This window comes from Myotis yumanensis, unplaced genomic scaffold (genome assembly GCF_028538775.1).
Source record: "Myotis yumanensis isolate MYYU_CA2020_CCGP unplaced genomic scaffold, mMyoYum1.0.hap1 SCAF_21, whole genome shotgun sequence".
Taxonomy (NCBI): Eukaryota; Metazoa; Chordata; class Mammalia; order Chiroptera; family Vespertilionidae; genus Myotis; species Myotis yumanensis.
In genome coordinates, this window is record NW_027223772.1 from 14,085,218 (window position 1) to 14,226,793 (window position 141,576).

The 141,576-nt window shown below is 57.1% G+C and overlaps 1 protein-coding gene across 6 annotated transcripts; it reads right to left on the bottom strand.

Moving 5' to 3' along the window:
• Positions 1-7,669: 7,669 nt before the first annotated feature.
• Positions 7,670-95,828, bottom strand: SEMA4D (semaphorin 4D). Of its 6 annotated transcripts, none has more exons than XM_070400779.1 (16): positions 95,731-95,828; positions 37,308-37,363; positions 26,640-26,991; positions 24,977-25,122; positions 22,557-22,619; positions 21,022-21,120; positions 20,606-20,699; positions 19,983-20,096; positions 18,670-18,821; positions 17,593-17,768; positions 17,345-17,501; positions 16,177-16,399; positions 15,427-15,542; positions 10,721-10,893; positions 10,593-10,636; positions 7,670-9,787 (listed from the first exon to the last, which is right to left on the bottom strand). In XM_070400779.1, exons 3-16 carry the CDS (start codon positions 26,737-26,739, stop codon positions 8,883-8,885), a joined length of 2,562 nt encoding a protein of 853 aa, XP_070256880.1. In that variant the 5' UTR covers positions 26,740-26,991; positions 37,308-37,363; positions 95,731-95,828; the 3' UTR covers positions 7,670-8,882. The 6 variants fall into 6 exon arrangements, with proteins under 6 accessions (XP_070256880.1, XP_070256882.1, XP_070256881.1 ...); XM_070400781.1 differs by lacking the exon at positions 95,731-95,828 and adding an exon at positions 55,404-55,426; XM_070400780.1 differs by lacking the exon at positions 95,731-95,828 and adding an exon at positions 43,459-43,500.
• Between the last annotated feature and the right edge of the window lie 45,748 nt (positions 95,829-141,576).

Sequence of the window (141,576 nt, forward strand, 5' to 3'; positions counted from 1 at the left end):
CCTTCATCAGCAATCCTCCAGGGACGGGCCTCAAAGAAACTTCCTCCCCAGGGCAGTCGGACCCGGACCTGTCAGTCCTGGGAATGATTCCGAGACGATGACGGACCCTGTGGAGGAGTAAGGCGCCGTGCCTGTGAGCGAGACGCTGGGAAGCGTCCGACAGGGGTCCGTCCATGAATGACAGGACAGCCACTGCGCCGTCATCCATCAGGAATCACATTTAAGAAAAAGATTCAGCAACAGAAAAAATCTGACATGTTCAATGAAAGAATACACGTGCCCATGTGTATGTGTGTGCAAGTATGTACATGAATGTGTAAAAATGTGCATGTACATGTGTGTAGACACATTCACATACACGCAGAGAAAAGGCCTACAAGTGCCCTACTGCTGCTGGTGGCTGCCTTTGGATGGTTTGATTTTAGGTCATTTCGATTTTGCTCTTTATACTTTCCTAGAGTTTCCACATTCACTGTAAAGAACAAACAATGCTTTTATAATAAAAATAAAATGCTAGAGAAAAAATAAATGTGCATAGACTCGGAGGGAAATTCTGAATGCAACCAAGTACTATGCGTGGCCCTGGCCGTCGCGGAGGACGAGCCGTGGTGGGCGTGCGCTCTCTGTGCCGGATCCCTACGGTTGGACTTCGTCTCTCTGGCTGTGTGTGGTTTTGTTCTCTGTCCACACGTGGCTCTCTCCACACACGCACGTCGCGCACACGCACAGGTGGACCGCGTGTACTTGCTGCCTCTGCACACGCACATGCTCACACCTGACAGCACGCCCACGTGCAGCCACAGGCGTCCCGTACTGCACGGCGGGCTTCCCACACCACGCTCCGGCCACTCCCCGGCTGCTGGGCATCGCGGGATTGTAGCTTCAGAAACTTTCTCGTGAGGTGTTATGAGCAAGAATGTGAGACTTTTCTTTGCGTGGACACTGGAGTCAGTTCTAAAAAGGCCCTTCTCCTTCCTCGCCCCCAGCACTGCCTGCTGATGGGATGGGTGCAGGAGCTTCCGGAAGGCTCTGAGGACCAGCGCTGGGCCAGGCAGTGGTGGCTGAGCTGACTCACCCCCAAGCACATGGGCGGGGGCTCTTTCAGGAGCAACTCCCCACAGCCCACGGCTCCTGGGTGCGAGCAGCTCAGGAGCCCGACAACGCGCGCCTCCGTTCCCAGCTGTTCCCGAGCGTCACTAAACAGCCTTTAAATGTGTGATAAATGTAGCAAAACATTAACATGGTAAAGAAGTACTTACGTTCCATTTATTCTTTTAAAAACACTATCCACCTCATTCTGAATGCAGAGGAAATTAAAGAGAGAGGAGAGTGAAGTTAAAGTGGTCAGCAGGTCCCGCACTGAGACGCTGGTGGGGACCAGGGCAGCCCAAACCCATGCCGCCCGCCGGGGCCGCTCCTTGGAGGTTCAGCACGCGGGGCTGCCCTGGCTGCGGAGCTGGCTGCTGGGGGTGGAGCTGGCAGAGTCTCTGGTCCTAGCCCCCCTCAAGGTCAGGGCCTTCCTGCCCCCTGCCTCCCCCGCACCCCCGCATTGTCCGAGGAGAGCAGTGGGGCAGAGCTGATTCTTTTTGACAAAACCAGAGCCTGGGAGCCATGGCCCCTCCCCGAGGAGGGGACACCATCCTGGAGGTGGGGGCTGAGAGCCCGAATGGAGGGATGAGATGAGATCCACCTCAGGGCTCGGCCATCCCCCAAGTCCTCCAGGGGCCGTGCACGTGGTCCACTCTGACCCCGAGGCCGGTGGCCAGTGAGCTAGCCCCTCTCCCATTCCTGTGCCCAGGGTCCTGCCAGCACCCCCTCGGGGCCACTCAGAGCACCAGGGCTGCGTGCACCCAGGACCCCCATGCCGGACCCCCCATGCACGCCCTGCAGGCCTTGGAGCCGCAGAGGCACAGACGTTGGGCAGCCCCAGCCGGAAGGGAAGGTGCTCTCAGGGTCTCCAGCACCCCGAATGCATCGCTCTCCTCCTCGGTGTCCTGAGCCTGCCACAAAGCTGCCTGGGACCAGCTGAGAGCAAACCCGGGTCCGAGCTGCTGAGGCCCGAGCCGGCCTGTGAGGGCTGCGGGAGGTGCCTGCCCGGCCCCCAGCTCCGTGGGGGAGCCTTCTGTGGGTGACGGTGCTGCGGCAGGAGGCCTCCAAGGACCCAGGGTCAGCCCGCTCTGTCGCAAAGAATGTGGTTCATCACCACAGAGAGGAAAGCACTTCTGGGAAAAACACCCGTCAGGCACTGAGGCCAGCAAGGTGATGGGTCGTTCCCAACCCCCCAGGCCAGCAAGGTGATGGGACCCCCCCAGGCCAGCAAGGTGATGGGACACCCCCAGGCCAGCAAGATGATGGGACACCCCCCCAGGCCAGCAAGGTGATGGGATACCCCCCAGGCCAGCAAGGTGATGGGACCCCCCCCCCCAGGCCAGCAAGGTGATGGGACCCCCCCCAGGCCAGCAAGGTGATGGGACACTCCTCCCCCAGGCCAGCAAGGTGATGGGACACCCCCGCCCTAGGCCAGCAAGATGATGGGACACCCCCCCAGGCCAGCAAGGTGATGGGACACCCCCAGGCCAGCAAGGTGATGGGACACCCCCCCCCCCCCAGGCCAGCAAGGTGATGGGACACCCCCCCCCCCCAGGCCAGCAAGGTGATGGGACCCTCAGGCCAGCAAGGTGATGGGACCCCTCCAGGCCAGCAAGGTGATGGGACACCCCCCCCCCCCAGGCCAGCAAGGTGATGGGAGCCCCCCGAGGCCAGCAAGGTGATGGGACACTCCTCCCCCAGGCCAGCAAGGTGATGGGACCCTCAGGCCAGCAAGGTGATGGGACCCCCCCAGGCCAGCAAGGTGATGGGACACCCCCCCCCCAGGCCAGCAAGGTGATGGGAGCCCCCCCAGGCCAGCAAGGTGATGGGACACCCCCCCCAGGCCAGCAAGGTGATGGGACACCCCCCCCCCCCCCCCGCAGGCCAGCAAGGTGATGGGACACCGCTCCCCCCCCAGGCCAGCAAGGTGATGGGACACCGCTTGCCCCCCAGGCCAGCAAGGTGATGGGACACCGCTCCCCCCCCAGGCCAGCAAGGTGATGGGACACCCCCCCGCCCCAGGCCAGCAAGGTGATGGGACACTCCTCCCCCAGGCCAGCAAGGTGATGGGACACCCGCCCCCCAGGCCAGCAAGGTGATGGGACAACCCCCCCCCCAGGCCAGCAAGGTGATGGGACACCCCCCCCCAGGCCAGCAAGGTGATGGGACACCCCCCCCCCCCCAGGCCAGCAAGGTGATGGGACCCTCAGGCCAGCAAGGTGATGGGACACCCTCCCCCAGGCCAGCAAGGTGATGGGACACCGCCCCCCCCCCCCCCCAGGCCAGCAAGGTGATGGGACACCTCCCCCAGGCCAGCAAGGTGATGGGACACTCCTCCCCCAGGCCAGCAAGGTGATGGGACACCCGCCCCCCAGGCCAGCAAGGTGATGGGACAACCCCCCCCCCCCAGGCCAGCAAGGTGATGGGACACCCCCCCCAGGCCAGCAAGGTGATGGGACACCCCCCCCCCCCCCAGGCCAGCAAGGTGATGGGACCCTCAGGCCAGCAAGGTGATGGGAGCCCCCCCAGGCCAGCAAGGTGATGGGACACCCGCCCCCCAGGCCAGCAAGGTGATGGGACAACCCCCCCCCCAGGCCAGCAAGGTGATGGGACACCCGCCCCCCAGGCCAGCAAGGTGATGGGACACCGCCCCCCCCAGGCCAGCAAGGTGATGGGACCCTCAGGCCAGCAAGGTGATGGGACACTCCTCCCCCAGGCCAGCAAGGTGATGGGACCCCCCCCCAGGCCAGCAAGGTGATGGTACACTCCTCCCCCAGGCCAGCAAGGTGATGGGACCCTCAGGCCAGCAAGGTGATGGGACCCCCCCCAGGCCAGCAAGGTGATGGGACACTCCTCCCCCAGGCCAGCAAGGTGATGGGACACCCACCCCCCCCACCCCAGGCCAGCAAGGTGATGGGACACCCCCACCTCGTGGAGGGCTGACCCTCCAACTCATGCGTCGACTACCCCCACAGCTCAGCCTTGGTCTTCCAGGAGCCCCAACACACACACACCACCTGCCACTTAAGAGCTTGGGGATCAGGACCCTCATGAGACCCAGGCCTCCTGCTGCCCCCGCTGACCACGTGGCTTAAAGGGCTCTGATGCTAACACTGCAGTTAATATATAAAGGACCTTCACACCTGCATGTAAAATGCTACCTAACGTGTGTGTGATGTGTGTATGTGATGTACAGTGTGTGTGTGATGTACAGTGTGTGTATGTGTGTATGTGTGTGTATGGCATGCATACTATTATGTGTATGTGGGATGTATGGGTGTGTGTGATGTGTGCAGTGTGTGATATACGAAGTGTATTTGTGATATGTGCAGTGTGTGGTGTACTTGTGTGGCATGTGTGTAAGTGTATGGCGTGTGTGTGGGCTGTATGTGTGATGTGTGCAGTATGTGTGGTATATGTGTGGTATGTGTAAGTGTATGGGATGGGAGGTGTGATGTGTGCAGTATGTGTGATGTATGTATGTGTGGGGTGTGTGTGTGACATGTGCAGTGTTTATGGCATATGTGGGTTGTGTGTGATGTGTGCAGTATGTGTGGTGTGTATATGTGTGTGAGGTGTGATGTGTGCAGTGTGTGGCATGTGTATGTGTGTGGGGTGTGTGTGAGATGTGTTCACTGTTTATGGCACACACGTGTGTGGTGTGAGATGTGTGCAGTGTTTATGGCGTGTGTGATGTGTGCAGTATGTGTGGTGTATATGTGTGTGTGGGGTGTGCGTGTGAGATGTAATGTTTATGGCGTGTGTGTGGTGTGTGATGGGTGCAGTGTGTGTGGTGTGTGTATGTATGTGGGGTATGTGTGATGTGTACAGTGTTTATTGCATGTGTGTGGGAGCAGGTATGTGTGTGGTATAGGTGTGTGATGTGTGCAGTATGTGTTGTGTGATGTGTGCAGTGTGTGGCGTGTTGTGCGTGTGTGGGGGTGTATGTGAGATGTGTGCAGTGTTTATGGCGTGTGTGTGTAGTCTGTATGTGATGTGTGCAGTTTGACCCCGAATAGAACCTACACAGCACCCCCTCTGGATGGACAGGACACTGCAAGCTCCCTCGGAAGGCAGTCCACCCCAGGATGCCCCGTCTCAGGTGTGGCCGGTGAGACAAGGGGAGGTCCAGGTGGGCAAGCGCCTCTGAGAACAGCGGACGCACAGCTGGAGCGCAGGGAGGCAGGTCTCGGCTCCTGGTCCACGCACCTGAGCACCAGGGGCACTGCTCCTGCCTCCCTGGTCAGGGTGCCCGGTGCTAACCCTCTCAGCTCCTCCCCCCTCTGTGCACCTCAGTGTCCCCCCAGGTCCTGCCCTGGAGGTGCTGGCAGGGGTGGGAGTGGCTCCCAGAGCCCCTCAGCAGCAGCGAGCAGAGAGGGACGGCCACGCGGGAGGTGAGGCCTGCGCTGAGCGACCCCTCACTCCTCCGCATTTGCTGTTTGGGGATCTTTCCCTCCCTCGGCCCCAGGCCTTCCATAAGCTTTGCAACTAAAGTCCCTGCGCTGAACACCCGAGTCTGAAACGCCAGAGTGCTCTGTGCTGAGCCAGCCTCGCAACCTGCTCTCCCAGCCCTGCTCCTCTCCCGTCCCAGAGGCCGTGTGCATGCCCACGCGTGCGCACACCAGCGCACAGTAACACGCCGAGCGCTCGCCCGTGAAAGTGCGTGGCTCCCAAGCTCACGGTCCACCTGTGTCCATCCTGCCCAGGTCACGGGAACCCAGCACCGTCTTCCCCTTTCCCACTGCGTCGTGGGGATGGGCCTGAGGGCTGGAGCGGTTCCTGGTGCTGCCCTGAGGGAACCACTGCGGGAGCGGCCCGGGAGGCTCACAGGCCTGGCCTAGCACGGGGCAGAGACCCGGGCCACGTGGACAGCCCCTGTGGTCTGGCTCCACCACCTCCTGTTCGCAGGCAACTTCCCCTGCCGCCACCTGGGCCTGCGCAGGCGCCAGTGGCCACACGGGCTGGTCTGGAGCAGAGGGAGGGCGCCCCAAGGCTTGGGCGCGGACCCAGTGGGTCAGGCAGAGCTTGACATTCTTAGCGGCTCAGTGTTTATTTAAAATCTCAAAAACTAAACAGCCCGGCCCATGTGGCTCAGTGGATTGAGAGTCAGCCATGCACCAACAGGGTACGGTTCGATTCCCGATTAGGGCACATGCATGGGTTGTGGGCTCGATCCCAACGAGGGGGCGTGCAGGAGGCAGCCGACTGATGTTCCTCTCTCCCTTTCTCTCTCTATAAAATCAACAAAAACATATTTTTTAAAAATCTAAAAAACTAAACAAAACAGGATTTGTTTCATTCCTCCTCTCTCAGCAGAGGACGGACCCCCAGGCCTGTAACGTCTTTTCTCTTTGTGGCTGTTTAGACGCCCACACATGGGAGACCTGGGCGCCCAGGCACTGCCTGAAGCCCAGGGCACGCTCGAAGGTGGGCTACCTGCTGCCCGCCCCCGTCCCACCCAGTGCTGCCCGGGAGCCCTCCTGGTCCGAGGGCGCCCACAGGGCTGTCTTTCCCGTATGTAAACATCATCACGCAAGTCGCTGACACAGTTCCCACTCCAGAGGCCCTGGGTTAATTCCTGAAATACCCACGCCTCACCCACACTGTCTCAGACACAGAAGTAACCCTATAGATCACGATTTAAAGCGTGCAGTGCCTGACTAGCCAGGGGCACCGGCTTCTTTTCTCTTAGATTGTCAAATAGGAAATGACAACCATCCGGGGTGAATGAATCAAAATTACACCTATTATTTTTTTTTTTGTCAAAGTGGAAAAAAATATTTTTGTAGAGCCACAGAATTTTAGTCATTAGTTTACATGTGCACGAGATGAAAAAGGTTGACAATCGCTCCACAGACCAGCGACTGGAAAGCCCGGGCCTTTGGGCCATGTGTGGCCGAGGCTGGTGTTTGTAAACGAAGTTTGGTTGATGCACAGCCACACCCACTGCAGGCAGCTCACGGGCCATCAGGGCAGGGCTGAGCAGGTGCGGCAGAAACCCTGCCTGCGGAGCCTAGAACAGCTAACAGTAGTCTTTGCGGGAAAAGCTGGCTGGCCCGCTGTCCAGAGGCATAGCTACGGGCTGACCATGAAGCTCCCGGGGCTGCTGGGAGATGCAGCCAGAGGCCCCTGCACCCCCCCCTCGCCAGGTGCCCCGCTCACCTGTGGCCTGGCAGAAGAGGTGGAAGGTGCCCAGGGCAGGCACGTGCTGGGCCTGGTCGCTGAGGAAGGGCGGCAGCAAGGTGACCCGCAGGCGGCCCTCAGGCCCAGAGCCCGAGGCCAGCCAGGGGCTTCGGGGAGAGGAGGCCGAGTCGGGGCCCAGACAGGACAGGGAGGAGGACCCCGGAGGAGGGGAGGGCATAGGAGATGAGGCTGCGAGACAGAGGACAGAAAAGAGAGAGCACTGAGGCAGGAGTCGTCACGAGCACACCACATGCAGAGACGGGAAACGCATTTAGGAAGAGAAGGGCCCATGCGGTCCTGCCTGCCAGGTCCTTCCAAGAGGGGCCAGGAGACCCCACACCTGCACCCTTTCGGGAGGGGCCGCAGGGCCTCAGCAAATCACGTGCCCACATTAGGATATAAGCTTCTCATTTATTCGGTTACTTTTCAAATGTATACAATTCAAAGTAGAAAAATAACAACAAATTAAATCTTATAAAACACAAATGTTTACACCAACACAGTGGAACCCTATCACGCTGTCCGCACAGGACACACATCCAGGTTACTGCTTTGCCTCGGAAAGGTCTCCTCTTGTGGGCGTTTGGACGGTGAGGTCCGTGCTGTTAAACTGCACCGCCGGCCGCCCCACCTTAAAGCCTCGCAGGCCACCCCGGTCCGCAGGGCGGGTCCGCAGCACCTTGGACGCGCCCGCCCTCCCTGCTCACTCTCCCAGCTGTGGACGCTCAGGTCGGCCAAGTGGAAAGGCTGCCGGGTAAGAGGTGTGGAACGGAAGCCAAAAGGAACAGATGTTCCGATGATCAGACTCCAGTGGCCATGGGCAATGGATTGTGAATCGCTCGTCCCTGCGCTCTGGGCCAGCCAGGCTCCCCAGGGGCCACCGTCCTCGCTCAAAACCCTGCCGGTGGTCACGGGGCAGTCCCCCACGCCTGCTCCTCTTCAAGACTTAAAAAGAGAAAAATGGTACAGAAAGAAATCTTCTCTGAAAGGACGCCTCCCTTAGGAATGAAATGTTGAAAAAGTCAATGTGCTCAACAGGTGGCTTTGTCTGCATTTCCAAAAGCAGAGAGAACGAATTTAGCAAAAGTAAGTTTATCCCTGAGAATCTCCAGCAACGGAAGCCATAGCGTATCCTAACATACAGCAAAACCTAGAAGATGTGCATCTTCTAAATAGTAAAGCATCTGCTTCAGCGACTTAAACAATAAGTGACCGAACATTTCAACTCAAAGCAAAATCCTAGAAACAATTATGTGGAGGAAGAGCTTCGTGCCAACCTGGACAGCAGGCGACCCATGGCCCACTGATCAACTACACGTCCTTCCCAACCTGGGATGCGAGGGCCTCTCGGGCTGCTTTCTGAGGTGACGGTCTCGTGCTGCTCCAGGCCAGCGGCTGCCCGGCCACCGCCCCGCCCCGCCCGCAGGCACATCTCCGGCTCCCACCGACCGACTGACTGACGAGGAGGCTCGCCGTTTTCCAAAAGGACAAAGAGAAACCAAGTCACGAGTTCACCCCAAGAGAAAAGACACAAGACTGAGGTTTGCGGAGGACGGGCTACCCGGGACGAGGCTACTGCACAGGAACACAAAGACCCTCCCCGCAGCGCCTCAGTCCCCGTCCGCGTCCGAGTCGGCGAACTTCAGCTCGCACTTGACGTCGAACGGCCTGTCCCTGACCGGGAGCTCGTCGATCCTCTGCGAGTCCTCCCTGTCGGTGGGCGCCCTGCTGGCCGTGGTGTCCTGCTCTGTCTCGTAGCCGGTGTCGGGGGCCGGCCGGGGCTGTCCCCCGTTCTGCTGGGAGAAGCTGCCCGGCTCCACCAGCGTCTCCTTCACGCTCTGCTCGCAGTCGGAGAAGTCCGAGGCGGGCTGCTTCTTCCCCAGCAGCAGGGCGGAGCGGAGCCGCAGGCACGGCCCGGGCAGGAAGGCCTTGTAGCAGTTGTAGGAAAAGAGGCAGAGGCAGAGGACGAAGAAGAAGAGGAAGAGGGACAAGAGGAGGCGGTCGTTGCTGGACTTGAGGTACAGGGTCTTCTCCGACTGGACCTGGGGGACGGTGTGGATGATGACCTTTGGTTCGCAGGACGCGCTGGTGGGCGCCGGGCCGGAAGGTGTGGTGAGCTGCCCCGCTGGGGTCTGGAGAGAGGAGCCTCGGACGGACCCCGCTAACACGTCGGGGGGGATCCCAGCACCTTCTGTCCGGGTGGCTGGCGAGGAGAAGGCCCCTGAGGCCCGGGGGGCCGTCCTGACCTCCAGCACGTGCTTGGCCATCACCCGCGAGACCGTCTTGTTCCTGACCCTCTCCTCCGACAGGCACTGGTACACCCCGCTGTCTCCTTCCGACAGGTTGAAGATGAGCAGGGTCCCGCCCACCAGGCTGTACTTGGGGCCCTCGGCCCTGAGCACGCCGCTCTGGAACCTCCACACCACCCGCGCCAGGTTGGACTTTGGGGAGCATTTGAGCGCTGCGGTGCCGCCATGCTTGAGCAAATGCTGCCGGGAACTTCCCTTACTTTCATCTGGAACATCAAAATAGACGTGCAGTGTCAACAACCCTGCTCGCTACGTGACTTCCGTTAAACACAGTCAACGCGCACAAGAGGACATGAGAGTTCCACCCACAGGAGCAACAAAGACTCTTCCAGAACAACTAAGGAGATAAAGGCATGCATGAGCAAAAAGCAAGATGAGCCCTGGATGGCAGGCCCTGGGGACAGACTCGGAGGCACCTCTGAGCAGCAGAAATCCCGTCTCACACCCTGGCCTCCTGGGAGAAAACGCGCCAGGCGGGGAGGCTGAGCGCAGGCCAGGTGCGCGTTCTGACAGCCACGCTCTGAGTCAGACACGACGCGCTTTTGCTAGCGGCTACCGCACACCGCAGCCTGGCATGCCCTCCTCCTAAACCTGCCTTCGCTGTCCACAGACCCTGACCCCCACAGCAGTGGGGTTGCCCACGGGAACGCCACCCGCCTGGACGTGCCGGCTGGAGGACTAACCCTTCCTCCGTGCAGAGGGGCGGGTCGTGCGTGCTCCCTGAGCCCGAGCTAAGAGGAGAGAGATGCATCTCAAGAGAGGGTGTCACACGGGACAGTGCCTCTGGGACACACATACACACACACACACACACACACACACACACACACACACTCTGTGGCCGCACCCATCCTTTCTGCAACTAGAGGCCAAGGGAAGCCACGAGGCCTGCCAGACACTGGCCCTCCACTCCGGCGAGAAAGAAAATGCGCAAGATGCCACGGCACCAAAGCATCGTGAGATGGTTACGAGAGGCCATTCCTGAAGGGAGCGAGAGAACGAGCAACTTACCGGGGCAAGCGGACACTTCCCCGCTCATGTCCTGGATCAGACCCCTGTAAAACAAGGGCAGAGTGGGCACGGGCTCGCAAGGGAAGGGCGGGCGGAGCCCCTGCACGCGCGCCTCCCCCCGCCGGTACCTGCGGGGGCTCTCGGTCTGGTGCAGGGCCACGCAGGCCGCCGTGGCTGGGCTCCAGGCGCAGTAGGGGTCCCGGGCCAACACGCAGTCCTCACAGGTGCTGTGCTTCCCACAGAAGGCCACCGGGGCCTGGACCACGCCCGCGTTGGAACCGGCATAGATGAACCTTCTTCCCTGTGGATATGAACTGGTGAGCACGGGTGGGCCCGGAGCCAGCGTCCTGGCGGGGCCAAGGGCATCTTCTCCAGCCTCAGGGAGCCGCGATGCGGTGCTTCCTGGAGGAGGAGGAGCCCCCTCGCTCAGAACTGAGGCGGGTCCCATTCCAGACGAACCCGCGTGCAGGTGTGACAGCGCGAGCAGCGCATGGTGCTCTGCCGACGCAGAGAGCACGGGCCTCGGCCCGACCCTCCCTCATGTCCAGGCACCCCCGGCACCCCAACCACCAGCAGAGCGCATCTCTCACCCGGTCAGCCCCTCTGGGAGGGAGAGCCCCAGCCGGCCAGCCAGGCCTCACCACAGGCCCGAGGCCACAGGGCACAACCGCAGAACCCGATGTGGGCGCCGAGTCGGAGGTGCAGACAGGTCGCTGGAGAGTGAATACACGCCAGGAAAGGAACAGGAGCCGGAGGCGTCCGCCTCACACGCTGCACTGACGAGGGGGGACCACGCAGAGGGAACCTGACCACCGCGCTATGAAGCCGGCTCAGCAGCCCCGTGTCAGTGTGGGGGTGCCACCCTCTGACCCTCCTTCAGGGCCCGGGCTGGCAGACAGCTGGCACACAGGCTGCAGCCAGTGGATGCTTCGCTGAGCTTGGCTGGAACGAGGCCCCACACAAGTCCCCCAGCAGACCCAGGGCGCACACCCCGGTGCTGTGCTCTCTGCCTCTGCCCGGGAGCCTGCGTGTTGCCCGACACCTGGTCCACATGAGAAGACTCCGCGTCGACACAGATGAGACACGCAGCCACCGCCCTCAGAGGCCAGGACTGAATGAACTCCGGGGCGGCTGGAGCTCAGGTGCTGGCGTGGCCCCAACCTCCAGCCTGCGAGGCATCAGAGGCCACAGACCCTGCGTGGCAGGCGCCGCCGAGAGAAGGGGCAGGGCCCCTGCGCACGCAGCCGCACAGGGAGCCGGGAACGCAGGCCCCGCAGCCACGTGCACGTCTGTGGACACTGGGCATCCAGTTAGGGCGCCTGGGCCACGGCACTGCCGCCAGGTCCCAGGGAACCACATGCCTGCACAGTGAGAACCATTCCTGGGGCGCAAAGCCGCAGAGCCCAGGAGGACCCGCACGAAATGTGCACCCACACAGCACAGAACTGGGGCCTGGGCTGCCGGGAGCCCCCCAACACCGGGGACCCTGGAGCCCAAAATGACATGACGGGCAGGGAAGCACCCACCGTCTGGCGCTTGGTGAGCGCCAGCCAGCAGCACCCTCCAGGTGAGGCAATGTGCCTGGGGAGGGGCCTGCGGGACTCCCCACACTCACCCCTCTTCCTTGAGTTTAAAATTATTTCAAAATAAAACATTTTTTAAAGTAAAGGGAAAACATCCTGACGAGGACTGCCCAGCGCCTGCAAGGTTCGCCGAGAGCCGACCCTCTCCTCCACCCTCACCGGCCCCGGCCCCTCCAGGGACTGTGCCTCACCCACAGCCCGGGGCTCGCTGCCCACGGCCACGCAGCCTGGGTGGTGTAGGGCGGACGTGGGCCGAGCGGAAGGCTGTTTAAGGTGCTCTCTCTCCTTGGCCAGGCGGCTGTCTCCCCACTGAGTGTCCGCGTGGACAGGAGATGCTGCCTGCTCTGGGAGCTCCCAGGCGACGGTGCAGAGCACACCTGCCAAGTCTGCCCCACAGAACTGAGAGCAGGAGCCCAACTGGCGTCTGTCCGTCCGTCCGTCCAGAGCACCGTGGTCACAATGGCCCAGGGTGGGGGCAACCAAGTGCCCATCAAGGGGAATGGATGACGAAATGTGGTCCCTCTGCACAGTGGAGTGGGACTCAGTCTTGAAAAGGGAGTTCTGACACAGTGAGTGTAGCACGAATGAGCCCGAGGGCGTTCTGCTGAGCACAGTCAGCCAGCCACCAAAGGACAAGTATGTGGCTCCCCAATGCCGGTGCCCAGGAGAGCCAAGCTCACAGGTGGGCAGCAGACGGTGGGTGCCAGGGCCGGGGGCGGGGTGTGGTACTGGGAATTGGGATTTAGTGGAGACGGAGGCTCAGATTTGCAAGATGAACGAGTTCTGGAAACGGATGGTGACAGCGGCATGACAGCGTGAGTGCACTCGATGCCGCTGAAATGCACACTTAAACGCTGAAGTGGTAAGTTTTACGTGGTGTGTGTTTATCACAATAAACAGGGGTGCGGAGGCAGGGACGGGGAGCCGAGGGCTGTGCGGTCCTGCGCGCTCCTGCAGCCTGCGAGCTGCTCACCGGCTTTTGGCAGCAAGCCAGGCGATCGATGCTGAAGACCTGGTGGGCGGGGAGCACGGGGGGCTCTTTTCAGCCCTGAACACCCGCTTCCTGCCGCCCCACGGCACTGCTGGCACCCCCACCCTGAGCCCACCAGCCCGCGGAGAGGCAAGGAGGCCATGGCGTGCGGGTACAGTCACACCTGTTCTAGGCAACAGGCCACGCCCCGGTGCAGAGGGCTCTGGGCATGGCCGTGTGACCAAGTCCTGGTTGAAGGCTTGTGAGCACAGGACTGAACCATAACCACCCATACCTGCCCCTGCCCCTTCTCCAGCCCTGGAAGCCTTGGTTTTAGGACACAGGCCCGCGTAGGCCCTGAATGACACTGAGGGGCAGGGCAGAGTCAGTCTCACCGCATGTGTGCACTGGGTGACCGACAGACGTTCACCCATGTGGAGGTCCCCAGGGTGCTGGCTCTGCCCCTGACCAACATGTGGGCTTCTTGGTCTCTTCAGCAATGCCAGGCAGCCCACTGTTTGGAGCCGAGGGAGGAGTGGGCCGCAGTGGGCCTGGCCCATGAGCTGGCTGGAGACTCCGGCCAGGTGCCAGGCAGGGCAAGTTACAGAGGGCTGTGAAGGCCTCTCCCCCCCCCCTCCCGGACAGGGAGGGCCGCTGGGGGTGCAGTCACACCAAAGTGCTGGCCACAGAGCAGGGTAGGAGACAGCGAGGCTCTGAGACAGGCTGCAAGCGACGGGTGTGCCTGCAGCCAGGGGGAACAGGACACACGGCCCACCTCTAATCTCCAGCATTAACCCTGGCACTGCCAAGGCCCCAGGGCCCATCAGCCCGGGGTCACAGTGTGGGGCTAGGCTAGGCTGCTCCTACATATGGTCCACTGTCCGCACTGTGCACATGAGGGGACGGAGGCAGGACTGGCCTGCTCAGGCTCACAGTCAGGCGCTTGGGGCTGGGGATTGACCGGGCGACCTGGTGCTCGGCCTGCACTGTGCTGCCCCCAGCTGCACTCCAGCCATGAAATGGGCACACATCCCGGCCACTGCGGGGGACACCAGGGCACCGCCTGTGGCCCGCGGCAAGTCCAGCCCCTGGCTCTTCATGCAGCCCAACTGCTAATAATTGGCTTTGCATTTATAATTGGTTGAAGAAAACTCAAAGGAATACTTGTGACATGAAATGGCAATTTCACGACCTGCAAGCTCAGTGCCCATCACCGAGGCTTTGCAGGAGCACAGACAGGCTCGTGGATGGGCCACACACTCCTGTGCACGGCAGGACGAGCCGCGTGGCCCTCAGAGCCTCACAATCTTGACCTTTCCAGGAGAGGCTGCTGACCTGATGCAGGAGCCGTGCCGTCGGAGGGCAGGGAGCGGTGCCCGAGGGAGGCCACGCAGAGGCAGGTACTGCGGGGTCTCCCCCGCGCAAGCTCCGGGCACGGAAGTGTTTTTGTTGCAGGCCAGCACGTACCGCACACACATCGTGTGGTGCCCAACAACCCGGTGAGGTTCTGCCAACTTTCAGGAGAAAGTTAATCTCCCCAGACTGCCCTCTCTTCATCCCCGGCCCCAAGGAGCAAAGGACTCTCTATGAGAGCCCAAAGGTGGCTCCTCTGGGCGAGATGGACAAAGGGCCTCTGGCCCAGCCCAGGGACCGCTGAGACGCGAGGCCACCCCCCAGCCCAGTGACCGCTGAGACGTGAGGCCGCCCCCCCCAGCCCAGTGACCGCTGAGACGTGAGGCCGCCCCCCAGCCCAGTGACCACTGAGACGTGAGGCCGCCCCCCAGCCCAGTGACCACTGAGACGTGAGGCGCCCCCCCAGCCCAGTGACCACTGAGACGTGAGGGCGCCCCCCCAGCCCAGTGACCACTGAGACGCGAGGCCACCCCCCAGCCCAGGGACCGCCGAGACGCGAGGCCACCCCTTGAGCCCAGGGATCGCCAAGACTAAGGCCACTCTCCAGCCCAGTGACTGCGAGGCTGCCCCCCAGCCCAGTGACCGCTGAGATGTGAGGCTGCCCCCCAGCCCAGTGACCGCTGAGATGTGAGGCTGCCCCCCAGCCCAGTGACCGCTGAGATGTGAGGCTGCCCCCCAGCCCAGGGACCGCTGAGATGTGAGGCCACCCCCCAGGCCAGGGACCGCTGAGACGCGAGGCCGCCCCCCATCCCAGTGACCACTGAGACACGAGGCCACCCCCCACCCAGTGACCACTGAGACGCGAGGCCGCCCCCCAGCCCAGGGACCGCTGAGACGCGAGGCCGCCCCCACCACGTAGTCCCTTCACCTTCTGGGAGGACAGCAGCAGGGTCTGAACTGGCTCCAGGTCCTGGAAGAGCTGCGTCTCCTCGATGATGTGGACGTCGCTCTCCAGGCTGATGGCCTTGTGCAGGGCGCCCCGGTCTGCAAGGTCAGAGCCCGGTCAGTGACCCCGGGAAGGAGGACGCGCCGCCAGAGCTGTCAGCGCCCCCCTCTGCTTCTCCACTCCTGCCCTTAGCAAGACACTTAGCCGAGGACAGCACTTTTGCATTAGAAATGGAAAAGAAAAAGCCACGGCAAAATAAACCACAGGAATCGGGTGGCACCGCTTCGTCCCCGTTTTTGTGAAGAATAAACTAAGGTCTCACTGTTGACCTGACACCCTTCCCAGCACAGCCAGCACTGCCATCCGTCCAGCCTGCAGGGTTTCCGGGCCCTCCCTGCTGCTCAGAGGCACGACTGGGAAGCACCCAGGCCGGCCCAGCACCTGGGCCTCCGGGGAGCAGTGCCCCCTGCGGGTCAGGACGGACGGGAGGAGGTGCTGCCGCCGCTCTCCGGCTCCCTTGGCACCAGCCCAGACTTATCAGACCTGAATTTCCAGGTCTGGGCCAGGGCCTGTGTTTCTCACCAGTGCCCCAGGTGGTCCGAGGTCCCGGATCTGAAGCCACGGGGGAGACTTCTCAGAGGTGCACACTGCCCGGGGCCCCTGGGAGAGGCTGACCCACTGGGCACAGGACAGCAGGACGTAGCCAGGGTGTGACCACGGCCCGGGACCCACCTGTGCTGACAAACATGACGTCGTACACAGTCCCGTCCAGGGCCTGGGTCCTGTCCACCACAATCTGGGTGTAGTTCACACCGCTTTTGACCAGCCGGGGCCGGTTGCCGGTCGGGGTCACAGAGTCGTCCATCAGAGGGTGGTCTTTGACGAACTGCAGCGTCTTGTCGGGCAGACTGAGCGAGCTGGAGAAGTTGGCGGCCCGCGCCTCGCGGTCGATGCACTGCAGGGACAGACCGCGGTTACCCGTGACTCACCCGGGAGGAGCAGAGCTAGGGACTCCACAGTGGATTTCTTCAAAAAGGGGAACCAAGAGGCCCTTCCCTGAACCTGAAGACAGTTGTGGCATGTGGAAGTGCAACTGTCTTTTTATCCCCAAGATACTAGCATAATTATGTTTCATGACACATAGCCAGTGAGGCAATTTTTATCTATTTATCAATGAAAAAAACTACTAAGATTTTAAAGTTAAAAAATAAACATTATTTGATAGCTCTCCCATTAGAAGAGAAGACTGGTGAGAAAATTGCTAAAAATGGTCCACTTCTACCCAGCACAAAGGCGCAGGAGTATCCTTTTCTGTCCTGGCTCCTGACCTGCGCAGGCCAAGACCTGGGGCCCCAAGTGAACGTGTTTTACTTAATAATGTGCCCGAGGAAACAGTAGCTGGTGTCGGGGGGAAGGCAGTCCGCGGGGCCACACGCCCGGGACCCGAACACCTGGGCACCCACACGCCCGGGCACAGGGCGAACGGACACAGCCGAATCCACCTAGAAACTGGTTTCTGTATAAAATGCACCACTTTTAAGAGACAAAGAATGATTCATATTAATGAATGGAGAGTGTAGCTCATCTCTTTGCCAAGAAATCGTTTCTCTACAGGAAACAGGAAGTGAAACAGATCTAACGATTTCATGCAGTTACTTCCACAGAACACCCCCTGCAGCCGGAGGAGACTCCTGTTAGGGCAGCAACAGCCGTCACACACATGCCGAGGACGGGGCACAGGAGGAGGACAGAGTGCCTGTCGCCCTGCCCAGTCCCAGGGGGATGCCCACTCCCCCCGGAGACACACTCAAACCCCGCGAGGCCCGGGGGTGTGCGGCGAGGTGCAGGCCCAGCATGGCTGGCCCCACACCAGGTGCCCACAGCCAGGCCCCTCACTCACCGCCCCGGGCCTGGGCGAGGGCACCGGCCCGCTGTAGCGCACCCACTTGGTGTGGGACTGCTCCACGGTGGCGCTCTGCATGTACTTCCCGCGGGAGAAGACCGCCTCGGCCGTGGACAGGTTGTAGGCGCACACGGCCGACAGCCCCACGTTGTTCCTGGGGAGGAAGGGCCACGTCACTGCCTGCAGGGGGCGGTGGCGGCGAAGAGCCCAACCCCCCCACCCCCCGCACCCCCAACGGCACTCACAGCTGCGGGGTGAAGACCCCGTAGAACACGGGCTCCTTCAGGTCCGGGGCCCTGAGGACGAAGACAGCGCGCAGCACGTTGAAGAAGAGGCTGCCGTCCGGCCTGGAGCAGAGCAGCCTGGCCTTCAGGAAGGTGGTCCACTTCTTCTGTAAGGTCCGCAGGCCGCCCTGGTCCCCCTGAAATGCAGAGACGGGCGTGGCAGGACGGACAGACTCCCCGTGCGGGGGCCCAGCCAGCCGGGGCCCATGGTTTTCCATGAATGAAAAGCAGCCCCGGCTGAGAGGGAAGCCTCTGCAGACACCCCGTGAGCCCAACACCCCTTCCCCGAAGCTTGGGTCGCGGGTTCCCCCAACCACAGAACCCAACCCGCTGGGGAAAAGCCGCTGTGGCCTCCGGACGGCGCTGGAACCTGCCCCCGCTCGGCGACACCGCGGACCCCTCGCACGGCCCGTCCCCGTGGCTGCACGTTTCCAGCTTGTGACCTGCCCACGAGGGGCCGGGAGCCAGAGCAGCCCATGCACTGGCATCCCAGTCGTCCTAGGCCAAGGGGTGTAGGTCTGGTCTCCCCCAAATGTTCCTCACGGCAGAGCAGCTCTGCACTCCCCTCCTCCCCCCAAGTTTTCACTCAAGTGCTCTGGACCTGCTGGGCTCTCCATGAACCGTCAGGGACGATTGTAAATCACACCTGCAGCGACCTGGCCCGCAGAGAAAGCCTGAGACTCGGGAACGTGGGTGCAGAGGGGAGTAACACCGAGCGCCCTTACCTACTGTGGGCACAATCACAACGAGCCCTCCCCGCCTTTACCCTGGGACGGAGAAGTCCCAGTCCCACAGCCTCGGTTACTGCGGTGACAACAGGCGCTCTCTGCTCCCGGGCGAGGTCTGAGGACGGTGCGTGCAGAGCAGACCCTCTGAGGACAGGAGGCCAGGCACTGGCCACTCAGAGGTGCCAAGCTCCCTGGGCGCCAGCTCCCTCCGGATGCCCACCTGACCTCTGTGGCACTGAGGGGGGTGTGGGGCCTGGGCGAGGTGCTGTGTGCACAGGTGGAACCAGAGAGAACCGGGGAGCGGCCTCACCTTGCACACCCGCGCGACCCTGGGGATCATCAACTTGGAGACGAACTCGTACTCCACAGACACCTCCGTGAAGAAGAAGTAGACCCTGTCGTCCCCGCCCTCGGCGCCTTCCGGGCTTGCTCGAATCACATCGGCATGGACAAAGCTGGGCTCTGCAGGGAGAGACCCGGTTATTCCCAAACATCCCCGTACACAGAAGGTCCAGGCACGTCCCTGCACACATGGAGGGACCCAGGCACGTCTGTGCACACATGGAGGGACCCGGGCACGTCCCCGCACACACGGAGGGACCCGGGCACGTCCCTGCACACACGGAGGGACCCGGGCACGTCCCTGCACACACGGAGGGACCTGGGCACGTCCGTGCACACACGGAGGGACCCGGGCACGTCCCTGCACACATGGAGGGACCCGGGCACGTCCCTGCACACATGGAGGGACCCGGGCACGTCCCTGCACACATGGAGGGACCCGGGCACGTCCGTGCACATATGGAGGGACCCGGCCGTGCTCCTGCTCATGTGCTCCTACAAGACACGGAGGGTGCATGTGGCATGCCCAAGCACACTGCAGGGTCTGGAGGGATGAGGGTGCCCATCTCGCCCTCCTCAGCCTCTGGTGCCCTGGATGTGGTTCTGAAGCATACTTGCCTGACCGACCCCACGCACTCGAGGCTGGGCCTTCCCACCGGCAGGCAGCCGGGGCCCAGGAGCCAGATCCCCCGTCCCCGCTTGCGGAGACCCGTGAGCAGATGTGCGTTTGCTGGTCTAAACAGCTCGGGGCCCCAGCCCTCCGGCTGCCCCGCACCGAGGAGGAGCCACTGTCCCTCAGACCGCCCGCCTCTCCGGAGAGTCCGGAGCCAGCTGAGAGTCCAGGAGGCTTCAGGGCCCAGGCCTGCTGGCCGGCGCCCACGAGAAAGGCCTCATGAGTGGCCTCGAGCCACCCGCTCCATGAATGTGACGTGGACACGTGCCACCGAGGGTGACACGATCCTATCCCAGGCCGATCTGGCTAGCCTGAGCTCCCACTGCCCTCAGAGCCCCGCTCTATGAAAGCTGATGCATGTCCCGGGGGGAGGGGAGGAGGTGGCCTTACACAGGCTTACAGTTGCTCCGTGGAGACGCCATGGGAGCCCCGGAGGCCGGCTGTGCAGCCCGAGCAGGCCCAGAGCGCCCCCCGCACCAGTGGTGAGAGTGCAGGGCCCACGTGAGGTCGAGCAGAAAGAAGGTTCTAGAAATATAGCACGTGGGGCAGTCCTGGCGAGGCGGCTGCCTGAGTGGACACACACCTTCAGGGACCCCGCTGCTTCTTACCGTTGAGCCAAGGTATGGCATACTCCGTTCTCAGAGGACTGTGGGAGGAATTCCGGGAGATGATGGGCTCGCTTCCCAAAAAGTTGTATGATGTCCCAGAGTAAAGCTCTCCATCTTCGGGCCCATGAGGAGAGGAGAAGGGCGTCAGCATGGTGCCGGGGGGCGGGGGGGCCTTAGCACCTCACTTTCCTCTGCCCGGGACACACGGCACTGCACCTGCGCCAGCTCCTTTCCTGACACGGACAGTCTCAGGCTCCTTGTTAAACTGCTCTATGAGTCAGGGACAGAGGCGCACGCGGGTGCAGGGCCTCCCTGCCTCCGTGCGAGACCCTCCAGGGCTCAGCCACAACCCGCCCCTCAAACGGGAGTGCGACCCCACGTGGCCACGGGGCCAGGGAACCCGCGCAAACAGACTGGGCAGCCGTGTGGACCGTGCGGGGCTGCTCTCCTCAGCAATGAATCCAGGAGCCGAGCAGGGTCTCTGCAGAGCGCCGGCGCCCTCTGAGGACAGGGACTCTGGGAGGGACGCAGGGGACCCGAGAAGGGGAGGCGCCGCGTCCTGGTCCTGTGTGCGCCTCAGCTGCCAGCACAGCCCTGCCCGAGACAGCCACCGCACGACTCACCGACCATCACAGACGTGTAGCTCTGTGCCGGGTCAAAGGGACATCTTCCTTTGCCGTCTTCGTTTCTCCCCAGAAACTGAAAAGACGTCAGGTCCTGCAATTGAATGGAAAGAAAGAGTCCTCGAATGTCTGCATCTGTCAGACGAGGCATCTCTGCTGCGGCGTTACTTCCAGTCGCGCTGTCAGGGCACCGAGGGAAGCGCACATGCGGCCTGACGCCCGCCCGCTCCTGGCTCCGACACCCTCAGGAGCCAGTCAGGAGCCCTCCCCACACCCTCGTCATGACCGTCTGCAGACAGGGCTCCGGGCCCGAGGGAGGCAGAGCCGGGAGTTGGAACAGCCTCTGTGCTGCAGAAGGCAGCCCCCGGGCCTGCGGAGCCCACTCTGCTTCAACGCTGGCCGGGGCCGGGCCTCACCAGGTGGTCACAGGCCGGCTGGAAGGCATTGGTCCCGCACACATACAGGGCAGCGGTGCCAAGCGGCTGGAGCACTCGGATGTAGTTGAGACACTCCATCTACAAGAAAGAAAAACGCACAGTTAACCGGCTTCCACATCCACCCTGGTGGCACCGCCCACTCCTGAGCTCGGAACCCGCCGAGAAGGTGCCGACCCCGGCTCCCCGACACGCAGCTCTGCCCGTGCACTGACTGTGCCCTCTCACCGGGCCGCAGTGCCCATCTTCCCGCACCAGCCCCGCCCTGCCAGCTGCAGGGAGAGCAGGTGCAGAGACCCCGCCCCGCCCCGGGCGAACCTCCTTCTGCTGCTGGACTGAGTGCTTTTCTCTGCAGGGCCCACAGGCTGGCTGTCAGGTGCCAGGAGGCGTCACTGCAGTTGCTAATTTGTACCCAGAAGAGAGGGGCTGGCTACAGAGGCAGTGAAAGCTGACCTCCCCACAGGAAGCGCTTATGCCCTGGTGCCAGGCCTGCGGGGGCACGCTGTGCAGCTCCCTCACCCACCCTTGCGCCCAAACCCAGGAAACTGGAAACAGTGCTTGGGGATGGGCTGTGTCCGGCTGCCCAGCCCAGGGGAGAGGCTGACTGCGGAGGGCTCCGAGCCTGGCGCCACATCAGAAAGGCCGCGGGAAAGCCAGGTGCCACTTAAGGGCCCACCCGCTATTTTAGGTGAAATGTGCTGGGGTTGTATGTGCTGTCGTCTGAAATTATGCCCATGAGGGAAGCTGTTTTGCTGTGATGGCTTTAGATCTGGTTGGAAGTAATTCGTGGCCTCCAGCAGGAGCCGGGAGGGACCATGCGCCTCACCCTCGGGCAAGGCCCGCTGTAATTCAGCTCGAAGACAACTCCCTGTGACGCTGTTACCACAGCGCAACCTGCACAGAGTAACTTTAGATGCAGTGACTTCAGTGGGAGCATGTAGCATTTTGCTAAAAATGTTTAGCAAAAAAACAACACTGGCCTTTTTGTAAAAAAAGTTTTGTTTTGAAAATAGCCAATAACTACTGAAATTTACCGTAACTGGCTCAGCTATTCTCACCAACTACCAAAGCAGGTGGGGCTCTGAGACCCGGAGACTGACACCTGCCCAGCTCCGGGGGGGGGTGGGGGTAACCCAGAGCGCCTGACCTGAGCTCGGCCCGTGCTCCCTGCACGGCCAGCACACCGAGGTGCCAGGCCTCCTGGAGAGGGCAGATTCCCGAGGGATGAGAGCTGCCCCAAATCCAGGAGTCCTACGGCAACCCCCCAGGCACCAGAAATCCCTTTCCACAGCCCAAGTTTTAGGCCCCATGCATAATTTCAATTCAGTTCAACTTTAAAAAGTATTTCTCAAATCCCACTCTGTTTGATTCTTTCTTTGAGGGACCCAGTTTGGGAACAGGGGTAGGTGAGCCGTGGGAGACCTGACACAACCCCCAGGCTGCATTCCAGAAGCAGCCGTGTCCAGACTGAGGCGGCCAGGCTTTCACCTGGGCTTTTGTAGCAAAAAAAAAATTACCTGTTTTGACTTTCCCTTTTCTGCGCACTTGGCTTGTTTATCTTCTGAGACCTTCCAATATGCCTGTTGGGGGAATGGGAGTCACTTCAGTGCGCAGCCCCGTCTGGAAGCAGACGCTGGCGTAGAACGCAGTTTACGAAGCAGCAGGGCAGGGCCGACGCCTCCGGACAGGGGAATCCGAGACGGCACGTGGGCCGAGAGCGGACGGAGGCCAGGAGGGTTCTGACTGGGACCCTCGGGTCCCAGCCCGTTACTCACTGCAAGCAGGAACAGACCCTACGCCTCTGCAAGGGGGCGGGTGACACCCATCAACAAGCTAAACTGTAGGTGCTTTCAAACGTCAAGGAGCATTCTCACTCCATTTACAGCGACTCCAGAGTCCCAGGGAAGAAGCCCTGACGCTGCTTCCCTGGCCGCACTGTCCACACGGGCGGGATCGGGTCTGCACGGCTCATAGGCAGGGCAGCCGCGCCTGCGGGACCGGCTCCTGCTCTCACACCAGGCGGCGGTGAACAGCCGTCCCTGGCCCTCAGATGGAGAGCCAGGCCTGGGGCTTCCACCCCGCCTCTCCTTCCCACGCTGACCCATCTCCCCGAGTGCTAGTCCAGGATCGATGCCAAATACATATATTTCCGCCCCGAGAATCAAAGCGGGCTGTCCAGGTCAGGAAGCGGGCAGGTGTCCCGTCCTGGTGGCTGAGTGAACCGGGTGCCCTCCGCACTAACAGCTTCCAGTGGCCCCTGTTCTCAGAGAAATGGAGCCGCTCGGACACGGAAGCAGAATCGAGTCCCATTTCCAACAGCAGCGCCTTCAGAAATGAAGATGCAGGTAACCTCCTCCTCATCTCCGTGGAATGCACGGAGGCGGACGCGACCTCGCTCTCGGGTGTGGCTCCCACTTTTTCCTCTTCTGCGGAGAGGAGGCCCGGCAGCCTCTCCCTCGCCCTAGGGCCTCGGCGATGCCATAGAGCAAGGCCAGCCCGGCCCGGGCCCCCGCGGGCCACACCTGCACCTCACTTTCGAAGGGCAGTGCCCAGAAGCTCAGTTACGTGTCAAACAGAGACTGGGACCACACTAGACTGTGGAGATGAAGACAACACAAAACAGAGCATAAAGGGGGTGCCGTGTAGCAGGAAGTACACACTCGGACCTGGCCGCCTTGGTGTCCGAGACTGAGAAAGGTACCCCAACACGAAGGCCTCTCAGGCCACGGAGAGGCTGCCCTGGTCAGGGAGGGGGCCGGCTGGGCCTCAAGTGAGGTCCCGAATGAATGCCGACGACCAAGGGGCTTCAAACACGTTTAAATGCACGAGTCCATGGTCATTTTAAAAAATCAATCAAAAACTCACTGTCTCCCTTTAGAAAGACACGACTAGCTGGCGACAGGCATGTCCTCTTTATTTATTGATTTTTTTTTTTTTTTTAGAGAGAGTAAGGGAGAGGGATAGAAAGATAGAAACATCGATGAGAGAGGAACATTACCAATCGGCAGCCTCTTGCACGCACCCCTACTGGGGGTGGAGTTCCTGAGTTGACCCTCAGTTCCTGAGAGCCACACTGGCTGGGCCATTTCCCCTTTAAGGGCAATTTCTGGCTCGCAGATGGAGAAGGAGAACTTTGGAAAGTCCCGTTTCACAATCCTTGCTATACAGGTGCTCTGGCTGCAGCGGTCGAGCCGGAGGAGCACCTGCCTCGGTGGCCGGGGACCCACAGGGCTGCGGTGGCTCTCCCAGTGGGGGCGGGGGGGGGGGGCCCAGGGCGGCCGGGGACCCACAGGGCTGCGGTGGCTCTCCCAGCGGCGGGGGGAGCAGGGGGGGGCCCAGGGCAGTCGGGGAAGGGGCCCGAGGACAGAGTGTGGGGCACTCTGATCGCCACTGGACTCAAACTCAACGGTCACTCTGAGCGCGCCTGGAGCTGAACTGATTTTTGGATGTGATCATGGGATTTTGGTGATTTTGAAAAAAAGGAGTCCTTTCCAGGGAGACACTTAGAAGATGAAGACCCTTGTCTGGGTTTTGCTTCAAAGCCACGTGGAGCGAGTGGGGGGTGGGCATGTGGGGGAGGACAGGGGCAGCCCTGCCCGTGGTGCTGGGTGGGTGGAGGGTCCATCACAGCATCCCCTCTGCTCCTGTGCACCCTTAACGTTGTCCTCAATAACGTCAAAAACCCCAGCTGAAAAGAGGTGGTTCCCGGTGAGGATGTGGGGGACACCTGAGCTGGGGCTGTGTGGACACAGAGCAGGAAGGCAGCTTCCGGATGGCAGGGCCCTCGGCCCACAGACAGGAGCCTGGGAGGCCCCGCCACAGGGCGAGCATGGCCAGGAAGGGGCCTGACGCCTGGGGAGGAGCCCATGTGCTGATTCGAGGAAACACTGGAAGGGTCTACAGCCCAAACCGCAGGGGCAGGGAGCCCAGGCCATACCTCGTGCCGCTTCTGGGAGACGTTGAGTGCGCTCACAGCAAACACGGCTTCCCGGGCGCCCACGTACAGGGTGTCCTCGTCCTCGCTCAGCAGCAGCGCCGAGTAGTTGAAGATGCCCGGCTGGTGAAACTGCGCCAGCTGCACCTCTGGGGAGAGGGGGCGCATTAGGTATTTCTGAGCCCAGACACACCCTGAGCACCTGTCTCACTCGGTGGTGCCGCGCTGCCAGGGCCGGTGTGGACCCCCTACCACGTGGCCAGCCCTGCCAGCCAGAGCTCAGGCACCTCTGGGTGGAGCAAACCCGCCGAGGCAGCCACCAAGTGCGTGGGACCCCTGAGAGGCCCCGAGCCACTGAGCTGACCCGTGCGGGGCCTGGCTCCCTAAGCCCACTGTTTGAGATCCAAACCGTGCACCCGTGTGCCTCAGGCAGCGTGCCTCCCAGGAGCACGACCTCTACGTGTGTGAATTCTCAGGAAAGTGACCCCACAGCACCAAGGCCCTGGCACCACGACCTGGTGACCTCCCAGGAGACTGCTGGCCAGACACCGCAAGCTGCTGACCGTGGCGGCTCCCTCCCCCTCCTGCCAACTCTTCTCTCTGTGTTTGAATCACCCACAGACTAGGTGCACACGGCATTTAACTATTTAGGATGTTCTTATTCAAGAAAAGACAAAAAGATGTACCTTTAATAAAATCGACTTCAATGAATATATCCCTTAACCAGGCATTTTCCAGGGGCAACCAACACAAACTGACCACACGAGAGGACTGGCCCTGCGAGGCCACTGACTGAGTGCGGCTGTTCGGGCAGGAGGAATGCTGGTTAGCCACCAGGGTAACACGACTCTGCTGGCGTTGTTTCCTGAGGAGCCGCTAAACCACCCGCATCAATGTGAGAGCTCTGAACTGGCTTTCTGTGTGTCACCGCGCTCCGGCTTCACTCTAGAGCAGCGGTTCTCAACCTGTGGGTCGCGACCCCTTTGGCGGTCGAAAGACCCTTTCACAGGGGTCGCCTAAGACCATCCTGCATATCAGATATTTACATGACGATTCATAACAGTAGCAACATGACAGTTATGAAGTAGCAACGAAAATAATTTTATGGTTGGGTCACAACATGAGGAGCTGTATTTAAAGGGCCAGAAGGTTGAGAACCACTGCTCTAGAGCTAGGAGTTCATGCCTCCTGCTCTCTGAGTCCCTGTGTGGAGACCGAGGCACAGGGACGAAGGCCCCCGCACACCTGCTGCCCGGAGCCCTGTGCGGGCTCCCCTCGCTCAGCCAGTGCGCCTGGCAAGCTGGGGTCCCGCTCCCCAGACACAGCTCCCAAGAGAGGAAATAAATACAAAAGAAACTAATAAACAGCAAATGGGAACCAATGGTCAGAAGCTCGGCTGCATGCAGTTAACATCCTCCGAACAGGACACAGCGTGGCTGGTGTCAGCAGGTATGAGGCGAGCTGCCTTCAGGGGCCTGACTTAGAGACCAGACCAGCGGCCCCTGCAAGCCCATGAACGTTTCCAGTTGCTGAAGCATCTCCCCCCCAGTGTACAGACCGCCTGCTCACACACAAGTGCCAAGAGCGCAGAGCCAGCGGCCAGTGGCACACACGCGTGGGCACCATGAGCAGATGCCGTCAGCGCCTGAGGCGCTCCTGCCCTCACCTGTGTGCTCCCAGGTGATCCTAGGTATGGGTGCAAATGCCACCGCTGCCCCAAACACCATGGCGAGGGCGGCGAGCGGCCCCCCAGTGCGGGCACACATCCTCCTGGGCAGGGGCCGCGCAGGGCTTCAGCAGCGAGTGCCTGTGGGCAGCGGGGCCGCTGCGAGTGTCCGGTGGGTCACTCAGAGCCCCAGGGTCCTGACCCGCCACACGGCCTGGAGCCGACGGGCACCGTGACCCCCGAGGACCCACATTTCTCAGCACGCTTGGGGGGTCCGGTGGCTCTCGCCTCTGCCAACGTCACGGGCCTCCTGTTCTTGAACAGTGGGTTCGTCCCGACCTTCCGGAGAAATCTGGAAGAGAACAAGAAGGAAGGGCTGCCAGTTAGGACGCCTGGCAATGCTGCCTGATTCTGTGCTCAGTATCCACAGCGCTGCTCCACTCAGCCCAGCCAGGGGTCCATCTGCGGGGACGCGGGGAGCTCGAGGGGACAGACTCTGCACCCCAGATGCCCTGGAGCAGTGCTTCCCACCCTGAGCCGCCAGGAACGCAGGACAGACAGGGTGGCAGACTGGGACAGACGCTGCTTGGCTGCCCGGCTCGCGCGATGGAAGGAACAGAGCAGAGCTTCCGTTTCCTCGGAGACTCGGCTACCCAAGCCTGTGTGCTTGGGTAGAACGACGGCCCGTGCGGAAGGCCAGGGGCAGCAGAGGCTGAAACGTGTGGGTGCACACATGGCTGCGAGTGACCGCGCCTGCGGGAGGGACGGCCGCACCCCTCCAGGCTCGGTCAGCAGTGGTCCTGGGCCGACTCACGGAGAAGCACCTCGCTGAAAGCACAGCCTGTGGGGCTGGGGTCCCCGGCCTCCTGGCCCCACACGCCACCCGCCCCTGAGCCGCGGGTGAGGCTCCCAGCAGTGAGCCCCGGCTGCGGCTCCAGGCCAGCGAGAAGGCCTCCCGTGGGGGTTTGCCCGAGGGCCCCGCCAGGACCCCAGTGACACTCACAGATGGAGCCCCGCCATCTCAGGAAGGAGCTCAAACCACACAGTGCCGAGCAGAGCCGGCCCCTTGCCCAGCACAGCAGAAGCACAATTAAGTTACTGCAGAACCCACCCTACACTTACAGACACGCTGCCCAGGAGGCTCCGGGCCTCCGTGCTCACCTCCTCACTGAGCTCCCTCTTCGCCAAATGGTGGGGCAGCCCCTGCCCTCCCCTCCCCCAGCCGAGGCCCCAGAGTTGGCCGTCACCACCCCCCTCTCTTCCTCCCACCCAGCCAACCCACTCCAGGTCTGTCAGTCCAACTGACGTCCAGGCTCCTCTGCAGAACCCTCCCCTCACCCACTCATCACCGCTGGGCTCCTGACTTGGCCACGCCTCAGCATCAACCACGGGCAGCCAGCTTCCTCACTCCCTCCCCCACGAGGCCCACACCTCCCACACACCAGCACTTGTCCAGCTGCCTGACCCTGGCCCCCCCCGCCACACACACACCAGGCCAACCCAAACCTCCCAGAGGGTTTGGGAGAAGTTTTGGCTTCTGTTCACCCATTCAAGTCACTGCCTCCAGGAAGTCCTCCAGGGCCTTTTCCTCATCCCACCCGGAAGTCACCTTTGGCGTCTCCCCTTGCGCCCTCAGTGTCCTTGTCTGACCCCCAGCAGGCAGGGCTTACTAGGGTCTTCTTTATTTTCTTTATTTTTACACATGCACATGGGGCTCAGCTCTGCTTCATGAAGGAAGAACTCACGGGGATTTTCGCTGTAGGCACTTGCCACTGGGGAGCCTGGGGCACCACTAGGGCTCCTCTGCTCCCGCCTGCCTCGCCCGGGCCCCCTCTGCACTTCCTCTCTGGGCCCGGAGGCCCACCCGGCCAGGCCCCCGTCCACCAGCATCTTTCCCCTTCCTGACCAACTGTTAGAACCGATGCCAGGGAGCACCCACTTCCTCACTCTCTCCAGGGACTGGCACATGCTGGGGGGGGGCAGCCCTTTCCCACAAAGGGCCAGAGAGGCATTACCGTCAGCTTTTCAGGTCCTGCAGTGTCGCCCCGGCTCCTGGGGTCCGCCCCAGTAACGCACGGCTGTGCACCAACACAACTACTCACAGACAGCGCCGTCTGCACGCCACACCCCGCAGCCAGGGCGTGACCGTACTCTAAGTGCAACACCAGATGCGAAGGAGGAAGAGAGGCTGCTGGGGAGGGGCCGAGAGTGCGTGCTCTCTGCAGAGGGCTCTCCCCGGGGGGAGGGACTTGCCCTTGGCCCTGGCCTTGCGGGGGAACCTGCTGTCCTGCCCTGTGCAGGGGGTGAGGCACCAGGTGCTCCAGAAGCCCGGCCAGGTGAGGCCTCTGCCCTGTGCTGTGCTACCAGCGTGAGCCGCTCTCTAAGCAACGCCAGTGTCCGTGAAGGCGAAATGCTCCGAGGAACTCCACACGGCGCAGGACACAGGCCCGCGAAGGGGCCTGCGCAGACGATGCTGGGAGCTTGGGCAGCGGCGGGTGCCACCTCGGTCATCCCCGAACCATGTCCAGCACCTCCGCCCCATCTACGCCACACTCGCCTCCGTCCTGACCTCTCCTGGCCTCCGACCGCCCACCCTGCTTCCGCTCTTGCTGCCAACGGCACCGAGCGCCGTTCTGTCCCAGCGTCCAGGCCCCGTTTTCACGATCAGACTCTGGATTTCACCCGGGAGGCCGTGTGGCCACCTGACGAAACCTCAGCTTCCCGGCGGCAGTTCTGACCAAAGCCCTGCGGCGAGGAGTTCTCAGGCAGGAAGCTCTGAGGGAGCTGGCCCCGCCAGTGATCGCGTTTCTGCTTTCAGTCTCTCCTGCCTTTCCTGCGGAGCTGAGTGTGATGGCTGCCACCGTATTAACCTGACGACAGGGCCTCATGCTGAGAACAACCAAACGGACACCCGCAAACCAGGGCCCTCACAACATACGAGACAGCACCTGCTTTCTTCCGCTTCCCTAGAGTTGCTGACAAACTATTGGTCCCTTTAAATGACTGTTGTTCAGATTTTTGTTACTAGCCGTCAGACACAATTCCTAACAGATACAACCGCCCTATAATACACTTACCCAAGACTACCCGCAGCCGGAACTAGGATTGTAACATGAATTGGAGCATGTCATTCCCGCTGTGAAACGGGTCGCACTGGATTAAACCACGGGGACAACCTTGGTCCACCTTCACCCAGCCTCTCCGTGTCACCCTCCCGTGTCCCGCCCCCGAGTCGAGCTCCCCCGCCTCTGTCCTGGCTCCACGTGGATATGCAAAGCTGCGCTCCCTCTGAACATCTCCCGACGTGTCCGCTCCGGAGGTCACAGGGGTAGATTCCACGGCGCAGTCTTGGCAGTTTACCCAAGAACACTGCTTTCTGTGTGACGGATCGGAAAGTGGCCGGCTCTCCAGAGCCTCTCTGCTCTGAGCGCCCACATGGTAAGGGTTTCTAGGACGGGTCCAATCAGGGCTGTACGTTAGGGCACAGGGCGGAGATGGGGCAGGCTGTGCGTGTAGGGTACGGGGAGATGGGGCAGGCTGTGCGTGTAGGGTACGGGGGGAGATGGGGCAGGCTGTGCGTGTGGGGTACGGGGAGATGGGGCAGGCTGTGCGTGTGGGGTACGGGGAGATGGGGCAGGCTGTGCGTGTGGGGCACGGGGGGAGATGGGGCAGGCTGTGCGTGTAGGGTACGGGGGGAGATGGGGCAGGCTGTGCGTGTGGGGCACAGGGAGATGGGGCAGGCTGTGCGTGTGGGGCACGGGGGGAGATGGGGCAGGCTGTGCGTGTGGGGCACAGGGGGAGATGGGGCAGGCTGTGCGTGTGGGGCACAGGGGGAGATGGGGCAGGCTGTGCGTGTGGGGCACAGGGAGATGGGGCAGGCTGTGCGTGTGGGGCACGGGGCGGAGATGGGGCAGGCTGTGCGTGTGGGGCACGGGGCGGAGATGGGGCAGGCTGTGTGTGTGGGGCACGGGGGGAGATGGGGCAGGCTGTGCGTGTGGGGCACAGGGGGAGATGGGGCAGGCTGTGCGTGTGGGGTACGGGGAGATGGGGCAGGCTGTGTGTGTGGGGCACAGGGGGAGATGGGGCAGGCTGTGCGTGTGGGGCACGGGGCGGAGATGGGGCAGGCTGTGCGTGTGGGGCACGGGGGGAGATGGGGCAGGCTGTGCGTGTGGGGCACAGGGGGAGATGGGGCAGGCTGTGCGTGTGGGGTACGGGGAGATGGGGCAGGCTGTGTGTGTGGGGCACAGGGGGAGATGGGGCAGGCTGTGCGTGTGGGGCACGGGGCGGAGATGGGGCAGGCTGTGCGTGTGGGGCACGGGGGGAGATGGGGCAGGCTGTGCGTGTGGGGCATGGGGGGAGATGGGGCAGGCTGTGCGTGTGGGGCACGGGGGGAGATGGGGCAGGCTGTGCGTTTGGGGTACAGGGGGAGATGGGGCAGGCTGTGCGTGTGGGGCACAGGGGGTGATGGGGCAGGCTGTGCGTGTGGGGCACGGGGGGAGATGGGGCAGGCTGTGCGTTTGGGGTACAGGGGGAGATGGGGCAGGCTGTGCGTGTGGGGCACAGGGGGTGATGGGGCAGGCTGTGCGTGTGGGGCACAGGGGGAGATGGGGCAGGCTGTGCGTGTGGGGCACGGGGGGAGATGGGGCAGGCTGTGCGTGTGGGGCACGGGGGGAGATGGGGCAGGCTGTGCGTGTGGGGTACGGGGAGATGGGGCAGGCTGTGCGTGTGGGGTATGGGAAGTCCATGTACTTTCTGTTCAATTTCTCTGTGAATCTGAAACTGCTCTTTAAAATGAAGCTTATTTGGCCCTGGCCGGGTGGCTCAGTTGGTTGGAGCATCGTCCTGTGCACCAAAGGTTTTCGGGTTCCATTTCTGGTCGGGGCACATCCCAACGGTGCAGGACACTCCCCAGTTGGGGTGCATGAAGGAGGCAACCAGTTGATATTTTCCTCTCACATCGATGTTTCTCTTTTCTCCTGTCTCCCTTCCTCTAAGTCAATAACGTAACCTCGGGAGAGGAAAATAATAAATAAATAGACCGGCTGGGAGAGTCCTTCCCGGCACGGGTGCCACCGCCCATGCGGGGGGAGAGGCCCCGGCTACTTCCCGCCCCTCCGGCATCCACAGGAGCTGCCTTGTGGAGGAAACCGGTCAGCCAGGGCCCATGACGAGAACAAGTTCCCACTCAGGTCCCTGACAGCAGTCGCTCCTCTGGGGCAGGCCATGGATGGCGCTGCAGCCAGGCTTAAACCCAGGCGTGGGCGATGGGGCCATCCCTCTCTGGAACCTGGCGCCCTCGACAGGGATTTATCTCCACCCTCTCCTGAAAGCCCGTGAAACAACACTTTAAAGGACATGAGCCATAAGGGTGACGGCGGGCGAGGACGGCAGCTGTGAGGATCTGAACAGAGCTGGGAACCTGGAGAGTAAACAGATGGACACAACCAGTGGTGTGCTGGCAAACCTCAACCACCGGGTCCAAGGGTGGGTGTGGGGAGGGTGGGGGGTGTCCTGCTCTGCAGTGATGCCCATTTCTGGGTGTAAATGCTGCTTCCCAGCTCCCGACATGGCGCCACTGAACAGCGGCGGGGCGAGACCGTGCAGTGTCTCCCCCCTGTACGACAGTAAGTGAGACACAGGGAAGTGGTGTCAGTACGTTGTCTTCCGCCTTTATTTTTAACTAGAGGCCCAGTGCATGAAACTCGTGCACGGGTAGGGTCCCTAGGCCTGGCCGGCGATCAGGGCTGACCAGGTTTTCCGCCTCCTGGCCTCCTCTTTCTCTCGCAACCCGCACACCACCATCACACAGTTCTCCCACCCCCGCCTCCCCACCTCCTTCCCTCACTCCCTCAGCACCCCACCGCTGCTGCTGCTCACACACCATGTTCCATGCCACCCCCTGGTGGTCAGTGCACGTCATAGCGAGCGATTAAACTCCCGATCTCATGGTCGAACTCCTGAGGGGACACTTTGCATATTAGCCTTTTATATATATAGATAGTTTATTGAAGTTTATGTAATTTAGTTTTTGGTAACAGCTATGTTCACCACTGTTGGTAATGAATTGAGTTTGTGGACCAGAGTGGAAACCAGAGTCTGAGGGGAGAAGTCACAAAGAAACACAGCCCAGGGAAAGAAACGAGGGTTTAGGAGTTAACATTTTGCTTAAAGAAAGGAAATGCTTGTTGAAGGATTGGAGGGGAGTTTTCCAGAAGTTGGGCAACGCGACAGAGACGAAATCAGGGAGAGAAAATACAAGAAAGCTGGATCGGATCAGGAGACCCGCATCTAACTGACAGGAGCTCCAGGAGAGAGAGAAGATAGGAGGATTTATCAGGAAAGTAATAAAAACGTATAAAAACTTACTTACACGTAATAAAAGGAAAACGCCCAGAACACAGGGACACCGAAGCGCCAAGCAGCACAAGGAGCGAGCGAAGCCCTCCTCCAGGCACGTCGTGAGGGGTGAGGACCAGGAGACAGGGCAGCTCGGAAAGCCTCGGAGAGCCCAGTCCCATGCAGGCACCCCGCAGAGCCACGCTGCCAGCTGGGAGGCAGCAAGTGCCTTTAAAGTCCCGAGGGAGGAGGATTTCTCACCTGAAATTCTACATCGAGACAATCATCAGTCCTATGAGTGCAGCACGAAACACGTATCAAACCTGGAAGTTCTCAAAACTCCACTCTCGCACATTCGTTCTCAGAAAGCTACTCAAGGACACGCTCCACCAACCCCAGGGAGCGTTCCCAGGTCTTCCTGAGCGGGGAGAAGAGCGGTGACAGGAGGCAGGGTGTGCGCATGGAGGATGGGCACAGGGAGCGAGGCCAGGCCCAGGTGCAGGAGGGTCACCCAGAGCCATGGGCTTGTGTGAGGGACACGGGCGTACGGGCCTGGCAGAGTCTGAGGCGCGTTAGTGACCCCGATAGAAAATGAAGTGCACACACTGGACATGAAGCAGCCGCCGCCCCAGGGAAAGCAAGAAGTGGGACGCGGCAGGGAATGCAATCAGCGTGCACTGACCACGGCCCGGCTGTGACCAGCCCTGACACGGCCCCATAACACAATCTGCAGCAACGCCACAGGGAGGGTGGGGCGAGTGGGAGGACCCAACCCGCACCTTCCGGCCATATGTCACCCAAAAGAGAGAAGTCAGGAAGCAGCAGTATAAGCAGTTTGAAGGAAGATCCCCACATGGCTAAACAGCTGCAGCTGGCCGCCTCGGGGACGAAGGGACAAGACCGGAGGACGCTCCCTTTTCTCATAAACGGCGTGAGAACGACTTCACTTCAAAATCACGTGTCCTGCCCGGCCGGCGTGGCCCAGTGGTTGAGTGTTGACCTTGAACCAGGAGGCCACGGTTTGACTCCCGGTCAGGGCACATGCCCGGGTTGTGGGCTCGATCTCCAGTGTGGGGCCTGCGGAGGCAGTCATCAATGATTCTCTCTCTTCATTGATGTTCTATCTCTTTCTCCCTCTCCCTTCCTCTCTGAAATCAATAAAAATAAAAAATAAATTTAAAAAATTTCCATTAAAAAGTCGTGTGTATTGACGGGTCTGATAAAAATTAACTGAATGGTTAAAAGAAACCCGTGCTCAGCTTCCACGCAGCCCAGGGGGCAGCGGCTCCGGGGGGCTGAAGCTGCAGAGGCGCCGCCCAGGACGGAAGCGCACGTCTGCACAGCGTGCGGGCCCCACACTTGCAGGAACCGGATGACTTGCTCAACCACAGCTTCCCGACAGGCAGAGCTGTCCTGACAGGTGCCCAGAGCACTGGGTGGAGGCAGGGCTCTCCTGTCCCCGCGGGCTGCCCAAACTGGTTTAGGAGAGAAAAGAACACGTTTTCCTTAGTCGCCTTAGCCTGGACCAACCCTGACACCGCCATTAGGACCGGCGCTCCCTCCCGAGGGCAGAGCAGTTCTCTCTGGGAAGCACGCAGGCTCCCAGCCCGCTCTGGGCCACACCTGGCTCATCAGCAGATGCCAGATTCCTGATGGCCTCCATCAGACCCCCCTCTCGTTCCCAAAGGTCTTTAAAAAATTCACATGAACAGCAGAAGCAGGAGGGCCCCCACCACACAGACCCCTCCCGGCAAGAGGGCGGGGGGTGGGGGCGGTGCCTGGCTGCTGTATGACTTTGGAAGGATTGGATTCTTTTATTTTCTGCCAAGAATGCATGGCTTTGTATAATTTTAAAACTGCTAAGCAAAGCACAGCCCTCACCTCCATGCACACGCTGCCACCGTGCACGGCTCCAGCAGCCGCTCCACCTCGGAGGGGAAGCGCCTTAGGCACTGAGCCTAGCATCCAGGTGGGAACAGCAGGAGGAAGTATGGGAGCCGGTCAGGACTAGCATTCCGCCTTCCTGTGTGACGTCTGCCTTTCCTACTGAGACGGGGCCCGCCAGGAGGATAGGGTACAGGTCACCCCCATCACCGACACGGAACTGTACTGGCTCATGGGGAGGGCACGATCCCACTTTCCATGCCGGAGAGCGGGAGCCGGAGGGGGCTCTGAGCCATCACTGCCGGTCACATGGCAGCTTCCCACCAAAATGGCCTTGAATCACGCCAGGGGCGGTGGCAGGGAAAACAGATGCACCGGGCAAACAGCAAGCAGCACGGGGAAGGGCTCGTTCACGAGATGGCATACATGGATGTCTGCACATACACATGTGTGTATACATGTATATGTGTATGCGCACCTGAGTGTCTGTGTTTGTGTGCATTTGTATAGGTATGACGTGTATACGAGCACCTGCACACACACGTGTACATTCATGTATGTGTAAATCTCTGTGTGCACGAGCATGTTTTGCATGCGTGCACACCTGTGTGGTCATATGTGCCTGCGTGGGCATGCACATGTGCACGTGTGTCCACATGCATGTGTGGTATATGCACTCTGTTCTGATCAGCATAAAAATTGTGATGTGGTGTTGCATTCTTAGATGTGACCCGCGGACGGCAGGTGCTGTCTGGGTCTGTCCCACCCACCTCCTGCGGTGGCTTCCCTTCCTGGACCAGCTGTCTGGGACCGTGGGGGTGGGTCACAGAGGGGACACCACCCACAACCACACACGAAGCGTCAGTGCTCCTGTCAGCAGCAGGATGCCAGCCAATGCTAACAGCGCCCTCACCAGAATTCCCAGGGACCCGTGAAAGGGGATCTGGGTGACAGTGGTGGACAGCTGCTCGGGCAGCCGAAAGGGCTTCTTGCCTTTGGGCTTGATACAAAAACAGGACGCTGAAGCCCTCCTCCCCTCCAGGCCACGTGGCAGGGACAGCGGAGGACTCTACCTGCCCACCTCTTCCCCTCCCAGCCGGGAGCAGAGTGAGACAGCCGCCTAAGACCAGGCCCTCCCGATGCCATCCCCAGCCTGTCCCCACACCATGCTCCCCCTCCAGCCCCAGCCCTGGCTATGGTGCTGACGTCACCACCTCCAAGAAATGGCCTTGCCCCCGGAACCAGGATGGGTTTCAGGAGCTCTGTGTCCGAGGCCCACACCACGAGTTGTTTCAACTGCAGTCTCCCCAGAACAGAGCAGACCCCGGGAGCAGCATGCCAGCTGTGCGGGGGCGTGCCCAGCCCTGGAGGTGGGTTGGACCCACTCTGCAGAAAATCACCCAGGACATGGTCCCGGGACACCTGCTCCCCTCCAGCCACCTCGAGGGGCACACAAGCCAGTCAGGACGCCCGGCACACCTCAACCAGGTCCCTCACGCCAATCTGGCACATGTGAGCCGTGAGTGCTGAGGGGAGCTGGGAAGGGGACAGAGGGCAGCAGGTGAGGGACGGACACACACAGTGACCACTCAACCACGAATCGACCAGCAGTGATGACAGGCAGGCGCTGAGAAGGGCATAAGCAGGGGGTTACCCGGGGCGGCGGGACCCTCCTGGCCCTGTAAGCTAACAGGCGTGGCACGCAAGATTCAAAGACAAATGATCTGGGGAGAAAACAGGAAAAAACCCTGGGATCATAAATGCCGGGGCTGGGAATTCCTAGTTAACGCAGCGACCTAACAGCGGTCAGAAACCTTGGAGCGGCCCAGCACACCAGGCCGGTAACAGAGGCGTGTGTCTGTGACCAGCCACTCAACAGACAGCGCCAAGTGCCCAGGAGTAAGGTGCATCTCGACCGCCCACCAAACTGGCACGGGCTGTGCCCCGCGTGCACGGCCAATACCCGGCCCCGTGGGGCTTTCCTTTTGTTTTCACAAATTAAACTGGCATTTCTCTTTCCTCCACAACTGAAAACACATGGGTGACCACGTATTAACTGACCAAAATGAAAACCAATCACAAACGACCCCAATCCAGGGGTGACACTGAGAAACCTCTTCCGGCCCTGCGCCTCACAGATGACCCCTGCGCTCCCCGTGAGAAGGGGGCCCATGTCAGGGCTCAGACCAGGGGCTGCCGGCTCAGCAAGCAGGGGCACAGCACAGGCCGGGAGCGCGTCGGAGGGAGGAAAAGCAGGCGATGCACGGAGGTCCAGGTGCCCAGCATCCACTGCCCTCTGGGCTCCACCTCAAGCCACCCCAGGCAGGTCAGCTTTTCGCCCCCGGAGCGCGCAGGGACCAACAACCAACTTGCTGCTGACTCTCGGTGAGGCTTCCATAGGTGTCAGCTCTGACAGACTGGATATAGATTGAGAAAAAAATGATGTACCTGTATCCTGTGGGACTTGCCAGTCGTCTAGGAGGAAGTCTTCAGAAAGCGTTGCCCTGGAAATAATGGGAAATGAGAACATTTAATCACTCAGATGGTCTGTCTACATAAACTCGGTATCCGTTCTGAAACATCACTAGAAAGAAACCTGTGACATTTTTTTTAACTTCTGGACCCTCTGGCAGCTGACTCGGACCCAGGATCAGGGTGCCATTCGTGCACTTGTGCAAACAGGAGGGAGTGAGTGTGCAATCACTCACCCACCAAGGACACGCAGTCACCCAGGTAGCGGAGCTGGTCCCCAATGGCTGACAGCCACCACTCAGCGATGAGCCACGGTTATGGTCATTCATCAGAAAAGGAATCCCTGACCTGTCTACTGGCTGCAGAGCCAGCCGCAGCTCTCCCCTTCCTGGCAGCCGAGAGGCAGGAGGCAATGCAGGAGAAAGCAAAGACAGGGACACAGCATTTACAAGGCGATGACTTCCTGAAGAGCCTGCGGTTCCCACCCTCCCGCTGTGCTGCTGTCTGTGAACAGGAGGGTCTCACACTGTGCAGCGAGTTCCGGTGGTGGTTGTCCCCGAGCCCGTGCAGGGTCCGACGCCTGGCGGCCGGTGAAACTGGTCTGACCCCCGATGGCAGCAAACGACCCCACAGATTTTTTAAACTTCAGAATCAAACTCTAGCATTTTTTGTAATTGGAGCATAGTTTTCCTTTGCCTTAAGAGCTTATCCAGTGGTTCTCAACCTTCCTAATGCTGTGACCCTTCAATACAGTTCCTCATGTTGTGATGACCCCCAATTTCATAGTTACAAATTGAACATAATTAAAGCATAGTGATTAATCACAAAAACAAAATGTAATTATATGTGTTTTCCGATGGTCTTAGGCGACCCCTGTGAAAGGGTCATTCGACCCCCAAAGGGGCCGTGACCCACAGGTTGAGAACCGCTGGCTTATACGATTCTTGCCATTTCTCCAAAGACAAGTGAGAAGTGGGGGTGGGGGGCTCCCCAGGAGCACGCTGGTGCCCCATCTTTCCCTCCCAGCCCCGAGGAGTGGGACCAAACACACTCACCAGCTTACACCCCACTCTTACACGTCCACCCACAGCACACAATTTCCAGGGTCACCCGGGGCCCGACATGCTCCCCGAATCCTGAGCAAACACCTCGAGTTAGCAAATGAGACCCCAAAGTGCCAGGTGGAAATGGGTAGGACTCGCCAGGACCCGTCTGGCCTCCCTCAGGGTGGCTGCCCCTGACGGCCACCTGTCAGCAGAAGCAGCCTCGACCCGGGCAGGCAGGGAGCTGCCTGGACAAGGCCCCGCCACTCAGCACACGGAAGCCGTCTTCTATTTAAAGGCTGGGGAGGCGCTGGCTTAGCGGATGGACACGTGGGAACCTGAGAAACCGTGGAGTTTTCCTGTCCGACAGGCCGGTGTGGCCCGGCAGCCACCTGGAGACGGCCGGAAACGCTTTTGGGAAAAGGGTGACTCATGCACAGAGAAGAGGTGTAGATAAGCAACACGGATACCCAGAATTATAAAGAGAAAAACGCCTCTTCCGGAAGTTCAGTAAGCCCTTGCCGTTTTAATAAGTAAAAGCCCACGCTGCTTGTTCTGTGGTTGGACAAGCACGCATCGTAGTCACCATAACCTCACGGAGATGAACACACGGCCAGGTTAGGGGTCTGTACTCGCAACCTCACTCAGAGCACCGGCGGCACCCTCGTCTCCTCCTTCGAGCAAGTCCCCGTCCCTCCCCTGGCCAGGCAGCTCTGGCCCCGTGGTTCCCGGGTAAAAATACACACTTCCGGCCTCAGCCGACCACAGAGGCCTTGGCCCCCATTGTCTGCAGCCTTCATCACTACAATTTTTCTTCTTCCTCAAGGTAACCCACGAGCTACAATTAGTTATCACCACACTAGAGACTGCAGAGTACATATTCCTCATGCAACCACTACCATGGAGTCTTCACTAGGCTTTTCCTAACTTCTTATCAAGGCATCTAAAAAAGAATGCAGGGGTCCATTTGCAAAATAAAGGAGTGAAATTAAATCAGAAAAGAAATATTTCCCTCTTGGGCCTGAGAAACATGCCTTTGTCCCTGCACCAGGCCCCAGCAGAGCAGGGGAGTGGGGAGCCCCAACGCCCACGCCTGGCGGCCACTCCTGACAACAGCCCGGGGGAAGCGGGCCTTTGCCTTATGGGCATCTTGCTGAGTTCTGCAGCGGTGACCTCCCCTTCTGAGGGCCCCTTACCCCAGCGGTAGCCAGGTCTTCGATTTAGCAGGAGAGAAGGCACAGGTGGGATGGGGCCAGAGCACGGGGCTCTGTGGTGGGAATGACCTGGTTTATGGGCCTGGCTTCCATTGACCAGCTGTGTGTCCTTGGGGAAGTTCCTGGGCCTCTCTGTGCTAATTTCCTTATCAAGAAAGTGGGCATAATAACTGCCCATGACACCGGGAGGCCAGCACCTGCTGCCGACCGAGGCAGGAGGCTGGGCGGGACCTTTTTAACTGTGCCAGTTCCTGCAAGCCTGCGTGTGACGTCATCCGTGTGTCCAAGGCTCCCACGCATGATTTCATGGCTGCATGATGTTCCAATTAAACTTGACAATGTTGGAATTCAGATCATTGCCAATTTACAATGTAAAATTCATGTTAAAGATGGATTTTAACCACCGCAAAACAACCAAGCAGCTTTCAATCTAGAATGCAGAGCCTATTGCAGAAGTCCGGGGTCACCCAAGGACACCGCGGATGGTGGGGAGGTTCTGTCCTTGGGGACAGGCTCAGCACCCTGACTCGTCACAGTGACAGCTCTGCTCCCTACTCCTGGGGTTTGTCCTACAACTTCCAGGACTATGTTCATGTGACCTTCTTCTAAGTTTTTCTAGTTAGTTGGGCTATTTTTGAAAAGGCACACACATATGTTGTCTGCTATAAAGCACAATCAAGTCATGTAGCACGAACACATTCTATACTTATTTCAAGTCAATTCAATGCTCTAGTTCAGTCTGTTTATTCTTCCCCTAACAGGGGAGGCAGCAAAGTGTCCTGGCCAGATGTGGGCTCTGAGGCCAGCCTGCCCTGGCTCAGGTCCGGGGCTGCCCCTTCCTAGCTGTGTGACCTAGAACAGGTCACTGCTCCTTCACCGCCCCCAACTACTCCCCCCCCCCCCCACCTCTCTCAGCTACTCCACCTCCCCCAGCTACTCCCTGAGCCCTTCATCCTCCTCCAACTATTCCCTCTGCCCCTCTACCTCTCAGACCCCCTATTGCCTCAGCTACTCCACCTCTCTAGCTACTCCCTCAGCCCCCAGGTATTCTACCTCCTGAACCACTCCCTTAACCCCCACCACCTTTCTAAGCTATTCCACCTCCCCTGCCCTCCCCCCCCCCCCCCCCCCCGCCCCTCCACCTCTCCCAGAAATTCCCCGGGGAGGAGACAATGCAGCCCACCCCTGGGGAGAGCGCTGTGTGACCAAGTCCACGTGCTACAGAAGGGACTTAATGCCATGGTGTTGGGTAACACAGCCACACGCCACGGCACCGTGCCCTCATGACAGATGTGACACTCCCCAGTGCAGAAAGAAGTCTGACCAGAATCTCACGGCCACACGGGCCACATCCCAACAGAAACTAGTGGAGGAGGGGAAGGAGCGGGCTTTCTTAGGCACCTGTCCTTCAGGGCCCAGATGAGACAGGGTTCAGGGGCTGCTGTCAAGTAGAAAGAGACTCACAGGACCAGGCAGAGCCACATCCTGGCTGAGACTCGCCTCAGGGTCTTGCAGTGGCCTGCAGGCCACCTGGGCTCTGGGGCTAGGGCGTTGGTGAGCAGCATAGGAACCACTCCCTGTGCAGGTGTTTCCACAGCGCTTCCTGCTGATGCGCCTGGTGCCCCAGCAGCCCCACTTCCTTCCCCAGAAACTCAAGGCAGACAGGAGGGATGCCTGGGCCCCACGGTGGCTCCTTCCTCCTTCTATTTGCCAGGTGGTGACGGCGGCGTCTGCCCAGAACCATCTGGAAGCCGGGGCTGGTTCAGGACTGCACTCTGGGCCGCCTGTGGCAGCATCCCTGCACCCTAGGTCCTGCACCCCAGGTGCTCACGGCTCCTCCCAGTGGCCACAGCTGGGGCTGGGGGACAGTGTGTGCGGTGCCACCCGGAACCGGCCTCCTCCTGCCTGTGTTGGCCCCCAGACCCAGCCTGGCTGCAGAGGGATGAGGAAGGCCCCTCACTGCAGCTGGAGGGACGGCTGTGGAGCCTCGACAAGCCCAGGCCGGAGTCAGGATTTTTTTTAAGTCCCCAAACCACAAAATACCACTCTTTGCCTTCGTCTCCAGTAATTCCTTACAACTACACAGCAGGGGTGCAGATTCGGGCCAGCTCAGCCGCAGGGCGACATCCGCCCCGGGTCAGCAGGGCCTGAGCCAGCACCAGCCTCGCCCTTCAACCCGGCCTCCCTGGGACGCGGCCAGGAGAGCCCGCACGCCAGGCCCCAGGTCACCTCCCTCCTGGCAAGACCAAGAACGTCCCCAGCTCAGATGATGGTAGACTTCTGACTGCCGCTGTCTTGTGCGCATGCTACCCGCACAAACCTTTTCTCGGTTCCCCGGCGTCCACACCCTCCAAAGTGACCTCCAGGAGCCGGCTCAGCCCCTGGTGCCAGCTGGGCACTGTGCAGCCCAGACTGCTGCCTCTGAACCAAGGCCAAACCGCAGCAGCCCACACCCAGCCACGGAGGACCTTTCCCTCGGACCATATGGCAGGACGAGGTTGAGACGGAACTGGGGGTGCCATTTCCTGCCAGGGCACTTCCTTATGCTCCTCGCGGTCACCAGCTCAGGATGGGGCCACCCCACTGTCTCTGCTTCACTCAGGGCCCCACGCTCAGTGCCAACCAAGGCTGCCCAGTCACGTCCCTGCTGAGGACCCCTGAGCTCTGCATGCTGGTACAGGAAGGGACATGGCGGGTCTACAAGTGTGGGCATGGCTGTACCTGAGGCTGTCCAGGTGGGCGCTGGGCCGCAGGGGACAGATGGCGTCCTCGGCCAGGCACAGGTGCACATGACGCTCAGCAGCCCTCGGAACCCCTGCAGTCCTAGTGCCTTCATTTCAGACAGGAAGAGACTGAGGCAAAGACAGCTCCCAGCCCTGTCTGCCCTCCATCTCCACCTCCTCCAGGACGCGCTTCACCCAGCACTGGGACCCCAGCCTGCACTGGGACCCTGACAGCACCCAGAAGAGCAGAAAACGAGATTGGACCGGGCCCACTGGGGGTGACCAGGAAAAGCAGGATGCTGTCCTTGTTTGACCTTGCCAGTGCTCAATGCCTCTCCCCCGCTCCATGCATCCCTCCATGTCCCTGCCTGACCACCAGAAGCTCCGGGTCTGGAAGCCGATCTGCAGCCGGGAGGGTCGGGGGGAGGACATGCAGGGACCCCGGGTGCAAGTCTCCCTGTCTCAGGCCCAGGAAGCACTCACAGCCAGGGCACACCCAGCCCCTTTGAGACAACCACCAGGCACCTGGCCACCGGACCAGGACTGGAGGAAGTCCTCCACACACTAGGAGCCACCCCCCCCCCCCCCCCCCCCCGCCTCTCTGGTTTCTGTAGTATTAGCCTCACTCAGCCCTGTGAGCTCCAGGGAGATAATCTAGGCAGCACGGACTTCCCATCATTGGACACATGTAGGGAGCACGGACTTCCCATCACTGGGCACATGTAGGGAGCACGGACTTCCCATCATTGGACACATGTAGGGAGCACGGACTTCCCATCACTGGGCCATCTAGGGAGCACAGCCTTCCTGTCACTGTAGCAAGAGCCTCCGGGGTGGGAAGAAGAGTGAGTCAGGTCACCCAACGGCACCAGGGATGTGCTGACTCCTCACAGAGACTCTTGTAGCAACTCGATGATCATCATCTCCACTTCCCAGACAGGAACACCAAGGCTTAGAAACTTCCAGAAGTCACCAGCAGAGGAGTTAGTGTCCAAAACCCAATGTCTGACCAGGGCCTGCGCCAGCTCCTTGGGGCTGGGGAGCTGTCCTAGTATTTGCCTTCCTATGTGGGGACCCTGACCGAGGGGACCACCAAGCAGGTGAGCACATTGGGGTCTCACTAAGCTCACTGCATCCAGTTTCTTACCACATTCTCCAACCTGCTCCAGGTGAGCCCCGCGGGGACCTTATGTAGGATGGACACGTCCTCCGGGGAAGTGTGGGAGGGCCGCCACCAGGTAAATGCAGCATCGCCAAGCAGGCCAGTCACGACTGCACTCTACTCATTTTTTCCTTCCAGCTTAAAACAAAGCATAGAAATGAAAGAATTCACAGGAAGCGAAGTGCACACGTGAGAGGAGGCACAGCCTCACGGCCGAGCGCAGGCCTCCCCGCTTCCACTCGAAGTGCAGCTCCTCGGACGGGTAAACTGAAACCGTAAATGACGGCGCGGCCTCACCAAACACTCTCACTGAAGCACCTGCCTGGACTTTTCCCAAGGTGCTGCTTCACTCTGACCTGTGGTGGGGGAGGGGACTGCTCACGCCAGCTGCCCAGGACAGGCTCCACAAATGGCAGAAGGTTCTAGAAACATTCATCCACAGGGAGGGGGACTACTCGGAGGCAAGGACAGACACCACAAAACCTCAGAACTGGCATGTTTCTGCAATGCTCTCTCAATTTACAAACCAGGACTCGAAGCCCCTGCGCCAGCTGCCAGCTCACCGGGGGCCTCTTTCATGCTCATTCATTCTCCCATGTGGACGCTCAGTCTTCAGCTGGACACAACGACTACCACCAGCAGCGAAGCCCCACCTGGCCAGCGGCAGGGCCAGTGAACCCCATCTTCCCAGACGGAGGAAAAGGCCCGCGGAAGCGGCTGCTCCCGGTGAGGGCGGAGATGCCGGGGAGGGCGGAGAAGAGCGGGCCTTCCGGAAGAGCCTGACCAGCTGGCCCGCTGTTTGCTCAGCTCAGCAACCCCCAGGTTCAAAGAGAAGTCAGCCCAGGAATGTTTATCTCCACGTTGCCTAACAGCCTAACAATAGAGATGTGCCATCCAGGTGTGCGCCCGCCGGGAGCTGCCTGGAGAAACACTGTTAGAGCACAGCCACCCAGTGACTGCTTCCTGACACACAGCATGTTATTAAATGCAAGGAGACGACAGAGGGGCCCTTACATGGAAGCTTATTCAGGTAAAATATGTCAGGGCCACTCACGCCAGAAGGGCCGCGGTGGCACACGCTCCGAGCACCCGGCACTCACCTGGACTCCTGCTCCTGGCGGGACGGCGCCGCCTGCTTTCCCAGGTGAGCTCGTCAGTGCACCTGAGTGGGGCCCGCCTGTCAGAGGCGGAAGAGGGGCACCAGGTGAGCAGTGCTCAGTGCTGGGTGGGGCTTCGGGGCATCTGAAACATCCTCTTTGCACACTCCTGTGTCCTCTGATGCCTTCACATTAGAAAATGCATTTTCAGTTTTTTTCCTTTTCTTTCCCCTCCCAGTATTCTTACGAAACAATCATGTTGTCCCCAAATATCAGCAGTTTCCCCAGATTCTCTTTTGGGACTTCTCGATCCCCCCAGGCCACTCCACAACGAAGGGGAAGGTAGCCCGAGTCCCCCCAGGACACGTTCCAGTCCTCCCGTCCTCAGCCCGACCAGGCCCCGCACTTCAGATCCCCAGCAAGGTTCTGGTTTCATGTCCTCACCCTGTGGGGTCCCCTCCTTCACCCCACACCTGTGCTGCCTGCCCTGTCGAGGTCTAACCCAAGAGAGACACCAATCAGATGGGACACCAGACCCCTGGCCCAGGGCCAGCTCCTTAACCCTCTGCCCTCGGCTTCCGAGCTGTATGACTGAGCCGACCTCAAAGAGTGGGTTGTTTCTAACACCACTTAGCGGCGGCCAAGTGAGTAATATTACTAAAATCTACCACAGAACGGCCTGAGCTGCGAAGAGCCCTCAACTAATTCATTACCAACAACCCGTCAAGTTCCACATTTTGCCTTTTCTTTCTTTTAATATATATTTTATTGATTTTTTTACAGAGAAGAAGAAAGAGGGATAGAGAGCCAGAAACATCGATGAGAGAGATCGATCAGCTGCCTCCTGCACACCCCCTACTGGGGATGTGCCCGCAACCAAGGTACATGCCCTTGACCGGAATCGAACCTGGGACCCTTCAGTCCGCAGGCCGATGCTCTATCCACTGAGCCAAACCGGTTCGGCACATTTTGCTTTTTCTACAATGACTTTTCCCGAAGAAACTGATCAGAGAGGGACCGAGACTGTCCTGGGCACCTGATGAAATCACCTCGTCCCCGCACCCCTGGTGGCGCTGGTCTTGCCCCTGACTCTCACTTCTGGCCCTAAACAACGCCCCCCGCAGCACGCACCTGCTCCCCGCGGCATCAGCACCGGCGCTGCTGCTGCGAACCCCGACTCAGGCAGCAGCCTAACGCCCTTATTTGAAGCAGGAGGACTAGATTTGTCGACTACACCACTAGCGTGGAGCACCAGGACACTGCCCCGGGCCCCCGCCACTCTGCACCCATCACCCCCAACGCCTGGGGAGCGAGGCCCACTACAGGGACAGTGGGAGCAGTGTCCACTCTGCCAGCCACCCCACACCTGCATGCGATCAGGAATCACTTTATTGATTTAACACTGGAACATTTAGTCAACAAGATGCCGACCCTTGGAAAATAGACCTCACTGCCCTCCCCAATCTTGCACGTGGTGCCACTGGGTTGCCAAGCGTTTAGTGCCCAGAGTACGAGCCTCTGAAGAGATGAAGTCGCTACTGAGGACCTGGTGCAGAGCGGACCCGACAGCCTGGCACAGGCACTGCTCCCGCCTCGCCTCGGCTTCCCCACCCATCCAGCCGCAGCTGAGGCCGCGCCATACCGGCCCCACTGAGACACTGCAGTTGCTAGGAGGAAGCCCAGGGATGGTCACCCAGGACCCAGGTGCAAACTGCCCTCGGGCTCTGTGCAGACCACACAGAATCAGGGTGGCACCAGCAGGGAGCAGTCAATGCCGGCACCTGGAGAGCCAGGACGGGCCCCCAGCGGCCTGGACAGCCGCAGTCCGAGGGGACAACCAGACCTGAGGGAGGCCCTGAAGCATGAAGACCCGTGCGCAAGGCTGCCCAGAGCTCTTTCCTGATGACAACAGTAAGAGGAACAGACAAGAGAAAGACAGGTGAACCTGGAAGCACAAAGCCTGCAAATCTCACCCCAAACCATACCAACTGCACCCCGAAGACCGCGCCCCCCAGGGCATCCTATGCACGGGTGTGTCCTGCTCCCACCAGGCTCGGCTCTGCCCATCCCCCCAGGGCTGAGCAGAAAGAGGGCCGGCTGGGCTCTGCCCCTCGCCTAGCACCCAGCCTGAGCACAGCGAGGCCGACCTCCGCTCCCCTGTTCCTGCCTGGGGGCTCCCGGGGCTCAGTCTTGGTCTCCCAGGGACAGTTCCTTCCCACAAGGAGCCACAGTGCCGGGGTGAAGACGGGGGTTCACGTCCTGCTCAGAGGAGTGAAGGGCCCCAGGGAACAGTGGGGCTGGCCCACCTCTACCGGGCCTCCCTGCCGCTTCCAGGGCCCGAGCCCCTCCTGGGAGCCCCGAGCTGCCTCCCAGGCAGGAGCTGGAAAACAGCCTCCGCAGAGCTCATGACAAGCACTGCCGGCCCACTCCCGAGGGGACGTGACACGAGGCTGACAGATGCAGATACAAAGGACTTCACACAGGTGCACACACGAACACACCACACACATGCACATACAGCCATGCACAAATCCAACACACATCACACACACGTGCATATGAACACAATGCACACGTACACGACAGCATGCACACACAAATAGCACATGCATGCACACATCACACATACATCACATGTGCACAAACACATACATAACAAAACACGCCACACACATGCATACGTATATCAGACATACACAAACACCCCCCATACACACACATACACCACACACCCCACACACATGCACACGTATATATCACTGTACTCACACACCCATACATGCATGCATACATCACACATGCACGCACATGCACAGAGGCCAAAGAACTGGTAAGAGTGGAGGCAGGAGTGGCCGGGTCCCAGGGCGCCTGCCTGCTGCCTCATGTAGGGACCGTGAAGGCCACGCATGGGCAACAAGGGCCGAGGTCCCCATGGGGAGCCAGAGGGAAGCCACACATTGGGCCTCCTGACTCCATCTCAACCTGAATGGTCCCGGGGGATCAGCACCCTGACCCTCCCTTCAACTGAGTCCTGAAGCAGCGTCCACAGCCAAGCAGCGGCCAGGACTGACCCAGTGTGGGGTGAGAGGTCACAGGCCAAGGCCACTCTGGCTTCACACCCCTGGCTGTGGCTGGGCATCTGGCTGTGTCCTCCATGGGCTTCCCTTCGAGCTGATGGCCACCAACCAGCATGAGCCGCCCCCCTGGGACTCACAGGTCCAAACAACAGACACGCAGTGCTCAGAATAATGGTGGGTAACCACATGAAATTTATGTGAGTTTCTAAATTGAGACTTTAAACACAATCACCTCATACTCAGGAGGCTGCTATCTCAGCAACGGAACACAGGCGGCGAGGAGTAGAGACAGGAGCCCTGGTGTACCGCGGGGGGTGGGGGGGGAGGGGGGAACGGGGACGATGTAAATAGCGCAGCAGCCGCCGTGGGCACAGCACAGCGGCTCCTCCACACGGTAAGTGCAGAACTGCCACAGGATCCATGAACTCCACCAGGCAGCTACCCCAAAGCACCGAAGCAGGACTCAGACCTGCACACCCACGTTCTCAGCAGCATATTCACATCAAAAGGTGGGAGCCACCGAGCGTCACCTGGCGGGTGAGTGAAGGGATACATAAAACGGGGTCCAGACATACAGCGGAATGTCATTCCCTCCCGCAGGGAAGGGTGCATTTCGTCACCAGGCCTCAGGCGCCCCGCGGCCACCCTCCACGGTGGCCCAGCCAGCTTCACCGCTGCACCTGGCTCTGCACCTGGCACCACCCATGGGCACCACTCAGGGGTGCACAGAGATGCCACTAACAAGAAAGCACCAGCGTCTGGGGACCTTTCCACGGCTCGTGTCTACGTGACACTGGGGTGACAGGAGAGGCCGCATGGCCCCCGTGCACACTGAGCAAGGTGGGCGGTCGGGCAGCGCCTGGGGTGTCTGAGATAGCACTGTGAAAGCAGCTTGCTCCCCTTCTAGAACCTTCACGGTCCCACGGCGTGCTGGAAGGAGATCTGTACCAGCAGAGGGTCCAGGACAGTCTTTACCCGAAAAGTACACTCAAGGCCAATCTCAGCAGCTCCTCTGGAGAGTGAGCCCACCTCCCACACGTGGCTGAGAGCACAAAGCCACACCCGCCACAGGACTTCAGGCCTCACCGGAGGGTGCGATGCAGCGCTCCCTCCCAGACCCGACCAGGGCAGCAGGCACAGCGCCCCTGTGCTTCTGCACACGCCCCGCCCCGCCCCGCCCCGCCCCGCCCCACCGGTGACTGCACACAGCTAAGCCTGAGTGGCCTGCAGCTGCAGCTTCCCTCCCTCTACAACGCCCTCCCCGCCCCCCTCCCCGCCTCCCATGGTCTCACTGATGTTGTCTAAGTCGTCTTGAAGCTCCTCTGAGCACAAGACCACATCGTAAGGGCCCTTATTGGTTTCCGTGGGCTGCTGTCCAAAAGCAGCACAAACTTAGTGGCTTAAAACAACACACATTTATTACCTGAACAGCTCTGGCGGCCAGACATCCAAAATGGGCAACCTGGGCTCAAACCGAGAGTGGCTGTGCTCCCTCAGGAGGCCCCAGGGAGGCCTGGCTCCTCGCTTCTCCACGGCCTGCATTCCTCGGCTCCCGGCCCCTCCTCCCTCCTCCACCTGCACAGCCAGCAAAGAGGATCAGAGCACACCACCCACACCGGCCACGCTGGCAGAGGGTTCTGAGCTGTAGGCCACCGAGACACAGAAAGCTCCCTGCCACCCCATCGCTTAAGCAGGCTGCCTGTTCGTTTTGTAAAGGTGCCCAGACCCACATGAGGAGTCCGCATGGCAAACCTACAAACCACCCTTCCCACCGTGTCTCCTGGTCACCTGCCCACAGTGCACTGCCCGAGGCCCAACCTCCTCCCCTTTGTCACAATGACACATTCGCAGCAAGACTTTTCACTTGTTTTCTGTGCTGCCCTGTGTACGATGGCGTGCCTTTTCTCTTGCTAATCTGCCACTTGTCAGTTTGATTCCCAGGCCCACTGACAGAACCTACCAGAGTGGAGGGAAAGCGTCCTGCCCACACCAGCCGCACTGCCTCTCCCTCCTCTCGCCCTCCCGACTCACCCCTAGTGAGGAGACAGAAGCAAGCTAGGTAGACAGGGATGGGGGCCAGGGGTGGAGAAGAATTAACCCAGGAACCCAACAGGGCAGAGTTAGTAAGACGCCCCAACTGGGCGGGGAAGGGAGGGCGTGTGTGAGAGGCATGAGATTTAAAATGTATGAATGTTGCTAAGACAAACAGCTTGCAGATAACCAATCACAAGGCTGTAAGGCATATAAACCAATCCCGAGGATGTTGCTAAGGCAAAATTCTTTGAAAGGACCAATCAGGAACTAACAAACATATCTATCCTATATAATAAAGAGGTAAGAGGTAATATGCAAATTGACCACCACACCCTCACAAGATGGCTGCCTACAACCAGACCGGCAGGGGGGTTAGTGAGGGACGAGCAAACAACTGAACAAGCAGGCTGTGTGGGGCAACCAGGCCAGCGGAGGGGCCATGAGGGGCGACCAGGCCAGCCGGGGGGGGCGGGGGGCGCACACAGTGAGGGGCAACTAGGCCGGCAGGGGGGAGGGCAGTTGGTGGTGACTAGGCCAGCAGGGGGGCAGTTGGGGGTGACCAGGCCAGCAGGGGACAGTAAGAGGTGACCAAGCTGGCGGGTGGGGGGGCAGTTAGGGGTGACCGGGCTGGTGAGGGGGTGCAGTTGGGGGTGACCAGGTCAGCAAGGGGGACAGTTGGGGGTGATTAGGCTGGTAGGGGGGGCAGTGAGGGGTGACTAGGTCGGAAGTGGGGGCAGTTGGTGGTGACCAGGCCAGCAGGGGGGGCAGTTAGGGGTGACCAGGCCGGCAGGGGGTGCAGTTAGGGGCGATCAGGCTGGCACACAGAGGCAGTGAGGGGTGACCTGGCAGGCAAGTAGGTGAGCGATTAGGAGCCAGCAGTCCAGGATTGTGAGAGGGATGTCCGACTACTGGTTTAGGCCCGATCCCCGGATTGGGCCTAAACCAGCAGTTGGACATCCCCCGAGGGGTCCCGGATTGGAGAGGGTGCAGGCTGGGCTGAGAGGACCCCTCTCCCCATGCATGAATTTCATGCACCGGGTCTTTAGTATATATATAAAAGGCTAATATGCGAAGTGTCCCCTCGGGAGTTCGACCAGGAGACCAGGAGTTAGATTGCTCACCATGACGTGCACTGACCACCAGGGGGCGGCACGGAATAAAGGAAGGCCATGGCTGGCAGCCAGAAGGCCCCTATCGGCCCTGATTGCCGGCCAAGCCTAGGGACCCTACCTGTGCATGAATTTCGTGCACTAGGCCTCTAGTATACTAGTATATATAAAGCGTACCCAGGACAACCAAGATGGCGGCACAGGTAAACACCTGAACTTGCTGCCACGCACACCACAATAAAAATACAACTAAAAGACAAAATGAATATCATCCAGAACCATGGGAAGGCTGGCTGAGTGGAAATTCTACAACTAGAAGGAAAGAGAAAAGCGCATTGAATCCGGTAGGAGGTGCAGAGGTGTGGAAGTGTGGAGGTATGGAGGCATGCACAAAAGGGGCTGGAAGCTAGGTATGCTGTTTTCTTTTTCAAACGGGAGGGAGATACAAGCTCCTGACTGCTCTGAACTCCAGTTCTGGGTGAGAATCTGGGGACCAACTCATACAGAGAGAAACTGGACTCTCTGGCATCGGGCCAGAACGTGAGGGCGGCTTTCTAGCAGAGGTGCTTGCAGCGGTCATTGTTCCTGCACAGGGCTGCGGGACACAGAGACCCAGGGACTTCTCCGGGGCAGGGCTGAATGGCAACCATTGCTGTTTGCTCCACCCTGGGGATTCCCTGAGACCCCGCCCCATCCAATTTACAACCCCACCCAAGCTGTGCACAGAGGCTTTTGCATACGAATGGCCTGGCCTTTCTCTGCCTAAAAACCTGTCAAACTGCAGCTGGGTCAGAGAACCCCAGAGCTTCCAAAAGAAGGCCTAAGGCTTGTCAGCAGCCTGCATTGCTTCACAGCTGCACCTCATCTGGGCACCTCCAAACCCCAAACAAAGAGGAGGAATCTGCAGATGTCTCTGTAGCTCCTGCTGGGTGGCCTCAGGCAGTGGCCGACTTTGCACCTCCTTGGAGATCCAAGAGCCAGTCTGCCCAGTGGTCAGAGTGAGACCATCCAGATTACAACTCTTCACATCCGTAAGAGACACACTCGGGGCAGACTCAGTGAGCACCAAAGCCCCACTGAAGCAAGTCCTACCCCATAAGGGTGTCTCCAGCACAGAAGTTCTCCCATTGTAGACACAACTGGTCCTCACAGCCAGTTGGCCTGGAGGTCAATTCCCCCCAGTGATACCAATAGCAATCAAGGCTTAACTACAACAAGACTGTGCACACAGCCCACAAAGGGGTGCACCAAGAGTGTCCACCTCAGGTAATTAGGGGAGGCTGAGCCACTGGGCCCTACAGGACACCTAGCACACAAAGCCACTCTATCAACACAGAGAAGCAGCCAAAATTCGGAGACGAAGAAACAGGTCACAGATGAAATAAATGGAGGAAAGCAAACTACTGGATATAGAGTTCAAAACCACGGTTATAAGGTTACTCAAGAATCTTCTAGAAACCTCCGAGAAATGTAGTGAGACCCTCAGGATATGAAAAAGGACCAATTAGAAATTAAGCATACACTGACTGAAATTAAGAATAATATACAGAGATCCAACAGCAGACTAGAGGATCCCAAGAATCAAGTCAAAGATTTGAAATATGAAGAAGCAAAAAACACCCAACCGGAAAAGCAAAAGGAAAAAAGAATACAAAAATATGAAGATAGTGCAAGGAGCCTCTGGGACAGCTTCAAGCGTACCAACATCCGAATTATAGAGGTGCCAGAAGAAGAGAGAGAGCAAGATATTGAAAACCTATTTGAAGAAATAATGACAGAAAACTTCCCCTACCTGGTGAAAGAAATAGACTTACAAGTCCAGGAAGTGCAGAGAACCCCAAACAAGAGGAGTCTAAAGAGGACCACACCAAGACACATCATAATTAAAATGCCAAGAGCAAAAGACAAAGAGAGAATCTTAAAAGCAGCAAGAGAAAGAAAGTCAGTTACCTACAAGGGAGTACCCATACGACTGTCAGCTGATTTCTCAACAGAAACTATGCAGGACAGAAGGGAGTGGCAAGAAATATTCAAAGTGATGAATAGCAAGAACCTACAACCAAGATTACTCTACCCAGCAAAGCTATCATTCAGAATTGAAGGTCAAATAAAGAGCTTCACAGATAAGAAAAAGCTAAAGGAGTTCAGCACCATCAAACCAGTATTACATGAAATGCTGAAGGGTATTCTTTAAGAAGAGGAAGAAAAAGAAAAAGGTAAAGATAAAAATTATGAACAACCAAGTGACAACAAATACATATCTATCAACAAGCGAATCTAAAAATCAAGTGAATAAAAAATCTGATGAACAGAATAAACTGGTGAATATAATAGAATCAGGGGCATAGAAAGGGAGTGGACTGACAATTCTCGGGAGGGAAAGAGGTGTGGGGGGTGCGGGAAGAGATTGGACAATAATCGTACACCTGTGGAGGAGGACAGTGGGGAGGGGTAAGGGCAGGGGGTGGGGTGGGAACCGGGTGAAGAGGAGCTATGGGGGGAAAAAAGAGGAACAACTGTAATAATCTGAACAATAAAGATTTAATTTTAAAAAAAAATGAAAGAAAGAAAGAAAAAAAAAGCGCACCCACTTCCTCTTCACTCTCCCTGGCGCTAGGTTCTGGGTTGGTGGCAGGAGATGCGCTCTCTGTTGCCCACGTGGTGTGTGGCCACTGGGCCTCCACACACAGGCTCATAGGCTTCCATTAGCTGGGATGCGAACTGCTCCCGACTGTAATGTGGAAAGGAAGCCTGGATGCTGGCTGCTCCTGGAACCCCAGCGGCACCTGTTCCAGGACTGGCTTCTCCCGATAAACTTCGGTTCCACTAACCATCTTTGTCTGTGACTTCATTCTTCGATTTCTCGAGACAATGAACTCGGACTCAAACACCGACATTTTGGTTTCAACAGGACCTGTGGTTACCCACAGCCAATCCTCATCTCCTCACCTCGAGATCCTGGACCACATCTGCCAAGTCCCTTACCAGGGAAAGCAACACTTCTGAAGGTTCCAGAGATGAGGGTGTGGACGTCGCTAGGGGCTGTTGTTTTGCCTCCTGCAAACCCCTAGCTGGCCCTGCTGCCATTCCGGGACGTGGCTCAGGGTGGGCACAACTGCTGATTTCATTTTCTTAAAAAAGTTAGATTTTTAGGTGGTCTCCCAATTTCCTTGATGCTGAGAAGTAATTAGTGTATAATTTGTAGTCCTGGGAAGTCCAAACAAAACCTGCCTGCTACGGAGGGCTGTTGGCTGGAGGGAGCTCCGAGCCCACCTGCGGGGAGGGCCGGGCAAGTGCCGCTGCCACCTCCAGGCCACAGTGGGAGGTGCCAACGCAGAAACCCACGCTGGGGAGAGTGGGCTGAGGCAACCTGAGGTGGCATTGATTTTAGAATGCTGGCTGAATAAAATGCAAATGACTGTTAACAGAAACTGGAGACAACAAGGAAACCAGAACATTCCATGGCACTCGATTAGATTACTCATTCAGATGCAAATTTTACCCCAATTTTGGAAGGATCACAGGCACCCCTGTCCAGAGCCCAGTCCACAGCTCAGCACTTTCCTGCCACTCTTTTCATGAGCCCCTCACACTGGTGGCGGGCTTCTGAAGCAGGGGTTGTACAGTTTCTGGTGGGTTTTTGTCCTCCTCACCCCCCGGCCCTGCTCCCTAGGGACAGCGCTGAGCACTCACCCCCGTTCTCCGACTTTCACACACGGGGGCTACACTGGACACCGGCCCCGGCACGCGACTCACCGCAAGAACTATGTTTCAGAGGAGACCGTGGCGGCAGCACTCCTGCTTCTTTAAACGAAGCCATCAGGGCCTTGAGCCAGTCCCACCAGCCCCACCCACCCGCTCGCCTGAGGGTGCACCCCACAGCCACCACATTGATGGCAGGTCAGTCGATGCCCACTGCCTCCACCTGCTTCCTCCCAGAGTGCGGGGGACACGGGGAAACCCAGAGAGGGAGGCAATCCACACGAGAAAGGAAGGCGGCCAACACTCTAGCCCAGCCGTGGGCAAACTACGGCCCTCGGGCCGGATCCGGCCCGTTTGAAATGAATAAAACTAAAAAAAAAAAAGACCGTACCCTTTTGTGTAATGATGTTTACTTTGAATTTATATTAGTTCACACAAACACTCCATCCATGCTTTTGTTCCGGCCCTCCGGTCCAGTTTAAGAACCCATTGTGGCCCTTGAGTCAAAAAGTTTGCCCACCCCTGCCCGTCCACATCCCTGGGGCCGGAGTCAGCTGCCCAGGAAAAGCCCCGGAGCCGCCCAGGCCAGTGCAGCGCTGCCCGGAGCCACGGCCTCAGCCCCGCTGATCACCGGCTGCCCAGCTGCCCGACAGACGCACCTCTCAGACACTCCTCTGGTCCTTGGGAAGGGGCCGGTCCCTCGGTCCAGTCACCTGGGCTGGGGACAGAAGGCGCCTGCTTGCTTACTCACTCAGCCTACTCCATTGAGCCCTGAGAACCGGGAAGAGAAAAGCCGTCCCGTGAACAATAAGGAAACTCTTATTATCCCTGAATAATGCGCTGGGTGTGCAGAGTCCTGGTCAGTAACCTGGGCCGATTCCAGTCCCGGGGCGTGAAACGAGGTCCCGCACCTCAAGCACTCGGAACAGAAGCCACACTCCGACTTCTCCATCCTTGTGCCCACTCGTTTGTGATCCCCTTGGATTTTTCTAGTAAAAAATAACACATTATACGATTATACCATCTGCCAATAAAAGAAAACAAGAATCGCTGGGCCTCTGGCAACACCCCTGCGCCGGGTCCGTGACCTCACCTCTCTGCTGGCCACGCTGGTCTGGCCACGGGGACGACGGTGCTCAGAACAGACCAGCCCGGCCCGGCCATCCCATCCTCACGGGGACCTCTGCTGCCTCGGCGACTGTCCTACGCCCTGGGGACTCCAGCACAGCCTGGTGGGGCCGTGCAGACAGGCCGTGGGCAGCTGGGCCCACTCCGCCGCGACAAGGCTCCGTTCAGCAGTGGGACAAGGCCCCGCAGTGAGCCTCCCTTGGGCCGTGGGACAGGCTGGCCCCATTCTCGTCCCTTTGAATGGCAGGCTGTGCAAGATGTGGGCCTGGCTGTTCTCCTGTGTGGGCGCATTCAGGGCAGCAGGGCAGGGCCCAGCCGGTCAGGGCGGGTGAGAGGGGCGGTGAGGGGGGGGAGAAGGAGGAGGGGGGATGGGTAGAAGGTGCTGCTGTGCCTGGAGAAAGGAGCTCGGAGCCCGCAGGAAGGAGAAGCTGCTGGCAAAGGCACCTCTTCTCTCCCGGCTGCCCGCTGCCCCCTGCCCACTGCCCACTGGCACGTCTGTCCTCCCATAAGTGGGCCGAACCCAGGGACCATCACACAGGGGTTCAGCCCACGGTCACCTGCAGGGCCTGGGGGAGGCACAGCAAGGAGACGGTGGCACCCACGCACGGTGGTGAACAACCTGGGGAGACGGGCGGGGGGCAGGGAGGCTTGTCCAGTCTCTACAAGCAGGCTCAGCTCCCAGGCGCCGGCCTGCAACCCACACACCCCTTCCCCGCAGATCACCGCAGCGGTGGCAGCTCGCTGCTGCTGAGTGAGGGGGGACATGGGCCTGGGACACAGCGACCCCAGTGTGCCGTCCACAACGGGCTCTGTGCCACAGTCACCGGGATGGAAGTCTGGTGATGTGCCCAGCGCCACAGGAAGCAGGACAGTGACCTGGGTGGGCACAGGTAGCTGGTACAACACACTGAGTGTGTGAGCCTCAGTCCTCAGCAAGACAGCGGCTAGGCACACCTGTCTGATGGTGGGCACTGCCCTCGAGGGGCTGACCCACCCTGGCAGGTCCCAGACCCCAAGTCTAAAATCCCCTGAACCAGCAACAAAGGGTCTGGCCCATCCACCACCGAAGCAAGCAGTGCCAGGCGGCTGCTGGCACCGGGCCTGCCTCTGCGAACAGGACAGTGTCTTGTCACCGGAGACCGCGGGCGCAGGCCGGTCTTCCCGAGACACAGGGGGTGTGACCAGGAGCAAAGGCTGCAGCCTGCGAGGTGGCCGCCGCCCCGGGCACCTGTCCCGGGGCCTTGCCCGCGCCTCCCGCACAGTCTTTGGTGGCAGCGCCCTGAGCAGCAGGCTCACCCATGCGATGCAGGAGAGGCGTGGCGGCCACGGTGGATGCTGGCGTGGCTTGGTGAGCTTGCCACGTCCGGCCTGGCTTGGAGCCTCCCAGGACCTCATCACAATCCAAAAAAGTGTTGGACATGTTTGACCAGGGAGACAGGTGACTGTGACCCTCCCCAGTTCGGGGTTGAAATGAGAGAAAGCATGAATCCATCCTCCCCTGAGCGTAAGGCAAGCGCCTCACCCTCATTCATGAGCTGCAAAGAATGCTCCCGGCCTTGGAGATGTGCGGAGGCGAGGAGCTCAGGTACTCCTCATATTCATTGACTAGAATCGCATCTATGTACTTGCGGCCATGGCTGGGAATCAGGACCGACATGAGTCAGACCAGGATTTTCTACTGCGTGGGTGGGGGTGCCCTTAGCCCCCTCCTTGCTCATCTGCAATTTATGTGCAGGGTGGGGCACAGGTAGGTTTACAGTTGTGAGCATGTGAAACACAGAGTTTATTCTTGTATTACTATTTACTAATTATTGTATTATTTTCCATACAACAACTGTAAACTTACTTTGCCCCACCCCGATTTACAGATTTTTACTAGGTCTGCAATATGCCTTACATTGTAGGACTTTCATGGATCGGTGACATATGAACTCTGCTTAAGGAACAGGGTGTTTAACCCTCTTCACCTCTGAGACCCAGCTCCTGGGAGGGAAGCCACTCAGGCCTCGCTCCCAAGGCAGGTTTCCAAAGCGGCAGGATATGCAAAGGAACACTTACACTTGGGAAACACATTTCTTCTGTGATTAAAGATCTCACACAAAAATTAAGGTGCCCCCGAGAGGCTGGGGGTTTCAAACAGCGCCTTCACCAACCAGGACGCGGCCCCACTCCTGCCTGATGGCCCCCCTCGTGCAGACGAGCTCGGTGGGCAGGTCCCAGGCCCAGAGCACCGCCAGGGGCAAGTGGATTTACAGAAAGAGGCAAGAGACGAGTCTATTTTTAAAAACTTACTTGCAGGTACTGTACTTGCCCTTTAAAACAAAGTTAGCAAAGAAACCACTATACAAATTTTAGTCAAATGAAATCTCTCCCTCAACCCATGTCAGGTTCACCACATCTTAGTACCCATTTTAAGCATTAATTCAGCCCTATCCCACCCAGAACGCACAGTGTGGTCACAGCACAAAGTGCACATGACAGGATGGCTGGGTGAGAACGCTGTGCACACAGCCCGCCTGCCTGCAGTCTCCCCGAGAACAGCCCGGTCTCCCCGAGAACAGCCCAGGCGCAGCGGAGGCCCAGCGGTCCCACCCCGCCTGCACCAGGACACAGGCTGCTCTCCGCTCTCTCCCCTCCCTGCACACACCCTCGGCATCACCATTCCTGGCCCCACGACCCCCATGGCACTGCCCTCTGCGTGGGCACCTTCCACAGATTAGCCACATGTAGCCCAGGCCCCTCTGCACCTGTGGTCATGGCCGCTTTCCACCCACAGAGACCCCTGGCTTTCTCTCGCCATTTCTGCTCCCGTGGCAGCCCCATGCTTCCGCTTCCAGCCCTCCTCCCTGGGCCTGCACTAAACTCCGTTACACTCGCCTCCGATGGGCACAGAACACCAGCCTCCACCGTGAGGACAAAGGCTGGGGCTGGCCGGAGGGGGTGGCCAGGACCACCTTGCACAGGAGGCCATCGCCGGGAAGGGCGGACCAGTGGCTGTGGGACACCCTCAGAGAGACTGGCAGCGCCTCCTAGAGTCCCACGGCCGTGTTTCCACGCCTCTCATCCTGCCAGACACGTGGCTCTGTATGCAGGTCATGGACAAGCAGACTGTCCCAGGCCAAGCTGGCAGGCTGCCACTGCCCGCCAGCCCTGCCAGGACCCGAGCGACGTGTCCTTCCCTCCTTGCTGGTACAGCCTTTGGCCCTCAACTCCTGCATGTGGCCTGGGTCACGGTGAGTGGGACAGAGGCCGGAGCTGCTGGTGCCCACCCACAGCCCTGCCGATGCCAGCAAGCAGCTTCAATTTCAGTGTATGAAGTGTAAACCGCTCTCTGCAGGGGCACGGAGCCCCCACTGGGTGCAGCAGCAAGGAGGAGTGCCGGGGAGCCAGGGGCCTGCAGGGGCCCAAGGAGTCAGGTGCCCTCGGCAAGAAGGCAGAGGGGCAGGAGCCTGCCTGGCCGGTCACCTCCTCCTCTGGCTGGGGACACAGCGTCCAGGGCAAAATTCGGAAAGGAGTGTCCTTTAGCAGGCACCGCAGTAAGCAAACAGGACACCTTCCACCCCACCCTGGTGAGCTCTCCTGTTAGTACAGTGTGGGGCCCTGAAGCCCTGGAAGGGACCAGAACTGACCCTGCCCACCCTCCTCACCCTCTCCCAGGACCACTGGGCACAGATCCTTGGTCAGTGGTGGGGCCTGGCCCATGTGCAACAGGCGAAGCCCTACCCCGCAGTGTGCCAGGCATGTCTGCACCCTTGAGGACAGCCCTACATGCAGCCACTCCCCATGTCTACACGGCCAGACACCCATGAAACATGCTTAAGAGCGGACAGATGCCGGTCCTGCTCCAGCACCAGCTGCTCCCTCCTCTTGCCTCCCCCACGGGGCAGCTCCCGTCCTCCTCTCCCAGGGAGGCTCCTGGGTCACCTTCCCTGACCTCGGAGCAGATGTGCCATCTGGTTGCTCCTGCAGAGCCTCCGGTCACACAGGTGTCGGTAAGACAAGTGAGCCTACTCTGCAACGTGCACCCTGGACCCCAGCTGTCCATCACTGCCACCTGTGAAGCAGGCTGGGCCACCTGCTTGGGACAGAATGACTGGACAGCCCCAGGCTGGCAGGGCCACGCCCACCCCACCCACGCCCACCCCACCCCACCCCACCCAGCCCACGCCCACCCTGCTGAGGCTGTCAGTTGTCAGGCCGGGTGTGGCTGAGTGTGTGAGCCTCCAGGTACACCTCCACCTGCAGCGTGGGCAGGGCCAAGGCCACCAGAGGTTAAACCCTGACCTCACCGGCTCCCAGCGTGGGTGGGCCAGTCCAGCGTGGGCAGCACAGCAGGAACTCAGGCAAAGAGGGCATTTGGGGGACACAGAGAGCTGCCACCCAGGGAGCCCGAGTCAGTGCTCAGGTGTGGGCTCCTGTGGGCAGCCAGGGTCAGACACGGGCACCTGGAACAGCAACATCTGCACATGCCAAGGGTCCATGCACCCCACCAAATCTGTGCACGCCCCCCACGTGCAGAGTAGGAGCACCCCTGCCCAGAGGGACCCACGCCGTGCCCGCCCCCACAGCAGAGGAGCTGTGCAGTGTGTCATCCTTTCTCTCCCCATCATACATTTGCCATCGTGTGTCCTCCCAAGTCTTCCTCTGCCCGGGGCCATGAGAGACATGTAAACACACGGAGTCACGGGTGCACATACAGGAGGGCGCCGGTAACTCCCGTGCCGCACCCAGCACAGCGGGCTCCTTCACCCGCCACCCCGCACAGCTGCTGCCAGTGTGAAGCGGGCACAGGGAGGACCAGCCAGCGGGAGGCCACGGAGGAGCTCGAGGACCGGCTTACACGAGACCACAGTCCTCCCAGAGCGGAAGCCCGATTCCCTGTCAGAGAACGGGTTACTGAAGATCAAACTGGACTTCCTCCCTCAAAGGTCTTAGTCCATATTATGCAAAGCATTCTAGATGCTTTCAAGGCTGAAGGGAGCCGTCAGTTTCCATAACAGACAGTCACTGCAAACGGGTGAGAGGAGAGGCATTCTGAGAGAAACAGTCCAAGAACACAAGAGGCGAGTCACAGACGGAGAAACGCAAACCTCCAGGGACCTTGCAGCAAAGATCCGCTGCCCCGGGACCCCGGGAGGACCCTGCTTGGGGAGTGCCGGGATCAGGGTCCACGCAGGAGAAGACCAGCTGTTAGATCTTTTCAAAACTGTTCTGGCAGCACCTAAAACACAGAGGCGCCCCCCGGCCCGCAGCGACAGGCGCGGAAGAGTGGCCTCATGCCCGTGGCGGGCGTTCACGGAGCTGTTTACGCTGGCTGAGCTCCTTTCCCGTGGCAGCGCTAAAAAGTGACCACCAACTGGGAGGCTGAGAACAGCAACAACCCCTCCCAGTTCTGGGGCCAGCGGTCTCACTGCCCTGAACTCCAGGTGCAGCCGGCCCGCTCCCTCCAGAGGTGCTGGAGGAGACCCCGCCTGCCTCGTCCAGCTGCGGGGGCTGCAGGCACTCCTTGGTTTCTGGCCACTGTTATTAGTCAGGATCCCCAGAGAAAGAATCAATAGGATGTGGGTATAGATGTCAGTGGCAGAAGCAGGATACTGGGACCAGCTATAACTATGAGAAATATTCATCCTGCTCTGTTAACCGTGATGTCTTGTTCTGATTACACAAGGCACATGCTGTCCTGGCTGGGAGTTGCATGTGGGACCTGGGAGCTCACCTGGAAATGCGGCCCATCCTCCCCACTGGGAAGCTGCCTGTCATCATGGAAAGACTGACGACCATGTTGCAAAACCAGAGCCGCCAGCCCTTTGAAGACCCCCAGCCCTTTGCATACCCACAGGCCTTTGCATTGCCGGTAAACTGCCCATTTTGCATACCCATTCTTATCTCTTTCGCCTACTTCCCCATGGTCGTCCTTCTACCCACTATAGCAGCTGGCTTTTGGTAGGGTGTGGAACAGATTTTTGTGGCTGACCTGCTGCTCTTCTTGCTGCTGGGGTTACTGGAATAAACGCTCATATATGACTCAACCCTGTCTCAGCTGAACTGGCTCAAGTAGTGACAGGCAGCCTGGATCCATTGACTGTCCAGTTACACAGAGAGAAAGATTTATTATAATGAATCAGATCATGTGATCACGGAGGCTGGCAAGCCTTGAGATTAGCAGTGAGCAAGTTGCAGGCTCAGGGCAGCTAATGGTGCAAATCCCAGCTGGAGTCCAAAGCTGAAGGCAGGGGAGGACCAACGTACCTGCTCAAAGGCAGCAGGGCAGATGGAATAATTCTCCCCTCCTTGGCCTTTCTGCTCTTTTCAGGCTGTCAACTGATAGGATGCGGCCCACCCACATGAGGGAGGACATCTGCTTACTCAGTCTATAGACTCAAATGCTAATCTCATCCAGAAACACCCTCACAGACACACCCAGATCATGTCTGACCGGGTATCCGGGCACCTGTGCCCCAGTCAAGCTGACACACAAAATCAGCCTTCACGCCCACATCACTCTAATCTCTACTTCCGTCTTCCCATCAGCTTCTCCTCATCTTTCCAATCTCCACCCGCCTCCCTCTCCGGGGGGCACTTGTGGTGGCAGTTAGGGCCCATCACGTGACTCACGATCACCTCCCCATCTTGAGATTCCTGACTGAGTCACTTCTGCTAAGAGCCGCTTTCTAGACCAGGTGGCACTCAGGCGCTGGGGTTAGAACCTGCCTTCGCTGGGGCTATTCTTCAGCTTCCTACCAGGGACCACACAACAATCCTGGAGCCGTGAGGGGCTCCAAGGGGAGCAGGTCCAAGTTCATAATGAAGCCCTGCCTGGCTGGTGGTTGACTCTCCTGCCCAATATGGCCAAGAAGGCAAGACGCACGGTCTTATCTCTGTAATGAACACAACAGGGTCTCTCGGGTTGGAATGAGGACAGTGGGTAAGCTTTGCTGCCCACAGCATTTTTCTGCAAAAATGAGTGTCCCCCTTTGACTCAAAGGTGTGGGGCAGCCTGACCCTGGGTCACCATGCCTTTCCAACAAGACAGCGAAAGGGCGTGATGAAGGCACGAAGTGTCCTTCTGAGGCGTGTATGGGAGGAGGGCAGTGCCACCTTTCTAGAACCACTCCTGCCCCCCCCCCCCCACCATGTAGCGCTGAGTCCTAAAGCCCAGCTGTGCCCTGGTATGGGTGGGCTCTGCTGTGCCCACACTCCGACCCTTGACTCCAGCCGCCTTAGCGCCAGCTACTCAGGGGTACCCCACAGGGCTTAGTGGGGCGTATCCCAAGACTCGTGTCCCTGAATGCCGCTACATCCTCTCCTTCCCCTGCCGCCACCCGTCAGAGTCTCCCATCTGTCAAAGGCCATCTCACCCCTGAGCAGCCTGGCAGCTACTGGGAACCTCACCCCTCCCCACCCTTGTATGCCTTCATCCTCGTCCCTCTAAACTCGATAGAGGCTCCCCAAGGGCTGTGCCCACTCTGTGTCCCACACAGCCAGCCTCACCCATCTAATGGCACGTCCATGAGGCCTGTTCCCAGGGGAGGTGGCCCGTCCTCTGCCCTCTGGTGGCCTGGTGCCCCAGCAGGGACCCACCTGGGGCTGCTCCTCAGATGTCCACCCAATGCTAAGACCTCCTCCCTGCCACACTCCCTGCGTCCCCAGCCTTGCTGCCCCAGGTGGAGGCCTCAGACAACCTGGGGGAACTGGTCTGTACGTGGATCCTCACCCTTCCAGGTGCTCAGCCAAACTAGGCTCATCCTTGACCCCCACCCAACTCAGACCCACATGGCAGCAAGTCCCCTGGGCTCCGCCTCCCAATGAACGCCCGCGGGCTCTCCTCCCACCCGCTGCGGCACCCTGGCCCGCAGCCCCTCCAGGACCACCTCACAGCCTCTGCACAGGCTCCCCGCACCCTCCAGGGCCCATTCTCCCCAGAAGCCGGGAGTCCTGTCCAAACCTGGGCTCCCAGCACGTGCACCGCACGCAGAGTGCCAAGAGGTCATATGCTGCTCCCCGTCCCAGGGCGCTCCTACCAGCGACCACACCGGCCGTGTCTTCTTCTGGAATGCTCCTCTCCGAACCCAGGCCCAGCTCCTGTTTGTCCTCAATCAACTGCCCCTCCCAGCAGGGCCTCCTGCGGCCCCTTCTCCACTTGGCTTCTCTCATTTGCACCCATCACCTCTCACTCCTCGCATCTGACTTACTCATCCATTGACAGTCTGTCTTCCCGGCCACTAGAAGCTTCTTCCACGTGGAGGCCCCAGTGCCCAGAGCCTGCCAGGCGGAGGGAGGGTGCTCAGTGTCCTGGAGAGCTGGGCCTGAGGAAACCTTTCCCACGGTGTTGGGGGGCTGGGCCGCATGGGGCCACGCTCTCCCCAGGCTCCACACGTGCAGCCAGACGGCAGCGGGGCAGACCCGAGACCCGGGCCTCTGCACGGGATGAAAACTCGCTGCAAGCACCAGAGTCATTCGCTGAAGGCTCGTTTCAGTGGCTCCCCGGGTGCATGACAGCATCGCCACATGCCCGCTCTCTTCAGACACAAACCGGCCTTTGTGGGCTATAAATAGCCTGGCCAGATGTGGGAAGGCTGGGGTGCCTTCCCAGGACTCCCTGTGCCCACAGCTGCACCCCCAGCAGGGCCCCAGGAAGCAGCTGCACTTTGGGCAGCAGAGGGTTAATGGGTGGAGCCTCCTCTCTCAGGGACAAGGCAGGGCTTCATCAAAGCCTGGCCATGCAGGCTGCTCACCACCTGCAGGCACAGGACACGCCGCGGGGACAGCCAGGCTGCAGATTGCAAGTCTCTCACAGAAACCAGGGAGACGGATGCCGGAGAACGGGAGCCATCCGGGGAGGCACCCCCACCCCCAGCAAGGTGCTGGGCTCCCTGTGCAGGAGAACCCAGTCTGCACAGGGCCCCCCGTCTGACAAGGCCCAGCTGTCTGTTAGCAATTGTCTGTGGACGTGGGAAGACAGCAGCAGTGCTGCGGGCTCGCAGGTCCTCTCAAAGCTGGTGTCTGCTCCCTTGGCCTCCCCGCCCGGGGCTGGGCCCGGAGGGAAGGGGCGCCCAGGCACAGAGCACCGAGAACCGCCTGCTCCCGCTTCCAGCAGAAGCCCCGGCTGAGCCGCACATGCGAGCCCCATGCGAGAGTTCAGATCTTCCTAGAAGCCACGTTCGGAGAGTAAAAACAAAGGTGAAGGCTAAATATATTGTATTTAACCCAACACGAAGCCAAAGCACTGTCTTTCCCACACGTGAGGAACAGAGTCACGAATGGGCTGCCCCGACCTGAGGCTGCCTCCTGCCTGCTGTGTCCCCACTCGCAGTGCCACACGGGGACGGCTCCACCCAGGGCGGTAACAGCCACGGTAGCGGACAGCGCAGACCGTGGTGGCATCACCAGCTGCAGCAATGCCACAGAGGCTCGGACGCAGGAGCCGGTGCAGGTCCAGGTGTGGCTGAAGGTGTGGAAGCTCCGATCACGGCAAATGGACCCAACAAGGCCCGAGGTGCACGACTGTAGGGACAGAGGTCCTGGACGGCAGCCCCTCCCCCCTGCGTCCAGGCTCCTCCTCGCCTGTCTTCAGCTGATGGACAAGCACCGGCGCCGGTGGATCTGTCACGAGGGACTGCCGGGCTCTCGGTAGCTACTGCCACTTTGGGACTCACTGCTGTGCACAGGCCTCCACGTCAGGGGCCTGCGGCTCCTGTCATACAATCCAGACCGAAGGCCTTGGGATGGTGTTGGCTCATACATCTCACAGACCGGGCGTGAGGGGTAACACAGGCTTTATGCCCCTGAGAACAGACCAGCCCTGGGGCACATCCTCGATGACTACCCTTCGCTATGTCCTTGGTCCCACTGTCCCGCCGGGTCCTGTCCACACCTCCCTGCGAAGGGAAACTGGTGTCGGACCTCCACGTGCCGGCTGATCTCGTGGTCACACGCCCCTGCGAGGTCCCGTCCCCACAAGGGCCTCTAATAAAGCCTCTTCTTACCAAGTCCGTGTGTTTTCATCTGACAAGTGACCACACACGACTTCAAGCCCCAACACCCACCGATGAAGGCCCAATGGACAGGTGACCTGTGACTTCCACCTCCGGAAGGTGTCACCAGATCGGGGTCCTGGTACCAACAGGAACTGGTTCGAGGCGTAGCGCAGGGCATCCCTGCCACAGCTGCTCCTGGGCCCACGGGCGAGAGCGGGGAGGCGGCTCAGGGGAGCCATGCACTGACCCGTGTCCTGAGGCCATGGCCCTGGAGACATTCCCTCCAGGAGGCGGGCAGGGCTCTGCGGGGCCATCGAAAGCAGCTCCCACAGCTACTGTGGGTGCCCAGGATCCTGCCCCACGCCTGCATGCTGGCGCCCATCTGCGCTCCTAAAGGCCGACACCTCCTCTGAAAGTGCTGCAGCGCCTGGGGGAGATGTTCTCACTGGGACCAGAAAAGCAGATAAAGCAAGAGGCGCTGCCCGTACAGGATGACAGAGAGAAAAGGATAAGGCTCACGGGCGAGGTGGGAGCCCGCTGTTGGCAGGGGCACCGGGGTCAGCTGAGGGCACTGACGAGAAAAGGGCCCCGTAAGCACACAGGCGTCCTCACCCCTGTGGCACTCCACAGACCAGCGTCCCACAGGGCTGGTAATGAAGCCAGGGCGGGCCCATGGCACCAAAGTGGGGCACGTGACCTGGAGCAGAGGGCTGCGCCTCAGTCACCCACACCAGCCAGGAGGCGGTGGGGACGCCACCCCGCTGCGGGCTCACGGGGACCGTCAAAATCAACCTCTGAAGGCTGCCTCCACCCCAGGTTTCTCCGGTGGGTAGAAACCGGGTGTCCTGAGCCTCTATAAGCCCCGAGTCCCGGGTGGTGGGGTCCACGCGCTTCAGTCACAGCGGAGCTGATGGATTGGATCTAAGGCGGGCGGGGGGGCTTTGGCAAAGGGCTCGCCTGGCAGCCGACTCCATGAGCTCTGGGCTGGAAGGGTGCTCTCGGCTTCGCCGCGTCAGCAGGACCCCCTGCAGAGCCGGGGTCCACACTCTGAAAGCTGACTTCTCAGGAGTACGGTGTTGGGGCGTCTCACCAACTTCACTCCAAGCTTAGATGTGGTGCCTGAAAACTCACAGAAACCAGGACCACTGGCCCATGTTGCTTATGGCAGGAAACCCCACAAAGCTGGCTTCTGCAGAGAGGGGCCGTGGGGGGAGTGCTCCCCATGCTCTTCCCTACAACCCTGACGTCGGCGGCGGCCTTCTTATAAGATGCGGGATGTGTTTTCTTTGTGGATACCCACATAATGTCAAGGCCCTGAAATGTCCTAAATGTGAGGGAGTGAACATGCCCCAAAATACCAGTCGACAGGAAACAACCGATGCCCATCATTCGGAACTGCGAGCCACCGCCTTGAGGGGAGCTGCCCACAGCGACCACAGCAGCGGCCTGTTCAGGGGTGAAGTCACCGAGGCTCCCACGGCCTCCTGCGAGCCACCCTCCTCTCTGCAGACAGGGCTCCCCTCAGTTCAGCACGGCTTCTTGGGGGCTCTCCACCATCAAACCTTGACCTTTCTCTTTTGGCTCAAGGTCACAACCAGCTCTCCGTTGCTGCTGGTTTGGAGTGCAGGTATGCGTGGGAAAAGCCAGGGTCGCTGAGGGCAGGCTCGCACCTGCGGGTCCCACTGGAGCAAGGGCCCACGTGGAAGACCGGCCAGGACTCAGGCTGTTATGGGTTCAACCTTCACAAAGTGGAGGCCTTAAGGAAAATCACAGCTCCCCCTTCGGGCGCTGGTGGTCCAGAACCCTCTGGGCAGGGCAGGGCAGGGCAAGACACATCCAGGCCGCACCTCGGGGCAAGGCTGTTCTGTGGGCGAGGGTCTGCTCCCTGCTGAGCTGATGGGACCACTGTAAGAGCCTGCTTGGCCAAACTGAATGGGATGTCTTTATTCAATGTCTGTCTGTCCTTGGCAGGATGTCCTCTCCACAGCTGTCAGCACCTCACGTGCTCCACACAGCCCCGGCAAGCGAGCAGTAACCAGGGCCAGGGTGCCGACAGGACGAAGTGGCCCGTTTCAGCATCACCTGGGAGCCTGTCCTGGCACAGACACGCTGGGACGTGCGCAGGTGAAGGGCTCAGCCCGCTGCCTTCCACCACCAGCTTCCCCTCTAAAGATAACTCAGCCGCCACACCATGGAGGGCAGACAGGGGGCGCCCCTGGCCCCGGCAGCCCAGCAGCACCCAGTGTGAAGGGCTGGCTTCTCAGACAAGGGCAGCAGTGGTTAGAAGGTCATTTGCAAAAGTGTTTTAAAATGTTCTTTAACTCGTTATTCCTGAGAAACCAATGAGACGTCACAATCCCTTCAAAGGAGAAGTCAAAGAACCAGACAATGACACGGAGTTGGCTGGGGGAGGAGAGGGGGTGACTGCCTGATGGTGGGGTTTCCTTTGGGTGAGGAAATGTCCTGAACTAGATCGAGGCGGAGGTTGTACAACACTGTGAATGCACTAAACGCTACTAAATTGTCACTGTAGATAATTGTGTCATGTGAACTTCAGCTCAATTTCACTAATATCCTATCTAAGAAAGAGGGAATATGCTAATTGACCCTCACGATGTCACAAAGATGGCGGCGCCCACAGCCACAAGATGGCTGGCAGGGGAGGGCAGTTGTGGGCAATCAGGCCAGCAGGGGAAGGTAGTTAGGGGTGACCAGGCCAGCAGGGGAGGGCAATTGTGGGCAACCAGGCCTGTAGGGGAGGGCAGTTGGGGGGGACTGAGCCAGCAGGGGAGGGCAGATAGGGGTGACCGGGCTGGCAGGGGAGCAGTTAGGTGTCGATCAGGCTGGCAGGGGAGTAGTTAGGGGGTGATCAGATAGGCAGGGGAGTGGTTAGGGGGTGATCAGGCTGGCAGGGGAGTAGTTAGGAGGTGATCAGGCTGGCAGGCAGAAGAAGTTAGGGGCAATCAGGCAGGCAGGCAGGTGAGCGGTTGGAAGCCAGCAGTCCCGGATTGTGAGAGGGATGTCCGACTGCTGGTCATCTGGCAGTTGGACATCCCCCAAAGGGTCCCAGATTGGAGAGGGTGCAGGCTGGGCTGAGGAACACCCCCCTCCCCCAGTGCATGAATTTCACGCACCAGGCCTCTAGTATGGAATAAAAGAATACTGAAATGAGTTTGTGAGGAGCACACAGCTGGCTTTTCCATGGCGGCAGTCAATGGACAGAATTCGTCAGCATGTCTACAGACATGACTATGCAAGGCTGCCCACGGTGATGACCTGCAGAGCTCCAGGACGCCACATTCTGGAGGCTCTAACCCTTCGCTGGAGGCCACTCACTCCAAAGTCCCAGTGGGAAGGAGGGGGGGGGCCTCTGAGGTTTAAGAGGAAGGGGCCAGGGCCAGGGGACAGAGCAGAGTGTGAGGAAGAGGGAAGTGGTGTCGGGGGAGCCCTGGGACCCTAGAGGGCCATGGGGCCGTGGGGCCGTGGGGGAGCCAAGGAGCAGGCGTGAGGACATTAGCCTGGCAGAGGTCCCCGCATGACCGTCTGGCAAGAAGCCCAGCATGTCCCAGCAGCTCTGGGGCTGTGGGGCAGGCACCAAGGGAGCCCACACACAAAATGCTGACTGATATGGTGAGAAAGATGCCGCTTTCTCAAACCACACATGGTGCCGGCTCAGACCTGTGAGCACTAAGGAACGGTGACACCTACTCGCTTTCAGAAATGCCTCTTCTTTCTGCCAATCCAGGGCCTTCCCAGGCTCCTCGACCATTTCTCAGAAACCCTAACACCAGGGAGGGGGCTCCCTCGGGCATTCTCCTATCCGAGTAAAACCACCGCCCAGGAGCCGCGGTCTCCACAAGCACAGAGCCTCCTGGGGCGTGCACCCGCTCACACGGGCCGGTCCTGGTCCTGTGCAGACCGCTCCTCAGGGGCGTGCACTCGCTCACACAGGTCGGTCCTGGTCCTATGCAGAGCCCTTCTCAGGGGCGTGCACCTGCTCACACGGGCCAGTCCTGGTCCTGTGCAGACCTCTCCTCAGGGGCGTGCACCTGCTCACACGGGCCAGTCCTGGTCCTGTGCAGACCGCTCCTCAGGGGCGTGCACCCGCTCACACAGGCCGGTCCTGGTCCTGTGCAGACCGCTCCTCAGGGGCGTGCACCCGCTCACACAGGCCGGTCCTGGTCCTGTGCAGACCGCTCCTCAGGGGCGTGCACCCGCTCACACGGGCCGGTCCTGGTCCTGTGCAGACCGCTCCTCAGGGGCGTGCACTTGCTCACACGGGCCGGTCCTGGTCCTGTGCAGACCGCTCCTCAGGGGCGTGCACTTGCTCACACGGGCCGGTCCTGGTCCTGTGCAGACCGCTCCTCAGGGGCGTGCACCCGCTCACACGGGCCAGTCCTGGTCCTGTGCAGACCGCTCCTCAGGGGCGTGCACCCGCTCACACGGGCCGGTCCTGTGCAGACCGCTCCTCAGGGGCGTGCACCCGCTCACACGGGCCGGTCCTGTGCAGACCGCTCCTCAGGGGCGTGCACCCACTCACACGGGCCGGTCCTGGTCCTGTGCAGAGCCCTTCTCAGGGGCGTGCACCTGCTCACACGGGCCGGTCCTGGTCCTGTGCAGACCTCTCCTCAGGGCTCAGAGGCGGGAATCCTTCAGAGGACTTCTTGCCCAAGAGGCTGCCCAGGGTCCAGTGATGTCCCTGCTGTCCAGAGTGCATGGAGTAACGCTGAGAGCACGTGCTCCCGTATGCAGGGGCCAGGCTCAAGAAACACCTCTCAAGGCCCAGGTTAGTCACGTGGGTGCAGAGGTCCTCAGAGACAGCCAAGCTGCACCCTTGCACTGTGGTCAGTGTGACTCACCAAGGCCCGCATGCTCAGCCCCCCACAGTCTGCAGGCCCACAGTCAGAGTGGTCAGCTGAGCTGTTCCCATGTGAGGCAGGGGATTGTGGCCGCCAGGCCACAGAGTCCTCACTGGGTTCACATGACAATGACAAATGTGAGCTTCAGTCTGTAACCTTCTGCAAGGACACTCGCCACCCCATTCCTGTGGCCTCTCATTACATGTGACTATTAGGTTGTAAGCTGAGAGCTCTAGAGAGCATGGCTGGAAGAGTTTCGTTACTCTTTTACAAGAAATCAGAACAGAAACTAAAAAGTCACCAAGCTCCTAGAAGGAAACTGAATGGTCAAACTGCAGGTTGTCATGGCTGACAACCCTCCGAGAAGAGAAGTGGGCACTGGGTTCCATAGGCCTCACCCACGGCCCACCTCCTGGCTCTTCCTGGGAGAGCAACTCCATGCACTTGACCACCATCTCCCTGCCCCCAGCCTGGCTGCCGGCTTCTGACACCTCAGAACCGGGGCTCTTGTAGTCCCACACCAGCACTCAGTCCTAGAATCGAGCCTGAAGGAGACGAAGATGTCGAAGTCTGAAAGGATGTACCCCAAACTCGCTCAGTGGAGGGGCCGACTTGAATTTCCCTCCTTTCTAGACTCACTACACTAAACATGCGTGACTTTTACAACTGGGAGACATCACACCGAGAAAGGTCACAAGTCTTACCCATAGCTGCATGGGTATGACCGTAGGGAGCACACCCCCCAGCCCACGTTCAGAAACAGCCTCCGGCACCTGCGCTGTCCCGCTCCTGAGCTGTCCTGCACCTGGCGATGCAGCCACCGCACCTCCCCTCAGGTGTCCTGACCAGCTACACCCCGAGCTGGCAGCGAACGAGCAGCACCGACAGACTGAGCTGCCGCAGGACAGTGAGATGGGCAGCAGTCAAACGCAGCGATCACTGCTCCAAAGGCTGCATTCAAAACCCAAGTCTGATCCTGTGCCAGGCCTGGCCATCCGAACGCCTCACAACCACCTGGGAAACACACCACGCGACACCGCGCCAGGGCTCACACGGGACGCGCTTCACTCTCCCTGAACAGGGATTCCCACACCCTCCTGCATTTGCAAAAACCTATCTTCCTTCTAGTGCTCATCACCACTCTCCTGTTCTCAAGCCCTGAGTGACACAGATTTTTTAATTAAAGGAAGCCAAGTTAATCTCACTGAGAAATGACTAAACAACTGTGACCTTCCGCTCAGACAGGAAGATGCCACAGTACCCGTGAGGAACGGCTGCGGTCTGCATGTCACGTGCTGAAATCCTAGCCCCAGCGTGAGGGTGACCAGGACCTGTGAGGGGGGCCTCGGAAAGGCACTGGTGCCTTATGACAGCAACCAGAGCGCCGTCGGCCCTGCCACCTCATCAGGACACGGAGAAGGCTGCGACCCGACCTCGGAGTTCCAGCACCAGGACGGTGGGAACGTGTGCCGTTTATCAGCCATTCAGTCTGGTATTTTGTTACCACACCAGGGCTCAGTCAGGAACCGAAACCCACAGCTCGGCCATTCCAAAAACGCCTTCTTTAGGGTTCACGCCGAAGGAAGACAACGTATCGCAGAGAAGAACATACTTTACTCTCGTCCATTCTCAGCCCTGCCAGGCAAACACCCAACAATCTCTGCTTAACCAGGGCTGGCGAAGTGGGCAACGCGTGGCCTGATGGGAAACAGATGAAGAGCGTTGGTGCTACCCACAGGCCACTGGGAACACTGCCCTCACACAGCATGAACAGGTGGGACCTCTCCCACCTCAGGGAGAGTCTCCTTGTGCGAGACGGTCCCTGGCGCAACCTGATGCTTCCAGGAACACGTGAAGACGGGCAGGGCACTGGCTGCCTCGTATCAGCTTCCCACGCCTGGGCACCGAATGCTGCCCTAGCAGGTTAAACGCCCTAATGCTGCTCTAACACATCTCATTTGTGGCTCCCTGGGGACCCTTCGTGAGCCCTGGGAATCCAGCCTCGGGCCGTGCCCTTGGCTGTGCCAATCACTGCTCCAAAGGCTGCATTCAAACCAGGCCTGATCATTCCCACTCCCAGAGCCGGGAGTGTTCCCACTGCAGACTGGAGACGCCAGTGACTAAAGGAGTGCAGTCGACACCTTAGAGGGGAACGGTCTGGTTTCTCAAAACCCCCAGCCCCCAACCACCGGGACGAATCCGATAGCCTGAACAATGCTGTGATTATTAGACACTGAATCCACAGCTAAAAACCTTCTGGAAAAGAGATCCCCAAGCCCAGATGGTTCTGCCAGCAAATTCTACTGGACACAAGCAATGACAATTCAACACAGAAAACAGGAGAGGAAAATGTTTCCCAGCTTCACCATGACCAGCGTCACCCTGTCAGCAAAGCCCTCCCCTGCAGGCCTGGTCCCCTCCAACTGCCCTCCCTTTCAGGCCTGGTCCCTCCCAACTGCCCTCCCCTGCTGGCCTGATTGCCCACAAGTGCCCTCCCCTGCAGGCCATCTTGTGGTGGCCATCTTTGACCACATGGGGGCAGCCATCTTGTGTGTTGGAGTGATGGTCAATTTGCATATTACTCTTTTACTAGATAGGAAGCTAGTGGCCCAGTGCATGAAATTTGTGCACGGGGGTGTCCCTCAGCCCAGCCTGCACCCTCTCCAATCGGGACCCCTCGGGGGATGTCTGACTGCGGGATTGGGCCTAAACTGGCAGTTGGACATCCCTCTCATAATCCAGGACCGCTGGCTCCTAACCGCTCCCCTGACTGCCTGCCTGATCACCCCTTAATGTTCCCCTGCTGGTTTGATCACCCCTAACCACCTCTGCCTCGGCCCCACACCCTGTAACCAGGATTCCCCCCTCCAGCCATCCACAGGCACCCAGGACCTGGGCTTCCCTCCCTCTGGCCAGCCACAGGCACCTGGGACCCAGGCCAGCTTTGCCCAGGCTGGCTTCAGCCGCAGGGGACGGTGGGCAGGTGGCTTCGCCCGGGCCTCAGGCGCTGGTGCGCGGGACCGCAGGGCAGGCAGCTTCTCCACCTCCCAGGCCACAGCCAGCCGCAGGCGCTGGTGCCTGGGACAGCCAGCAGGCGGCTTCGCCCGGGCTTGGCTTTGTCAGGACGGATGTGTGGATGGTCGTCCGGGAGATGTCCGGTCTAATTAGCATATTACCCTTTTATTAGTATAGATAGAGGCCTGGTGCACGGGTGGGGGCTGGCTGGTCTGCCCTGAAGGGGGTCCCATATCAGGGTGGGGGTCCCCGCTGGGGGGCATGGCCAGTCTGGGTGAGCGGCTGAGGGCCTTTTGGGGGCAGTTTGCAGGCCGGCCAAGCCCCTGGCTTTGTCTGGAAGGATGTCCAGAAGGTCTCCAGAAGGTCTCCTGGTCTAATTAGCATATTACTCTTTTATTAGTATAGATTGTATTCTTTTCCACAAGACACTGTACACCCGCTTCTGCCCACCCTGTGTGGCTAGAGGACATACGGGTCGTGCAGCGCTCTGGGGGACAGAATGTCCTGACTGTGGAGGTGGCTCCCAGATCTATGCCTGTGTTACACTCACGGAACTGTGCACCAACACAGGCATTTCTCCTGTGTGCTCATTTATTTATTTATTTTTAAAATATATTTTATTGATTTTTTACAGAGAGGAAGGGAGAGGATAGAGAGTTAGAAACATTGATGAGAGAGAACCATCGATCAGCTGCCTCCTGCACACTCCCCACTGGGGATGTGCCCGCAACCAAGATATATGCCTTTGACCGGAATTGAACCTGGGACCTTTCCGTCTGCAGGCTGTCGCTCTATCCACTGAGCCAAACCGGTTAGGGCCTGTGTGCTCATTTAAATAGAAAGAAAGAAGAATAAGAGGACTACACCAATTGGATTGAAATGTCTTTTAAAATATCTTTACTTTTAGCCAGTCACAAAAGGACCAATTCTGTGCGATCCACTGGGGGTGGGGCTCTGCTCAGGGCTGACCTCGGCCTGGATGAAGACCAGCTCTGGAGAGGGAGGGGCGGGCGGCACCGCAGTGTGAGTGGCTTAATGTCCCTGAGCTGTGCACATAAATGGTTAATTTTATGTTATGCATATTTTACCACAACAAACGCCTTTATTCTTCACCACAAAAGTAGATGTACAAAACTGTATTTGTATAAAAACAAAACAACAAATGGGGAGTTCTAAAAGCAAGAAACTGAAGACTTGAGCGGCAGCTCACACTGGCTAAGCCGCGTTGGTCCGTGTGTATCACAGCAGACGTTCCCTGGGCACATGGCACCGTGACGCAGGGACGGCCACTCGTCCCCTGGCCAGGGCAGGAGCGAGGGCGCCGGACTCAGTCTGTCCAGCCCCTGGGGCTTTCGAAGAAGCATGCTTCTCATCCCAGAAGAGGTGACTACACAGTGTAAGATGCACCCTGGGCTGGAAGCAGACCTTGCAAAGTGAGCCGTCCCTGAGCCTGCCAGACCCTCAGACACACGGGCACACAGAGGGCCACAGAGACTCTGGGCCAGTCGCCCCGTGACGGAAGTGTGGGCCCCCCCCCCTCCCTGAGGGCTTCCCAGAGAAGGAAGTTACCCACCAGCAGTGTTTGTGGGTCCGGGCACTGCACTGTCCACTCCCAATTCAGAGGCGTTTCAGCTGCTCTGAGGACGTATGGGCAGCAGCTCTGGGCACACATCCTCCCACCTCCCGCCCCTGGCTGCCCAAATGCAGACTGCAGCTCTAGACACCTGGCATCAATAGACCGAAGATAAGCACAGTCTGACTCATTCGCCAGCCCTGTGCACCCCAAGTACCTCGGCAGTAATTAATCTTCGTTTAAACTTTGTGCTGCTGGTTGAGTCAAGCAATCACTGGCATTTTAATCCAAATAAGAGCATCACGAAGATCATGCCGGACAAATAAATCATAAACCGATTTGAATGTCTCCCTGTTCTTAACTTCTAGCAACATTCCGTGTGCACAGATGAAAGAACCGAGTAAGTGACCTGTAAGTGTTTAAACTCGCTTCCCTTTCTCCCCTGTGCTTAGGCCTCAAATCATCAAACCTTCCTGCAGACCCTGCGCTTGAGAGCAGGTGCCTGTTTTTTAAAAACCACATGGACTTCATTATCTCAAGTTTTGTGACTCTAAGACCATCCTGGCTGAAGACTGGGCTCCCTGAATGTATACTTCACTTGCGTGCTCCTCTTGGCCAAACCTTTCCACAACGAACTAGACATTCTGGTCCCGGGCCTATACCTGGGGCCCATGGGGTCAGCTGTGAGGCCCTGGACGCCCGCAGGGCCAGCCTGGGAAGTCCCGATGGCACCTCTGAGAGCAGCGGGCCTGGCGCTGCCACACTGCCCTGGCACGCCTCGTCAGCGGGCCCACCTCCAGCACCAGGCCACCAGCAAAGCAGCTCTGGATGCCAGCGGCGCCCTAGGCTGTCAGGCGCAGGGTGCCCACAAAGCCTCTGCAGGAGAACCGGGGCCAGGGGCGAACCCCAGGGCAGCTGCAAAGTCAGGCAGCCCCAAAGGCCTCACTTTCCTTAGAAACAGGAAGCCTGGGGCCTGGGGCAGGCGGAGTCCCCACGGGGGAGCCCCACAGGAGCCCCGCCCCGTGCCAGGGCAGTGAGAGGGCAGCCAGGACAGGCCTGTGGGCTCAGGTCCTCTCTGAGCTCAGCCAGCGGGGAAGCTCGAGCCAGTCGAGGGTCAGGCCCAGAAAACCGACGTTCTCCGTGAGTCACAGCCTAACACGCATGTCCCCCAACCCGCCCGGCACTCTGCAGGCCACACTGGGGCCTTCCAGCCTCAGGGACCAGCCCACGCACCATCCATGCGGCATCACTCACGCACTCACCCACGCGTTCGCGCATCGCTCCTCTCAAACACGCCTGCTGGGAGAGAACCACACTCCACGTCCGCTGGGAGCGCTCCTCTCTGCTTCGTCATTGACCCACCGAGCACCTATTTCCAACGCCCGCACGGCAGGCTGACCCGCCGGGCACCGCAGCGCGTTCCTGCTTCACCGTGACATTTACCATCGTGTTCACAGGGTGGCCCTGAGGCCCAAGTGTGGGTGCCAGGCGGACAGGAGGCCGACGCCAGCGGCTCACAAGGCAGGACAGGGTGGCAAGACCAGCACTGAAAAGTGGTGTTTTTTCTCCAGAAAAAGAGAAGAGGGAGGCGGACCCCAAGGCTTTCTGTTCATAAACACCTCCGGCCATGGACGCAGGGACAGGGATTCTCTGGAGGGAGGACGACAGGCGTCACCCAGAGGCACCTGGCAGTCACTCAGCCTGCACGTGGGGTAGGGTGACGGGAACGCAGCTGCAGTCCCAGCGCGTGGGGGCCTTCCCAGCTCCCCCACCGATGCCGGCCCGTGGCCTCCAGGACGAGCGGAGCCCTACCTGCTCGGGGAGCGCCGCACCCTCACCCCCACAGCCCACGCGCACCTTACCTGCGGCCACCCCGGGTCAGGCACTTGGCGTACTGATCAGCTCACTGGCTCATTCTACCTGTCATCTTGGCTGGGCCCATGCCCAGGTGTTTGGTCAAACAATACTCCAGAGGCTTCTGTGAAGGTGTTTTTGAGTGACATTGACATTTAAACCGTACGCGGTCAGTCTCCACGTGCCCTGCAGATTGCAGACTTGCCGGCCTCCCGTCATGTGACTAATACAACCTGGGACGCTGCTTCCGGGAGGACCAGCCTCGGTTGCCGAGCCGACCCCAGGCCCCCGCTGCAGAGAGAAACCCCCGCCCCGTGAGCACAGGGCACCCCATGGAGGGTCCCAACGAAAAGCACACGTACAGATAGTACTGGCGACACGCCAGCCAGGGTGCACAGCACACTCCCAGGAAAACATTACTGGTGGCAGCCCAGGAATCACCACCTGTGCCACCATTCCAGACAAGTGAGGCGGGGAGGGGGTGGGGCTGAGATTTATCGTTTGGCTAAAATCCAGTGAAGTCTTAAGGAGAACAGTTCTGTAAGCCTCCTCACGGCAGACTCCTCATCCATGGAAGCCTTTGGTAATGCAGACCTGGAGCTGTGCATGCACATACATGCAGTGCACACATGTGTACACACACACATGTCCACACACACACACACAGTTGGCTACCAATCCCACCAGTCCCTTCTTCCAGCCCTCCATTCACAGGGGCCACTGCAGGCCTGCTGGCAGGGCCAGCTGGCCATCCATCCGAGCGCCGGTCATGAAAGGGCTGCCCCTCGGGACACCCCATCGAACCCTCCTCTGCCCCCCGGAGCCCCAGGAAGCAGGTGATGGCCCCCTGGTCTTCAGTCAGAGTCATGCATGTCTATTTAAAAACTCACAGATAATTTTAAAACCCTAGAATGAATTTCTTCCATTTTAGAGTGTTCTAAGAAGGAAAGCCTATTTTTAGAACACTCTAAATTAAATGAAAGAAATTCTTCAAATCAATAAAATTAGAAAAAGAGCAATCACCCAGTTTATGTTAATTATAGAGGGCAAAGCCCAAGGACGGTGCTTCAGGAGGAAAATACGAACGACAATACATCGCAGACAAGTGATGGTACACCATGACCTTCCCTGTGACCTTCCCTTTCCCAATCATACTGGTGAGGACTAAACTCACCACGGACGCCGTGGGGTGGACACCATGCTGTCCTGCCCACAGCCCAGCCACGCGGGTCAAAACTGAACATGCATACACCCTTAACTCCAAATTTCAATCCCCAAACTCTTTTTTATAAAAATATTCCGAGGTACACCAGGGAAAATGGTCAAGGATGTGACAGCCTGGGGAGACACCCACACTTCCACCACGGCTGAGGGACACAGGGCGGGCACGCGCCCCTCTGGGGCAGGCAGCCCTCCCAGAGCTGTGCCCAGCACACAGAGCATGCATGTCTGTGCCGCAGCGCCAAGTGAGAAGAGCAAGATGCAAACCCTCCAGGGTGGGACCACACCTTGGGGAAAGCATCATCCATGTGAACATGTCCTGTCATGTACACACGTGTCTGAACTGCATGGAGAACACCTGAGAAACACAGCCATCAGAGGCACATACATACCTTGGACCCGAGGCTTCTACTCTGTTCTGTTGATTTTCTAAACAATGAAAATGCCATTAAAATAGAGGAAGGGTTAGTCAGCATATCTGACTTCCTGTTCACACTAAAGATACAACGAGTATTTTTATAGAAATTTGATTGAAAGAAAAGGCCCCACCAGCAGAGATAAAAACTCATAAAAAGACAGAAGGCCCTTTCCTGTTTCCCCTCTGAGTCAATGCAAAATTATCTAAAAAGCAGCGAGTTTCCACTGTCCTTTCTATAACTCCCCACGACACAGAAAGCAGCTCTGGTTTCCATTTTCCTGCTGATAAAGCCTCGCTGGAATATATCCCGGCGAAGGCGAACGCCTGCCAGCCCTGCCTGCCACCAGCCTCACCCCCAGGCTACTCTGCTGCTGTTCAGGTGCCACAGCAGGCTGCCACTCGGGCTGCCTGTGTGCTGGTGGGTGCAGTGCCCCGGGAACAGTGCGCCCGGGCCGTGGCCTCGGTGTGCTGGGCGCCACACGGTTGGGCTCCGTTTGTGAGCAGAGCCAGACGCTGTGCCTGTCACCGTAGCATGTGCAAACATCTCGCTGAGGGAGAAGGACACGGAAGATGAACATGGGGGAGCAGGGCAGGGCAGGCCATTTGGTGGTGGTGACCTCCCCTTGCATTTCCAGATGGAACAGGAGCAAACACAGGTGTCACTGCCCAGTTGGGCGAAGTGACCGGGGGCAGGCGGCCATGGGAAGAGGGCAGCTGGGAGCCAGGTGGCCTGCGCTGGGAGGACCTGACTCCAACAGGTTCTTCCCGGCCACGAGTGCAGAGGCTGGTGTCACTGCCCATCAGACGCATGCTTCCCGCTGTTCCCTTAGCTTCCCTGCCCTAGGAGATGGATCTGTAAACACAGTGTTACAAGAGATGTCTGAGATTTTGCTGCCTATGGTTTCTTCTAGGATTTTTATGGTTTCATGGCTTACATTTAAGTCTCAACTATTTTGAGTTTATTCTTGTGTATGGTGTAAGAAGGTAGTCTAGTTTCTTTTTTTTGCATGTATCTAATTTTCCACCATTTATTCAATAAACACAGTTTATTGAAGAGACTCTATTGCCTCCACTGTATACTCTTGCCTCCTCTGTCAAATATAAATAGAGCATAATAGCTGGGGTCAATTTCTGGGGTCTCTGTTCTATTCCATTGGTCTATATGCCTGTTCTTGTGCCAGTACCAGGCTGTTTTGATTACAGTGGCTTTGTAATATAGCTTGATAACTGGTATTAGGATTCCTTCAACTTTCTTCTTCTTTCTCAAGATTGTTGAGGCTATTTGGGGGTCTTTTTTGGTTCCATATAAATTTTTGGAGTATTTGTTCTAGATCTGTGAAATATGCTGTTGGTATTTTAAAAGGGATTGCACTGAATCTGTAGATTGCTTTTGGGTAGTATGGACATTTTAATGATGTTGATTCTACCAATCCATGAACATAGTATATTCTTCCACTTGTTTATATCTTCCTCTATCTCTTTTTCAATGTCCTATAGTTTGTCCAGTATAAGGCTTTTACCTCCTGGGTTAAGTTTATTCATAGGTATCTTAATTTTTTTGTTGCAATGGTAAATGGAATTGTTTTCTTAGTTTCTCATTCTGAGAATTCATTACTGGTGTATAAAAAAGGCACTGAATTTCTGGGTTTTGATTTTGTATCCTGCTACATTGTGAAATGCATTTATTAAATCTAGTAGTTTTTTGGTGGAGTCTTTGGAGTGTTCTAGGTACAATATCATGTCATCTGCGAATAATTAGAGTTTTACTGTGGGGCACAGCCACAGTGTTTTGGACAGGTTCAAGCATTGGACTACTGAGAGGGCACAGTCCTCTCATTGCCACGTGCAAGTCCCAGCTTGGATGACAGAGCCTTCCCAGCACAATTATAGTCACAGGTATAGTTGTGAGCTTGAGCCTGTGATCCGAACACGTGGCCCCACGTGCCTGAGTGCTAGAGTTCAGGTGCATGTAGTGAAGTGGGACAGAAACCCACGAGAATGTTGTAAGCAACTTGATCACACCCTTACTTTGCCTCATGGCATCTGCTATAAAATAAAGACACGGCTTGTGGGCGTGGTCGCTGTCTCTCAGAAGCAGTGTCCCACCGAGACCCAGCTTTCGTTCTCATGTCTGTCTTTTCTTAATCCTTTCATCACCCCCACTCGGGTTCACCCTTGGCCGTGCTGGCGCGGCACACTTTACTTTCTCCTTTCCAATTTGAATGCTTTTTATTTCTTCTTGTCTGATCGCTGTGGCTAGCACTTCCAGTACTAGGTTGAGTAAGAGTGGTGAAAGTGGACATCACTGTTTTGTTCCTGTTCTTAGGGGAAATGGTTTTAGTTTTTGCCCACTGAGTATGATGTTAGCTGTAGGTTCTTCATATATGGCCTCCATCATGTTGAGATATGCTCCCTCTATTCCCACTTTGCTGAGTTTTTATCAAAAATGGGTGTTGGATTTTGTCAAATGCTTTTTCTGCATCTATTGATACGATCATGTGATTTTTGTGTCTCAATTTGTTTACGTGATGTATCACATTTATTAATTTGAAAATATTGTACCAGCCTTGCATCCCTGGTATAAATCTCACTTGGTCATAGTGTATGATCTTTTTAGGACCCAATTTGCTAAAAATTTGTTGTTGATTTTAGCATTTATTTTCATCAGGGATATTGGCTGTAATTCTCTTTCTTTGTAGTGTCTTTATCTGCTTTGGGAATTAGGATAATGCTGGCCCCGTAAAGAGAGCTTGGAAGTGTTCCTTCCTCTTGAATTTTCTGAAATAGTTTGAGGAGTATGGGTGTTAGTTATTCTTTGAATGTTTGGCAAAACTCCCCTATGAAGCCATCCAGACTAGGGCTTTTATTTGCTGGGAGTTTTTTCTTTTCTTTTTCTTTTTTCTTTTTTATTACTGCTTCTATTTCATCAGTTGTTATTGGCCTATTCAGATTTTCTGATTCCTCCTGATTCCGTTTTGGCAGATTGTATTTTTCTAGGAATTTGTCCATTTCATTCACATTGTCCAGCTTGTTGGCAAATAGTTGTTTATAGTATTTCTTAGACTACTTTGTATTTCTGTGGTGTCACTGGATACTTCTCCACTTTTGCTTCTGATTTAATTTATTTGAGTCCTCTGTCTTTGTTTCTTGATGAGTCTGGCTAACAGTTTATCAATCTTGTTTATCTTTTCAAAGAACCAGCTCTTGGTTTCATTGATTTTTTTGTGTTTTTTTTCAGTCTCTATGTCATTTATTTCTGCTCTAATCTATATTATTTCCTTCCTTCTACTTACTCTGGGCTTTTCTTGTGGTTCTCTTTCTAATTCTTTAAATTGTAGGGTTAAATAGTTTATTACTAATTTTTCTTGTTTTTTTTTGTTTGTTTGTTTTTGAGGTAGGACTGTAGTGCTATGAACTTCCCTCTCAGGGCTGTTTTTGCTGTGTCCCAGAGATTTTGGGTTGTTGTGTGTTCATTTTCATTTTTTTTCCAGGAAGTTTTTGATTTCTTTCTTAATCTCATTGTAACTCATTCGTTGTTTAATAATATGCTATTTAGCTGCCATGTGTGTGAATGTTTTGGGGTGTTTTTTACTATAATTGATTTCTAATTTCATTCCACTGTGACCTGAGAAGATGCCTTATATGATTTTAATCTTCCTGAACTTGCAGAGACTTGTTTTGTGTCCTAATGTGTGGTCTACCTTTGTGAATGATCCATGTGCACTTGAGAGGAATGTATATTCTGTAGCTTTGGGGTGAAATGTTCTATAAATGTCAATTAAATCCATCGGATCCAGTGTGTCCTCTAGAGTCACTGTTTCCTTAATTTTTTGTCTGGAAGACCTACCCGCTAAAGTCAGCGGGGTGTTAAAGTCCCCTACAATGACTGTATTATTGTCGATCTCTCCCTTAAAGTCCTCTAGAAGTTTTTTTAAAATATATTTAGGTGCTCCTATATTGGGTGCATTTATGTTTACCAGGGTTATATCCCCTTGTTGGACTGATCCCTTTAGTATTATGTAGTAACCTTTGCTGTTTCTTGTGATGGCCACCCTTTTGAATTCTATTTTGTCAGATGTGAGTATTGATACCCCAGCTTTTTTGTTTGTTTCCATTTGCATGGAAAATTTTTTCCCATCCTTTTACTCTCATCCTACATGAGTCTTTTGCCTGAGGTGGGTCTCTTGTAGACAGCACATAGTTAGGTCATGTTTTTTTTTAACCCATTCAGCTATCCTATGTCTTTTGATTGGAGCATTTAATCTATTTACATTTAAGATTATTATTGATAGGTACTTATTTATTGCCATTTTAATTCTGTATTTCTATGTTTCTCTATTTCTTCTTCTTGTTATAGCAGTCCTTTCAGTATTTTTTGCAGTGCTGGTTTGGTGGTGATAAACTTCTTTATCCTTTTTTTTAAATCTGGGAATCTCTTTATTGCACTATATATTTTTGAATGACAGTCTTTCTGGATACAGTCATCTTGGTCTCAGATCCTTGTTTTCTATTACCTTGAGTACTTCATGCCATTCTCTTCTGGCCTATAGAGTTTCTGATGAGAAATCAGCTAACAGCCTTATGGGAGCTCCTTTGTAGGTAACAAATTTGCTTTTCCCTTGCTGCCTTTAAGATTCTTTCCTTTGTCTTAATTTTTTTCGCATTTTAATTATGATGTGTCTGGTTGTGGGCCTGTTTGGGTTCTTCTTACTTGGGACTCTCTGTGCCTCCTGAACTTGTGTGATTTTTTTCCCTTCATCAGGTTAGGGAAGTTTTCTACATTACTTTTCCAAACACATTCTTTATTCCTTGCTCAGTTTCTTCCGCTTCTGGCACACGTATTATGCAAATATTGTTACATTTCATGTTGTCCCACAGCTCCCTTAAGCTGTCCCACTGTTTTTATATTGTTTTTTTTTTTTGGTTCTCTGATTGAGTGAATTTTTCTACCCTGTCTTCTAATTCACTGATCTGATCATCAGCTTCCCCTAATCTGCTTTGTATTCCTTCCAATGTGTTCCTTATTAGTGCTATTCATTCTTTATTTCTGACTCTTCTTTTCTCATAGTTGCTATATCTTTTCTCATGCTGTTGAACATCTTTACAATCATCAGTCTGAACTCTATATCAGATAAATTTCATTTCTCCATTTATCTCTTCTTCTGGAGAATTGTCTTTGTCTTTCATTTGGGGTTTGTTTTTCTGTCTCCCCATTTTGGCTGCCTATTTGGGTTTGGGACTACGTATTACGTAGTTCTACTGCGCCTCTCAATCTCTAGTGAAGGATAGTGTCCAATGCTGTTTCTGACTAATTAGATCAGCAAAAACTCAAAGCCTCCAGAGACCACTTCTGCCTGCAGACTGACTGGATTCAGTCTTGAGTAGCCCTCAGGCAATTGTCCACAGGTGGGTGAGAGTTTTTCCAACAGGGTGGGGCAATTGCTCCTGCCTGGAGGCTAGCTGTTATTCTCAGTTTCTTAATGGGACTCAGAAACTCTACACCATGGGGCAAGGTGTTTTCCAAGAGGGTATGTCAACTATCCCCCCCCTCCAGGTAAAAACTGCCTGGATAGCAAAGGCCTGCCTGAGAAAGATGACCCCTGCAGCATGAGGGAATGACAGCCCAGGAAACCGGGGTGTCTGCCTTCTGAGCTCTAACCCCAGAGCCCCCAACCCTGGCTTCTGTTTACACAGCTCCAGTCCACTCTGCACTCCCTTTGCCAGAGCCCAAGGTGAGTGGCTGCACATGCAATTTTGTGCATTGGCCCTTTAAGAGGGTGCCTGCATTTCCAGCCATCTCTCCCTGGCCTTTCGTACTTCCACCCTTCCTACCAGTCTCTATTTGATGCTCCTTTACGTCCATGATTCCTCAGGGCAAAATTCTAGATGTTGAGCCCCAAATGGCCAATGGTCCACACATTTAAAATATTTAAAATGCCCTGGTCCATGGCCACCCTCAGTGTGCCTGTGAGATGCTGTGAGCTGGAAAGCGTGCCTTCCTGCAGGCTTCAAGCCACAGCCTTGGGCTCACAGCATGCCTGACCCTCCTCACCAGGAACAATGACAGGGTTATGGTCAGGAGTCCAGAAAAGGCATCTGACACACCACTTACAACAAGAGCACCATGTCCTTCACCCACTGTCCTTTCCTACAATAGCCTCCTGTCATCCAACTCCAGAGGCACCAGTCACCTCTAAGTAGGGTCTGACCGTGTTGGTTACCATTCAAACACTTGGACAGTAAGGCTGACTGAAGAAGCTGGACTCGGATCCGTGGTCCTAGCGGTGGGGGAAAGGATCGGACTCTGGAGGGGCACACAGGAAGCTGGAGATTTTCCATATCTTGATTTGGTGGTGGTTACATGACTATGTATCAAAACTCACAGAACAGGACATTTAAAAGGGTGAATTGTGCTGTATACAAATTATACCTCAATAAATCTGACTTAAAAACAAACAATCCCGCAAGAAGGACGTCTACGAGCTATGATGTGGCATCCTAGGACTGGTCACCAGCCCACCTGCTGTCCTTCCATCTCGAGCTCACTCCACATCCACGTTAAGCATTAACTCAACACCCTCTATACTCGCAAGTTCAACCACAGCCTGTGTGAGTGCCACGCTCCAGCCAGGGCCGCCACCCCAGCCAGGGCCACCACCAACCGGCCTTCTCCAGATAGAGCCTGTGTTCGGACTGAGGCCCCGCATCGTCCTTTACTTCTGTGATCTGCCTTCTCCCCTTTGGGGAGACCTGCCTGGACCACCAGGAACTAGGTATTTTCCCTCCTGCCTCCACCTCAAAGGCTCTCAACTCTGGCCCAAGCTGCTTGTCAAAACCACTGATGCACTTCCCAGGAGGTTCTGTGTCACTGGGCGAGTGTGGGGAGAAACTGGGGTTGTGTTTTTGCTTTTTTTAAAGGACCCCAGTCTCAAAAATGAGAGAGGGAAGTGTGATCACAGACCCTACAGACATTAAAAGGATAATAAAGAAATATTAGGAACAACTTTATGCCAACAAGTTTGATAACTTAGATGAAATGGACAGATTCCTTGAAGCACACAAATCTTGAGGACTGACTCAAGAAGACAGTACATCTTAGCAGCCCTACGTCAAGAAAAGGAATTCGTAAGTAAAAGCCTCCCCACAGAAAACCCCACAGACTTCACTGGTGAATTCTAGCAAACATTGAAGGAAGAAACAACACCAGACCTACACAAACTCTTCTTTAAAAATATAAATGGAGAGGGAACACTTCCTAAATCATTGTGGGCGGCCACATCACCCTGATACCAGAAGCAGACAGAAATGTCACAAGGAAAGAATTACAGCCTGGCCAGGGAGCTCAGCTGGTTAGAGCTTTGCACCTATACACAAGGCTGTGGGTTCAATGGCCAGTCAGAACACACCAGAATCGACCAATGAATGCACGAATAATTGGAATAACACACCGATGTGTGTGTCTCTGTCTCACTGTCACTCTCTCTCTCTCCTAAGTGTGGTTGTGCCAGGAACGCAAGGTTGTTTAACATTCAAAAATCAATTAATATAATTCATTGTATTTATGAAAAAGAAAAACCGTACGAACATCTCAATAGATAAAGAAAAAACATATGACAAGATTCAATATCCACTAATAATAAAAATTTTCGGCAAACCAGAAAACGTCCTCCACCCCATCAAAGGCATCTGTATAAAACATTCACCTAACATCATATTTAATAAAAAAAAACACACATTAGGTTTTTTCTTCCTAAGGCCAGAAACAGGAAGGAATGTAGACTTCTGCCCTAACCGGTTTGGCTCAGTGGATAGAGCGTCGGCCTGCGGACTGAGGGGTCCCGGGTTCGATTCCGGTCAAGGGCATGTACCTGGGTTGCGGGCACATCCCCAGCGGGAGATGTGCAGGAGGGAGCTGATCGATGTTTCTAACTCTCTATCCCTCTCCCTTCCTCTCTGTAAAAAATCAATAAAATATATTTTTAAAAAATTAAAAAAAAAGAATGTCGACTTCTACCACTTCTGTTAAACTGTGTATGGAAAATCCTGGACAATGAGATAAAAGAATAAAAAGAAATAAAAAGCAATGAAATTGGAAAGAAATTAGTAAAATAGTCCCTATTCATAACTGTCTCACACAAATAAGTGAATTTAGAAAGGTCACATAAGCAAACAATATTTAAAGTCAATTATATTTCTATACAGTAGCAATATAACTTGGAAAATAAACATGTTTTATATCCATTTATAATAACTCAAGACATAAAATACTTATGAATAATTGTGATAGAATGTGTGAGACTGTACGCTGCCCACTACAAACCACCAGGAGGAGTGAAGGAGAACACAGGCAGAGCCAGCCCCCGCTCTTCGGCTGAGATGTTGTTAGAAGTCCATGTTCTCCAGACTGAGCCGAGGAACTGATGCCACGCCAGGCAGAACCCAGCAGGCTTTCCGGTGGAACCTGACCAGCTGATTTTACATTTATATGAAAATGCAAAGGACCTAGAACAGACAGAATAACAGAAAACAAAGCAGAACTGCAAGGCTCACACCTCCTGACTCCAAGTTATTATAAAGCAACCTTCCTGGAGAAGGCGTGGTTTGGGGGCTGCTGGGGGAATAAGCCATGTGGACCAGAATCAAGTCCAGAAACAAAGCCACCAGACACACTCCATTACTTTCCAAACATGCCAAGAGGGGTCAATGGGAAAAGGATGGTTTCCTTCATAACAGTGCTGGGACAGCTGGGTCACCTTATGCAAACACGAACCTTAATCCTTAGCTCGGTCCAGGTGCACAGTAACTCAAAATGCATATTAGATCTAAATATAAAAGCAAACATTTTCAGAAGGAAACATAGGAAACAATCTTTATGACTATGGGTTAGGCAAGGATTTCTTAAGCAGGGCACAAAAAGCACAATCTACTGAAAACAATTGATAAAACTGGATTCTGTCAGAATGAATTTGTCCTTAAAAGATAGCGTTAATAAAATAAAAAGGCATGCCAGAGACTCAGAGAAAATATCTGCCATAAAAATACCTGGTAAAAGATTTGAATTCAGAATATGTGAACACTTACAACTCAAATATAAGAAGACAGCCCAATTTAAAAGACAGTGGAAGATTTGATCAGAAACTTAAAAGAATATATACAAATAGCTAATAAACACAGGAAAACATACTCAACTGGACCCAATGATACAGCACTACAACATATCCACTACAAGAGCTAAAATTAAAGACTGACGACAGCAAGTGTTGGCAAGGAGGTGAACAACTGCACTCACACATGAGCAGTGAGGGTGAACATGATACACCCACTTTGGAAACCAGTTTGCAGTTTCTTATGCTTAAATACGCAGTTCCCACGCAACCCGCTCCTTGGGAGGGGCTCGGAGAAAAGGAAACGCATGTGCACACTAAGCTTTGCACACAAGTGCACAAATCATTCTTATTGTGATGGGAAGCACATCAGATTTACCATTTCAACCATTTAAAAGTGCAATCAGTGACACAGTACATTCACAATGTTACACAACAACATCACCGTTATTTCTAGAACATTTTATCATCTTGAAAGGAAACCCTGTGCATATTAAGCAGCCTCCCAATTTTCCCTCCTTCAAACCCTGGCAGCCTGCTTTCTGACTCTATGACTTTGCCTATTCTGGACATTCCATATAAATTAAATCATAGCTATGTGTTCTTGTATATGTTTTTGCCTGGCACGTATTCGGGGCCATCGGCTGTAGCCTGTGCCAGTGCCCCTTCCTGGATGGCCAAGTAGTGTCCCTCTGTCTGACGGACCACACTGGGTTACCAGTCGCCCAGGGATGGACATGCGGGCAGCTGCTCACGTCCTTTCGAGGTTCTGGCCGTTGTTAACGGTGCTGCTGTGACTGGTTGTGCAAAGTGTTTATCTGAATATGTTTTCAGTTCTTCTGCACAGATGCCCGTGAGTGGGCCTGCTGGGGCACATGGGGACTCCACGCTGAGCTGCTTGAGGAACCTCTCAACTGTTTTCCAAAGTAGCTGTGCCATTTATGTTCACACCAGCAATGCAGGAGGGTTCCACTTCTCCATGCGTTCACCAATACTTACTTCCATTGTTTAAAAATAAAAGTCACTCTGGGAAGAGGGAAGTGGTCTCTCACTGTGGTTTTGAGTTCCATGTCTGTAGTGACTAACGATGTTAAGCATCTTTTCATGCACTTACTCATTGAACTGGCTGTTTGTCCTTCTGTGTTGGCTTGTAGCTCACAGCACTTACATTCAAAACATTGAACAGCAAGCAATCCAAACATCCACCAACAGGTGAATGAATCAAAAAGTCATTGCACACCCAGAAACGAAACAGGAGTCAGCAATAAAAAGACCCGGTAGCCCTGGCCAGTTTGGCTCAGTGGCTAGAGTGTCGGCCTGTGGACTGAAGGTCCTGGGTTCGATTCCGATCAAGGGCACATGCCCGGGTTGTGGGCTCGATCCCCAGTAGGGGACGTGCAGGAGGCAGCCGATGTATGATTCTCTCTCACCACTGATGTTCCTCTCTCTTTCCCTCTCCCTTCCTCTCTGAAATCAATAAAAAAAAAGAAAAAGAAAAAAGAAATACAGTTTATTGACAAGGTATACTCAGCAACAGGGAAGTCTCAGGAACATCGAGTGAGTGAAAGAAGCTGGACACAGGAAACTCTTGAACAAATCTCATCTACAATAACCTAATCTCAGCAGATGAGTGACTGCCGGGGGAGGTGCGTGCACGGAGGGAAGAGGGAATTTGGGGAGGGCTCCCAGGACAAACAATCTGTCTCCAGGGCTCAACGCTGGTGCAACAGAACTGATGGCCTGGCCCATGAATGCACGGGTGAGCGGGCTGGCCGGAGTTTATCCACCCGCCTCTACCATGATTACTGTGGCAGGTGCATAACTGTATGCGTTAGTCAAAACCCACTGAACAGAGTGCTAAAACAAGTACCTTTATTGTATGCAAATCAACCTCAATAAAAGTGGTTAATGAGACATTGTTTCTGCAGATCAGCATCACAGTCTAATGGGAACCCAGAGTGAGGCCCATGCCCTGCCTCACCCTTCCTGTCACCCAAAAGATGCACCCAGAGGGCGGGGTGCTTAGCCCCAGGCTCTTAACCCCCTGGTGCACTTGAATCCCTGGCCGGGCCGGGAGCTCCAGATTCGGGGCAGGGCGCTGGGGTGGAGCCGAGAACCTGTTCCTCCTGCGGTTCTGAGGGTTCTGAGGCCTCTGAGGCCTCGGTGCCCCTGGCAGGGACCACACCCTGAAGTGCTCACTCTCTCCTCGTGTTCAGTGGGTGTGGAACGCAGTCTGAGTTGTAGATAAAGCCCTGGCCCTTGCTGGGGGCTGGAGCCTCACTGCAGGAAATGACGGGCTAATTCAGAAGGGGATGTTCACAGCCCCACAGGCAACAGGACAAGCACAGGCAAGGCCTCACTTCAGCCCGCTCTCACCCCTCCCCCAGCGGGCCTGGCCCCCTCCTGCCCCACAGGGCTGTGCTCTCCTTTGGGAGGGCACCCGCCCCTGCCCAGGGGCCTGGCACACGGGGTCCAGGACTCCTGAGCCCACCGCTCCTGAGCGCCCACCACGTGCTCAGGGCGCTGCCATCCTGAGCTCCCAAAACCATTCTCAGCCACCCTGGCCCCGCCCCTGCCTCCAGACCCCTGGGCCAAGCAGAAGCACCCTGACACCACAGGCCAATCAGCTTGTGGGGGACAGCAGGCCTGACCCAGAAACCCCTCCCATCTGCCTATTCATCTCCTAGGACAGGAGGACCCTGGCCAGGGCCCTCCTCCCCACCACCTTCTTCCCTTGCCCATCAGGTCCTCCCTCATCATAAACTCTTGGTCCGCCTCCCCCACCCCCCAGACCACTCCTAGGTCCCCAGTGACCTCCATGCACAGGTCCGCCAATTCTCAGTCCTCGCCTCACTGGGCCCCTGGCCCGGCAGTCCTTCCTCCCCAAGCACCTTCCGCGGTGCTCCACCCTCACACATACCCGTGGCTTTCTCCTCCTCCCTGGCCATGCCTTCCTGGCCCGTCAGCCTGGGACCTCTCTTTTCCTCCTCGACTCACCCACCTCCCTGGCGTAAAAACATCCCCTCTGTGCAGGCATCACCAGGCCCAGCCGCTTTCCCAACTCCTTCCTGTTCTGGGGCGAGCCCACACTGCCTCCTCCTGGGGGGCGATGGAGCTTACCAGGCACTGCCTGGAGAGCTGGCCATCCTCTCCAATTCTCTGTCTGGGGGATGTCTGAGCCAAGAATCTCAGGGTCACCTGTTCCTCTACTGCTCCAGCCACCTGGGGCTCCGTTTCCATGACACACCCAGAATCTGTCCAGACCCCTCCCCCAGTGGCCACGGCGCCCTCTGGCCCTGCCCACGTGACGCCTGCCCCTCGCTCCCCGTCACTCTGCCCCTCTCCTACACCACCGGCTCAGGGAGGCCCACGGCCACCTGATTTCAAATCCCAAACACCCCCAACTCTTGGCTCCCTTGAGGGTCTGGACCCCACACTTTCTCCCTCCAGACACTAAAGCGTCATGGGTGACATGATCTAATACATTCCTCTCTGTAGTCCTCCGTCTCCTCAACTTGACCGTGAGCTCCCACAGGGCAGCCCTTCTGTCTCTCGGTTTCTCGCTGTAATTGGTGCTCAGTGAACATGGGGAAGCCGGGAGGCTCCACGCAGGGCACAAACCTGTGTGGAGAGAGGCCTTAACACCCCACTCCTTCACCTCTAGATGGGGCATCACTTACAGGGTCAGAGACCCGCCGGCTCCCTGGCTGCCTGGGTGGCACAGCTCTGCTGCGACAGGACCTCAAAGCCCCTCAAAGAGCTGGGAAGCAGGGCCGAGTCAGAGGCGGATGGGAACAGGGGTGTGCGCCCTGCATGTTCTCCAGTCGGCGGCTCAAGGCCACACACACCACCCCAGGCTCAGGGTCCAGCCCGGCGGTGCCCTCCCCTGGCCACAGAAAGCAGTGGTCAACAACAACAATGAAAACTCCCACACGGAGGAGAGAACAGAGGGCCCAGCTTCAGCCCTTATTCTGGCAGGCCCCGGAAGTCCTGCCAAAAATCTAAAGGCACATCCAGCACCACCCAGAGGCCAGATCAAAGCACACTGTACGCTGCTGGGAAAAGCAACTCACACTTCTTGCACCAGGACAGGAAAACAGAAAAACAAAAACTAGACTCCAGACAATTTTTACTTTGCGGACTTAGCATTTTCATGCTTTTTCTGTTAGTGTAGGTTAAGGTTCCGCACACACCCTCTGCTAAATGAAAGGGGCAGCAGGCTGCCCCGGGCAGTGGAAATATGGAGGCTCCGGCACACCTTGGCTTTCACTGCTGCAGGGGAAAGGGTTTCTCCCCTAGAACTAGGACTGCGGGGTCTGAGCGGAGGCCTCCCACCCACGGCCAAGGGCCCAGGGCCCAGGGCCCGGACAGCACAGACTGCCCCTGCTCACCCACCATTGCTGGGTGACACGCTGCTGTTGAATGTTCAGGGTTAGGGTCTTGGCTACCTTCTGCCGAGGGCAGAGTATCTATGAAGCTGTGTTTTCAGGGCTCACGGAGTATTATTCACAGGGTTGGTGACTCCTGCCTCACTGAGTGCTCAGGGAGGCCGCATCACCTCTTACTAAGGTGTGTAGCAAGAGGGATTTCTACAGTCCAATGCCATTTAAAACAATTTAAATTCAGATATAGAAACCTAGAATGTTTAAAATAGGGTATTATATTACCCTTCTTAAAATTTAATTTTAAAACTACAAAAATAATTCCATTTATAAGAAACAAAACAAACAGAAGTGTATATAAGGGAAAAGGTATGGGTTTCTCCGCTTTCGCCCCTGCACTCCCTGCCCCTCCCCCAATACACATGCACACACCCCACACCCTTCCCTCCCACCCGTGTCTAACTGCGGACACCTTTGCTCTGAGCTGTGTCCCCAGAGGCTGGAGCAGCGCCCGCCCCCTCGTCGGCAGTGGACACTCCTTAATTATCTATTCCGTTAAGCGTGTGACCTTCCAGACCAGTTTCTATACTAAGGACCTCCACGCACGGACACGGGATCACTTCATGCGTGTGACACTAAGGGGGGCGTTTGCACTTCTTTTAAAGTAAACCTCTGAACTCTTTCCTGAAGTGAAGGGCCCTATGGCATGTTTCTGGGAGGAAAATGGGGTACTTAGATTATTATTAACGTTTCATTATGGAGAATTTTACAAATACACAGAAGTGGACAGAACAGCACAACAAATCCTCAGGCACCCTCACCTAGACCCAACAGCCGTCCATACGTGGATGGATCTCAAACAAAATATCATTTCCTCTGCAAATACTGCAGTACCTACGGCGAAAAGGTGAAGATCTTTTTAACATAACCACCGTGCTGCTATTAAGGAATATGAGTTCCCCTTAAAATCATCATTTGCCCATCAGATGTCCACTCTCTCATAACAACCATACTTTCTGAAAGGAGTGATTCCCGGGTCAGTCACTGGTCTGACCGCATTTCAGTCCAAGCTGCGATCCTGGCGTGCGGCTAGGAGTGATCCAGGAGAGGGTTCCGCTCCTCTTTCACGGACAGCATCTGAGGTTTTCAAGCCAAATAACGGATCCCGTCCCACCAGAGGGAGACTCACACAGGTGCGAGGCTGCCGCAGGACCCGGGCAGCAGCAGGAAGCCGCCCAGGCCTGCATGAGGAGGGCCAGGCAAGCTGGGAAGTGACGGCTCCAAGGAGCTGGGATCAGCGGGTGCGCTAGTCCCACGGAGGCCTTGACTGGCGTGCCGAAGTCCCGCCCGGCTCCGGCGAGGCCCACGGCAGGCAGGCTGGACGTGGCTGAGTCGTGCCATCTCCGGTGCAGGGCAACAGCCCGACCTGCCTGCTCTCGCCCCGGACTCGCCTCAAGACAGCCTGAACGAGCCAGGGAGAGAGGGCCTGCCATGCCTCTGTCACTCTCGGGCCACTTTCCTTCTTACCTTCTACCCTCCTGTCTGGAACGGAGAAAGGTCGAGGGAGAAACAGCTGTCCCCAGCAGAGAATTTCAAGGACCAAAGCTTTCTCTCAGGGACAACCTCGACAGTCACCCGATGATGAACTCATTTGTACATTTTTACACACCCAGCCACCACCCTGCTCGCCTGGGCAGGGAACAGGCCACCATGTTGCTCCAAGAAACACCTGGGGGTAGAGCATGGGGGCCACTGCCTGCCACTCACCTTCCTAGGAATTCTTTTAACCAAGCAAATTCTTAGCATGAAGGGGAAAGCCGCTGTGAATTATGAACACCCAGGAAGTGAATTCACATGTACAGCTGCAGGGCCTAATCCGGGGACACTGGGGACGCCCCAGACATAGGTCCCATGAGCTCTGGCCCCAGGCTCACCACACAAGACATCAAGGTTCGGGTCAGGAGGCGCCTCTGCAGCCCTCTCCAGCCGAGCTCCCAGTCCCGCCCACCTCTCCCCTGTCACCAGAAATGGGGCACAGAGGGAGGGGCGGGGGCCTGGGCCTGTCCCCTGGGTGTAGGGGAGGTGGACTCCCTCCAGAAGCAGAGACAGCCATTGATCTCCGCGATGCATTATTGATATTGCTGTGTGCTGGCACCGGGAGCGCCCTCCCCTCGGAGCCGGCCACCAGGGTGCACTCCCAGCGCTGGCCTGGGTCCCTGCCTGGGGTGGAGACAGCGCTGGAGAGAAAATAGGCCTCAGACTACCCACACAGTGGGGGTCGGCTCTCTTCCCCCAGGCACAGTGTGGCTGGCCTTGCACCCACACCTTAGCCCAGGGCTCCTGGCCTGGCCACCAGAGCCCTGTCCCCAGAGGAGAGGTCTCTGCAAGGTTCCATCTTCCCACAGACATGAGTGCTGGGCCGGAGGCTGGGCAGAGGCGCTCATGGCACCATTTCAGAGGGCACAGAAGGACGGTGGCAAAGCCCATCACAGGGGCCAGTCTCCCTCCCACAACAGCTCCAGGTGCTGCAACACCCCACCAGGGAGGGAACCCCCGGGGAGGGGCCCGGTGGAGCGGCCTCAGTTCGCCCATTAGCTTTTATTTCTTGATTGGATTCACCTGCGGGGTGTGCTACAGACACATCAGCCTAGCCCTAGGGACGTGATGCCCAGGGGGACAGTTCTCGCCCACAGAAATGCCCAGTGCGTCCCTCACGCCTGCCCTTTTCCTCCTGGCAGCACATGGAGCCGGGTCCTCAGAGCAGGCCGCTTTCTCCTTCGCTCTGGCAGGCCATGCGCACAGCCACCAACAGTTCAAGTGACAATCGGGCCATTATCTCTTCCCGAAGCTGGCCCCGCCGCTGCCTGGGTCGGCCTATTTCTGGGGCACAGCAATCATCCCCCAATAACGGCCCAGCCAGCAGGCCGGCCCCGGGCCTGGGGCAGAACCAGGTGACGAGGTGACGCGCCAGCATGTCACTTGGCCCCCTGGGAATTTCCACTCAGTGGCACCCAGTGGATTTGAGCAGACTCGGAGCAGGAGGGCGGCTGCTTGGCCCCAAGTGCGGTCTGGCCGCAGGTCCCTGGGGCCGCAGGGCCTGGGAGGTGCTCCTGCACAGGGAGGGTTACACCACCGGAGCAGAGCCCCTCCCTGTGGCACACACTCCAGACCGCAGGCCCCGCGTGCAACCACAGGCCTCCTTTCAGCGAACCCCCCACCGTGCTGCCGGGCACCCACCCCAACACCAAACCCACTAAAGGCACAGGACGCCCAGACCCCCTCTCCTCCCACGTCTGCACTACCCCCCCTACCCCCCCCCCCCCCACCCCCCGACTCAGCCCGCGGCGCTCGCCCGGCGGCGGTGGCAACAGGTGCAGCGGCGGCGGCTGGGGTTCCGCCGGGCTGTTCTGGAATCGCTCAGCCCAAACCCACTAGGGCCGGGGAGCCCGGCTGCAGCGCTCCCCGCAGGGCCGACCGGCCGCGTGGCCGAGCGCAGCGGGGGCAGCGGCCTCCGAGGCAGAAACAGCCGCGGCCCGGCCTCGCCCGGTGCCAGGAGCGCGCAGCCCCCAGCGTGTCCGCGCCCGCCCGCCCGCCGCCTGCGTCCCGGCAGGAGGGACCGGGAGGGGAGGGGTGTAGGGGGCCGGGGGGCCGAGGGGGCCCGCCGCCCCGCGCACCTGCCCGGCCCAGCGCTCTGCCCGCCCCCTTACCTGGCGCGGTGGGTCCCGGCGGGGCGGCGGCGCGGGCGCAGGAATGGCGGCGGCGGCGGCGGAGGCGGGGCCGGGCGCCCAGGCCGGTGTGCAGGGCGGCGGGGATGTGCGGGAGCGCGGGCGGCGCGGGAGAGCGAGCCGGAGGGCGCGCAGGCTCCGCCCCTGCTCCCGCCTCCCCTTCCCCTCCTCCTCTCCTTCCTTCCTCCCCCTCCCGCCTGGCTCACCCCTCCTTCTCTCACCTCCCTTTCCCTCCCTCCCTGCACCTTCCTCCACTCCTCACCCCTCCTCTCACCCCCTTTCCCTCCCTCCCTGCACCTTCCTCCACTCCTCACCCCTCCTCTCACCCCCTTTCCCTCCCTCCCTGCACCTTCCTCCACTCCTCACCCCTCCTCTCACCCCCTTTCCCTCCCTCCCTGCACCTTCCTCCACTCCTCACCCCTCCTCCTCTCACCCCCTTTCCCTCCCTCCTTGCACCTTCCTCCACTCCTCACCCCTCCTCTCACCCCCTTTCCCTCCCTCCCTGCACCTTCCTCCACTCCTCACCCCTCCTCCTCTCAACCCCTCCTCTCACCCCTCTTTCCTTCCCTCCCTGCACCTTAACTCGCCCTCCCCGCAGGCCCCTGCTGGGTCCAGCACTAATTCTTATGAAGAACCTACTGGTCCTTACCCTGCTAATGGACCAGCTTGTCCCTCTGGGAACCCAGCCATACCCCACCCTTTCCAGCATCCCCACCCCCACCCCCCCCCAAATCCCTAAGGTTTGGACACCCCAGGCCTGGGAGGGCCCTGCTGGAACCTCCTGCACAGCATGAGCAAAGCATGTGGGCAGCCAGGACACTTTTGCGTTTGCTTCTAATCAGATCTGATGTGGGTAAGAGCATTTCAAACCAGCCCCCCCCCCCCCCCCCCCCCCCCCCCCCCGCCTAGCACTTTCTCAGGTGAGGACAGCAGGCGCCTTCTCCCATCTAGGTTTTTCCCAGGCCCTTCTGTACCCCTCTGCCAACTGTTTACAGGGCTCACCATCTTTACACCTGATGCGGAGGTTCCTGGTGACACGTTTGTATGAACCCGTGGGTGTGGGGCCCTGCGTGCCTGCTTCCACCTGAGGGAGACGTGATGGGCCTGGGGCCATGGCTGGCCCATGAGCAGGCCTCTGAGGGACACTGGCCTGAGTCCGGGGTCAGGGGTCAGGGGTCATGCTTATCAGACCTGGCCACTTTCCTGAAGACCACTGGCTGCTGGGAGGCGAGCAAGAGTTTTAAAATGAAGTCGTTCCTACATGATCAGTGAGGGCCCCAGAGCCTCGGTTCTCTTCAGGGGCCTCTTGTCTGTCGGTGCGGGGCCACCACACCCCCTCTCAGCCCCCAGAGCCAGGGCTTAGGGCTTAGGACCAGGGAACCGACAGGCCAGCAGAAACCCCGATGGTTAAGCTGGTGCACATGGTGCAGACAGGGGCGGATGGAGACTCACTCCTCCCTCTGGGGTGGGGGTCCTGACCTGGAATCTGCTGCTCCAAGGTGAACCCGGGAGACCCACCCACGTAGGATACTAGGCCTGGAGCCCAGCTTCCGGGGTAAGGAGAGGGTGGTCGTCTCCAGGCCGGCCACATGCCGGAGAGGAAAGGCCTGATGGCCAGAGAGTCTGCAGCGCCCATGCAGGAAGTGGGGGTGCTGTTCTTCCCAAGAGTCCTTCCAGCTAGAGGAGGCTATGATCTGTGTCCCCACCCCATTTGGGTTAAACGTACGTAATGGGAAGGAATTAGGGCAGAGCTGTTCTAAATGCATCCCATTCCCCAGAGAGGGACCCACTCTTACGATCGATAAAGGCAAGCATTGCAGGGGTAGGGCGGGGCGCTCCCCGGTGTCCTTCCCTGGTGGGACACATCTAGAACACGGTGCCCTTGCTTGGTGTCTAAGGACAGCCACCAGCAGGCTGTGGGAGTGTCATTGGCACACCTGGGGCCTTCACCGGAGATGGATGTGTGAGCACGGGTGGTGGAATCCAAGTATCCGCAAGTCTGCCCTGGGAGAAGGGTTACCCTGAGAGTTAGGAAGGGCAGGAGGATGGATGGCTGGAAATTAGATGAGAGAGTTCGCCCACTGGGAGCGCTTCTGGCAGGTCTGTCTGCCAGAGGATCCTGCCGTCCCTAGAGAAGTCCTTCAGGGTCAGCGTCTAGACAGGTCTGGGGCTGCCCCGGGAGGGCTGCGGCAGGGGCTGGCGGCTGGGGCTGCTCCAGCTCTGAGACCAGGCCCTGCTTTTTCAAAACCCCCGCCTGCGGCAGGCCCTGCACTCCCCACTCCCTCTGCAGAGCAGGCGACCTGGTGAGGAAGAGGCCTGGCTAGTTAGGGTTCCAGGCCTGGAGCCAAGCTTCCGGCTTCAGGGCCTTCAGTCCCCAATCCCCAACCTCTCCTGGCCTGTGTCCTCGTTTGTGTGAGGGGACAGGAGAGAATTCTGGGAGGCCCTGCTTTCCTGTGGCCTCACCGGTCACACAAAGGGATCCAGTGTGTCTTTTCAGTTGTCACTGTTCTACACTCTACTATGGGACATTTTAAACATGTACGTAGACTCCTCTCACCCCATGCATGGGGCGGTGGTCTCGTGTCATCCACCCTCCACTCCCCCAGTAATGGTTTGAAACACATCGAAGACCAGCAGGAACCAATTAGTCTTCCAGCTTCTCCGGAAATGCTGAGTGTTGGGCACTTAAAGCGTCTCCGCGTTTCCCCCCGCCCCCCGGCAGGCGGACACCATGCACGTGCAGATGAGCACAGGGACTGCCTGAGCCACATGAGGCTCTTTGGCCCCTTGAGTGTGGCTCTTCCACAAAATACCACATGTGGGCCTGCACGTACAGTGCGATTGAAACTTTGTGGCCCATGCACAGAAGTCAGTTTTCGGCCTGGGCGAGTCTGTTTTGAAGTGGGGGGGGTGTCGGTTGGTAGGGAGGCGGGCCGTGGGATATGCAGTGCGGGGGGAGGCGCGCGTGATTCATGCACGAGTTGAGTGAGCCAGTCAGTCAGCAGTCTCATGTGCAGTGGTTAGTGCTAGATGCGTCCGCAAGTCGCGCGCGGGTGACAAAAGTACCATAAAGTTACCTGTATTTTTCCAACCAGCTGCAAATCCTACAGGTATTTTTGTCATCAATTTAAGAATTGTAATTCTTTTGTGTTGGTGGCTTTATTATTATAAAATGAAACATTTTTTTTAGGTGCCCTGTTTGACATGGCTACAAAGAAGAAGCAAACTACCTATATAGTTTAAGTTTAAAAAATTTGGCTCTCAAAAGAAATTTCAATCATCGTACTGTTGATATTTGGCTCTGTTGACTAATGAGTTTGCCAACCACTGTCCTAGGTGATGCTTAAATTCCTTGTGACAAGGAACACGGCGTGGCGGCTCGGCCTGCACAGGCGACGCAGCTTCCGCTGTCGCCCCAGTGGACTGGGGGTGTGGGGATGAGGGGAGCACGCTGGTGTGGGCCTCTGCTCCTCCGTGGGCGGTGGAGCGTGTGGTGTGGGGATGAGGGGAGCACGCTGGTGTGGGCCTCTGCTCCTCCGTGGGCGGTGGAGCGTGTGGTGTGGGGATGAGGGGAGCACGCTGGTGTGGGCCTCTGCTCCTCCGTGGGCGGTGGAGCGTGTGGTGTGGGGATGAGGGGAGCACGCTGGTGTGGGCCTCTGCTCCTCCGTGGGCGGTGGAGCGTGTGGTGTGGGGATGAGGGGAGCACGCTGGTGTGGGCCTCTGCTCCTCCGTGGGCGGTGGAGCGTGTGGTGTGGGGATGAGGGGAGCACACTGGTGTGGGCCTCTGCTCCTCCGTGGGCGGTGGAGCGTGTGGTGAGCGTGGAGCAGTTCCGGGTTGTCCACAGCGGGCATTTGAGCAAAGGGAGGGCGCTGGCATGTTTGCTTCACTTGCAGCAGCTGGCGCAGCCCCAGCCCCAGCCCAGGACGGGGCTTAGCACATGGGCTGCAAGGCCACGGGAAGCAGCCCCTGGGAAAATGGGCTCTGGGGCTGAGGCAAGGTCTGGGGGCTTGTGTGCCTTCAGAGCTGGGGAATGTCTTTGAACTGTGACCACAAAGTGCTCTTCGGACCTGTGGGACCAGGCCCCCGCTGTGAGTGCTGCTGTGGCTGCAACCCCCTCACCGTCCCCCACCGCAGAAAAGGCCCCCTCCTGCAGCCCTCAGGGGCTCCCCCAGGCGCCTCCCTGTCAGAGCACTCTCTCCAGCTACACAGGGAAGCGTCTGGGTGCCCCAGGGCCCTCCCGTGCCACTGCCCTCCCGGGACCCCGGTGGATGCAAGGGCTCTTTTCTTGCAAGCCATGTTCTGGCATGACGTGGTGAGCTGTCCTCACTGTCCGAGCTCCTGCGCGGTGTCCTAGCTGTGGGACCGCTAAGTGCTGGCTCTCTGTGGGAGGTCTCCGCTCACTCTCCCAGCGCTCCCCGTGGCAGGGCGCACAGCTTGTCTTACTCGGAAGCAGGGGGGCGGGGGGGGGGGGGGGCGCGGGCCTGCAGGCAGCGGGCTGGAGAGGGCTGAGCAGCTCCCCAGCTGGAGCTGAGCTGGAGCTGGTCGTGGCTGTGGGGAAGGCAGAGCGGATGCTGGCGTGCTGCCCAGCTGCCTGTTAGCTTAAGTATAGCGGGCATCCTCATCGCCTGCACCAGCAGTGCCTGCCTGACCTCCAGAGGCCACCCATGCCGCCTGCTCCAGAGCTGCCGCTCTTCCCGTGCCCCTGCCTTACAGACCCTGCTCAGCCCTGGAATCACTTCTCCAGCCCCAGCCACACAGCCCAGCGCGGCCACGCAGACATCACTCAAGCGCAGCCTCACCAGGGCCCGCTGCCCTCCTTTCTCCGGGTCTTTCTGGTTGGCATGGCCTTCATTTTGAGCTTCTAGAGTCTGGTGAAGTCCATCCACCTCTTTTCAGAGTCATGCTTTTAAATGCGTAATAGAAAATTCAGGGTTAGAAAGGAAACCTATTATGCTGAAATCCCGTTATCAAAATGTCTTAAACGGTCACATGTTTGCTTTATTTACACATTGAATAACATGCGCTAGCAGGCCTGATAACTAGTAAATGTGAAGTCATGACAAGCTGCCTGGTATTTGAAGACATGATGTGAAAACATGTGTGATTTCTACCAGGGCAGGTGGCATGTTTGGCTCACATGATTGGCTGCATTCTGTCACCTGCATCAGTGCTTGAGGGAAAAGCTTAATTCTAGTTAGAGGTCACCCGGGGGGACATGTAATTTCCCATCTGCTCTACCTGGTGGAGTGTCCACATTCATCCTGATTGAGAATTAGTGTTTGAAGGGAAGGGACTTGGGATCACCAGCACCCAGCACACGGCTGTAACAGTGGCCTCCAACATGCTTATTGCTCTAAGGAAGGAGACAGGACTCAGGCGCAGGTGACAGGAGTTCAGCTCGTACCTGGGCTCCCTCCCGCCTGACGGTGCTGCAGGTACAGCTGGATCAGGGTACTGAACTGCTATTGTTGTCTTCCTCTGCTTCTTCCTCTCTGATTGGCTTCGTTCTGCTTGGCTAGTGCTTTCACTCTTTATTGCCACAAGGCTGTTGGCAGCCTCCATCCAAAGTGATGATAAAGACTCCTTCTCCCCGACTGCGGGTCCTGTGGGAGAACCCCCCCTCCCACACTGCGGGTCCTGTGGGAGGACCCCCCCCTCCCACACTGCGGGTCCTGTGGGAGGGCCCCCCCTCCCGCACTGCGGGTCCTGTGGGAGAACCCCCCTCCCGCACTGCGGGTCCTGTGGGAGGGCCCCCCCTCCCGCACTGCGGGTCCTGTGGGAGGACCCCCCTCCCGCACTGCGGGTCCTGTGGGAGAACCCCCCTCCCGCACTGCGGGTCCTGTGGGAGAACCCCCCCCCCCACACTGCGGGTCCTGTGGGAGAACCCCCCCCCCACACTGCGGGTCCTGTGGGAGGACCCCCCCTCCCGCACTATGGGTCCTGTGGGAGAACCCCCCTCCCGCACTGCGGGTCCTGTGGGAGGACCCCCCTCCCGCACTGCGGGTCCTGTGGGAGGACCCCCCTCCCGCACTGTGGGTCCTGTGGGAGGACCCCCCTCCCGCACTGTGGGTCCTGTGGGAGGACCCCCCTCCCGCACTGCGGGTCCTGTGGGAGAACCCCCCTCCCGCACTGCGGGTCCTGTGGGAGGACCCCCCTCCCGCACTGTGGGTCCTGTGGGAGGACCCCCCTCCCGCACTGTGGGTCCTGTGGGAGGACCCCCCTCCCGCACTGCGGGTCCTGTGGGAGGACCCCCTCCCGCACTGCGGGTCCTGTGGGAGGACCCCCCTCCCGCACTGTGGGTCCTGTGGGAGGACCCCCCCTCCCGCACTGCGGGTCCTGTGGGAGGACCCCCCTCCCGCACTGTGGGTCCTGTGGGAGGACCCCCCTCCCGCACTGTGGGTCCTGTGGGAGGACCCCCCTCCCGCACTGCGGGTCCTGTGGGAGAACCCCCCTCCCGCACTGTGGGTCCTGTGGGAGAACCCCCCCCTCCCGCACTGTGGGTCCTGTGGGAGAACCCCCCTCCCACACTGTGGGTCCTGTGGGAGAACCCCCCTCCCACACTGTGGGTCCTGTGGGAGAACCCCCCTCCCACACTGTGGGTCCTGTGGGAGGACCCCCCTCCCGCACTGTGGGTCCTGTGGGAGGACCCCCCTCCCGCACTGCGGGTCCTGTGGGAGAACCCCCCTCCCGCACTGCGGGTCCTGTGGGAGAACCCCCCCTCCCGCACTGCGGGTCCTGTGGGAGAACCCCCCCCTCCCGCACTGCGGGTCCTGTGGGAGAACCCCCCCTCCCGCACTGCGGGTCCTGTGGGAGAACCCCCCTCCCGCACTGCGGGTCCTGTGGGAGAACCCCCCCTCCCGCACTGTGGGTCCTGTGGGAGGACCCCCCTCCCGCACTGTGGGTCCTGTGGGAGAACCCCCCCCTCCCGCACTGTGGGTCCTGTGGGAGAACCCCCCTCCCGCACTGCGGGTCCTGTGGGAGGACTTTGATGGGCTCAGCTGGGTTTCCTGGACAGGGATGGGGGGTCATGACCGGCAGACCTGGGAGGCAGGGCCACGCCCGCGGCGGGTTGGTTGCTCACCTGGCAGGACTGGGCTGGGTGAGGAGCCCTCCCCTGTGCACAGGTGGTGCTGAGCAGACAAAACAACCCCGCTGAGCGGAATTGGAGCCAGAGGGTGAGTGAGTCACCACGGAGCCTTCTTTATAAAGAGCCGCAAGCACAGTGGTTAGCCACGGTGCCAGCTCCTTGATGTCTTATAAGATCGCCAGAGACTCACAGGCAGGCCAGCACTGAGTCAGCTGCAGGGAGAGAGGGCATGCTCGCAGGTCCCAGGGCAAGACCAGCATGCGTCACCTCCACCCTGTCCCGTCCCGCTGACTGGGACCCACTCCTGCTGCAGAGAGTTTCCGGGGAGCCTGGGCGTGTGGCTGCTCGCTGAGCGACTGCTCGGTAAGCGACTGCTCACCAAGGAAGGGGAAGTAGTGTGCTGGAATGCATATTTGGCGCTTCGGCCAGACGGGTCATGCTGTGCTGTCTGTTCCTAAAACACATAGATAGGAAGGTACTGACATCAGGCCAGGCTTTGATATGGTCTCATGGCCCCTTCCCAGCACACAGGCCTTTCTCAGAAGGCCCGGAAGTCTCATTCCAAATTTGGGAGACAAAGGACTGGAAAAAGTATAAATAAAGAGAGTTTCCTCCATATTGGGGGGCCCAGAATTTGAAAGACACATTTTTCTCTGGGCGTCCACAAAATTTAATAATAAAATGTAACTCCTGTAGTAGGCACTGCAGTTCAGCCTCTGCTTTGGCAGGATGCTGTAACTGTAATCAGCCGGCCAGCTTAATAAAGGGTCTTAAATTTAAATTCTGAGTCGGTGGTCTATCTCGCTGAGTGAACCCATAACAGTAGGTCGGTGGCAGGTAGGAACGGCATGCACCCGCAGTGGCACTAGAGCCCTGGTCAATGTGAGCGGGACGCTGCTCACCCCCTGGACCATCTCAGGTGGGAAATCCCGGGTGCGGGTGAGGAGGTGGAGCCACTGGGACGCTCAGACATGCTGGCGGGAGGGGACATGATGTGCCCTCTTTGAAGGGCATTGTTTGCTGTAAGACATGTACCAGGCTGCCCCTAGGAGCCTTCTCGGTATAACCCAAATCAGGGAGAAGCCAGTGGCGTCAGGCAGAGAGGCAGGGGCTCCGGTGTCTTCAGAGAGGACGACTTCTCGGCAACGAGAAAAGGCGCGCTCCAGGCAGCAGATGGCTTTGTCCTCAGCATCGGTCTGTGTGCAGGACGCCGGACCAGCCCCACGGCATGTGCCACCCGATGCAGCCCCAGAGCAGGCCGGTGCTGCGTGGTGACCAGTGCGCTCCTTCACTCGGCGGGCTCTGCTGAGAGCAGGCACCGAGGCCCGTCCGCATTGGCTGTGACCTGCGTGTGGCTAGCTGAGCGGGTGCGCACGCCAGCATTCATGGGGGTGAAATCTGGAAATCCTCCCGCACCGAGGATGGCGGTACTTTCGTGTTTGTGAGTTAATAGTTTGATCAGAAAAGACAAATATGCCCAAAAGGAAAGTGTCACATCGATAAAAACCCTGTTTGCTCAGCTCACCAGGGTGGGGTAACCTCCCCCCACCGAGCACTCCCGGGGCAGAGGCTGCCAGCAGGGGGAGCTGGGGCCCTGACAACCTAGGACTGGAGTGTCCCAACCAACACCTGCGTGCAGGCAGGGCGTGTGGCCTCGCTTCCCAGGAAGGAAGCAGGGTCAGGGTGGCCACGTTTGCGCCTCTCTGCTCGTGTCCTTCTGCAGCGGGGTCTGCCTGTGTGGGGACCCCATGGTGCTCTCCACACACAGCCAGGCCGAAGGTTTGTGCACGCACAGGCAATGACCTGACAGCGTGGCGGGCAAGCCACGTGCCAGGGACCCACAGGCCCCTACCCTCACGCCCGCCTCAGCTGCCAGCTCACCTGTTGGCTGGACCTGGGACGGGGAACTCAGTGGTCCAGACTCCCTTCTGGTTAGCCTGGGGCGTGGGGGCCACCGAGAGCGGGATTCTGCACAGAGGCAAGTGGAAGGCCTCATTGCGCTGACCGTGGTCCCATGGCCGGGCCTCTGGCGACGCGCGGCTTCCTCCCCGCAGCATTGCCAGCATCCCTGCTCCTGCCTTCCCTTCGTTGAAGACCCTTTGTCATATTTGGTGGAGGCACTAACCGGCCCCTGAGGACACTGTGTTGTTAGTTTCCGGGAGAATAGACCAGCGGTCGGCTTTGAGTGCAAGCTTCACATGCCCACAAGTGACTGTAGCCCACTCTTATGGTCCAATTTTGAAAGATTTTATGGAGAAGCCGAATGAGAGGTTCTTCCCTAAGCGCTCTGCCGTGGCTGGCAGAAATGAGATGTATTTTCCAAACAGGCCATTGTCTCCGCATCATAAAACCCGGAGTTGCCGCCCTCCGGCCCCACCACGGCCGACTCCATCCCTAGGAAACAGACGACCGACCCTCCCCAGCGCCAACGCGTCGCGCTCACTTGCCAAGCACTGAGCTGGTATTTTATCAACAGAACCAAAACCATTTAGAAAGAGAGTATGTTTCAAAGATTGAGTTTTAACGAAAAACTAAGGTGAAATCTTCTATCACTGAGGCAAAATACAAGAGTAAATAAGACATTTAGAAGGAGATACTACTTGAATCCTCGGTTTGAGCAGAAAGCACTCAGTGATGTAGAACTACATCTCTTGTGCTTTAAAATGATTCTGCAAGAAAATCAAAAGTAGTTAAACTGAGCAGAAGTGCAGACGTAAACAGAACAGGAAGCGCCACCCCCTCCCTCCCCCGAGTTCTCAGGTAAGCTCTGGCTTTGCCTCCAGCCTTGCTTCCCGCAGACAAGCGTGAGGGCCTGGAGACTCTGGTTCATCCTGTGCCTCGCTCAGGGACACACTTCGCTGGGCGCACAACCCCCTTCATTATTTTAAAAACCATTGTAAACCACTATCAAAGTAACCTGTGCACAAGTGAGAACAATTTAACCCAACAACACAGGAGCACACTAGAGAAAGCTCGCACTGTCTCTCACCCGAAGCCCTGGAGGAGCTGCGTTGGATTCTGGCCTGACCTGGGGACGCTGACAGAGCTGCTGTGCCCCTGCCTCCTGGTTTATCCACGTCCGACAGCAGCAAACGGCTTCTGGGGAGACAGGGCTTAGCGTCCGCCTGCCCCACATCGCTGGTGCCCTGCTAAGTTTAAAACATAAGGAAAGTAGAGAATCAGTTCTTGAGGACCAACATCTGGATAGCGGGTTACAGAAAAAAAAGAGGAAAGGTGATGATTAAAGAAGTTACCAGGAAGTTTCCCAGAGGGAAGCAACAACAACCAGAATAAAAACCACTCAGGCATCAGCGACCCAGGGAGAGTGAAAATTCCAGCTGGTTGCAGAGAGAACAGGCCACGGGCAGGGCTGACAACCGGACTGCGCCCTCAGAGCTGCTGGAGGAGCAAGCAAGGCTTCCCAAGGCCCAAACTAGTGTCTGCTCTGCCCACTGTGTGTGTGTGTGGGGGGGGGGGGGGGGGGGGGGGCAGGAGGGGAGGGGCAGGGGGCTCCGTCAAAACCAGAGAGCCAGCTAAGTAAAGGTGATCCAGGCCGGGAGAGCTAGGCTCTTCGGGCTGGGACAGAGGACAGCAGGCCAGGACCTGCCGGGCACCAGGCGCAGGCAGAAGGCAGCGGCTCTGAGAAGCAGACAGAAACGGGGTCACAAGCGAGGAGCAGCTCCAAATAAGTGGAGGCACGTGCTCGGAAGGAAGAAGCATTCGGAATTCCAGGAAACAAAAGAAAAGTAGCAAAGCTGCAGTGCAACCCCAGAGCAGACATGGGTGTGCCACTCCGAGGGAAGGCACAGAGCGCGCCTCGCCGCGGCCGGCCGGGTGCCAGGGCGACACCGCCTGCCCTCGGGGGTTGGGGTCACTCACTCTTTGGGCAATGACAACTGCAGACCCATGAGCACGAACATGTTCTCCCCACTATTCTGCCTTTTAAGTGGATGGATTACAATACAGAAAAGCCAAAATGCAAAAAATAGCCCAGGACAAGTGGGTGGGGGAAGGGACGGTGGGGCAGTGGGAGGAGGCCAAGGGCAGGGTGTCCAAGGGCGTTTGCTTCTCATCTCATTCGAAAGAACGGCCTGAAGGGAGTGGGAAGGAAAAACACCCACCTCGCAGCGACTCTGCAGCAGCCATTGGGGTTACTCGTGAGGGAGACACCTCTTCCCCTTTCCCCGACTCCTCACTTCTTCCCCCAACATGTTCATACGAAAACGTCCAAACAGAGGAGTTGCAAGAATTGAACCAGGAACACATGGATCCCCACCACGGGTTGCCTGTTAGCATGTTACTACACTTGCTTTAACACATGTCCATTCATCCGTGTACCCAGCCATTAATTCATCTCATTTAAAAAATACATTTCTAATTGCAATACCATTACACTTCCCCTACATACTCCATTTTTTCAATGTCAGTTTGTTCTCTTATGGTCTCAATGCCTTCTCCAGTCCGAGGAAGCTGATGATTTACATGGCATTCTCTTCTGTTCCTCGATTGGCAGGGTTACTCTGTGGTCGGCAGTTCCTCTCTTTCTATGGCTTTTCCCAGGTGACCAGAAGGCCGTGGCTGCTGTTCATTTGTAAAAACGAAGCCAGGGAACGGGTCTTCCTCTCCTCGGTGCATGAGGTCTGTCTTCCCCACCGGGAGCTCACTGATGTGGGGGGGTCCTGCAGGCCTGGGCCATGGGTGTGGTGTGAGTGTGGGGAGGGGCCCTTAGGCTGAGCTCCTGAGACCTGGAGTGGGGTGACGTGGATGGCTATGGAGTCCCCCTGGCTAAGCTTCTCCACATTGTGTGGGGTTTCGTGGGCCACACTATTTGGGAGCCAGACATGAAGCACAGAGAGGTGTCCACTGCTGCACTCAGTGGTCCTCGCTGGTCTCACCGCCGAGGGGCAGTGGCCAGGCCTGTGGCTGCTCAGCCTGTGGGACCTCCTCAGCTTCCCATTCCGTGGGCCGGATGCATGACTCCTTCTGGGATGACCCACTCCCTGGAGACTGGCTGCTGGGAATGAGTGGGCAGGTGGGCCAGTCCCTCTCTGGGTTTCAGCTGGTCCCCACTTCCCCCTTCACATCCACCTGCTTCCCAGGGCTTGTTCCTGGGCTCCAGAGACAACAGCCTTCCTTGGGCTCTGAGTTCACACCATGCGAGGGGAATTATGGCTTTCACTATGCTGACGGGGCCAGGCTGGTCCCCACGCTGGGCCCCACATGCACACCAGAGCAATTCAATCATCTAGAAAGTTTAAACTCATGTTTACAGGGATAATTCTATTTATGTTCTTGATTTCTATATGTTCTTTAGACATGAGATGGGTGGTCCCAGGCCTGTGGTGTTTATAATTGCACTAGAGACCCAGTGCATGAAATTTGTGCACGGGTAGGGTCCCTAGTGGCTGCTGGCTGGGGCTTTCTTTCATTCTGTACTGCCCCCTGGTGTTCAGCGCATGTTGTAGCGAGTGATCGAACTCCCGGGCGGTCGAACTCCCAAGGGGACACTTTGCATATTAGGCATATATATGTATATATATGAACGAATGTAGCTAAGAGTACCTGATGACTCACAGTATTGCCTGCCAGGTAAAACTGGCCTTTGATTTAGCTGCAACCCTCCCTCATACCTTAAAAATTGGAGTCTCGAGCTCCGCGCTCAGACAAGCCAGGGGAGCGGTGCTCTCCCTGGCCTCAGTCACATAAGGTGCCAGGCACATCTCAGCGCCTTTCCTCCTCCTCAGACTCTGGCCCCCCCCCCCGCCGCCCTGATTCTGGAGCTGCAAGCACCTAATGGGCTTTCTGGAAATTCTGCAAGAGTCCATTTGTTCGTTTATGTCGCCAGGACTATCATTTAAATGTAGACACCTGCTGACACCATTGTTTTTTTCTAATTACAGTTTACATTCAATATTATTTTGTATTAGTTTCAAGTATACAACATAGTGGTTATGGTACCATTGTAATTAATCTGTTCATTAATAACAGGAAAGGAGCAAAGGGAAGGCCAGCTACTCTAAGCATGCCATGTGGACAGCTTCAAGGAAGTTGCGACTTTATGCTCCCCAGTGGACTGAACAATGAGAAGATAGCCTCATGCCCAGTGAAGTTCAGGTGACATAGGAAAGACATGTGTCTGTTAGTCACACCTGGGAACAAAAGTTATTGGCCAGAAGGGGCGTGGCCACTGCAAGCCCCAGGAAATTTGGGATATTTAATTGCCTGAGCAAAGGAATTCTCTCTTGGCTCCTCTTGCTGCTCTTGGGACCTGTGTACTCTGGGCTGTGGGGCTCTCCTGCATTCGTCCCCATGCGGGCCCCACACACAGTGGACTGATGGACTGTAACTAGCCTGATGCTGACCTGGACCCTGGGCCTGGCCCCACCATGGAGCGGAAACTCTGGACACTGGCTTTGCTGAAAGCCCAACTGCACTTCTTCTAGGACTGGACTAGGAAAATGGGACTTTGGGAACCGGGATGTAATTCCACATAAATAAAAGTCACCCATTCTCCTATGCAAGTCTCAAACAATTATTTTTCTCAAGAAATGGTAAGGACTCCACCCCTAGCACCCAGTGGGGAAAAGGACCCCACTTTGTCTGATAACAGCTCGACAATCATATGCTTTACAAAGTGTCCCTGGTATTTCCAGCACCTGCCTGGCACAATACATAGTTCTTACAGTGGGACTGACCGTATTCCCTGTGTTGAACTTCACATCCCGGAGAGTGTTTTGTAACTACCAGTCTGTACTTCTTCACCCCGTCACCTTTCCACCAGTCCCCCAACCCCTCTCCCCTCTAGCAACCATCAGTCTGTTCTCTGTGGGACACATTGTTTTAATTGAGCACTTATGTGGGCCACTTACTGGGATCAAATTTGTTCAGAAAACATTTAAATATTACCGTCAAGTATTTAAAGCATAGATGGTAAAATGCGAAAATTGAACTGGAACGCCCTGAATTCCTGAGTTCTTGTCCTGATGGATTTGAAGAATGAAGCCATGGACGAAAGATGGTAGGCAAAACGTACATAAACTTCATTGCAGGCAGACACTGCCTCTAACACCTAATTCTAATCTCTAAGCCTAAGACTCTGTCCCTCCTGGATGGACAGAGGGGCCCCTGAGAAGGGTGATTGATGGCTGCTTCTTTGTCTTGAGGCATTAAATAGGCTGCAGTTCTTTGTCTGAACCTGTTAGTTTTCAAAGCTCAAAGCCCACGTGGTGTCCCCCGCCTTCTCTCCCAGTTGGAGTCACTGTTGATTTATCTTATAGCTCTCCCAGTTGTGCTGGCAGAGAAGGCCTTATCTTATGGCCCTCCCAGCTACTCAGGTCAGGGCTACTTTTGGCCTAACTTATGGTCACTTTAATTGCTCAGGCCCAAGATACCTTTTGGTTTATGGCTGTCTTTGATTGCACAGGCCAGGTATATTTCTGCTAGTGACCCAGTGCATGGATTCATGCACATTGAAAGGAAATTAATTAGAAGGTGTCTGGCAGGGTGGGACTGGGTGAGATGGGCCGGACACACCCTGGAGCCAACCTCCTGTGGCCCCTCCCCGGCCAGCCCACCTGAGGCGGCGCTGTGGCTTGAAGGGCGTCTGTGGAATGAGCGGGGTCCCTCTGGCAGGTGGGGCCCCTCAGCCCGGCCTGTGGGGATAGTGCTGAAACCAGCTCTCTGACACCCCCCAAGGGGTCCCAGATTTCGAGAGGGAGGTTCTCAGGTGACACACCCCGGGATCATGCTCCCTCCTCTCTGGTTCCAGGGCATGTCACCTGAGAACTGCCACTGCCAAGTCACTGCGGCTCAGCAGCTGCTACGTCGAGCGTCTGCCCCCTGGTGGTCAGTGCATGTCATAACTACTGGCCGGACAGTCAGATAGTTGGACAGTCACTTAGCCTTTTATATATATAGATTTGCCTATTCCATTTCTCTACTCTCTGTACAAGTAGATAAACACCCTGGTGTCTTCAAGTCTCCATTATGTATTTCTTCCCCCATACACCCCTTTTTATTCCTAGCCTAAACCTGCCTAATTAAGCTAGCTAGCTAACACTTTCAGTGCCCCCTCCAACTAGGAAACCCCAACTGCTGTTGGGGACAAGGGACCCTGGACGTTCTGACTACTTCCTGCTGACAAATGGACATTGTTTGGGCAGCAGTCAGGGTCCCATCGGAGGTGGGCGATCTACGGATCCATGGAAGAAGGAATCAGCGGCTTCCATCTGGGGTTCCATTTGTAGGACCATCTGCAGCTTCAGGGTTTTTAAACTGGAGGATATGAAACCTACCAAGGGATTAGACAGACAATGGTCAAAGATGGGTAATGAGAAATGGTATGCACAGAGGGCCAAGAAAGGGGGCTAGCCAGCCTCTTAGGGATGGTATTATTCCCCTACTCTGTTCCCAACTTTCTGGGGAGAGAGATTGTGAGGCCTTTTCTTTCAGTCAAGCTGCTTGTTGGAGGATTTGAGTTGTTTCTTCCTCTACCTCCTTAGAGGGTTTTATGTAGATGCAGCAAGAAGTCAATCATGGCACAGACTCTGCCCTGTTCAGCTAGTAGATGATCGAGGGCTTCTCTGTGAGTAAGGACCATGTGTGTGAGGAATCTATAGACCTTTGAATGTCCCTAATTTTTGGCCAGTATTCTGATAGTGCAGTAGAGAATTTTACTAAAAGATTTCCATCCTATTCCTTTGCTGTATAGGAGGTAAAGAAAAGGGCTATAAGTAGGAGTATTTTATGGTGTTTCTGTGTCCCTGCAAGGTCAGAAAAGGTCTCCTCCCGGTACCAGCCTAGGGTTCCGGTGACACTCATAAAAAGACTATTAGAAACTATTTCTTATTTCTAATAGGAACTATTAGAAAAATGGATATAATGATTATCCAGAAATACCAGAGTATGTTACTTATCTGGTACTCGTTGACTTTCTAGGATCCTTTCCAAAGAGAGGTTCCAGGTCCTCTGGAGGCTCCCACAAGTAGGAGTCCGGTGATTCAGTTGATGGTAACATAGCTTCGTCCTCCTCCTGTGCTCCATTCAAGGCTCTACCTGAGACAGGTGGATCCAGGAGTTGATGTTGCTGACCTGTTGGGAGACGTAAAGCTGGGGTCTGTAAAAGGGCCCTTTTTAGTTGTTTAAAAGCTTGCTCAGTCGCAGGTCCCCAGACTAAAACAGAGAGGCTGTCCTTTTGGGCCTCCGTGATTAGCTGGTGAAGGAGCGCTATTTCTCCATAGCGGACAATGGGGTGAATGGGAATCACCGCTTCACTTACCAGTTGTAAGTCCTGAACTAGTTCTCATTCCCTGTGAGGTTTGTGTACCCCTGAGATGGGAGCATTGTAAGGACTATAACATGGCTTCAATAAACCTTGGGCTTCTAAAATAGATGGTCTATTATAATCTTGAGTCCTTCTCGAGCCTCAGGCCTGGGAGGATCCTGCCTCTGATGTGGACGTGAAGTTTTCTGTGTGATCAGGAAGGCATGGGAAAGGAGCAACTCACCCCACCTGTACCCTAAAGGCTGAGAAAAAATATCTCTTTATCAGCCTCCCAGACACGCCTGTGACGGCTACAGCCTCTGAGGACGGTTTACCAGGGTCTGAGAGGAGTACAGTACAGAGAAAGTGGCTTTGGTATTGAGGAGGAAATTAATTTCCTTTCCCTCAACTGTCAGGCTTACCCGGGGCTCCTGGTGGAGATGATAGCCCTATGAGGAGCCGGGTTGGGAGACCCTGAGCCCCGTCAGTCCTGTTGGGCCAGCTGGTGGTCAGCCCCGCTCCAGGGACCTCCGTCTCCAGGGTCAGTCGGACTTCCAGTGGTTTCCTTGACAGACAGGACAGGGCTTCGGGGGCCCACTATGCCCCTTGGAGCAATTCCGGTGCATATGTCCACCGTGTCTGCAGGTGTAACAGGTGACCGAGGCTGGCCGCCTACCTCCGGGCCTGACTGGAGGCTCTTCGTAGCCTCCCAGAGCGTGGCTACTATGATTTTTATTTCTGTAGCCTTGGCCTGGTCTCTTTTGTTTCTCCTCTTTCCCTCCTCCTGGTCTCTATTACAGAACACAGAGGTGGCAACTTTCAGGAGATTCTCTAAAGTACTCTCGAGACCAATAGCCAATCCGTGCAACCTTCTCCTGATGTCTGGGACAGTCTGAGTGATACACCTGTCCTGTAAAATCAGTTGTCTCAGTTCTGCGTCTGGGGTTATGTGGTGTGTTTAGCCAATGCCTCCCGAGCCCATCTAAAAAAGCCGAGGGGTTTTCGGCCGTGTCTTGACTAATTTAGGTTGTTAGTTTAGAGCAATTAACAGGCTTTGTTTTACTATGTCTGAGGCCTCCTATAATATAGAACTGGCAGTGCTGTATCTTACGCCTCTGCGTTTCAGGGTTCCATTGAGGGTCTACAGGAGGGACTGCCTCCCGTCCTATTGAGAAATTCCCTTTTCTTTCCTCAGAGTCTTCTATTCCCCCAGCATAAGAAATAAAATGTTCATTTCCAAATTCTCTTGCTTTTTCTAATACAACTTGCTTTTCAGTGGCTGAGAGGGTCAGGTTTAATATGAGCATGACGTCTCTATACAAGAGATTAAACATTTGAATGAGGTTTTAGAAGGCCTCAATATATTTGTCAGGGTCTTCCAAGAACTTTCCTAAATCAGTTTTAATTTGTGTCAGGTTCCAGGGTGAGAAGGGGATCTGGGCTAAAGTATGACCAGACCCTCCATCTGTCTTGGGACAAGTTAAGGTCAGCCCTGCCCTGGGCGGGGGCATGGCCTCCACCTTCTCCTCTGGTGGATTTTGGGTTGTTATTGCCAGGAGTGAGGGATCAGATTTACAGTTCCTGCATAGCTCTGGCTTGTCCCTTAGAGCAAGGAACGCCTGGACATATGGGACTTTACTTCCTATCCTTCCTCTAGGAAAGATCTAACTGTAGGATGGTGTTATAATTAAGACTCCCCTCTGGGGGCCAGCTTTCCCCATTAGTGAGGTGGTGCTGGGGCCAAGCCTGGGTACAAAAGTAGACCAGGTGTTTCTTTCTTCATTGCTGGTGGGTAGACGATGCGCTTCCCATTTGTAAGCAAAAAAAATTAAAAAACAAACAAACAAAAAACACGTGCCATGATGTCTAATATCTAGCATTCTTGTAACTCACAGAAGGCCGTTCAGTACCCTTCGTGGTTCTCCCCCGCTGGTGGGGGGTCCCCCTTCTAGCCAGGGGTGCAGGGAGCGCTCACTCGCCAGCCAGGAGCGAGGGTTGCCTTACTGCAGGGAAGGGTGCCGGGGTGGCCTTACCGTACTTACCACCGCGCGTTTGATCCTGGTCAAGGGCACATACCTCAGTTGCAAGCTTGATCCCCGGCCCTGGTCAGGGCAACTTTTGGTGTGCAGACGACACTCCAACCAACTGAGCCACCCGGCCAGGGCTGCACCTGCTCTTTTAGAACTGCCCCTGAGCCATGGTCGCTCTGCTCAGTGGCTTCTTCAAGTCTCCATTACGTATTCCTTCCCCCATAGACCCCTATTGTTCCTAACCTAAACCTGCCTAAGTAAGCTAGCTAGCTAGCCCTTTTAATAGTATTGAGAAAAATACAGCAAATTACCCACCCAAAGCCCAATCGGCTGCCAGCCCAGTGAGGCCCATATTGTGGCCTCTCCCAGCCTCGATATCCTTGCTTCCCCTGAAATAACTGTAGCTCAGATCTTGGTGTTTACGTGTCTCCTGCGTTGAAATATCCTTGTGGTGGCCATGTGCGCCCCTCGGCACTCGATGCATTCTTTGGAGGTTTTTCTGTTAGTTTGTTTTTTTGGTGAATCCTCACCTGAGGATTTTCCATTGACTTTTCAGAGAGAGTGGAAAGGAGGGAGGGAGGGAGAGAGAGAGACAGAGGAGAGAGAGAGAGAAAAACATCGATGTGAGAGAGATCTATCGATTGGTTGCCTCCGATCAGGGCTGGGGATCGAATCTGCAACCCAGGTACCTACCCTTGTTACAGAATTTACCAGGCGACTGAAAAATACACACACAGGAGTACTTGGAGGCACAGGAAAAACCCATTTATTTTCAGATGTTTCACATGTACCAGTACGGTGACTCAGGGGAGGCTGTCTCTCTCCAAATCCTGAGCAAGCCCATATGGAGGAGGCTTTCCCTTTATACCCTTTGGTTTCTTTGTCCCCCAAATAAGGATCAGACTTCCGGACCTTTCTCGGGCTTTGCAAAAAGCCCCGTGTGTTGGGGTGGGGGCCGTGAGACCACACCTAAAGGCCTGGCCTGGCGCCAGCGCTGATAACCCCTCTGGGGGTTGTGTATTGTTCATGGTTTATGCCTCTGTAAAATGGGAGCATTTAGGTAACTGGTCTTGCAAGACCAGATTGTGGAGAAAGGGGCAGTGACTTGATTGTAGGCTAACAGGAATGTGCATTAGGTTCCTGCACAGATTCTGATTGCTAGCCCCCCAGAAATGTCTCATTGCCCCCATCACCCTCATCCGGGAATCCAACCTGAGACCCTTTGGTGCATGGGCCAACGCTCTAACCACTCTGCCACACAGGCCAGGGCCGGAGGGTTTAAACTTTATGGAAATGGTTAACAGGCCCAGCCCAGACTCTTTGGGAAACTTATGTGACACCAGGATGTGCAAGGCTGCCAACTAGCACACAATCTCCTAGAAAGGCAGCAAGCCCTGAAATACTCCTTTTTCTATTTGGAATTTATTCCCAGGCCCTTCATTGGCTCCACAACCACCCCCGCCCCCCTTCTGTGTTCAAGCCTCTATCGACCTCCATGAACCTGTTTCTGCAATTACTATTCATCAAATGCTATTTCTCATGTCAGGTCAGAATCAGCTGGTGTTTTTTCCCATCTGTTGCCACAATCTGTTCAAACTGTCGCTTTCTGAGAGCTCGCAGGCAATCATATAGCCCGAAAAGGAAAGTGACCGTGCATCTGCCAGGCTTAATATGGTCGGGTTCCGCGTACAATCCTGTAGCGGGTTCTTTATTAATAATGCCAAGGTAGAAAAATTGCTATTTTCTCTGATGCCTGTAGCAGCACAAAAGCGATTGGTGAGACACGAGCAGGATTTAATTCTAAAACCACCTAATAGTCTTTCCCTCTAATATGATAACATTTCATAAAGAACCTTCCTTTTTAAACACAAATATTCTTAGCTCAGAGAACATTGAAGTCGCATGCGACCTTTCAAAGGCGATAAATGCTCGGCACCTGAGTGGGAGGGAGCCTTGCTCTGGAAAGCATTCAGGGGAGACGGGCAGGAGGCTGCTGCTCCTGGCGCAGGAGGCTGTTTCCTTTCTCCTTCAGCGGCTTCCAAGGCAGCCTGTGGGTGCTAGTGGATTAGGAGAGGGCTGCTGGAGGGGCTGCTGGTCCATGCGGGAGGCCCTGGCAGAGAGGCTGAGCAGCAAGGGCTGAGGCGAGATGCGTGTGGTCTTTCCCGAGGGAGCAGGAGCACCCAGGTTCCCAACAGACGCAGCCAAGCCCAGCTCTGAGAGGACAGAAACGGGCGCGGCCATGTGCTTCCCAGAGATGGCGGTGGCTCCCTCGTGGGCCCGTCCGGGGGCCCCCATTCTGCGGAGGAGGGTGCTCCCTGCCGACCCCCAGCCCCACTCGTCCTGGACGCAAAGCCAGACCCGTGTGCAGCACACGCAGGGCTGGCCCTGACTGCTGTCCACGTGCGGCCCGCGCTGCTGTGGGGAGAGGTGGGTCCGCGGTGGGGGAGGCACACGCTTGTTAGTGTGAGCAGTGTGAGAAGAGGCTCACTGTCCACACTCAAATAACGGACTTGGAGACGGACGTGTGGCGAACGCGAGACTTTTCCTACGCGCTCGAGAGCAGTGTCCGTCCCGTGGCACCGGCACAGCGGGGCAGCAGCACGGCCTGTGCGCTCAGTCCCCCCTCCGGCCTCCGGCTCCGCAGGCCGCACCTCCCTGTCCAGCTGAGGCGGCGCCTGGGGGCTTCCGCACGGTGCCGGCCCCGGCACACTGCTCTGCTCCTGTACTCTCTCCCCTCCTCCCTCCATTCTGTTTGCCCGGGGACATTCAGCACATGCCATCACAAGCCGGCGTGCTGGAGATGGGGCACAGCCGTTTCCTACAGGAGCGGATGTTAAAGGAAGGGAGCAAGGGGACCAGACATTGGGAAGCTGATGCTGATTCCGATTGGGCCTGCTTCCCTGGGAGGTTACAGCTTCACACACTCCCCAGGGACCCACCGGTCCATTCCCTGGGGGTGTGTGTGGGGGGGGGGCTAGAACAACTCAGGGGAAAACCTCTGCTGGGCACATGCGCAGTACGAGCCAACGTGGCAACCTTAGAGGCCTGTCGGCCGAGTCTGGGAAGGGACCGGATTGGATAGGGGCAGGAAACCCCAGAGACCTAGGAAAAGGATTGGTTGGGGGAAGAACCCAATGCCAGCCAGGGAAGACTGGGAAACTGGTTAGTCTGAGCAAGCACCTAGTCCTTCCCAAACCTGAGATAATAAACCAGCCCCACAAAGAGCCCTCTCTCTCCCCCCCTCCCACTCTCTCTCTCCCTCCTCTCTTTCTCTCCCTCCTCTCTCTCTCCCTCCTCTCTCTCTCTCTCCCTCCTCTCTCTCTCCCTCTCTCTCCTCTCTCTCCCCCCTCCCACTCTCTCTCTCCTCTCTCTCCTCCCCTCCCACTCTCTCTCTCTCCTCTCTCCCCCCCCACTCTCTCTCCCCCTCCTCTTTCTCCCTCCCTCCCCCTCTCTCTCCTCTCTCCCCCCCCTCCTCTCTCTCTCTCTCCTCTCTCTCTCTCTCCTCTCTCCCTCCCTCCCTCCCTGACATTCACTTGCCCATTGATTTGCAGCCATGTGGCCCTAGCAGCTCCTAGGACCCGAGGCAGACCCCTGGGGCCTGGCACGGTGCCACTGGGAGTGTAGCTGGGAGCAGACTAGCTAGCCTGGCAAGTCCGTGGACTACACGGGACTGAGCTCCAACATGGCACAGAGCTCTGGGCCCGTTGCTGGGCCTGACGAAGACCAGGTTGGAGTTTTTCACGGAGGCGGATGGAGATGAGACCTCAGGAACTGGGGAGCAGCTCTACTTCCACCCCAGCAACCCTTACCTGGAGCCCCGGCCTCCCGTGTGGGTCTCCGGAAATGTTTTCCTTTTTATCTTTCTATTTTTTCAGAGATGCTTTTCTCACAACCCCATGAAAGGCTCCGTTTCCACTGGCAACAATTTGAAAGTTTTATGTGTTTGTTTTCATTGTGCAATCACCAGCTCTCGCTTTCACTCAATCTGCCACACGGAAGCCAGTCCGAGTTAGAGCTGTGTCCGCCCTTTCCTCTCTGCCCCGCATCCCTGCAGCCCAAGGCACCTGCTGCTTGTGACCTAAGGGACTGACGGGCGGTGCGGAGACCAAGGCAGGCTGCCCCGGGGACTCGCTCTTCCTGGTTTCACGAGGCCAGCTTCCCTGGTCTGGAATATTCCTCTTTGTCCTCCCTCACTCAGCGCGGCTGTGGCCTGAGAGGGGTGGGCGAGGGGAGAGCCCTGTGCCCTCCCGTGGGTCTCAGTGTGGCAGCCCCTGTCCCTGTCACTGGGACTGGAATTCCCTTGGCCCTCGGGCTGCCGTTCTCATGCTGCCGGTTCCGGGTCAGTGCCCTCCGAGGCTTTCACTCTTTGGGGTGAGAGGGAGCGTGGGGGAAGGCAGTGAGGGTGCTGCAGCAGAGGGAGGGGGCCTTGGAAGCCCCCTGAGCGGCCATTCAGGGGAGCACTGTCCCCAGGGGCCGGGCGAGGAAGCGCAGCCACGAGGCTAGGAGGCCGTGAGGTCAGGACTTGTGCTCCAGGGCGGTCCCTCATCTGTCCCACAGCTTCTCCTTCAGCAGGTTCTGCCTGTGCAGGGAACACAGTTTTGCCACCCCACAATGTGCCGTTTGGGGGATTGCTTTTAAGAGGGTTATTGGGAAACAAAGGCTCAGAGAGACTCTTTGACCCGCCCGCTTCCTGCCAGAGAGATCCCCTCCCCATGGCCAGGCCGCCAGGAGGGACCTCACATTCGCCTCAAGGGCTCAGCAGAGCCTAACGCAGCTTGGCAGCTTTCGGGCAGGGGGCTCCACGCAGGGCCTCTGTACCAGCCACCCCTTGTCCCATGCTCCTGGGTTGCCTAGGAATTTGTTCTCCATTAAATAGGAGAGAGAGCCCTGGCCGGTTTGGCTCAGTGGATAGAGTGTTGGCCTGTGGACTGAAGGGTCCCAGGTTTAATTTCGGTCAAGGACACATGCCCGGGTTGCAGGCTCGATCCCCAGTGTGGGGCATGCAGGAGGCAGCTGATCAATTATTCTCTTTTATCATGGATGTTTCTATCTCTCTCTCCATCTCCCTTTTTCTCTGAAATCAATAAAAATATATGTTATAAAAAGGAGAAAGACACACACATAGAAAGAGAGAGTCGGACAAAGAATGAGAGAGCAAAAGAGAGAGAGAGAGAGACAAAGAGACAAGAGCCAGACAGAGATAGACAGCGATAGAGGGACAAAGACAGGGAGACAGAGACACAGAGAGCACACCCAGGGGACGCCCACCCTTTTGTGCGGCTCAGCCGGGGCTGGCAGGGGATGAGAGGTCATCGACTGTCATGCTCAGGTGCCCTGTGTGGTGTCTCAGCGCTCTCCCCAGCCCCCACCCTCGCCCTCGCTCCACGGCGGCTCCCAGCTTTCCTGAGCAGGCATGGTGTTGGCTTGGCCACCTCTGTCAGTGGAGGGGTCAGAGACCAGCTCATGTTGGGGAGGACACAGGGCCCCCCAGCTTGAGATAGAGTGTGTGGCCACATTTGGTCCCCCAGAGGCCGGATTTCCTGGATGGTATGAATTGTCCTGGTCCTTCCGGATGCCCTCACCCGAGGCCCAGATGTGTGGCATCACGTCTAAGAGATAAGGAGCCCAGCTCTTCTGTGTACCTACATCTGCCTAGTGCCCTGGGGTCATGGAGGGGCAGATAATAACACCAGCTGTACAGATTTAATCTCTGGCACATCTTGCGCATGAAAGTGTAACACTGGGGAGAGTTTCATATGCCTTACATTTGGACTTTCCACTATGCCCCTGAAACCTCCACACGAGTCTTTGAATAAAGCCAGAGGTGGTCCATTTTCAAGGCAGGACATTCACCTGGGATGGAAAATGACTGCATGGCGGCTTGGGGAGTGACAAAGCTCAGGCACCTGAAAAGCCCCCTGGGAAACAGGATGTTAGAAAGAGCTAATCCACGGGAGCGGGGTTGGGGGGGTGGGGAGATGGGGCACAATAACATGAGGAAGTGGGTGAAGACTGTACACGCCTCAGAGAGCACATGTCCCAGGAAGGCCTTCCCGCCACAAAGAGACAGAGGGAGGGGGAGACGACTGAAAAGCCCACAGCCCACTTTTTAACTAGCCCAATAGGAAACAGGCTACGGCTGGGCAGAGTGTACACCCCATAGGACTCAGCCAATGAGGAACCAGGGGCGGGACTCGCACACGGGATAAATTGCTTGTTGTAACCGCCCCTGTTGTGCCTGTCCACCAGACACCGTTCTTGCAAGACGGCCATTAAAAGTTTCACTTTCCTGTACTTCCGGTCTCTGAGTCCATTATTTGAGTTTGGACAGGTGAGCGTGCTTCTCACAATAAGCTACTCTTGTTTTATTATAATTTTAAAATGAAAAACTTTTAAAATAAAAGTTTATTTAATGATACAACATAATGATTTGATGTACATATACATGTGAAATGATTATTACAATCAAGCTAATTAACATATTTTCTCACATGGCTCCTCTTTTCTGTGTGTGTGATGAGAGCACCTAAAACTCTTAGCAAATTTCAGTGTTCAGTGCAGAATTCCTAGCAATGGTCTTCATGCTGTGCATCCGAGCTCTAGACTTCGCCCCACATAACTGCAGCTTTGCCCCTGCGACCATGGTCTTCCGTTTGCCCACCTCCCAGCCTGGCAAGCACTGCTCTACTCTTGCTCCTGTGTACTCTGCTTTTTTACATTCCACGTTGAGTTGCGATCCTTCTTTTTCTTTCTGTGTCTGAGCATGATGTCCTCCAGGTCTATCCATGGTGTCGCAAATGGCACGCTCTCCCTTTTCATGGCAAAGTAGTGTTCCGTTGTATACATATCACATCTTTGATGGAGACTTAGTTTGTTTCCACGTCTGGACATGGTGGATGGTGCTACAGTGAACATGGGGTGCAGATATCTCTTCCAGATAATGTTTTTGCTTCCTTCGGAGAAGCACCCGGAAGTGGAATTGCTGGACCATAGGGCAGCTTTATTTTTAACTTTTGAGGATCCACCACACTGTTTCCCATAGTGGTTGCACCACCGCCATTCCCACCAACAAGTGCACGGGGCTCCAGTTTCTCCACGGCCCCAGCGTTTGTCATTTTAAAATAGGATTTCAACAGTCCCCTCAGTGTCAGCAGAAGGTCGGATGGATCCAGGGAGCGAGATAATCGTTTGCCTGTGGGGGAGAGGCCTTAATTTCCTGAAGTTCAGTGAATGTGATGGCCTCTCTCTTCTTCAGCCGTGCATTTTATCTGGCTAGAGTTTTACTGCCCTAGGAATATGAAAAAAAAAAAAAAAGTTAAGGACACAGGAAAGTGAAGGGAGGGAGAAAGGAAGGAGAGACACTGAGAAACGCTAAGATTGCGGGATTGTCAGGTTGTGATGAGAGGAGACACGCTGCCGAAGCACTCGTCCAGTCACTGTGGTTTCAACCTGGTTTTGAAACACCCTGCCCAGCTGTGCGCGCAGCCTGGCTGCCCTGCGGCTGCCGTCTGGGCTGGAAGGCCTTTTCTCCGTGTCGGATGGAGTGGGGCCTCCCGAGCTGTGGGAACATGTGTGGACAGTGGGGCCATGGAACATGCTGGCTGGTTTCGGGAGACCCAGCTCCAGGCTCTGAAACTCCAGACACTGTGATTATTGTTGATGATTCATGCCAACAGCCTGTTTAGTCTTATGTGGGAGTGTCCTTTGACCAACACATTCACATTAATGATTTATTAGATGTAATTTCTGAGACTGAAGACATAAGTGGAAGAAAAGGTTTAACCATTTCTCAGCTTCCAGTGTTTCACAAATAACAGGAGAAGCGAGAGGGAGTGGAGCAGGAGCAGTGACATCCTTCAGGCCGCAGGGCGGAGCAGGGGCGAGACATGCCCCAGCCCCAGGACAGGCAGAGCGGTCCTGCTTCTGAGTCTGTCCTGCATTCCCAGTCCCCGGCTGCCTCCACTCGGGTAACCTCTGAAAGAGTCAACCAAGAAGAGAGGGCTGGGACTGTGTTGCGCCACAGCCTTGAATGAAATTTCTGGAAATACCTGTGTGGATATACATCGACCCGTGAACAACACAGGAGGTAGGGGTGCCAACCCCTTGTGCAGCTGAAAATCTGTGTATGACTTCTGACTCCAAACCTTAACTATTGTTGACCGGAAGTCTTACTAATAACGTAAACAGTCTATTAACACATATTTTGTATGTTATATGTATTTTACACTATATTCTTTTTTAAAATATATTTTTATTGATTTCAGAAAGGAAGGGAGAGAGAGTTAGAAACATCAATAGTGAGAGAGAATCATGGATCGGCTGCCTCCTGCACATCCCCCACTGGGGATCGAACCTGCAACCCGGGCATGTGTCCTTACCAGGAATCCAACCGTCATGGCCTCCTGGTTCATAGGTCGATGCTCAACCACTGAGCCATGCCCGGTGGGCTACATACTATATTCTTGCAATATAGTAAGCTAGAGAAAATAAAATGTATTAAGGAAATTGTGAGGAAGAGAAAATACATTTATAGCATTTATTGAAACAAACGCTGTGGATAAGTGGACCCATATAGCTTAAAGCTCTGCTGTTCAGATGTCAACTGTACTGAAATTTTATGTAAATTTTCATCCAATACTTGTCTTTACCTCCATCCACACCATCGCTCCAGACAGCACGGCAGGGAGAGCAGCCACTTCCCTTCACCTGGTGGACAGCCAGGCCGACGCCTGTCCAGTTTCTCCCCAAAGCACAGACCATGGCCTTCCATCACCGCCGGACGCAGGTGGAGGGTGGCTGGGCGCCCAAGGGACCCGGCTCGCCAAAGGGGTGGCCTTCTGGCACTGGGACCCCGAGAAAGCTGAGGCTGCTTTCTGTGATGGACAGTTGTCCCTGAGGGTCTGCCGCCTGCTCCTCTCCTCTGCGAGGATGGGGTGGCGGCTGGTCCTGGACCGTGCTCCCTGCCGGGGAGGGACTTCTGCTCAGAGCGAAAGGAGTAGGGATTCCTGCGCCAGCCGCTCCCCGAGCCCGGGCCTCTCTGCGGGTTTGGGTTCCTGGCAGGAGCCATTCTCGGCTCAAGTGTCCCGGCTTCCACGTCAAATTGTGAAAGGTGAGAACGGACCCACACAGGCCGGGCTCAGTCCAGCTGGTCCCGGGGCCGTGCGTTCTGCCGGATGCAGCAGGCTCAGGTGTCTGCACAGCTTGTGGGAGCTGGTCTGAGGCACCCCAGGCCTGCGGTGCCCACAGCCCCCAGGACCTGGAATGTTGGTGCCGGGGCCCAGGCAGGGGGCTGTTCCTGGGCGGCTCAGGCCTCTGCCCTGGAGTTTCGGCTGGTTCTCCAGGTGGTGCCAGTGGCCTGGAGGGGCCAGTGCGGGACTTCTGGTCTCCGTGTCCTGCCCAACCAGCACGGACACCCTCGCCCACCTCCTTTACATGTGGTGGGAGCAACATCAGTGACAATGGGGTGCCAGACATAGCAGGTAAAATACTGTCTTTGCAATATTTGGGCTCTACTTACACTGTAGTTTGTTGTTTGTCTTAAATTTGAATCTAACTGGGTCTATATATTTTTTAAATATATTTTTATTGGTTTCAGAGAAGAAGGGAGAAAGAGAGAGATAGAAACATCAATGATGAGAGAGAATCATTGATCAGCTGCCTCCTACACGACCCACACTGGGGATCAAGGCCCCAACCTGGGAATCGAACCATGACCTCCGGGTTCATAGGTCGGCGCTCAACCATTGCGCCACACCGGCTGGGCTAACTGGGTCTGCATTTTACCCACCAGCCCTCACTGCAAGCCTTTGAATCCGGGCTCTGCCCCCAGTGCCCGAGAGCTGCCTGCCCCCTCCGACTCAGTGTGTTGCCTAGGAAGCGGGAGTGGCACCAGCTTCTCTGAGCGATGCCTCCCGCCTGTTGAGCACCGAGGCTGCCCCTGCCCTGCTCTCCCGGCAGGGGATGGGCCCGTCTCAGCCGGCAGGAGGACTGGGGTGGCGCAGGGGGCTTGTGACGCCGGGACAGGGGGCCGTTCACAGCTGCGATCCCTGCGCGGGACGCTGTGCTGGGCACACGACAGGCGCCCCAGTGCAAGTGTTCCCTTCCTCGTCCCTCCGTGGCCCGGGCGTGAGAGGGCCCGGGAGCGCCAGCTGCCCAAGCTTGCTGCCCCCCAGGCCCGGCTTTGCTCAGGGGACAGAGCATCAGCCTGTGGACGGCAGGGTCTCAGGTCTGATCCCGGTTAAGGGCACGTACTTCGCTTGCAGGCTGGATTCCCAGCCCTGGTTGGGGCGCGTTCTGGAGGCAACCGATGGCGGTGTCTCTCTCACATCGATGCTTCTCTCTGTCTCCCCCGCTCCCTTCCACTCTCTCTAAAACTCAATGGGAAAAATACCCTTGGATGAGGATTAACAACAACACAAAATAGTTGTCCTCACGTCAGAGCTGCCCCTCGCCCGGAGGTGGCCCAGCCTCTGCATGCTGCAGGGGGCGGAGTGGGCCACTGGGCTGGGCACCCGGTGCCCCGTGCCCAGCAGTCCAGCGTGGTGACACTGCTGCTGATTGGAGCCAGCCACAGCCAGGCACCCTCCTGGCTCACGACGTGACATGTCTAATCGCCCGCCGGCCAGGGAATTGGCCTGGGGCTCCATGGCCCGCCTGGGTGGCGTGAGACCCCCGCTGCCTGGGAGATGGAGTGTTTATATCGGGAATACCTAAGGCTGCTTTCCTACAGCTTTCCAGTTGCCATGGTGACAGAATAGTGGTGATACCTCAGATGGTTGACAAGACGTGGTGTCTGATTCCATCACAGGCCCAACACCCTCAAGGCTCATGTCCTCACCTAGTGAGTGTCTAAGGCTTGCTACCTGGAAGGTGGGGTGGGAAGGGGTCCATGGTCTGGGCAGCAGCTCCGCCTGGGACGGTGGCACTGCCAGGTGGCAGATTGAGGTTATTACTGCACATCAGAGGTCACCCATGAACAGCAACTATTGTTTTAATGAACAATCCGCTCGGCCGACAACGGATGTGACAGAGGAACAGGCTCGGAGGGCAGAGCAGCCTTTGAGCTGGCTCAGCCCAGTGACTCTTTACGGCTGCCTCCAGCTCACCTGTGCTTTACACCTGGGAACTCCTCACAGACATGCTTCCTACCAGGCAGCCAGCTCCCTCCCCCTTACATTTGGGGCCATAGCTACATTGGTTTTTGTTTTAGCTCTGCTCTCTCTCTCTCTCTCTCTGCCTTATTATATGGGGATGGTTTGATGATGAATAAAGAATGTGTATCCATGTGGCCTTATGACATAAAAGTACTATTTATCAAGTAGGAAATAAGCAAGTTGTAACGACATCATCCCAGCCAGGCCTGACCTCCATGCAGACGCCCAATCGCAGGGCCTGGCGTGAGGAGCGAAGGCCCGCGGGGGGCAGGGGCCTCTCCGAGGGGGCAGCAGGGTCGGACCCCACTGAGGAGCAGACGGCGATTCCAGGTCGTCTCAGCCAGGAGTGGTGACAGGCAGGGTCCACGTGACACCAGGGGATGACTTCCCAGGCCTCACAGGTTCCACCCACGCGTTGCTGGGCCTCCGGGAAGCTCCCGACATGAATAATGAAGCCACCTGCCTGGGCCACTCTCCCGGGACAGTGAAGGGTGCTAACCGAGACGGTGGAGAGCAAGGCCCTGCTCATGTCGACGGTAAGCACTGTGTGTGTGTGCGTGTGCGTGTGCGTGTTGCATGCCTGTGCACGTGTGTGCACGTCTGTGGTTCTATCTCATAGGACACAAGTGAACAGATGCTGACATCATAGTTTTGCGTATGTTTTCTTGAATTGTGATATATGACAGTTAAAATGATACCAAAAACAATACGGAAGACCCAAACTTTGCCCTCTTCCTGGCTTGCTCCTGCAAAAACACCTGTAGGGCTCCACTCTGCTCAGGTCCTGGCTGCAGCGGGCTCCTGGGGCCCTGGCAGCACCCCCCACTGCCCCCCCACCATGAGTCACCGTGTGGGGAGCACCGTGATGCCGGGCCCTGAGCCATTTCCGGAAATCCATGGTTGTGCCGAGGCTGTGCTGCCTGCACACCATTGTTCACGCCGTGTGGGTGAGGACATCCCTGCGGGGCCTGGGGTAGCCCACGCTGGGGAGGAGAGCGTCTGAGAGCGCGTAGGGCCCCACGTGTGTCTGAGCTTTATCGGGGTTGGGGAGGAAATAAGTGCAGATTACTTAACTTAGATGGCGAACTTTACATTTCCCGTTAGATAAAAGTGCAGCCTTCACACCGCCTGGCAAGTAGAACTGCGTGGACCCCCCATGTGTGTGGGACACACCGTTAACAGTGGCTATGTTTTGTTCCTGGGGAATTGCACCGGTGCTGGCCAGGCCCACCTTGTGTTTGGGTGAGGAGATGAGGGTATGCCGTGCGCTCTTGGTGCCTGTGAGCTCCCCGGGCCCCACGTTCTCCATGTGCAGAATGAAGGGGGAGCGCAGCCCTGAGCACACCCACGCCACAGGCCCAGGGAGCCCCAAATGGCCACCAGGCCAGAAGAAACACCAGTTGTCCCTCAGCACAGCAGGGCACATCCTGGCAGCCTCCCACCCCGGAGGTCCTACACTGACTTAAGAGCTGTGGCCAGTGCGGCTTCCTGGGAGGTCTGCGATCCGAGGGGAGGCGGCCCGAGGGTCTGGGCTGGGGAGAGAGAGCCCAGCGAGGGGAGGGAGGCACGGGAGGCCTTGCGCATTTATGGAGGAACTCAGATATTTCCTTATCTAATCTGGTGTTATTACTCTAATTTGGTTTTATAATTTCAGGACAATGCACAGAAATCATAAGCAAAAGAGGCAAATGACGCTGGCAAAGGCATGAGGGGAGAGTGTGATTTCGTCAGCGAGAGAACGGTTGCAAGGACAGCGCAGCGTAAACGAATGGGAAGGAGCGGGGTTCCAGATTTGGGTTCCCTACACCAGTTAGGGAACCAAAGTAGGAGGCGCTGCAAGGCGCTCAAACTAGCATCAGAGCGTGTAACGTAATGGCATCAAAGACACCCATGGCATAATACTTTGTGAAAATATAGAAGGAAACACACACACACACACACACACACACACATGTTTCCGTGTAGAGAGAGATGGCGAGGAAGTACACGAAATTGCAAGCCATGCTGCAGTGTGAGAGGGGAAAACAAGCAGTTTTCTTTTTGTTTCTTCTTTCCCTTTTTTCTTTTTCTCTTTCTTTCTATTTTTTCCTCCGTGGTTGCCAGGATCAACGATCACCAGTTGCCCAGATACGGCGCGAATGATGCTCCCTAAGTCTCCGACGCCAACTCTGCTCGGAGGCCACAGCTGCCAGTTCCTGCCTCTCAGACGGAAACTCTATTTTCTTCTATTTCTTCATTTTCATTTTTGCTCATCTGTACTTAGCTTTTCCTTTTCTTTAAACAAACAAGGCGCATGCACACAGTGATGCCAGGCGCAGTCCTAGGCGGCCTCTGGGCTCCTGTTTAACCCACTCAGCGTGCGCTGGAGCGTTTGGGACTTCGCACCTGGTCCAGCGCAGACACCTGCTGCCCGCAGCCAACTGCTGAGTTCGAGCCCCGGCAGGGGTAGGGCTCTCTGGCCGCTGCCCTCCCAGCTTCTGGAGGCTCAGGAACCTCTGCAGAGACACACAAGCCAGGCCTCTGTGCCAGGACCGCGGTGGCGGGTGCAGAGTGTGGCCTTGGCCACTGACCCTCTGCCTGGGCCTGTGCTCAGTGACTGTAGGTGGTGGGGTTCCGAACCAAGACAATGCTGGCAGAGGCCTTGCGTTACGAATGGCAGACAAACCTCGCTGGGTGCTGAGCTGTCACCCAGGCATCCCTCCTGGTCCGGTCCCGGAGCAGCGTGCCCGGGCCCGTGGTTGTGATCAGGTACCACTGGTGGTCAGGGTGTGGGGCTACTGAGGGCCAGTCCCCTGGGGCTGGCCCTGGGCCGTCTCCCCTTTTTATTGCATTCATCATCTGCGGGGAAAATGCTCCTCTTGCTTTTCTAAAAGCACACCACTGTGCGCCTGTGCCCTCACCCCACTGTGCGCCTGTGCCCTCACACCACTTACAATCCGGGAGGAAAGGCAGTCCGGACACTTTGACCTGGTGCCCAGAACAGCTGTGGGCTGCGTCTCAGACCAAAACTGACTCATGTGCACGTGACGAGAGCACTCCCCACGGACACCTGTTTTCCCCTGGAACTGTAATTCCACAGTTCACCGTCCCTCTCGGCGTCCTCTGAGGACTGGTCGTTAAAGGGAGGGGAGGGGCCTGCCCTCGCCAGCTTGGCTCAGTGGAGAGACCGTCAGCCCGAGGACTGAAGGGTCTTGGGTTCAATCATGGTCAAGGGCACGTACCTCGGTTGCAAGCTTGATCCCGGCCCTGATTAGGGCACGTGTGGGAGGCAACCAATTGATGTAGCTCTCACTCATTGATGTTTCTCTCTCTCTGCCTCTCCTCCCCGCTTCCACTCTCTCTAAAAAAGCCAATGGAAAAAGATCCTCAGGTGAGGATTAACAACAACAACAACTTAAAAAAAGAAAAAGGAGGGGGCCCTTTGGAGCAAGATAAGCCCTTCTTGTCTAACTCAGTTCATGGTGAGCATTAAGATGCGTGGAGCCCTGACCGGTTTGGCTCAGTGGATAGAGCATCGGCCTGTGGACTCAAGAATCCCGGGTTCGATTCCAGTCAAGGGCATGTGCCTTCGTTGCGGGCACATCCCCAGTGGAGAGTGTGCAGGAGGCAGCTGATCGGTGTTTCTCTCTCATCGATGTTTCTAGCTCTCTATCCCTTCCTCTCTGTAGAAATATCAATAAAATATATTAAAAAAAAAAAAGATGCGTGGGGTCTTGTGCAAATAGTTGCAGGGCTCCTGGCAGGCGTGACCTCCTCCCCGGCGAGGCTGCGATTCCCCAGGAGGCAAGGCCGATGGATGGCTGTGCCGCACGAGGTGCCACTGAGACGCTCGGCTTCCAGGCCTCCCTGCGCGCCCGGACGCTGGCCTCTCTCTTCCTCGAGATGCCAACCTCCAAGGACACAGGAGTCTCATGTTTTCCTGCCTCTCCTGCAGAACGCCAAACTCTCCTGAACGCAGTAGGTGCACAGAATTGTCTTTCCCTGTTGACAGCTGCTCCCTCCCTGCACCTGCTCTTTTAAAAAATCCTCACCCTGATGTATTCTTATTGATTGTTTAGAGAGAGAGGGAGGGAGAGAGAGGGAGAAACATCAATCTGTTGTCTCCTGTAAGTGCCCTGACCAGTGATTGAACCCAAAACCTAGGTATGTGCCCTGACCAGTAATCAAACCCCCAACCTTTTGGTGTGCGGACGAGGCTCCAATCAACTGAGCCAACCGGCCAGGGCGGCACCTGCTCTTTTAAAACTGCCCCTGAGCCATGGTTGTCCTGCTCAGCGGTTACAGCCTCTGCTCACGGACTGAAGGGTCGTGGGTTTGATTCCCAGTCAAGGGCACATACCTCAGCTGCAGGTTCATTCCCGGTCCCCGTAGGGGCACATGTGGGAGGCAACCAATCAATATTTCTCCCTCTCTCTTTCCCTCCCTCCCTCTTTCCTCCCTCCCACTCTGTTTAAAAATTAATGGGAAAACATGCTTGGCTGAGGCTTAAAAACAAAACCAACAGTCCCTGAGCCCCGGGATGTGCGCCCTGCAGGCCCCGGCGCAGGTGAGGGTGCTCGTCTCTCCGGGCTGCATGCTGTTACGAAGCATGTGTGTCACACTGGCATGGGCGGTGGAGAGCCACTTGTAAAAAGAGGCAAAACTGTGTCCCTCACAATAAGCCAGGACCTCTGTCGCAGCCTCTCATGCCCCCTCACCGTCCCGGGAGCTACTGTGGCTGAGCGGGCAGAGCTGGCACCTCTCCTTGCCGTCTCTTGGCAAGTTGTGGACGACTGGTTCCTGTACTGGTAGATGGTGCTGGTGCTGTATTTGCTGCAAGGGGGTCAGCTGGACGGGCTCCTTCCAAGCGGCCTGGCTGGATGCCCAGTGGGCTGTGCTGCATCCCACGGGGCAGAACTGAGCCCAGGAGGGCGGGGTCCTCGGTCCGAGAGGCTGGGTGGAGAGCAGCTGTCGGGATGACTGAGTGGCCTGGAGGTTGAAGGTGCTCAGGGGCCTGCCTGTGGGGACTGAGCCTGGAGGTTGGAGGTGCTCATGGATGTGCCTGTGGGGACTGAGCCTGGAGGTTGGAGGTGCTCAGGGGCCTGTGGGGACTGAGCCTGGAGGTTGGAGGTGCTCAGGGGCCTGCCTGTGGGGACTGAGCCTGGAGGGTGGAGGTGCTCATGGATGTGCCTGTGGGGACTGAGCCTGGAGGTTGGAGGTGCTCATGGATGTGCCTGTGGGGACTGAGCCTGGAGGTTGGAGGTGCTCATGGATGTGCCTGTGGGGACTGAGCCTGGAGGTTGGAGGTGCTCATGGACATGTCTGTGGGGACTGAGCCTGGAGGTTGGAGGTGCTCAGGGGCCTGCCTGTGGGGACTGAGCCTGGAGGGTGGAGGTGCTCATGGATGTGCCTGTAGGGACTGAGCCTGGAGGTTGGAGGTGCTCATGGATGTGCCTGTGGGGACTGAGCCTGGAGGTTGGAGGTGCTCAGGGGCCTGCCTGTGGGGGCTGAGCCTGGAGGTTGGAGGTGCTCAGGGGCCTGCCTGTGGGGGCTGAGCCTGGAGGTTGGAGGTGCTCATGGATGTGCCTGCGGGGACTGAGCCTGGAGGTTGGAGGTGCTCACGGGCCTGCCTGTGGGGACTGAGCCTGGAGGCTGAAGGTGCTCAGGGGCCTGCCTGTGGGGATTGAGCCTGGAGGTTGGAGGTGCTCATGGATGTGCCTGTGGGGACTGAGCCTGGAGGTTGGAGGTGCTCACGGGCCTGCCTGTGGGGACTGAGCCTGGAGGTTGGAGGTGCTCATGGATGTGCCTGTGGGGACTGAGCCTGGAGGTTGGAGGTGCTCACGGGCCTGCCTGTGGGGACTGAGCCTGGAGGGTGGAGGTGCTCACGGGCCTGCCTGTGGGGACTGAGCCTGGAGGGTGGAGGTGCTCACGGGCCTGCCTGTGGGGACTGAGCCTGGAGGGTGGAGGTGCTCACGGGCCTGCCTGTGGGGGCTGAGCCTGGAGGTTGGCGATGGGCTCCAGGGTGCTGAAGGGTGGGGCAGGGTTCTGAGAGTGAGCCGGGAAGGGTAGGGACTGCTGATGTCTGCAGGTCAGAGGAGAGGGAGGGACTTGGTAGCGGCACAATCTCCGCAGGCCCAGCCTTTATGTTTCCAGGGGAAATGGGGGCTGCAGAGGGCGGAGGACTCACTGGGGCGTGACAGGCGGGTGGATGAGCTCGGTGCTTGGGACGGGGCTGCTTCCCCTCATCACCCCTCCCTGTGAGGTGGCCGACTCCCTAGTCTCCTCTGCAGGGTGTCCTGAGGCCAGGTATGGGGAGAAGTGGTACTGGTCCCTCGCCCCTCACGGCTGTTGGCCCCGAGCAGGTACTTCCAGGGGCCGTGGCTGCCCCTTCAGTGAGCCAGGGAGAGTGACTTCTTTGAAGGAGGTCAGTGCCAGGGTGCCCACCAGTGTGTCACCTCCTCCTCGCTCTGCCACTGGTCACTGCCACCACTCACCACCCTGTGGCCCCCATGTGCGGGCATATGTGCAGGTCTATGTTATCTGTGTGCATGCCCTGTGTTCTTGTGTGTTGCACATATGCATGCATGTGTCTACCAATGTGTACATGTACATGCATTTGTGCATGTGCAAGAGTGTGCACCTGCGTTGAGGTGTGTGTGGTGTGTAAGATGTGTGTTTTAGGTGTGTGTGTGGGTGTGTGTGAGGGGTTTTTGAGGGGTGTGTGTGTGTGTGTGTGAGTGTGTGTGCAAGGGGTGTGGCGGTGTGTGTGAGGGGTGTGTGTGTGTCAGGTTTGTGTGAGGGATGTGAGGGGTGTGTGGGTATGTGTTAGGGGTGTGTGTGTGTTAGGTGTGTGAGGGGTGTGAGGGGTGTGTGTGGGTGTGTATGGGGTGTGTGAGGTGTGTGTGAAGGGTGTATGTGAGGGTGTGTGGATGTATGTGAGGGGTGTGTGAGAGGTGTGAGGTGTGTGAGGGGTGTGAGGGTATGAGGTGTGTGGGGGTGTGAGGGGTGTGAGAGTGTGTGTGAGGGGTGTATGTGTGTGTGTGTGAAGGGTGTGAGGGGTGTGAGAGTGTGAGGGTGTGAGGAGTATGAGGGGTGTGAGGGGTGTGAGGGTGTGAGGAGTGTGAGGGGTGTGAGGGGTGTGAGAGTGTGTGTGAGGGGTGTGAGGGGTGTGAGGGTGTGTGTGAGCTGTGTGAGGGGTGTGAGGGTGAGTGTGAGGGGTGTATGTGTGTGTGTGTGTGAGGGGTGTGAGGGGTGTGAGGGGTGTGAGGCTGAGTGTGAGGTGTGTGAGAGGTGTGTGTGTTAGGTGTGTGTGAGGGTGAGTGTGAGGTGTGTGTGTTTTAAATCTTGCCTTCGTGGAGAGGTGGTGCTGGGGCACTGATGGGTGATGAGGCTCCAGGAGAGGAGAGAGGGCACAGGAGGGCTGGGACCATAACTTGGTGCAGACACGCATCAGGTCCTGGCAGCACTGCAGAGCGACCAGGTCTCCGAGGGGATGGCGCGGTACCCAGGCAGGGTGCCCGTCTTCCCCACAGGGTGCTGGCCTGGCCGGGTGCTGGGAAGGGGCTTTGGTGCGTTCCTGGGAGTCCCGGGGACGGACGCACCCCTTCTGCTTCTGGGAGGGCTGAGTTTTCACAGCCGGAGGGCGTGAGTTCGGAGCCGGGCGCGAGGGTCTGGAGAAATGGGAGCGCAGTGAGACTGCAGTCTCCGTGCCCGGACGCCTGGTTCTCGGCCGCCGACTTCCTTATTAGCCACACGTTCGAATCCTCGCTTCTCTCCCCAAATGGAGTGCCCGGCCCAACACCAGCACAGACCCTCTCCCCTCCTTCCCTGTCCCTGTCTGCAGACAGAAGGAACCTCGTGAAACGCAAGCCAAGCCGCAGTCTCACCGTCCTCACTGCTCACTGCCGGAGCCTCCCAGGTTCCAGGGAGCCTCTCCCGGGAGGCGGTCCTGCTGCTGGGACAGAGCCCTGCCCGCAGTGGGCGGGCTGGCGTGGCTGGTGAGGCCAGGGGGCTGCAGGGACAGCAGGAGCGACGGGGCCACGGCAGGGCTCAGTGACACTCCAGCCTGTGGTTGGTTGGAGCCCGCAGGGACCCGGTGTGCTTGTGAGGCTGCTTTTGAACAGTGTTGGGTCAGGAAGTGTGGGATGATGGCCAAGCGAGGGAACAGCGGGTGCTGGGCGGGGACATGTGCCCAGGACTCACCTTCCCGCAGAGGCCAGTGCTGGCTTTTGGTTATTGATTTCTGTGTTTAACTATTAGAGAAATGGCTGCTGTCGTGTTTATAGCAAAAATATGTTTTTGGCTTGTTCTTTGTCTCCTGACTTCATTTGGTATATTTTTGTATGCACGGAAGTATAGGCCTTCCCACAGTCACACGCAGCAGCGTCTCCTTCCAGGGGCTGTTCCATTGCTTTGTACTGCGAGGGCCTTTCCCCACATGGAAATGAGGTACTTAGTGACTGCTTTTCCATGTGGTAGTTGCTATGGTTTGGCTCATATGAAACTAGGTGCGTTTTGGTGCGTGCACTACAGTCAGAATTTAGGATGATTTCCTTCCCTCGACATTTAGCCAGCATCTGCACACTACTTGTTGACTAATCCATTCATATATATATACACACACACATGCTGTGTGTGTGTGTGTGTGTGTGTGTAATTGATTTCGGAGAGGAAGGGAGAGGGAGAGAGAGAAACATCAATGATGACAGAGAATCATTGATCCGCTGCCTCCTACACGCCTCCCACTGGGGATCAAGTCCGCAACCTGGGCATGTGCCCTGACCGGGAATCGAACTGTGACCTGGTTCATAGGTCGAAACTCAACCACTGAGCCATGCCAGCCGGACGACTAATCCATTCCGTATTCATCGGTTTCCCCTGCTTCTCCTCTCATCCAAACATCCCTTCTGCCATCTGGCCAAGCCCCGCTGTCGCCTGCGGGTTTCACATCGGCGGTCACGCACTCTGGGATCTTTCACACCCGGCCGCTCTCACCTGGCGTGTCGTTTTAGGGCCGTCTGTGCTGTAGCAAGTCAGTAGTTTGTTCCCTTTAATTGTGGAATCATTTTCCATTGTGTGGATTTACCAGGTTTTACTTATTTATTCATCAACAGATGGGTATTTGGGTCATTTCTACCCTTTGGTTGTTTTGAATTAAGCTGCTGTGAACATTCACACACAAATCTTAGTGTGAACAAATGTTTTTATATCCCTGGCACGTGTTCCTAGGACTGAGATTCCCAAGTCATATGATAAGCTTATGTTTAACCTTTTAAAGAAACTGCCGAAGTGTTTTCCAAGTGCCTGCACTGTTCCCATCCCCATCAGCAGCCTGTGAGGGTCCAGGTGCCCACACCCTCACCTACACTTGTACTGTATACCTTTTACAACACTTACATCTGTTCTCTTCTTATATTTTTAAAAATCTTATCTAATAAAGAGGGAATATGCAAATTAATTATCACATGGTAAAGGTCAAGATGGCTGCGCCCACAGGGGAGGCCGAATTCCTGTAAAGAGCCTTAACGAGCAATCAGCAGGGACCTGAGGCTGCGTGGTGCTGGCCGGGGCAGGGAACCTGAGGCTGCGCCCCCCGCCTGGTGGGGCTTGACAGGGGACCTCAGGCCGCACCCCCCGCCCTGAGCCAGGCCAGGGGACCTGCGGCTGTGCCCCCCGCCTGGTGGGGCTTGACGGGGGACCTCAGGTTGCGCCCCCTGGCCCGGGACAGGGGACTTCAAAGCGCACCCTCTAGCCTGGGTCGGGGGACCTCAGGCCTCACCCCCTGCCCTGGTGCTAGGCCAGGCGACCTGAAGCTGCGCCCCCCACCTAGTGGGGCTTGATGAGGGTGGGGCCAGCTGGGTCTGGATCTCTTGCGTTTTTGAGGTGCACGTGGGTGGGCGGGGACTTGACTCTGGTTCCCGTGGTGCGCCGCAGACTCTGACAGGAGGAAGATTTTCAGATACATTTTACTAATTTTCCTTCATCTCTGACACTTCTATTATAGAGAAAGGGCAAATAGCAAAATATTTCCTCTCATTAATTCCCTTTTATTTATTTTTAATTTTTATTTTTTTAAAATATATTTTATAGAGAGGAAAGGAGAGGGACAGAGAGCTAGAAACATTGATGAGAGAGAAACATCAATCAGCTGCCTCCTGCACACCTCCTACTGGGGATGTGCCCGAAACCAAGGTACATGCCCCTGACCGGAATTGAACCTGGGACCTTTCAGTACGTAGGCCGACGCTCTATCCACTGAGCCAAACCGGTTAGGGCTAATTAATTCCCTTTTAATGTGCACGAATTTCGTGCACAGGGTCACTACTACTTTATATTGATTTTCAGAGGGAGAGGGAGAGGGAGAGAGAGAGACAGAGGGAGAGAGAGAAAGAAACATCAATGCGAGAATAAAACACTAATGGGCTGCCTCCTGCACAACCCCTACTGGGGGTTGAGTCCGAAACCTGGGCATATGCCCTGACCGGGAATGGAACTGGCAACCTTTTGGTCCATGGGACAACGCCCAGCCAACTGAGCCACACCAGCCAGGGCCCTTTTTATATTTTAAAATGGTGTAGGTGCCAGTCTTTTTCAGGTTATGCTTTAAAAGGAACCGTGCTTTCAATTCCTCCCATAGCACGGGAACGCAAACAGCTGCTTCCTTACTTAATAGATTCTTACCGCAGGTCATGGTAACTCCCATGAAAGTTTATTCCCCTAAAATATAAGAAAAAAAAAATATTTCCTTTGTATCCTCTGCCCGACACACCTAAAATAATAATTTGAATTCAGAGCCAAGTAGGTTTTCACTGTGATCTGGAGATGATGAAAACATGAGCGAATCCGGGTCCTTGAGACCCTTCGTAGGAAACGTCAGTCCCCTACCCATCGGGCCGAGGCTCTTCTCCTGTCGGTCACTCAGGGGCCTCCCAGCACTTGCTCTGGGACCCCAGCTTTGGAGCCGTGTGCAGGACATGCGGCTGTCCTAGACAGGACCTGGGTGGCTGGTGCCATGCCGAGAGGGGCACCCTGCCTGCTGACTGCCGCCCGCTCCAGCCCGCACTCTGCATCGGGCATGCCTTTCCCATGCGCCATGACGGTGCCCTAGAGAACACTGGGCCTTTCCAGTGTGACATGGAATTTTCTGTTCCACATTGTTCCTCCTCCACAGATGGTGTGCCACCTGACTGGCGGAATTGGACGTGAGCCAGGATCTCCTGCTCAGGGACTGTCCCTTGGTCACGGTTTCTTGCTGAGGCTGTCGGTGGGCACCAAGGCCTCTCGCCATAGGGTGGCAGAATGCAGAGTGGAGCACGTGTCTAGCCAGCCTCCCAAGCTGATCTTTATTTCTGCAAGGTCGCTGTGGAGACCAGGCCAATGGGCACAGATGGGCAGAGCCGTGTGACTACGGGTGCTCAGTGCGCACTGGCCTGTGCAGGGTGCCTGGTGGCCGGGACTGCTGGGCACAGAGCTCCTCTTCCCAGAGCTTTGCAGGGACTCGGGTGCGTTTAGGGAGCTCTTTATAGACTATGAAGAACCTCCGTTTCTTTTAAAGATACAGCATGCATATGAGGCCATCCATTCAAACAGTAAAGCACTTCATCTATCTGAGAGGAATCCTATATAATACTAGTAAAACCCTAATATGCTAAGTGTCCAGTCATCCGGTCATCCGGTCGTCCGGTCAGCTGTCCAACCAATCCAAGTGTAATATACTAATGATATGCTAAGGCCACTCATCCGCTCTCTATGACGTGCACTGACCACCAGTGTGGGAAGAGCCCAGGAGATCTATCTCAGTGCAGTGGCAGATGCAATGGTGTGAGCTTACTCCGCCTGTACAAGCTTCCTCGGCACACCAGGAAGTGGCAACGCCCGCCTGAGCAAGCCTCCTAGAGCCACTACACAGTACCCCTGATCTTTCCTACCATTGGCTGCCCTAAGGATTGTGTAAGCTTCTGATTGGTCCAAAATGTTATATATACTGCTGCACTTACACAATAAACTTAGATCTGCGTCACAGAACCTGGTCTCCGGAGTCGTGCATGCCTCATTAGGGCTCTGTCGTCCTCACCCCCGAGGGACCCCCTGCTTCACACCAGGGGCCATTCAGTTGACTGGTTGACCAGTTGCTATGATGTGCACTGACCACCACGGGGCAGATGCTCCGACCTGTAGATTAGCTTGCTGCTGGGGTCTAGCTGATCGGGACTGAGCGAGATGGGCCGGTCATGCCTGGGAGCCCTCCCACGGTCCCTCCCCAGCTGGCCAACCTCCTTTGTCCCTCCCCAGCCCCGATCCTGCACTGGTGGGGTCCCTTGGCCTGGCCTGCACCCTCTCACAATCCAGGACCCTGCGGGGATGTCAGAGAGTCAGTTTTGGCCCAATGGTGGAATGACCAGTTGCTATGATGCGCACTGACCACTAGGGGGAAGATGCTCAAAGCAGGAGCTGCCCCCAGGTGGTCAGTGTGCTCCCACAGGCAACACTAAGGATGTCTGACTGACTGCTTAGGCCCGAGAGGGCGCAGGCTGGGCTGAGGGAACCCCCCTCCAGTGCATGAATTTCGTGCACCGGGCCTCTAGTTTAAAAATAATGACGTACTATGTCAGTACTTTCACATCTTTCTGTTGTGAAACATGACACATTCAGAAAAGTTCAGAAAATTTATGAGCCAGGCCTTTCTTAACTATTATAAACCCAACCCCACGAACCTCCACCCAGGTCAATGGACTGGATGCTGGGCACCCTGAGCCCCGCCCACTCCAGCCCCGTCCTCCCCGAGCCCTGCCTACTCCAGTTCCACCCTCCTAGTCCCCCTGTGGCTACTCATAATCCCTCCCTACTTTCCTTAAGGCTGCTCCCCTCTCAGCACCGCATCCGCACTGCCATTTAGTTTCTTCTTTCTTTGCTGTCTTAACAATCTCTTTGGATGAACAGAATTCTTAAATGTCAGTGCAGTCAGGGTTTTTCAGTACTTTCTTTGACGGCTAGTGCTTTTTAGGTACAGTTTCAGAATCCTCTCTGACCAGAGGGCTGGAAGGTCACCTGTATTAGTTCTAACAACTCCAGCGCTTGGCTCTACACATGGACTTTCAGTGCCTCCTCCCCTCTCCCTCCCCCTCGTCTCCCCCCCACCCCCGCCCCGCCCCCAGGCAGAGAACAAGGCTCACAGTTAATCCCAACTCCTTGGTGTGACCTCAGAAAGACTCCGTGCTCTGTCTGCAGACGCCAGAGCCCCCTTCTCGACCTCAGGGGTCCTGTTGTGTGACGTCACTCTGAGCACCCTGTCTGCTCCAGCTCTGGGTGCTGGCCCTTGTGCTGATGTTAACGTAAAAAACCATTGAAACCTGTAAAGATTTTTTTGTGTGTTTATTTGAGCCAAACTGTTGACATGTGCCTGAAAGCAGAACCTCAACGATTTGAGATAATGATCCGGAGAATGGCGGGTTACATCTGTATTTACACATTGCAATCAAAGGAAAGGGACCTAGGTGGGTTACATGAAATCCACTGGTGATAGACTAGAGAGGCGGGAGAAAGCAGAGGGCGGGGGGGACCCCTGGGATTGGATAAAAAGTAAAAGGATGGACACATACTTAGGTGGGTGCAGGAACAATTAACATGATAATGGAGGAATCTGTGGTATCTGTCCTGGCGCCCAGCACATTAGGTTGTACCCCAAGGGCTCCAGAAAAAGGGAAGTTACAAGTTACCCAGACATTTCAAGGATATGTTATCTTAGATGCAAAAAGACAGAGATAGGCTCAGTTAAGGTAAAGGTAGACTTTCAGTGAAGATACCAGCCTAGGACGTAACTACCCACCATCACTGCTTTTAGTTAAAGTTTAATTTCAGACCATCCTTTGTGGTGACTTTAGGTCTCTGAGTCTGCAAGACCGCCATGCAGGCCTCCCCTGAGCTGTCAGGTCAGCATGTGGCCCCTTTCATCCCACGAATATCTCTGGTTTAATTCTGAGCCTTTATCATAGAACTGGTGTCACCGCAGGCGTCTCAGCTTTTCCATTTCCATGGATTTTAGAACCAGCTTGTTAAGTTCCACATACAAGCAAATGTTGGAAATTTGATTGGAATCACACTGAATTTATAGATCAATTTTTAGAGAATTTACATCTTTATAATATTGAAAATTTCAATCCATAGACATTAATCAGGTCTCTTTTACATTTTTTAGTTTAAAAAAAATTGCTCTATAGAGAGCTGCAGCCCTGGCTGGGAGCGCGCTTCCTCCCTGGGGCTGAGCACTGGCCAGACAGGGTCCCAGCCGGACCCCGGACCCAGTGCATTTCCTCCTTCCCTTTGTGAGGGAGGAGCGCTCGCCTTGACCACACAGCCTGAGGTCGGGCCAGCCCCTCCCTGAGCCGGCCCTCAGCTCCAGGGCTGTAAGATGAGGACCCTGACCCCGCTGGGGCAGACACAGGAGTGTTAAAGGAGAAAATACACTTGAAGCATTTGGTTCAGAGTCTGGGGCCTAGGAGCCTCAGCATTAGATGAAGCGAGACAAAACAGAGCCAGGAAACAAACCACTGCAGGATGGGCACCTGGACGAGCCCCTAGGGGCAGCCTGGGCGCACTTCCTGGAGGAGGTGGTCCTGGAGGGATGAAGAGACTTGCATGTGGGACCGTGGGCCACGGATTCACTTCTGCACCCGTCCCCCCCAGGAAGCCTGCTGCTGAGGAAGGCAGCAGAGGCTGGTGGGGCCATCCGGGCTGGGCTGGGTAGGGCAGCGGGTGCTGCTGGGCTGTGACCCTCACGGGGTCTAGGGGTCACCCAGCTCCTACCCTCTGGCGAGGGCAGGTCAAGGCACAGTCAGGCCTGGCAGAGCAGCAGGGAATGGCGTTGCGGCTGCTCTGGCCAGACTGAGGTGACCCTGGCTGCAAAGGGGGGTCCGGAGGCTCTGGCCTGGCCTCGTGGCTCCTTCCATCACGCCAGGGGTTGCACAAGCAGTGCCTACCATCGTAGTCACAGTGATGTTTCTGAATCAGCAGCAGGCAGTGAAGGCAGGGGAGGGAGCAGGGCAGTGCGGGGAGCTGACCCGGGGGCCCTGCAGCTGGGTTTCTGAGTCCGTGACCAAGACCCCACCTGGCAGGTCCCCTGCCTCCCGCGGACACCAGGCAGCAGCGCCACGGGCAGTCTCACTGCCCTGCCCAGGAGGGAGGGTCCTTCGCAGGCTCTGTCCTAACTGGCCTCCTGCCTGTGCCCAGCCCCGACAGCCCCTTCCTTTGGTGTCCTACTCAGAACATTCTAGAACTTCTCAGGACGCAGGGGCCAGCTGGTCCGCGGCATTCGCTCCGGGGGATTGTTTCTCCAGTTGAAGCCCCTCTGCTCGGGGCAGGCGTCCAGGGTGCTCTGGCGCAGCTGCTTTGGCCCCTGATGAGGAAACCAGACTCAGCTGTGACCCAACTGAGAGCGAGCGGCCCCTGTGCCCAAGGGGGTGGCGGGATCCTCTGCTCTGGAGGAAGGCGTGTGTGTCCTGGGAAGGGCCACTTCCCTGGGGCGGAGGGAGGAGGGGCGGGGGAGTCCACTGCTCTGCAGCCCGGGCTGACCGGATGGGAGGAGCACAGGCTGCCTGGTGTAGAGAGCACCCTGCCGAGGGCTGCTGGCCGGAGCCTCCGTGTGGCACGGATGGAGTGAGCGCTCCCTGTGCCAGGCAGCCTGGGGCGGGGACACAGCCTGAGCAGCCGGCAGGTGGCTGCGCTGCAGGGCCTGCGTTCTCTCAGCGGCTGGCGGGGACAGTACCCAAAATAGAGACAGTGAAGAAGGGCTCCAGCCCGAGGGAAACAGCAAAAGGAGGGGGTGCAGGCACTTCCAATGCCCTGCAGCGAGCGGGTCAGCTTGGTCAGGACGCACACGCACACCCGGCACAGGCCTGGGCAGTCAGGACGCACACTCACACCCACACAGCCCTGGGCAGTCAGGACGCACACTCACACCCACACAGCCCTGGGCAGTCAGGACACACACTCACACCCACACAGCCCTGGGCAGTCAGGATGCACACGCACACCCGCGCAGCCCTGGGCAGTCAGGACCCACACTCACACCCACACAGCCCTGGGCAGTCAGGACCCACACTCACACCCACACAGCCCTGGGCAGTCAGGACACACACTCACACCCACACAGCCCTGGGCGGTCAGGATGCACACGCACACCCACACAGCCCTGGGCAGTCAGGACCCACACTCACACCCACACAGCCCTGGGCGGTCAGGACGCACACTCACACCCACACAGCCCTGGGCGGTCAGGATGCACACTCACACCCCACGCAGCCCTAGGCAGTCAGGACTCA

Bases quoted from the DNA above. Each gene is read 5' to 3' on its own strand.
- SEMA4D (XM_070400779.1), bottom strand. From the start codon at position 26,739: ATGTGTGCCCGCACTGGGGGGCCGCTCGCCGCCCTCGCCATGGTGTTT. The intron at 20,097-20,605 runs GTGAGTCGTGCG...ATGGGCCCGAAG, and splicing joins CTACACGTCTGTGATGGTCG to ATGGAGAGCTTTACTCTGGG. The intron at 10,637-10,720 runs GTACCGGCGGGG...CTTGTTTTACAG, and splicing joins CAGACCGAGAGCCCCCGCAG to GGGTCTGATCCAGGACATGA.